Here is a 144,179-nt window from a genome sequence, read left to right on the forward strand (position 1 = left end):
CGCGCACTGACACGCACTACTTGACAGGACTTCCGCGGAAATTACGTAGCGCAGGTGTCCCCGCGCGGCCGCGACGCGCTCGGAGCTCACTTCCGGCGGTCAGAGGGGTCACGAGGAACGGTCATGCACTACCGTCGGTCGAGTCCACGTCGAATTCGAGGAAGGAAACGTTCGCCAATACGAATCGTTGTTTACGACGCGACACCGCGTACGTTCTGCAATTGGCCCTGCATCGCGTTGGCATCACTGTATGCAATTGACCGCCGCCGCCGCCGCCGCCGCGCCGGACGCGAGCGGCTGTCGACTAGCTTCCTAGTTCCTCCGATTCCTCGCGAGATGGCGATAAGCCGCAAGTTCAGGGCGCGTTCAGACTTCAGACTTCAGACGGCGCGCCACCAGCCGCCTGCCGCCATGTCGATAGATTAGTTCGCTGCAACCGTTACTACAGTGAGTTTCTCGATCGACCAAGCGACTTCGGGGAATTCAATTGACTTCGAATTCGAGGAAAGTGTTTCAGCCTCTGGTATGTGAACGGTGAACGGTTGATTATATTCGTCAAGATATAAATTATCTTTACGTAGATATAAGTTTATCGCTACTCGATACAAGCTAGTTTGTAAATTCTTTTGCTTTGTTTTGCTCATCAAATAAAACAATTTTATTTATCGCGAATTCTTATGCAGTAAGTATACTCTACTGCAATTTCTACATTTTATTTTGTTCCACATTCTATATATATATAAGTACATATGGCAAACGAAACTATATAGAAAATTATAAAAGAAATATACATATATTTCTTTTTATATATATGGAATCAACGTGATTCCAATTGTTAAAAACGAATCTCAGCATGCTGGCTAGCGCGCTGGTAATATAATTCGCAATAACATAAGAAATTAAAAATTAAATTAATTGCAAGAATATTTATTTTTTCAAATGACATTTCAATTTTGTCTCAATTTTATATTCAATATATAATAATGTTTTAATAAATTTCCAGCAAAGCAGATAACATATCGACCGAATTTTTTAACTTTATAATAATTGTGATTTTTTGTTTATATATTTATTAAATATCATGCATATAAAAAACCTTGATATTGAAGTTGACAAAGTTAATAAATTTTGTTTATTACGAAATTGAGATTATAACGTAATAGAGGTCATTGATTAATACACTTCACGTCTAATAGATGCCACTTATCGTCGGTTTACTTTATGTAACATTTTGTATTTTACGAAATAAGATTATTTCTATTTTACGAAATAATGAATATGTTCTTATAATTTTGTAATAGGTATATTTTATGCAAAATGTTCTACTATATAGAACAATAATATTATACGCTACATAATTGCGACATCAATGATAGAAATTACTGTCGAAGTGACAATAATTTTTTTTATGATTCAGTCTATACATTATTTAGAATTCTTAAAATAAGGATTCTTTAATTTAAGGTGCAGATTTAATGCATCAATTTGCCACAGGCGGTATTTAGCGATATTTAGCAATAGTACAAAAATACGTAAAAAAAAAGAGATAAACAGAAGGCGTGTCAATGTGCTGAATCAATGTTCATATTTTGTCACGCGGGATATAGGCGCGATATTGAATTTGCTTTGCATTACAAGCGGCTCGGTATTGGTTAGTTGGCTGACAAAATGGTGCATGCAGAGTGTGTTTGTCAATGCTGTTTAGGTATCGGAACGTAATCGAACCGGAGAACCTCGGGGACCTCTCAGACATAACATCTCGCGCTACGAGCGTCCTTTGTTAAAGTCTTCTCCTTACATCTCGGTTTTCTCATTTTTCTCGCTTCCGTTACCCCTTAAAAACTCGATGTCTTCGGGTTTCTGTAGTTTGTTGACTTTCGCAATAACCTGTTTTAGAAATGATAACTCAGGAGAATTGCGCGTTAGTAATAAGGTCTCATAACTCACTCAAAGTGCCACTCTCATTAGCTAAACGTAATTTGTTCTCGGCGATGAGTAGAATTAGCAAAATCTTCAGAAAAGCTAGATGGTATTAATCAGTCCAGATCTTGGCTTAGAGCTCGTACGTATAGTCTTATAGTCTTATATAGTCTCTTTAATTTAAAAAAAACGAAATAAAATAATTGTGAATTTTAACTCGCATCGTTTATAAGTGGTCTGATAACTCACAATGTTTAAGATGTGTTGTACGTTGTAACTACTGGTATCGTCTATAAGTAATCCGATATTCATGGATTCCACGAACGTGGATGCCACGAACGTGTAATGAAAATGTGAAATTGTGAAGAAACAGAGTCAGGAAGTAAAAGCACGAAAACCTTGCGTTGACTTTCACAGCTCCTTATCACATATTTGATCTTTAATATTCCTACATATCATGGGCAACTTTATTAATAATTTGCAGTATATCATCTTAAACAGCTTGAAGTTAATATTCGCGGGAGTTGTCTCTCTTCTCTCCGGCCATAATGAATCCGTTTATCGTTCCATCTGCATGAACGTGGCATTACGTGGCTGGAAGATACAGAGGCGAGTGACCGGGGAGAATAGAGGGGGTGATGGGGATATGCGGGAGGGGTTGACTTCGTGTTGAACCTTCGTAGCGACCTGCCGGTCGCGGCGATGGTCATTTGTGGGAGCTGAGCCGACTTCTCGGCGAGGGGGAAGAGCGAGAGGGGACGAAATGTCTCTTGCGATCCCACGACGAGATACCGGACACGCTACAGCCCCTCTTAACCCCCAAGTGATGTCCACTGCGACACGCCATCCCCGCCGGAGACGCCGAGATTGTCTTCGAGGGGGGTGCGCACAAAAGAACGTACGCGGGTACACGAGGTGCTTTTACCACGGCCGCGGAAAGAATTGCCTTGACACGCAAGAACCGGCTCGGCTGTCCCTCACGAAGAGGAATATTGGCAAACCGCTCGTAAATAACCTCGCGTTTAACATCGTTATTTATGGCATCGCGTACGCAATTTACAAAACAAACGGACTGACAAATTAACGTTAGGCCGACCTGACTGAATACGATTTGCGATGTTAATGCGAATTATTATTAACTGGCCTTAATCTGCTATTGGAATTACATTGTAGTATCTTCATTCTAAGGGAGAGTGAGAGGCGAACTAATTTCTCACGAGTAGTTTGATGTTAATTTCGGAATCTATTCTGTAGATATACACACATAACTCTTATATGAAAAAAATTAAAAGTATATATACATTATACATAAATTAATCTTCAATCAAATCTTCATAATTTCTATATTTGTTACATATATTTAATTCTATTACCTTTGATATTTTTCTGCGAAATAAACAATTGCATTAAAATTGTCAGAATCTTCTATTGAAAATATGCTGTTATGATTAATAGATGCTATTTATTGATTTTACATTTAAAAGAAAATCCCCAACGTCATTTTAAAACTTTGTTTCTATACAAATAACATTCCTGTAATGCTTTTACTTATTGTTAGTCTCTTTCTAAGAAAATATTTTTGCGCCGGAATAGGTGACGTCTTAAGGAAACGAAATGCAAGCAGAATGCGGGGGTTGTTTTCCACCCCTGATGGTTACGCGCTGACGCGTCATAACGTCTTGTCGAAAGTTCACGCAGGCGTGTGCGTTACGCGTGACTATACGCGCGACGGACACGCGACTTCTTCCTGTCTCACGTCGTGTATCTACCTTACACTTTCCTTCCGCCTTTTTGCCTACCTACCATCAAGCCTAGTTAATGTATTCGTTTTTCATCTTCACGATATAGAGAACCATTCTTTGTTATGATTTCCGGTATAATAATAAACAGGATTGTTTAAAAATTTTAATATTTTATGATAAAAGTATATATATAAATATTATATATTTGACAGAAATCAAACAATAATATAGAAAATATTTAGCAATGTGACATTCGATAAAATCTTCAAAAACGATTAATCTTTTATAAAACTGTCTTAACGTAAATTTTTTATCGTATACAGATATCAGCGATAATAACTTATAATTGAAAAAGATATAATACAAGAAATGAGTATTTTTTAAAGAAATGTCGTATGATTGAATCCATAATGTTTTGTTCCGCCGGACACATCGCTACCGCTACATAATTATATAAAGAGCAGGAAGACCATATACCGGTCACTCGCAAGCGGTATGATAAGCGGTGCACATACTTGCCGTGAGTACCCGCGGTACTCACGCGGATATCGTGTAGGGCACACTCCGGTATCAACACCGTGAGACACGGCAACGCAGCTACTGGACATGCCACCGAGATCACCGGCCCGATATCGCCCGCTCGTATTTATGGCCGCCGAGATTTCGCATTATTAGAGCCATTTACCGTTTTCGCCCTATAATATCGCGGCGTATGCCCGCGCCGAGATTGCTGAGAGGCGCCTCGAATCGTGAATCGTGAATTTAAGGGTCGATAGAGACCGAAGGTAATTTCGGAAGACTTAAGGCCTATCAGATATAAGTTACGTCTTAAGCCCAAGTACTTTCGACCACGACAGAGTGTAAAAGTACGGAGAAATTATTTTGTACGTGGCCGGCGTATTTAAGTGGATAACATCACCGTTTTAATCAAAAACATTCGTATAAGCAAATGTAATTTTCTAAACTTTATATTATATGTATATGTGTGTTTTCTGGGATAACAATAATTATAGTTTTATTAACTTAAATTTATTCAATTTTTTATGTTTCTTATACGAATTATCTATTTTTTTATTCAATAGTAGAGACAACTAGTGTTTTCTTTGTATTTATAAATTAAATACGAAAAATTAAATTAACCAAAATGATTCGAGATTAAAACTATAACCATTTGATAATAATCGAGTTGGTAATGATCGTGTAATTGTCATGTTCCATATTTACTGTACGGCAGATAAATTTGGAGGTATGAGACGACATTGGCTGATGGTACACTATCATTACATACAATTATATCGTAAATTATGAGTTCGGTAAGTTTATATTAGGGCGTTGTAACACGTGCCGTATAAAGAAGGCACGTAGAGGCTCATCAGCTTTTGTACGAAACGATGACACTTCTTCAAACACATTACCAAATAACGATTACCCGCGGTATGTTCGGCCGTGACGATAAAATAAGAAATCAAATAAGGGTGGTATCCCTTTACGACAAATTGCTCTACCACGTGTCTTTACATTAAGCACAATTTTCAACCTTCGGCACGAAGATTATTGAGCGATTATTGAACGCTTGACAGTTTTTTGTCATTTAGAATCTGAACTTTAGATTATCACATATATTAATAAATTTCACAATTTTTGTAAAGCGGCCTTATTTATGAAGTATTAATGATTATTGAAGCGTATCCAAAACATCCTTTGTTGTACCTGATATATGTACTTTTGATCTACATTCATAAATATAGGATTTTCTGTTGTCAATCGAATCACTGTGTATGCGGCACATCGCAAGCGAACTTTTCAGCAAGACTATCCCTAATGAATGGAAGTTTAGCGACAGTCGCGACGATAGGAGGCTCGGATACTGACAGGAGACCCGAGAAACCATCCATTCCTGCATTAAACCACGTTATCGCCAGCGTTAACATTCGTCTTCCAGGATGCATTGTCCTGCGATCCAGCTGGGGCAAGGTCCTCATCCGTCTCCCATTCAGGGTCGTGGGTCTCGACATTTCCGAATCTCCGAGGCGGTCCATTGTGCTCGGCCCTCGCGTTGCTCTCCAGCCCTTTCCTTCTCTCCTCTCGTCCCCTGCTATTGCCCTGCCTCCTCTCGCCCTCGTTTCTCCTCCTGTCTCGCTTTAACTCTCGCTCGAGTCCTTATACCTCTGCTTCGTCTCCTCGGTCGTCCTCTCTTTCCGTGCTCGGAGTCCTCTCGTCCAGAGGTAATACGGTGCCTCGAGAAGCACCGAAGGGGTGGATCGAGGGGGGGTGCGCTCAGTAGATGGGGTTTTTAGGGGTGGCGACATAGAATCCGGGAATTCGTGTCTCGCGGGGTAGTCTCGGCAGGAGCTCTATCGATTCTCAACCAGACATACCATCCTCCGAGCATATCTCGCGCGGTATCCCAATGTGTAAGTCGTCTGCGTAAAAGTTTCGTTGTTCCAAATAGTAAACAAAGAATTTCAAAACTAGAATAATTGTGTACACGAGTAGAGTTGTAGAAAACAATGATCAAGATTTTAATTTATAGAAGGTAGAATTTAGAAGATAACCGCATTTGCTTTTACGTTTCATAAACTTTCAGATCATATATTCGGATCGTTGTAAACAAGATTTCAATATTGTTTTATCGCAAATGTTTTAATACGATATCTATTGTCATGAGCTAAAAATATTTCATGTAGAAAAGTTGTTATAAAAAAGAGTTCTACAACTATATCCAATATTAAAAAGCTGCGTATCGAATAATCTGCGGTCAAATCTACGAGTATGATGAAAAAGTAAGAGAGAAGTGAAAACAGAAATAAAATTATCGTCGTCACGAAGGAGACATGAGAGTAACCAATAAGCAATAAATTTCTCTCTGTGAGAGGCACTCAAATATCGCAAGTTAATACGGATCCGCAAATTATACATTTATTTTTAATCCGTTAATTTTCAGCAAAAGATATCATTCATATTATATGATAAAAGTACAATGATTGTGCATTACATTATTACATCATTTACATTACATCATTAATATAATTTTTGTCAGTTTCTTTAGTTTCTACACATGTGCTATTTATAACAAATAGCGTGCGCTGAGATTCGATAACAGGAAAAATTCTGCGTATAGCATAATTTTTTTATAACACATATGATAAGCTTGGAATGTATGCATATTGCTATTGAAAAATTTTGAGACGTTATTGTATATTATATATTACTTGAAGCTTGTATCTCTCTCAAATTATTTATCATCAATTTTGAATATTTGCTTTTAAGCGTTTGCTCGTAACGTCAATTGGGGATTGTAGAAGCAGATTGTGGGAAACGGCGACGTGAGTATCGAGAGAAGGGAAAGAAAGGTAAGGGAGGACCACAATATCACGACGATAAATCCATCGGGAGTTGATCAGCCGACACTCTGCACCCAGTGCACGTATTCTTGGCATATCCACTTGGCGTGACCAGGAAGGGACGCCATTTTGAGGGTTTCCTCGCTCCACCTGCGAGGGTGATTCTTTATTGTTTCAATAAGCACAGCACAGGTCCAGTCTTATTAGCGAAATAAACCTCTTTTAACGGCGCTGCCGCGCTCTGCTTCTCGCTCTTCCTCTTCTCCTTCTTCTTCTTCTTCTTCTTCCTGCTCTCTGTCGCTCGCAAAAGACGCACGGAAGTCAAGTAAACCTGTGGGAGAGGAAAAAGCTTCTCCTTGGCGAAGACGAGAAAGATTCGGCGAGGATAAGAGAGGAGCGGAAAGGGACCGAGGGATTCTTGAAAGAGTTCTCTTTCAGAGGAGTCCAAAGAGAGAATCGATAGGTTTTTCCGTGGGTTTCCATGGAGACCGCGAGGCGAATCGGACTGTACACGCGATAAGCGACGAAGACGTGGAAAGAGCATCGCCGCAGTGGCGTAAGCGCCATCCCCTTTTTCGTTTCCCGCTGCCTTTTCCTGTCGGCGAGATTACATAAGTTCCCTCCTCCGCCGTGCGCGCACAATAAGATCATTTCGCGTCACAAACGTAATGCTACGGATGAATGAATAAATGTCTCAATGTAGAAATACCATTGACGACATTTTCCGCGAAATCTTCAAATTAAGTATACCTTTGTCTACTATATCTACACTATAGTTAAAATTTATTTAATCTAAATCGTTGGCGATTACGTCTTACTTAATCTATTCTCGTGAATATAATAAGTCTTGTTTTACAAAAGATACAATTTGCGAAATATATTTAATAATTTCTACGTTGATATTAATTAGCGTCAGCAAAGGCAGCGAAAAAAAGTGTTTCCAAAAAGTAGAAAATGGCGGCTACAACCGCCTTCGGAGAAATTTTGCAGCTGGAGGAGAGTCAGTTAAAGGGTTCACCTGTCAGGTCCCTCCTACTGGACCTGCGGTTCTTCTCGATCTTTTTCTCTCTTATAGGTAACAGAGTTTGCGGATTCTTGGCGCCGAACGACATCGTCCGGTTCTCTTAACTGCCCTTACTTGCCGTGATGGCCATTAGGTTGAGTACAATCGTGTTCGAGGCATCGCCAGGTCGGCCATTTTGCTAAGTTTCTCATCTTTTATGATGTTCGACACCGTCGCTTGGCCGCCGTCGTCGCCGCGCGTCGTTTCAGCCCCGCGAGAAACAATTGAATGTCCTCGGGTTTATTTTCGGAAGCCTTAATTTAATTTTCGTCCCGTTGAGAGAGCGCGGGAGAAAGATGGAGAAAAAAAAGAAAGAAAAACCGTAAGAAAGGAGAGCGAAAAAGGAATAGAACGAGTAACCATAGTTCAGAGACGAATCTTTTGTTTCCGACCGCGTTTGTGCTTCCAATGGTCTTTTTAAGTCACGTTGACCTTCCTGAAAAGAGGATGCTGATGTCCACTAATGCGACCGATAAATGATACAAACTACATATCTTAAAGGAAAAATATATTTGGCATAAGCTTCGCTTTGGCATGTGTCGTCACAAGACATATATGTAAGCAATTCAATTCCTTATTTTAAAAAATGTGAACTTTCACGTTTAACTAAAATTTGTTACAAATACTCTTCTTAAATTATTGGATAGTTTTCTATTACAGAATCTATAATGGGAAGATAATTTATTTACAAGTGATACGTATTTTATGCATTCAAAAATGTTTCGAGGAATTGTTTGAAGAATTAAAATTGTATAATACAGAGCGTGACGCAAATCTTAATTACTTACAGAGTTTTTTATTAATTAATTGTATTAATTGTAAATTGATTTTATAAATTATGTGACTATAAAAGCATATCTGCTGAAAAATGTGGGTGGTCGCTCGCTTGCGCCTTTCACGTGTCTCTTTCATTAATTCTCAGAAATATCACTTTGAGTGGTGCCACCCACAGCAAGTCGCGCGTATTCTCGACGAGTCGCAATATCTGATGACTCCGTTTTCTCTCTCGACGAAATTGGTAGCGGTTTTTAACGAAAACGACTTTCTTGCAAAAGAGCAACAGAGATACATAAATTACGAATAATACGGAACGTGGGTTCAACATATGTAACTCCAGACTTGAAAGAAGAGAAATATAAAATAATAATAGATTTAAACGTAATGAAATCTGAATTATATCTCAAACTTAAATACATTAAATTTGAAATGATTTGAAATGCTATTAAACTATCAAAAAATTAGTACATATTAGTGATTTTGCATACAAATAGGTTTTGCATACAACAGCCTAATAATGGATTACATCTCCGATCTTATCGATTAAATAAATGTTGATATAATTGTAGATGTAATCTTTCCTTTCACTGTATACAGTAATATGTAAAATATCTTCTACCTTTTTTAAATTGCATTTTCTAATTCTCTGGATGCTATAGAATATTTGTGCAAAGTCTGCTGTTCTCAATCGTGTCGCTCTCCTCAACGTCTTTAACGACTCGGACTGAATGTTGAACCTGAGATCAAACGGCAGCGGGTAAAAGACGAAATTCGTCACGAGCGGAGTGTCGGCTTAGCAGCAGCGATAGACCGGAAAGGTACTTCGCAGGCAGTGTCTCGCAATACGGGTGTTTGTAGTAACGCGGCCCACCGCCCTCACACGTACCTGTCCGTGGCTACGTACATATGCGTGTGTGTGTTTTGCATGTGTGTGTATACATATATATGCAAGTTACGTATGTGCTCACACAGCTGGTATGTGTTGGTACGCGGTAGCTTTGCCAGGAGTCAGTGACACCTCTCGCATCGTCGGTGGCGGCGACTGCGGTTTCTGGTAGCCATGGTAACCACCTCCCTCTGCCTCCACGTCCTCCTCCTCCATCTCCTGCTCCTCCTCTACCTCCTGAAGGGATTCCGCTACCTCTGTTCCTCATCAGACTCCCCCGTTCTCTCCACCAGCGTCTCTCTACGATCCTCTCTCCTCCGTCTCCTTTTCCAATTATCATACCATCTCGCTCAGTCACACTCGTAGATGTCACCGCATCTCTTCCTCCAGTTCCATCCTCTCCTTCTCCTTCGCCCTGGCTTTGAGTTCCTTCGCAGAGAAGGACTGATTCGAACGAGAGAAAGGAGGAGGACCGAGAAATGGCCACTGTTGCCAAGCCTGTCTCCCATTCTCTTTCTTCTCTCTCTCTCTCTCTCTCTCTCTCTCTCTCTCTCTCTCTCTCTCTCTCTCTCTCTCTCTCTCTCTCTCTCTCTCTCTCTCTCTCTCTCTCTCTCTCTCTCTCTCTCTCTCTCTCTCTCTCTCTCTCTCTCTCTCTCTCTCTCTCTCTCCTTGTCTCTCTTTCTCTTCTCTCTCGTTAATGTTCCGCGTTGGATATACGCGCAAGCTGCGCTGCCAATGCCGTTGACGTTGGTGAAGCCGACGGTGTGTATGAATAGATGCAGCACCATGTTACTGCCGCTGCAACGACCACTCTGCCGATGCAGTCTCCGTTTCTCTTTTATCCTCTTCCTCGTCGACTCTCCGTGTAATATCGCTCTCCTTCTTGTTCCCGATGTCTATGCTGCCTCCCGCTTCTCTTCTAGCGTGTCTGCCATAATGGCGTTAGACCGTCACGGCGCCCAGTTATAGCGCGATGTACGACAGGATGTATGACTAACAGTTTCTGCTATTCTGGGAGACGAGCTCGGTGCCGACGACGTTAAAGGAGAATGTCGATTTCGTTCGGCGGTGAGGTTTTGGCAGTTCAAAGTTTATCGCAAAAACAATTATAGAATTTTGTTGCTTTTGTTGCTTTGTTGGAATGCTATATTTTCAGCCATTTATGCATAAATGTTTCTTAATATATTTGTATTTTAATGTATTTGTAATCTATTAACAAATATCCCTAACATCCCTAAATATTCATTATAACACTACAAAGCAGTACTACAAATAAATATATGACATTCCTAAATTATATATCTATTATATACATTTATTTTGCAGAGCACTCTTCATTTATCGCTTAAATCGCATCCTATGACGCGAGTATTCCCTGATGGAAATAATGGAGAACGCGGTATGTTATTCTCGGAGACAAGGAAAGCCTCCATTTTGGATAATATTGCCTACTGGTGCACGGACAGCGGAATTATTGTGGCAGCGCGCGCAACTACGGAGATGAGCAGAGATGCTTCTGTGGCTGAACCAACCAGAAATGGAGGATGCTCCCCTCGATCCAATCCCGACTGCGAGATGGTTTCTACGCACTCACACCAGCTATCCCGAAGAGTCAAACCGGCACAGGGACCCGTGCGAACGCAGGAGGATGGCTCTGATGAGCGAGGGAGGCATCGCCACGAGTGGGAAGATCAACGACCAATGGGAAGTCTCCTCGGCAGAGATAACGATGGGTCGAGTTATGCCTGAAGAGAATAGGGAGGTGAAACGGAGTAAGAGAGTGGGAAAAGACAGTAACTGACATCGCGCCAATGGTAACCGTCGCATCCCTACGTAGGAAATGCATTCGCGGTGAGTATCAAATGTGTAGTAAGTGATAATCATAATATACAGAAAAATTAGATATTGTTTTTTAAAAGATTTAAAAAAATCTTTTATAATGACAAAATATAGGCTACGGTCAACGTGACGCTACAAATGCTTTGGAGCGTTCTTCTTCTCCTTCTTTCTTCATTGAAAGAAAAGAGAAGAGGAATGCTTCGAAGCATTTGTAGCGTCACGTTGACCGTAGCCATAAAGAATTACTTTTTTAAATTTATACATATATAGAGCAATATAACTTAATATTATCGTATTTTTGAGAAAGATGTTACTATCATCTATTAATATTTTCTGTAAAAAGATATTTCATCAGATAGGCGTTCTCGTAAGAGCGAAATTCGCATTGCCGATCTGCCCTTTTCTTCTTTAACACGCGCACCGCGTTAAAACGTGATCTCGTCACACAAGTAAGTCTACTCGTGGGTTTCCGGTAGAAACTTTTGAACAACGTGAACCTCGAGCAATGGACACGTGAGTTAAAGTTGACGGTATTTCCGTCTTAGACTTCTCCGGATGGTGGTGCATTTCGTGCACGCCGCGATAAAAAGAGAAGCAGAAATCTAGACGCGCGATTACTTCGTTATACTTAATTGGACGCATCTACACAGTAAGAAAGCTAAATTTGAAAGCGTCCCGGATCTTAAATAAACAAACACGGTTACGAGTTTGATGCAAAGAACCGACGTTACATTTTGTTGCCGCGTTTTCCGGAATGGTATCAACCAACCGGCATATGACGGTTCTCTTTCTGACTATCTCTCATTCCCATTCTTTCCCCCTTTCCCTCCCCCTCTCTGACTCCTCTCGTGGTAGAGAGAGATTGCGACCGAGGAGGGATGGAAGACGAGGTGCGCGCGGCTCCTCCTCGGAGGATCAATAGAGACAGGGAGACGAGACCTCTTTCCCACCCTCCACGTTTCCTCGCGCTGCTCTCTTCTCTCTCCTCTCTCATCCCTAGCGGCACCCTTCCGAGGGGACCCTTCCTCTGACTCCTCATCCGCACTTTTACTTCTCCACATTCTCCGCCTCTTGCGTTGCCCCGACGATATCCGGTGATAAAGCGGGAAATGGAAACAGCAAAATATGGAAAATCGTAAAATTCCTAAATATGGTGTATTACAAAATTTGCTGTTACCAATTTTAATTAATGTATATTCGATGTTTGTATGTGCGTGCGTATGTCGTTATTTGCAGACAAAAAATCTTGACTATTTATTTTAAGATCTGTAATTCTAATTACAAATCTCGTCATTGATAGTTAACAATTAGTATTCTTTTAAGCCTATGTTTATATCTAATAAATACGAAACACATGATATTATTATTTGCTTTAAGCTAAAATGTAAACTGAAATGTCAAATATTTAAAACTGCGATTGTGATCCTGATCGTATCATAAAAGTCGCGTAATTCCTCGATAAAATATATCGCGTTGAATTCAGATTCTCTTTTGATTCGGCATTAACATATTATACGTCTGAGAAATTTTTCTTCTAAAGTAGAAATAAGTGTATTCGAAACAAAGTCATGAGGAATTCATTTTTGTTATCGGAATCAGATTTATACGAAGTTTTGTGTCGAGGTTGTCGTGATCTCGTCATTCAATATATAGTCAACGTTTTCTAAGTTCAAGAAACAAAAAAAAACAGTCGCCCTGGGGAGACTCCATAGAATCCGACGGAAAATACGGAGGAGTGGGCTTAATGTTGCGTGGCCGGGATGCAAGGGCTGCCAACGGAGGCCGCGGGATGGTTTGGATGGGCGGGTACAGGGGGCGAACGTCGTGGTGCAGAGGGATGACGGGTGGAGAAGAGTAGAGGAGGGAAACTGGGAGTCGCGGAGCTCGGTGGGTAATGTTGCGTGATGAGATGCCTCGCGGATTCATCGAGCAGAGGAGAAGAGAAGAGGAGAAAGCGAGAGAGGGGAGAGGAAGCCTGTTGAGATGGAGAGAGAATGCAACCGAGAAGGAGAGGCGCGATGGCTTGCTCTGCTCTAATTCTAAAGAGCACTCTCGTCGGACTCGCGCCCCCTCCGCGCCGCCAACCCTCTGCTTTCTCCTTTTTGTCTTTCTCTACTTTCCAACCGTACGAAACGGGCGCTGCAGCGCGACGAAAATCTAGCAAGCCACCGGTAGCCGTGTCATGGGGATGAAAAACGCTCTTTTTACGTCCTCCCTTCTTGCGCTCTTCCTCCGTCCCTATTCCTCTCTGACGAGCACGGCGTCTTTCCGTTCCCTCGTTTAAGCGTCGGCAACAGAGTCGGAGAGAAAACGATTCCATCGGATTCCGACACGTCTTTGTTCAATCGATCCTTAATGGTGGCCGACGACAACGTTTACGATCGCACTGCGGGCCGTATTGTCGACAAAAGTTGCGGACTTAAAACATAAAAGTCTCATTGACTTTTGCACGCAAAAATTTATAATAATAAATAAATGGTTTAGTCAGAACAGTTTTTAAATTTTAAGAATATTGCAAATCTCTTTGTGGAAGCAAAGAAATTAATTATTTTTGTAGTGGAAAATGTAAATGTCTAAAAAATTTTAAAATTTAATTTTTTCAATTACAAAACAAGAAATAAAGCTTCATTAAATTAATGGAAGAAGTTTTCCAAGTTGCATAGAACGATATAGTATCGAATAGACATGTAGCAACGAGGGATTAAGGATGTTTGCTCCCATGGACGGGTTTGTTGATGTTCACAAGGCAGAGACCAGGCGTAAAGAGGTGGTTTGGACTAGCTTGGATGTGATTAATTTGAATCAGCAAATGCCTTCGAGGGTTTACACTGACTGAGCTGAAGGTACCGCCATGCCAGTAATATGCTACGATTTATACGAGAGAAAGAGACAGACGATTGCAACGCGGGTGAGAGGGACGAAGGGAAGGCAAAGGTAGGGTGTACGGATATGTTCACAAGGGAAGGAAACATCCCCCACACAAACCGCAACGAAAAGCCAACAGCAGCCGCGAAGCAACCCCCTGCTGCCTCTTTTCGGGGACCGTGCACGCACAAGGGATGAGATAGAGAGTCTCGGGTAGAGGGACGGGGGTGGAGGCCTCAGAAACGGAGGCGGGAGGGTAGGAGGACAAGAGGAGACCGTCTTAAATCACTTCCCGCTCCATCCCACTCGCTTTTGCTTCTACGGAAAGCTCCGCGAATAACAGCCCTCGATGCTGCCAAGGGAGCGCGTTGATTCCGGTTTACAAATTCGATTATACGCGAGATTGTCCTGTCCTTCTGTGCTCCAAAATTCTCTTAAGAGAATAACTTGTAGGCATTTGTTTTCTGAATTTAAATGTTTCAATAAACTTGTGAAAACACAAAATTACATTTTATTATTTTTTAAATAACTGCAGTTATAATTAAATAACTTTAACATACTGATATATTGATACTGTATACTGATTTTATAAATTATATATTGATGTAAACATTATGTATATTATAATAAAATAACATAACGCAAATATTATTTTGTTATAACATAAAATATCAATTAAAATATTAATTCTCATATTTAGTTTCCCGACATAAATTTTTAATTAAACGGAATGTTATAATTTGGATATGAAATCGTCTTTTCCAAGTATGGTATATAGTTATTTTCATAGCATAAAAAATGGTCAAAAAAGATCAACGGGCGAAGACTTTTTATGACCGTCTAGCATAACGAAAGGTTCGTGATGCTTGTGATAATGACAACTGTTCAAAAGATTGAATTCTGTTTTGAAAACAGCCGCAATGTAACTCGAAACGTTCTGTTTTATTATCCTGCGTGGACGCTCTTCGAAGAACAAGGGTGCTCTTTGTTGGATTTATTACTCCGAATACTGTCGGGTAACAACACGAAATACGATCTGCAATTTAAAAAATTCAATTTTCATACGGATATTTGAAGTGCACTTTAAACAGCGTCATATTTTCATAAGACTTTGTGCTCTTTAATTTATCGTATCATTTTTAATTACTCGGACGGATCGCGGAAATTGATGTGTACGAATTTTTTCTCGCCGGTAAAGAAAAAATGATCAAAAACGATGTTAACGACGACTACCACTTCTCGCGTTGAACTGGAACATGCGAGAAAGTTTGACATGAAACTCTTTTCTTGTTTTTCTCGAGTTTTGAACGCTTTCCCAGGGCAGTACATATCGTAAGAAAAATTGCCTGCGGCATTAACCACATACTTAGCAAAATGTGTCCATGCATTAAACGCTTAACATACATTCGTCAGTGTTAGTTAACTTTTAGAGACATAACAATTATAAGGTACATTTTATTTTTGATTAATTATTTAATTAATTTCATATAAGTAAATGGGTTTCAAATCAATTTTATACAATATCGTACCTATTTTAGTACTTTATGCTGGTATCGTCTTGCGTTGGGAGAAATTATAATATTGTAATATCGTTATAGAACATAGAAAACACTGATGAAATATTTAAGCGAAATAATAAATATATGGATTCGTCCCTGGTGCAAAGCAAGGGTGTCGACAGACCTAGTGCGAGTCGAAATCTACCTCCCTTCGCCTTCCAATTACTCGTGTTTAGTTGCGTTTTTCCGCTCGAATGCCCTCTCTATGATACACTCGTTCACTCGACCCACGCGCTTGGCTTTTAGTTACCCAAACCCACTTACGAACACGCGCACACCCATGTACACCTGATCCACGCATACAAGTTGCACGGTATATCACGCACGCACACGCATACACCACTACGCTCTCAATAGCCATTTACATGAAAAAAGATGACGATTGGATATGTTAAATCAGTTAAATCCTAAATCCAAAATTGTTTAAAACGATGTTTATGAATATTAAAGATGTATTTTCAATGTTTTCTGTATAAATTATCGTTACGTTATGATGCTTACTCTTCTTGGGTTGATTCGTCGACAGATGCTAGCTAGATCGTCTGTGAAAATCGATGTGACATGGTAGCATATGCCGTAGACGTGCTATCGATCGAAGATTTAGAGTGCAGTCATTAACGATAAATCTTTAGCTGGCCATAGCAGATACATAGCTCGTTGTGTATCTCGCTCACGCTGCGATAAAAGTAATGTTCTAGCGATAAATACATGATGGCTTTTATAACCAGTCGCGTAATAATATAATGATGAAATATATTGTCTTGACCTGAAACACGGAAGTCACGCTATGGTTCTTTGTCCACTTTATTGAACGCGCATAATTTGCGCCGCGGAATGAGTGAGAATATCCATGGCGTATCGTAAATCTTCTTCGAAACGTTTAATTCAGACATCACTAAATTAAATTGGAGAATGTGTGACTTGTTTACTCCCTCAGGCGCCATTTATTCATTCGTAACTAAATTCAGCATTGATTTTAAAGAATATACTTAAATCTTCATGCCAAGATGAAGAAATGGAAGTAAATTTAAAACAAAGAGTAATTATCTTTGATATATACGTTCGTGTAAAAAGATAAGCTATCGACCTTATCACCCTTGTTTATTCAATCCGGAGCTAGTTATAAATGCATGACGACTAAGGTCACATGAGTACCCTTTTAACCATTATAACCCCATACTTTGCTTTAAATTAATAGCTACGCTCTTTGTTTCCGGTGTACCCGAAGATATATCTTAGTTTAATATTTCGCTGTGCGATCATTACCTGTAATATATTCTTGCTTGCTGAATAAGTTATTTCTAATTTAACGTTCGATCGCCGTCATTTTTAAGAAGGTTTATCGTTACAATGTCGCACATCATGAATATGTCCGTCACGCTCGTTCGCACAACGAGCTTAGATGAGGTAGTTTCGTTACAAGACGGCAGGTACCAATGCATACTAACGAGGCTCTTAATCGGTCTTAAGAATGCTCGATTTTATAGTAACGCTCAAGGATCCGGGATAACGAGTTAATTTAAATACGAAACATCAAAAGCTTTTAATCTTCGCGCGGTCACAACCGTTCTATGGTCAACCGGGCAACCTACTTTTTTTTAACGCTGATACACGCTAGCTTATTCATATACATCGCAACGAATATCCACAACGTATATCTTCGTGCTTACAGAACAATCAGATATGTTAATGAGGAAATAAACACTAGATTTGAAGAAATCGCATACATATTGCCATCGATATTTTGTATTTACATCACTGAATTCTATCGCTGAACGCTTTAGACTACTTGTACGACTTTTTCTTCACGCTGCGCTTAAAGGTTGATTATTTTCTAATTTACTTGTAATTTTTTATCTTTTTATTAAATTATTATGTTTTTTATGCTGTTAATCATGTTAATGCACAAATAGCACTTGGAAAAAGAGTATTGCGAGAGAGTTAAAATTAGTAATTTTTACTCTTTTATTTTTACTCTTTTTTTTTAATTACTCTTATATTGAAAAATAAAGATAAAGAATTTAATTGCTTTTAATTATTTTTATCTTCTAAAAATACAGCAATTAATATGATAAAGTTTATCGTAACAAAGATAAATAAATTAAAAATAGAAATAAAAACTAGGTAGCTATCGTTTTATGTAACAGATTCTGCGAATCATCAGTCGTTTAAAAAGTTGATTTTAAAATCAATGATTATCACGTTTAAAAATCAGGAATGACTTCTGTGAAATATAAAATTCACCGCACAAACTGCAACGCAGAATTGCTTTTATAAAGTAACTCGCTTGCATGCCACTGCTCGGATCTCGGTCACCGCAGTTATCAGGCATTAGATATAAATTAAGTATGCATAAGAAATATCTTCAAGAATCCTTCTCGATACGGTTCTCTGCGTCGAGAAGCGTAGCGCGGATCTGGATGTCGCGATTAGTCAGCTACTTTCACGAACTCCGCTCGCGTCGATCAATTAATAGCGCGGTTATTTATTCGCGATCGGGAACATCTCTGATATTTTTTTGCACTCGGATCTTGGAAGGCGACAAGGGTTGCGCGTACAAGGCGGCTCGCATGTCCCAACGAGGCGGTCTCCGTGGTCACATCAGTCTCCGAGCATGCGAGGGCACACTCGCTAAATCCCCGTAATATACACACAGGGGCACCGACGAGGTACTATCGCGGCATTATACAGACATACCTATATCCCAGTCCGATGACTGCTGATATGACATGCGACCGTCTTAGATATAGGCTGCACGACATGCTTCGCTCTCTCGTTCCTTCCTTCGCTGCCGTCACAATTCTCTACCACCCTTCCGAGCAACCCTTGCACTCCCCTGTCTTCCTTCTCGCGCTGCCATCGTCGATGGAAAATATGCAGTCCGAACGACGTGCAACTTCGCTTGCATTTATGTGTTCTTCGCAATAGAAATGTTCGCATCTAATAAAGTCAATAATGTTTAATTTATTATTCCATGAGATCATTAATCAGACTACGCGTAATATCTGGCAACTACTTCTTAATTTCAAATCGGCAAAAGGACTTTGTATACTGCTATTCTCTTGTATTTAGTATTTATTATAAGATTTGCATAAAATTACACTATAACTTTAAACAAATTTTAAAGCTACAAATTTGATATTTGGAATTTTTTGAAAAAGAATTAGAAATTATTTGTATTAGTTAAAAATCGATAATTAGAATTCGAAGGAAAATTGAACTTGCGTACATATACTTCTATTGCGATAATATATATATTTGCAGTGATCATAGAATAAGATTGAGTACTAAAATCGTTCTTCGCTTCCTGAGCAATTATTACAGGTAAATATGATCTAATTCATCTTCATCCAGTCATTATCCTGACGACGATCAGCATAGCCGCACCGCACGCACTCGAATGAAAAAAAAGCGAGCTTCTACTTTGAGTCTCTCTTATGTTAATATACGTTAAAAGTAAAGGCTCATTTTTCTTATTCATAGATTCTTTTCAGATAATCGCGTGTATGCGTACACACGACGGTGTTATTCTCTCATTTAATACTATACTAACAGTACGTTAAGCATTGTTAAGGGAATGCAATTTCGGTAACCTGCACTATAGCTACGCCGATACGTTTGTCGATAAATATTTCTCGAACGTTTCAATAAATATTTGAACGCTTTCAATAGATATACTTATTGTTAGCGTTTATCAGCAGCAAATAAACTTTACAACTTTTAAGTATAAGAAATAACGATGGAACCAATTGCTCGAGAATTTTATGTTTCCGCGAAGATGCAGAAGAAAGGCGGAAGGATGTAAAAAAAATAGTATAAAATATCGTATAATTTTCGTCAGGTATTGATTAATAGTAAAAGAAAGAGAGTGTATGAAAAGACATTAACATTTGTATATAACACAAGTATATCAGCGCATATAAATAATTCATAAGTTTGTCGTATGTGCGCTTGTGTGTGGAATTAAAAATTCTTGCATTTAAGGATTTCTACATGTAGATATAATTAGTTCATAAAATGTTACATGGGAATGAAATCGAATATTGAAGCAGTCTGTATGCTCGAAGATAAATTGTGGTAAGAGGTGGGCTAAGATAAGAGATTCAATAGAGAAAGAGTCCGCAAGTCAAAAAGTAACCGAACGCACATTCCTTGCGGATCGATAAGGGTGGCAGGGAGGATTGGCCTTTTAGCTAAGGGTCGAGAAGGAAGGCGAGTGGTTTTTATAGCTAGCGAAAGGACAGGGAGGGTCCTGGATCCTTGGGTACCCTACTCGACCAGAGTATCCCTAATATACGTCATCCGTTAACGGCATTTTCCCTCCATCCCTCCGCCAGCCGATCTCTCTCCTTCGTACGAAAGTGGTCGAATCGACTTTCTTCCTCCTCTTTTACGATAATATCGAGATCGCGCGTGGTTGTATGGGATCACTCCGAAAACTGGCCCTTTCATTCGTCATTTCAGTGGTCCTTGACTGAAATCGAATCATATACGCTTCTTCCGCGTGAACGAAATATGTATTTGTAAAAAGTACTTCTGACACTGTATTTCAATTGATTTACCGAAACATCACGTCTTAGCGATTTTTAAAGGAAATTAAATTGATGAACGTAAGAACGTATTATCGTGATCTCTTCTATTGCTTATCACATTTCAGATGTTAAATATCTTGACAATATAAAATTTAGTATGTTGAAATTCTGATATTATTAAAATAATATTGTAATTTTGTTAAAATATATTTTATATAGACTTTATTGAAAAGACAAGATATTTAGTTGTTAAGGAAATTGTAAGGAGCAATTACACATAATCCATATATATTTATTTTTAAAAATAACACACACGTGCGACTATCTTTTGTGTTAAACGTGACATAGAGTCGCGCTCAGATCGCGGTGTGCTCTTCGAGTCCTTTCTTCGGCATGAAGGTCGTAAAGTCCGAGCTGGGAGGGCTCGTCAGGAAGGAGATTAATTGAATATACTGAGTACACAGTATGGCAGGGCCGCATGTCACGTTCCGAGAAATCTTCAATCTCAAGAAACCCGTGCTTTCTCCTCACCGACGACGCGAATACATTAGATCAGAACACGAAATGTTTCTGAAACGTTCTGCCTCTCAAAATCACCCCTGTTATACATCCGACATCAAAGGCATCTATGTTCAATAAAATCGTTTGTTTTTCTCACAATCGCTAGACGATTTATTTATTTCCATATAAAAATATTACGCACAAACTGCACGCAAAATATTTATTATCGCCGTGCTGTTGTACGTGTTACTTAACAAAGTTATCAATCTATAGGCAGTCTTTGTAGTCTTCCTGTCATTCGCTCGGTTATATTATCTGTTACATATATGGACAATTTATAAATATGGATATTTAATGCTATCGTGCGTTGCCTGCACGTTGATATCTATCAGTGATCAAGACTTACTCCCGTTCCTACGCCACTGACAAGCGCGTATTCAATTCGCGCATAGAACGTGCGCGTTCTCGCCGCAACGCAGATACGCATACTCGGCCGCGGTCGCACATATGCGTGAGCTGACCCTCACCAACACCAACGACCAACACCTGCCTCTCGTCGGCGCGAATGCATAACGCAACCAGCACGCACACGTAATACTATATCCATTTGAATATGGATGCCTTATGAAGTCACACGTATCCTCCTCCCACCTGGTCCACCCTCTATCGTTCCTCCCTCTCTCTTTTTTACGCCTTTCTTTTTCCGTAGTCCTATCTCTCTCTCTCTTTCTCTCTCTCTCTCTCTCTCTCTCTCTCTCTCTCTCTCTCTCTCTCTCTCTCTCTCTCTCTCTCTCTCTCTCTCTCTTTCTCTCTGTGTTCGGTCGTGTTTTTTACCCATGCACGAGCGCGGGTGGAGCACGTGCAACGGGAAACAAAGAGTGCCTCGCGAAGAAAAGAGGTGACGCGAGAGGTGACCGCGAGAGAAAGAGAAGGTGAAGCGGTTTATGAGGTGAAGAGAAAAATGATGTTGCAGGAGGAAGAGCGCAGATGCTGGATGAGAGCATGCGAAATGGTCTCCGAGCGTTGAGGGAGAATATACAATCTGAAGCGAAGGTGAAAATACGTGGAGATTGTTGATAAACAATGGAAAGGCTTGGATTGAAAACTTGATCGAAAAGTAAAATCGCGATAATTCAGTCTCTCTGCGATTTACTTGATTCCGAGACTTGCGAATTACTCATAACGCCTTTACATTAATTAGCATTAAATTACTTCTCGTATAATTTGCAAATATATTTTAATACAAATTTAAATTTAAGAGAAGCGGGATTTATGACTCGGTAAATGAATCGCAATGAAACGGCGATTCGAGCGACGTTCGAACGGGTGGCCTCGATTAATCCGTCGCGAATCACCGATCAAGGATCTAAGAAGCGAGTCCAACCGCACGTAATAAATATCATTTGTCTCGCTTTCGATTCTGCGCCGGATGGAACGTTTGTCCGTAACGAGCGGCTGACTATTCGAGTCCGATACGTACGTCTCCTTGCATAAGCGATCACTGTCGTAACAAAGGCATCTGCGATATAAATTCGATCGTAGCCCTCGAACTTACCGCGCGCACTTACATCGACAGAAAATCCGAATTCGCTTGTGCGCCGATCTCTCATGCGCGAGGATCTCGCGTGAGAATCTCGGGAGCTTTCCACAAGTCGACACAAGTATCGTTTTATCTTTATTACTCATTGCCAAAAAAAGAAAGATAGAACGATGTTTGTGTTGACTTGTGTCACTTGCTGGAAAACTCCCCTCATTTGGGGCCGTTCGATTGAATCTCGATGTTTTACAGTCTCGCTCATAATTTTTCCGGGCAGAATCCCGCGCGGAAATAGAATCGACGCGAGCGAACCGCACGATTGGATCCTTTGATCTGGCAGCAACGAGTCGCGGCGATAACCGTAACCCCTGGTGGAAGCTGTCGCTCGTATTCGTCGTTTCTACAACGACGCGCGACACGGCAGCGCGCGGCGCGGTCTTTTACGATTTTCCAGGATGAAAATAAACGCGCGCTCGCACCGACGAGACGCGACGTGTCGCGGCCACGGCGCGGCGGACGGCCCGCGCGGCGTCGCGGTTCGCCGCGATATTTCTGCATCACGCGCGCGCGCGCACCGTGATTCGAGAGCCAAGAACTTCGGGTGAGCCGTCGACAATAAGCGTAGTCGCCGCGAGTTGCAGCCAGTTCTCGTTAAAATAACGAGTCCTTACGATTCGAGAAGCTCGTACGGCGCTCATACGCGCGTAATTATTACGGGAAACGATGCAGCGGCACATTTCGGTTATTCTTGTTTCTTTCAGTAAGTTTCGGCGCCATTTTCGCTATACGTTAAAGTATTCACAAATAGTAGCACCGCGGTAAATGGTATCCCTATTTTATCAAAGCACTACGTAATTTGTGAGATTACAATATTACTTACATTATGAAGAATATTATATATTACAGACAATTATCGTATTATTGATAAAAGAATTTTACACAAGGAAGTTATCTACAACCTTATATAAATATAAAATTTATCAATGATAGTCAGTCGAGTCGATTAGAATTCTTAACTAGAATTCTTAATTGTTTATTAGTTTCTGGCGAAGTAAATGTTTCTTATTCGATATAAAATTTATATAAACAACGTGCTACGCAATGAAGCAAGTTTTTACGCGACTTTTGCATCAATCGAAACAAACGTAACTTCCCTAAATGATTTCACCCTCATCCGGAACAAGTTGTTTTCTTTGAATCCGAACGCGAATCCGAACGCGCTAACTCGGTGGGATAGAGCAAGAGGAAATGAAAAAAAAAAGCTGGATGAGAAGCAGCCGATCCTGGGTCGAAAAGGACGAAGGAGCAGGGCGGAGCTGCGCCCGGAAGGGTGCGCGGGCGCGTTTCGCGCCGAACGACCGTTCGTGGGGTCGGAGGTCGCGTTCAGGTGCGACGAAGACGGAGAGGAGGGAACGCTTAGTCGAGCAAACGCACCCAGAAATGCAAAGTCGAAGTGCTGGCGTGAAGCGAGTTGCCCGCCGGGGTTCGACGTCGTCGCGACGTGACTCCACCCGGGTAGTTTCCCCGATCTTCCTTCTGCCTGTTTAATCTGTTTTCGTGGATCGCGCGGTCGAGAAGTAAGTCGCTTGACCGGCAAGGGTGGTCGACGCACGATCCGAGATATCAATGATAAATCGACGAGGATCACTCGACAACTGACCAGGTGTGCTGTACGTCATACGAAATCAGTGCTGCGTTCGCGCCGTAAACAATAAATGTAACGTTTTGGGCATCGACTGGAATATCAATCGATACTGCCCGCTGCCACGTGTTCGCCGACAGCGTGGTTGTCTTTGGGGTGTAGCCACGTGTAAATTAGCAACTGCGAGAATAACTTCGATATTGGAGTATAAACGGTTACAAAAGAAGTCGCGGAATAACGTATATCACATTTGATTCTGAACCCTTTCAGTTCTTAGACCGATTTATCTAAAATACGATTTTAGAGATGTGTTAAACGATACTGCTGCTTTATATCGTTAAAGTTTTGACTTTTCGAGTGCCATGTTATTACTGAAGCGTGTGTTTGCTCGAAAAGATGATTGACAGTTATTAATTTAAATACGATATAAAATTAATGTTAATTTAAAATGATATTACTGCTGCACTGATATAAAACTGTATTATGTATGCAATCTTTGCTCAACGATTTTCACACGTAAATTGCGTGTTGCGCTGAATTTTTCAAATGTTTATTCAAAAGATGCAATACATTATAAAAGAATTGTGATGTGTGCTGTTGATGCCAATACGTAAGTGAAGCACATGAAAGTTTTTCATTTATATTATGGATAGAGAAAACAGCAAGTTATTAGCAAAAATTATTAATGAAAATTTGTAAAAATAATTATGCAAACATCTGTACCGTGCTCTATGAGGAAAAACGATTAGCATTGTTCCATGTTACCAAAATGTTAATAGAATTTCTCGGACGTGGCAATTCGAAACATGAATATTCGCAAGCTACGCGATAGCTCTTTATCGAACAAGAATGTTTATAATCTGTGCACGTGGTGAATACTTCGTATCGGACCGGTACAGACTACACGTCAGCAATCGGCAGCGATAGCGGCTGGACACGAAGGCGATCAGTAATCAGCATCGTCAGCAAATGAGAGCAGCCTGCGAACACCTGTTCTTAACGGATGCTGCCGTTCGTTCGAGCAGACGTAAGAAGAGATGCAACGAAATTAGATATTACACGGACATATCGAGAAATCGAGCGATACGATATATGATACTTTTATTAAACGGTACAGACTTTCGTAAAATCGAATCTACACCGCATATCTGAAAAAAGTGATGGAGGTATCTTTACTACAATATCTACGACTCAATAAATCAGACTGGGCCTGATTATGGCAAATTCTTCCATCGCATGACGCAAACGATAAAAATAAGAATAATCTTTTGCCACTTTCTTCGAAATATTCAAATTTAAGTCGTCATATTAATTAGATTTTCCGCACGTTACGTTTCAAATCACGAAGGTACCACCTATTATCGACATCGATTTTAAATAACACGTTACGTTTCATTGATGTTCAAACTTGCGAGCGTCCTAAAATCATGACAATTATCGTACGGCAGACGTGAATGAAAAGTTGTATAGAGAAGTTTTCGCGAGAAGTATCGATCGAAAGCATGATACGTTATTGATGAGACTCGTAGTCAAACGGCCTCCGGCATCTTCCGCCTCCGACGAGACTGCATAAGCGACCAAGAGAGAGAGAGAGAGAGAGAGAGAGAGAGAGAGAGGCAGGTAGGACAGGAGCAAAGAGGCGAGAGGTCGCGAGAGCTGCCGTGTGCACGATTCGCACCGCGGAGGAGAGACAGCCGCTGATCATTGGTGGACAGCGGAGCCGGGTCGCCTAGGTGGTGGGGAAGCCACCAGGTCGACTCCGCAGGTGGGGAAGGCCAGGAGAAGGCGGAGGAGGAGGCGTCGTCGACGCCGCCGCGGCGGTGGTAGTGTCGCGGACAGTGGTAGTGGTACCGGTAGCGACATGAAGAGGAGGCAGAAGAGGGCGGAAGAGCAGGAGGTGTAACGTCGGAGGTGGTGTAAGGAGAGGAGAACAGGCAAACGGAGGCAGCGAAGAGGGAGGTGAGGGAGGGAGGCGGTGGAAGAGGCCTCGCGGGGGAGCTCGGCTGCGGAGAGAGGGAGAGAGCGTCGCGAGGGTGGAGGACAAGGTGGCGGAGAAGGAGGAGACGCGAAGGACAGGAGAAGCCTCCTCCGCGCTGTCGGAGGACAGATCCGACGTGCGTCAGGATCCCAGCTGGACGGACGGACGGACCGACCCGACCGACCTCTCTCTCGCCGCCGTCGGATAAGCGGAGGAAGCGGAGGAAGAGGACGCGATCGGTCGCGGTCCGTACCGGAAGCCGACCGCAGCGCGGACTACCCTCTCTGACGCTACCATCGTCCGGTATGCGCCCGGTACGTGTCTGAGCGAATATTTCTCGATCGCTCTCGCCGCGATCGGTCGAGACTGACGAGAGTGAAGAAGCTGCCACTCGCGTGTCGCGACACCCGATTGATAATTCAGGAAGGGAGGGGGTGGACAGCGTGAACTGATCGACAGGATAATAAATCGGTGCATAAACTCGCATGGCTCGGAGGACCGTCAGCGACGTTCTTACAGTTAGTGTTTTGTTTTCGAGTTCGCCACCCGTCGTGCAGCGATGAGATCCAAACCGGTGGCGAGAAGACTGGCACAGGGTGAGTAGCGATTTTCATTTATCATCATCATTAGCGATAAGTATTATGACAGATATTTTGTATTTGCCTCGAAAAATATATGTGAGGAAGTAATCTTTATTAAAATATTAATTATGTAATCCTAATTTTTTACTTTTTAAGAAGCTATATATCAAATATATCTTCTATTTTTATAATATTCTTTTATGTAAAATTTTGAAGTTTAAAATCTGATATTCTCAAAACGTTACAATTATTCACACATTTTTCGTTTCTATTTTTCTATATACTCTATAAAATAATTTCTATACGGTAAATTATTGATATTTTAATAAGATAAATAAAAGAAATATATATAATGTATCTGTAATTTTGAGAGAAACGTTTGGTAGATCTGTATGTAAATGGAGAACAAAATAATGTGGTTCTATAATATTTTTCTTCGATCACTCTCTATACATTTAAAAAATAATCCATCGATATATGAGCACTGTTTTATACAGTGCTTTATAATTTTAATTACATGCAGGAAATGCTGATGGGAAAATACATGGAGGAGATTATAATTACTGTTTAAATTGCTTGACGAATAAGAGCAAAGTAGAACGCTTTCAAGAAATATGTCGCGGTTTTTTAATTTTTTATATGAACTTTATGCGCCGCAAACGGTATATGACACATTTTCTCGTTACGGGTAAACAATGATTATGGAATTTTTTAAAAATAACATTCTTTTTATTTTTTTAAACGTGCATATTCTAATATTGTAATTTTAATCAACTCTTTGCTCTTTTTATGTTTGGAAGCTGCTTTCTTACAATATATTCACAATTATCTAACACAAAATATACATTTCTTTTTTACAGACATATTTCCATTTGATTAATTATTTCTTTTCCATTATCATATTATAATGAAATGCAAAGGATTGTTATTATATATTTTTTCGTTACATTTCATTAATATTTATCTCATAGTTGCGTTATATTGTTTTATAGATATATTTACGTTGGCAGAATTACCGAAGGTCTTAAAATTAATTTACATATTCATAAATGATGTATACATCTGTCTTAACGAAATAAACCGAGATTAAAGTTCGTTTACTTAAAAGGTTGTTACACAAAAATAAGTTTAATTAAAATATTTATCAATTTTTATTAGTAATCCGATGCAATTGCCTGCGAATCTTCATGATCGATAACGGGAATCAGAAATGAAACTCGATTCCATCGCGCTCCTGGAAACTGCTGTACTAGAACGGAAGACATTACGAGTCTTTCCGCGGAACTTATTTAACGAGGCAATAAAAACATACCATGGCATGACTACTATATAAAACTCATTTTCGAGACTCCGCCGTTGCAAAACGAGCTTGTGTCTTAGCCAAGTCGAGACTTCGCGATATTACCTGCGATCGTTGGACAGATTTTATTTTTGACATACCTACCAGTCGCGTGACAAACGCTGCGTATACAATGCTTTTAATTCTTTTACGTCGACAATTGCAATTAGCTTTCTCCTAAACGTTTTAAACACGTATCAAAGAAAGCACGGTAATAACTTTTGTACGATTGGTACACGCTTCTACTTTCAGTCGCATTGGGATACGTGAATTCTGTAAATTATCGATTTTATCAATAAGTGGTCAAATCAGGCGTAAATCTGCATAGCGAATTGACATGATCTGATCCTCGACCGGCAAGTGCGTGATATCTTACGCGTTGAACTGCCGGACGGCAGTTTGGACAGAAAATACGACGCGGGAAAATAAAATTTCGATAACAGCTCGTTGTCGCTCACATCGTTTTATTCCCCGTGTAATAATGGCCATTCGAGAGATCGGGGACGCGACCAGCCGATTGGTCGCTCGCGAGATCGACCGCGATGCGAATTTCCGATAACGGCGTTGCGAATGACGAGCGTATCATTGTCCCTGATGCCCCCCGGGTGGTGACACGACGACGACAGCGTGTGGAAGAAGAGTAGGCGGTCCTCGCGCTGGCGCACCAGCGCAACGTCGGTATCATTCCTTCTTTTCCTGTCTTGTCTCTGCTCGTCCTCTCGCCCCATCCCACCTCCTCGCCAACGGAAGTCCCGCCCATCGCTGGTCGACACAATGTTTGCAATTCCTCCATTTCTCGTCTCGTGCGACGCGATTTTCAGCGAGCAAAATAAATCCCGACTCGTAACAATCGCTTTTCGCAAATAAACGAAGTACGATAGACTTTTTAATACTTTGATGTCATCCATTATTCATCGCGGTCTTCTTTCTACGTTTGTGTTGATGAACGTTGTATCATTTTTGAGATTTGAAATAAATCCCGCTATTACTTCATCGAAAAAATGAAATTTTGGGAGAAAGTAAATATTGGATCAACGAGCTTGTGTTCGACAAAAATGCGAATCGATCTCTCTTTGTGCGTTGGTTAACAATGCAACATCGTTCGATCTATAAAAGATTCGCCCGCGCCAACGTGCTAACATTAATTTATTGTTACATCGTGAATGGCGCAGAATAAATTTTCAACGAATGTTTGTAACGAGATCCACTGGTATTTTCTCTCAACGCGACGGAAGGACAATGACAGTGCAGCGCATAAAGACGGAAACATCAAGCCTGCCTCTAGGCATGAACCGTTGACTTGCATTTATTTCTGGCATGTTGCTGCGCGGAATTTATTATTAACCTCGCTTCTGGCTCTCTTAGGGTGACTAGGTTTAAGAAATGGAAAGTAGAAACACGCTTACACACATTATACACACACTTTTTCATCAAATCAAACATTACAGTTATTTATTACGCAAAAACATAAAATACAGTATTTTTTAAATTATTAAGCTTCATGTCTTTTATTGTTATAAATTTTGTGAAATGTGCTCTCTCATCCCAATACTGATTTAGAATAAATTCTAAAAAAGTCTCTATTTTTATTTAACATAGATTTACAATTAAATGTTTATAATATTTTACCAATAAACACCGTAAGTTTGTACACTCTCGTTTTCGGCAGTTAGCTGTACATAACACGCGAGGTAGTCTATATAGCGTTCACGTTATAATAAACTCCCTTCCCACGGCTCGACGATTCACTGATGTAAAGGTACGTGCTCTCAACGGATCTTATAATCTATAAGACCTAAAATCCGTTAACGCTTGACTCACAAGTCGGCGAAACAATAGCCCAACCATCGAATCTTTCGTTGCATCGAGAGCAATCTTATAAAAAAAGACGTCTGTGAGAGAAAAGGAGCGAGATATATAAAGATGATTATTCTTAATATACAATATTGAAAATTAACAAATTAATTTTTAATGACATGTAAAATTGACATTTCATTTTACACAAACATAAATAAAAACTGAGTACATTGAGTTGCGTTAACGTTTTATATTTTAGTTTATATAATAATCGGTCTCAATATTATATTTTTACATTTTATAATATATCCACGAATATTAAATTTAAAAAATGTTATATATTTTCGTAAACAGAAGCAAAATGTGCATTTTGTAAAAAAAATTGATTTTTATTTTGTCATTTTTTATCTAGCAGTAATGATTAAAAAACAGTGTATCCGAGATGAATTTCAGGTTCCTCTCGTTCAAGATCAATGCGATCTATGTATGATATATGTCTCTCTCTCTCTCTCTCTCTCTCTCTCTCTCTCTCTCTCTCTCTCTCTCTCTCTCTCTCTCTCTCTCTCTCTCTCTCTCTCTCTCTCTCTCTCTCTCTCTCTCTCTCTCTCTCTCTCTTTCTGATGGCCACGATGCATTGTGCTCGCGAGACAAACGGGAAATCCGTGAAACTGATAGCAAGCGGAAAGAAGAGGACCCTCTCTCCAGACCGCAGGAATAATCGCGGAATTCACCTACCTATACCGCAGGTTTGAAAGACGCATCATCCCATTGAGAGTCGCATCTAACCGCGGCACCGGAAGTCGTATCCGAGAGGAGACAAAACCAAAGAAACACAACGCACGGAATATACGTGGGAGGAGTAGGGGGTGGGAGTTCTGTTTCATCGCCGCTTTTGTCTCGCATCCTGAGAGAGAGCACGACTGAATGAGAAGTATGAATAGATCGGATGATCCCCTAAGGTAGGTCAGTCCATTCTCGTTCTGCGGGAGACTCCAGCTACCGTAGATCCCACCTCTTCTTCTTCTTCTTCTTCTTCTTCTTCTTACTGTCCTCGCTGCTCCTGCCTCAGACAGATTCAATTAAGAATGCCTTCTTTCTCGATACGGTTCCTTGCGTTCCTAAAACACGAAATATTTGATACTGTTGAATTGAAATTTCTTTACCTTAATTACGTCTATGATTTGATAAAGGAGAATGGATTTAGTTAAGCATATTAATCAATCACAGAGTGTAGTCATCAATGAATCGGTGATTAATCATTCAGGAAAGAACTTTAGCCTCAACTAATTGATAATTTGAGTTCTTAGAATAATATTACAAACCGCTATCAGCCGACTTGTCACGCAAGTGAAATTTCGCAACTTTTTGAAATTTATTAGAGACGTAAACTAGGCTTTCCTAACGTTAACAATTTTATTTAATAATAAGATTAGAAGACTTCTGCATAATACGATAGAATTACAATACTGATAGGACACATCTCAATTATTTCGTTTGTATGCCGCTGCATATCCGCATTTTTATAAAAATGTATGCAATAGTGATTAACGGTCATGCAAGCGAGTTATTTCTCGAGAGCGCCTCGCGCATCAAACGAATGGACGATGGAACAATTGATCGGCCGATCAATTGGTCACGGGCGCACGATATCTTCTCCTTTTCCATTACAACGGACGAACTTTTACGGCGTATTATATCGACGTATGCGACGAACATATCGAAGACAAAGCGACTACGGGGAGAAGAAGGGAAATGAATCGTACCAGTGAAGCGGCTCGACAGAGGCGGGTCTGAAAACCTGATGAAACTCAAGCATCGAGTCTCCAAATTGCTCAATTTTGCAAAATAAATTTATTCAAAAACGTTATATTAATAGAACCAGAATGCTCTTCAACATCCTCTCGCTTAGTTTTATTTCTATTAAAGGCGCCCAAAGAGCCTATTTTTTTATCTTCGAAATCTGAAAGACCGTTCCTGCGCTTTTGGGACAACGGCGTTATCATCGTGCAAGTTCGAAGCTGAAAAACTTCGGGGACCACCGCACGCAACACGATTAAGAATTACGGCGCGATATATCACTTTTGCCAGATCACAGATTGTCTCCCGTTTCATTTCGTTGGTACAGCTTTTAATTGGCAACTGCGTGTACGCTGCAGGCTTCGGCTAAATACTTTATCGCGGTTCACGTTGTATCGTGTGTGACAGGCACGTCAGGCAGCTCGTGCACTCACGTTTTACGACACGACCTGATGTTAATAATACTTAAGCGAACTACTAACGGGAATGACCGATCGAGAGTCGATCGCCTCGTAAAGCTGAGTATAATGAAATGATGATGCATTCTCTGCTCTCGAAAAAGACTCTGTTACTTTGCCAAGCCGATAACTTTTCATTTCACAAAAAATTCTTTAAGCGAAATGTTCTCGTACAAATTGATAGATATTTGTATAATGAAATAACAACATTGAATGTGGCAATAATGAAATATATTGCGAATAACATGTCTTCAAAGAAGAACAATTATATTTAAACCTATGTTTAAATTATATAGAAAACCAATTTCTTAATTTATTGATATTTTCCCCTGAAAAAAAGTAGAATATTTATTTCTTCAATTTTTCAGTTACAAATATGCAATTTTCTGATAAAAAACTGATAAACTGCTTTAAGACTTCAATTTTACTATATAAATAATTAACATTATTTATTTTTTATTAACATCAATATTAAGATACCTTTTAAAATTAAAAAATCAATAACGACCAAACAAACAAACAATAATGTTATAATTAAACGGTTCGATTATTTTCTTTTCTTTCGTATTAATGTCAATGATATACGACTGGACGGAGGTCTGGGTATCTCGAATAGAAATTAAATATCGATGCAGATAAAATTGTATGTGATGCCGTCTGTTAAGTGTTCGTCAAATCGCGCAATGGTATCGATATCAAACTCTAATTCAACGTGACGTCACTTCTGAAAGAGTAGCTTAAACATTCATTGGCGAGCCGGACGTGATCAATTCCAGCGACGTAAGCTGGAATACCAACACAAATTTCCTGGAAAAAGCAAGCGTGGTTATGCTGAATCCGATAACAGAAACTTGGAACAATCATTTCTGCCTCGCGAATTTCCTCTTTTTTTACACTTTTCTTTAAATCTCCTCGTTCCTCAAGTTGCTCGTCAATATTTTCGCAGGTTCACGTCGGTTCTTTTCCTTCCGCGCATACGCCGTCACCAATTAACGTTCGTTTTACCTACGTCTGTCATTTGTTTACCATTTCCGGCAGGGAATGCAATCAGTCCGGCTGGAAACAAATGCAGCCAATCAGGCATGACGGACAAATACGCATGGACTGAGGCGGCCAGATCTCTACATATACGTCAGTATACGTAGTGCAAACGTTTTCAACACTGACGTCGATAATCGATCGTGCGACGTGGTAGTATTTTCAAAGTGGTGTGCTGTTGTATTTACGATCGCTGTGTCTAATCTAGCAATATGAATTTTATAGATTTACGTATATATAATAAATGCAAGGCATATTTAAGCAGAAGATTTTGAATAAAAACAATGTCATTTATTTAAAAAATGGAGTTATTTATACAAAATCTCATACAAAAATATTTAATTAAATGCTGATCATCTTTCTCTTAACATTTATTATTTGCTGTACTTAACAAAGTATATTAACATATAAAATTATACATATCTATTATAAAAATACTAACGGCGTGATATTGTAATAATATTATATAGTAATACAATATTAATTTTTTTCACGGTTTATTTTTTCACGATTGCATAAATGTGTAATACTTTGATCTGTATTCCTTTGTACTTTAAACGGTCACATTTGCTTAGATTTGAATTGCGATACCGAGCAGTATTAATCTGACAACGTAACGAGCGTTGCTATAGGGGGCACGCACTGGTGATAAGACGCCATTGTTGCTCGCAAGTTTGCAATTAAACAATTAATCATCTAATTAGACATTCGTCCTGCATCTTTTCCTTCTGTAACAGCCGATTGTTTGATAAATATACGCGCGTCGTAGTTCGCCTCGCGAATTCTGTTAATCAGTGCTCGCAATCGCCTCACATCTTATTGTAGATGCGATTATTTAAAGAAAAGTGAAGGAAACAAGATGTATGCGCGAAAGATGTAAATTGAGTCATGATTTTTTCATGAAAATTGCATAAAGCTAACCATCGTTTTTTGTTAAATAATTGGCAGATTTAAACGCGTTGCGTTTAAGTAATAAATCATATTTTTTTTTATTATTAAACACAATTATGGAATATCCATAATTTTTTAAATATCCATATACATTATATTATAATAAAATTATTTGTATCGGCTCGACGAATATTTGCCGAAACGTTTGCCATTTAAAATCACCTTTACGTTGTTACATCGAATTACAGTACGTTAAGTTTATAAAAAAAGATTTTTAAATTTTCTATGTATTTAGTGAATAAACACATTGTTTAGAACCAATTTAAAATAATAGTTTTTTCGCAGCCCCTGAATACATGCTGCACTTCGTGCTACTGAGTCGTGAAATTGCTCGAGTGGCAAAGTAGGCGCCTCTATCTCACTGATGATCTCATAAGTAACCGCAAAGTAGTTTATCCTTATGTACAGATGTTAATATTTTACATCTATGTATATTTTACAGCTAAGTACATTGAAGATATTTTATAATATTTTAAAATAAAATAATTTAAAATAAAATGATGTTTACAAATAGAAGTGACATGATAAGAAGTAGAAAAATTAATAATTAATGAGAGATTTTATTTAAAAGAAGATAAGAGAGAGTCTACAATTTTTCTTTACACAATTTAAGAGATAAAGAAAAGAAAAAGTATAAAAGAGAAAAAAAAACAGAAAAGTATGGAATAAGGTAGAAGGCTTTTTAGCGGACCCATCACATACACACAAAAACCAGCATTAATCCGTCGCGTTGTAACTCATAAAGTGGTACCCACTCGGATCAGGACTGTGCAGAAATGTTGGCTGCGCCAGCTTCTGCGGCGATAATGGCGTCGATAATGACTGTAGAATTAGCATCGACGAAGCTGATGGCACGCTTTGGTCATGTCGCGGTAATGGATGCGCATAATGCGTCATGTCAGCGTGCATTATTGTTGACGAGGTTATTAAATCTCGGAATCCCCCTTTATCTCACCCGGTTCCCGGTACGCCTCTCGCGCGCGGCAAGGACCATGAAGAGTGCCGCGAAGAAACAAGTCTTGGGCGAAGGACAACGGAAAGAAGAAAGAGCCGAACAGAACCGTGGCGGATGAGCACGCGTGTCCGCGCATGAGCCGCCGATCGTTAAAGACGATCCTCGTCGTTTTATCTTGCGCCCGTACGATATCTCTCTCATCTTGGCTGTCTTTATGAATATTAAATAAGACAATCGAATCATAACTTTTATCTTCGTATATCTTGATCAGTATATCCCAAATAAATTAAGAATAATATATTTATAGAAAAATCTCAAGATTGAAAGACAATATGAGAGATAAGAGAATAATTTTTTAGATTGAACTTACGACAAGTACGTCTTATAATGTTATCTTTTTTACATATATCAAGTAATAGAAAATTAATTGAGATGTATTCTTAGTAGCTCTGTCTTATTGAAATATTTATAATAATCATTATATTAAATGATAATATAAATAATGCTTATTTATTCGTACATGCACGTTTACGTGTTCACGAATTCATACGCGCTTATCGGCGGATTGACATCCGACCAAACGATAAAAGCATTCGATGAAACGGGAGTAGAAAGGCGAACGTACAGAAAAGCGTTGTAAATGTACGAGTGTCTTCGAGTTAGAAGGGAGACTTGAGCACCCTTTGGAGTGGCTCGCGTGTCTGGCGTTGCTTTACGAGTCTCATTTCCCGCGACGTCATTCCGCCACGACCACCACTGCTTACACCCATCAACGTCGCCTACGGCCGGTCGGTGGTGATCTCGCTGAACAACTGGGCCAGAATTCCGGAGATCGCGATCGACGCGACGCGACGTGACGCCTCAATCGATTCATTGAAAAACGGCAGACGAATGCGCGCACACGTGAACGCGAGTTCAACACGTCAACCTCTTCGCGTATATTTCAACAATGCACGCTATGTGTCCGGCAAGTCAACGGCAATCGATCTACTCTGTTGTAATATTTTTAAGCAAATTCATGCTTGCGCAATTTTGAGCAGGAAGGGAGAACATATCTGGCGACTATAAAATCGGCCAGCCGTTGTGTCGCGTAATTTAATAAGCCCGGTTTTCGTGCTTCTATATCGATTGACGGTGTTACCCAAGACGCGCGTAAGATTTTCCCGATGACAATCGGCCCGCGAGCGTGTACTCGGCTCTCGTGCAACATAAAAGTGTCCCTACGGGGAGAGGGGGACGGGGGTGCCGCTCGTGCCGTGGCGGACTCGCTCGCCGTGGTGGTCGGGACCAAGAAGTAGGTAGTCGATGTAGGAATGACATGAGCGGTTATCTCAGTGGCCACGCGATATTGTCATCAGGGGTGAGAGGGCGTAAAGGTAGTTACCGCAAGGGCGGGAAAAAGAGAGGGCGAGCGCGAGAGAGGAGAGAGCGAGAGAAGGGGGGAGGCAGGGAGGACGCGGTGAAAGAAACGAAGGTAGACTCACAGAAGAAGGTGGAAAGGAAAGAGAGAGGGCACGATAAGATCATCTTACCACCCTCTGGCATAAGTCGACAGTGGCCTTTCCCTGCCCTGACCAACTCCCTCCGTGACTCGACGGAGACCATTTCGACGATAGCGCGCACACTACCTCACTCGGCCGACGTGTTATCTCGCACGCGAATTAGCTCTACAGATTTTCTTCTTTTTTTCTCTCTCTCCCTCCCTCAACCGCTGCTCCCTCTCCCTCTCCCTCCCTCCTCTCTCTCTCTCTCTCTCTCTCTCTCTCTCTCTCTCTCTCTCTCTCTCTCTCTCTCTCTCGCCCCGCGGCTTCGGCGAACTCGCCCGTCACCCCTGCGCTGCCACTTCTCGTCGACGACGACGTTGCGACAACGTCGAAGAAGGAGGAAAAGTTCTCGCGCGCGCTTCATGCAATCCACCCGCACATACAACGCCAGCCTCCTCCCTCTTCCAGCACGTCTATCGCATTAGCGCACTGCCGCGTTGTCGGCTGCACCACGACGCTGCACCTGCATTGCATGGTGCGAGGCTTGTGATTTACGCGCTGCCTTGAGAGAATCGCGGCGCACCGGCGGCGCATGATGCCGCTTATTGGAAAGCAGCTAACCGCAGAGCCTTTCTTTTAACCGCGATTGTTACTCTTTTGCTAAATCATGTAACACGACTGAATTAACATCGGCTTGAACAAGGCTGCAGTCATTTAAATACCCTATATTACGTATCAGCATGTCACTATTTCTTATCGTAACATTTTTGTTAATAAAATTGTGAAAGAATTATCGTGATAATTGCATTTACTCGTTCGATAGATTGTATGAAGTATTTATGAAGTACAAATATTTTAGGTGATTGATTCATTGTCAGTTTATAAGAATACTACGCTGCCAATCGTTCCAATCTTTAAGTTTAAATATTTCCACTAATAATGCATTTTTTATCAGCGTCTAATATGAATTAATGATGTGTCTAGGGAAATGATGTTCGTGTTACTGTTGTCGAGATAAAGTCTCGGGTTTTAATCGCTTTAGTTTAGAAAGAAGTCATTGGTGCAGGATCGTATGTAGATCGTGTTTAGACAGGTTTGAAAGATTTATCGATAGCGTGATTTTACGATCAGTTCAGCAGCGGTATGTAACAGTTGTTTAGGTATCGTGACGTCCGAAGTATCGCCTTCACAATTTTGGAAACGTAAACAGAGACACGAAAAGCGTTTAACTCTCTCGCAACTAATATTATGCAAAAATGCAGTAAAAGTATAAGAAAGTGGTTTATATATGGAAAGTACAAAAATAATTTGACAGTTTTTTGTTATCTTTACACATTGACGATCATTTGATACAATAATAATATGTATAATTGCACGTTGACAATATATTTAAAAAATAATATTTTCTAATATGTGCTGTTAATAGCTCGAGAACTTTTTTCTCATCATGACACTTCAGTAGCCTATGAGGGATATGTCGGATCCTAAGAGCACTTATGATTTAATATTCAGTGTACTTGTACTATCTCGAGTACTAACTTTATTAATTTACAAGATCTTACGGGAATTATAAGAAGTGGCTGCTGAGAACGAGTAAGGTCAAAGACCTCTTTCTCTATGACTTCTAATAATAGTTATTAAATAATTATCTCTTCACGAACCAATATTATAAAAATGATGCTAAATCCTTTTCAAATTCAATACAATACTATATTTTTACATTGTCGGTTCTGTAAATTAAGTTTAACAGATAATTGTAAAGGTAGTATTGATTTTCTGATAATACGGAAATGAATTGTTAGATATTAGTGCACATATCTGTAGCGAAAATACCTTTGTGTGTTGTGCGTAACTTTCTTTTCAATTTATTTATTACTAATAACGTCGAAAACTTAGGATCCCTTGACGTTCGAATATTTTGTCTCCGATATCCCGATGGTTCGGGACTCTCCACGCATCACATAATATTTAAAACGGTTTAGAATGACAAAGAAACGGACAAACACGTGGCCACGAGAAATGTGTTGCCGTTTTGAGGCACGTACACCACTGTTGCGTCTATTTTATCCTTGTGGAGCTCCGCGCGCGAGAGGGTAATGCTCTTCTAAAGCGTTAGGGATAGGTATGCCAGCACCGTGGAATTCAATTTGCTGTTTCTCGATTTCCACGTATATCTGCATTGAAAACGTTGACGATTCAGCAATTTTATTCGCACGCCTTGCGACACAATCGCGCGGTTGCGTAACATTATAACGTAATTATATAATCGCATACGCACGTGCTCTCATAAAATATTGATTACGTAAATGGAAACTTGTACGAGGAGAAAATGTTTTTCTTTTGAAAGACGAAAGAGAGGAAATTGTAGTTCTATTTCGTGTATTTGTCTATACGGTTTATATAATTCGCCTCTATCGCGAGGATTTACATTGCTTTGAACGACTGCTTGGTCTGGTATCACGTTCCGCTCCGATGACAGTAGTAGACGTGTGGAATTACCCTTCCGCCTTTCGCGTATATTACAATAATGCACCAGTCACATTGGATGACTCCTGTTTCTGCGAAACGTTTACGTACTCTCTCAACTATTATTCCTACCTGTCATGTCTTTACATGACAACTGAACGAAAATCAATACGCGTGGCAAATCGGAACGAGTTCGAAGCGGGTTCGGACGTTTCTCTCTCCACAGTCTCAGATACGCACGCACGCATGCATATCTTTATATTTCACTGATCCTCTTGTTCAAACTTGCTTTAAACTTTTTTTCACGTCATCGATCAGGGTGTGGTGACGATATGGCTTCATCTCGCGTCGAGAATGAGTATCAGATAACAAGTCAAGTATATAGCAGTATAGCAGTTGAAGTATATAATTGAAAATGAATTTGTCATCTGCATCGAAGTCATAAATCGCAAAACATCCATTTAAAAGAAAACTAACGGTAAGAAGAGATTTATATGCTGTCTGCAGATGTAGGTAATGTACTATCATTAAAGATAATCATTATTTCCGATTGGGTTTCTAGTTTACGATTGCGTCGCAGGTGTGCATTGCAGGGGGAAAAAACTATCGCTATATGTATATGTAATCATAATCGCAAGCATGTATGTACAAATGCAAGTCGACGAACAGGGGATGATTAGAATTCGCATAGCGGCCGTAAAGATATCCAGTTTATCGCTCGGTCGACCACTAAACGCCGTTCAATTGTCTCGAGTCATAAAACAAATGGCTCTTCGTGAATTCTTACACGAACACAGCCGCCCCATGCGGATCATGTCTGCAGGGCTTGATCGATCACGATCGCGAATTGTAAAGAGGGAATATTAACCTTTCACGATCATAAAGTTCATGCATTTTGAACGTTACTTGTATGGTGATTGCGCTGCTTTGATAAAAAATATAATGTATGATATGTGTGCATGTTTTTCGTGAGAATACTATCGGTATTTTATTTTTAACTGAATTTGAAGACAAACTTTTCTGCCAATCTTAATAATTTTGATTGAAATATTATTTGATTCTAATTCATTTCACAAGTTCTGTTCACACGCTCGGGAGCTTGGTCATCCTTAAAGAGAAAAAGACGTTCATCGTTTATTTCTGGGGGAAAAAAGAGTATCCCGTCGCGTTATCGAGTAACTAATACAAAAGGAGGTGGTTCATTATCTTCCGCCGGATTCCGCCGGACGCGGTCTCGAATGTCTTTTCTAAGCACTCTTCTCTTTCCATTTCTGTCCTATTCTCTTCTCAATAGCGGCCTCCTTATCTTTACGGAGATTCGCGTGGTTCATTCCGCTGAATTGAATCCCACTATGGGAATTGTAATCGCCGGTCTCTCGCAGTTTCACGGACATACGCGCGTATGTGTGAGAGGCTGCGCGGATGCGCTTTGCTTATTCGCGACAGCTTTCTTAACATGTCACTGGCATCTTCCAATTTATTTAGATCGCGTATTGCATTTCTCTATAAATTCGGGCATTAATATATCATATAATTGATAGATGATATAGCTCTATTGATTTAGAATAGAGTACCCTACTTTCAAAATTTATTCAATTTTGAAAGAGACTCATTTATCAAATTCTTTCCAAGTTTGAGTTTTTATTAATTCCACGTTCTAAGGCAATAAAATGCCCCTGTCACGTATCTTTCGCACGCGCTAAAACGCGTGCACTCACGATACTCGCCTACGCGCAGCCCCGAATATTTATGCGTTTCTCCACACGTGCACGCGCGTGTCCGTTCCTAGTGTGCATCTGTGCGCCTGCACGTTGCTTTCATGCCGTTTATTCTCCGCTTGGGAACGAGCGGCCTGAGACAAAAACCCCGCGGTTCGAGAGAGCGAGAGAGAAGAACAGAAATGTAGAGAGGGGAAGGGAGGAGAAAGCAGAAGAAGAAGAAGAGCAAGGATCGGTTGGTGGCGCGAATCGGGTTTAGGACTGTGTCAAATGACACTGGCCAGGACACGACCGCCGCGGTGATGGTCTCGGGAATATTTCTACCATTATCGACATTTCTCTTCTTCTCCACGGTGAAGTCTCGTACGAGCTCGGGATGAAACTCCCGAGGAGATTCACTAAGGTCACAGGTCACGCGGAGATGAAGAGAGCACCGTGCGCTGAGAGACCAGCGCCGAATTACACGCCTGCGCGTATATCTTATACTTCGTGTGATCTTGTTTCAACGAAATATTCTTCGGAATTTCTGTTTCGCTCTCGGGAATCCTCGCACTAGCAAAAGGATATATAAGAGAACTTCGCCAAGTAGAAAAATTTAGCTTTAATGAAACGTCGCGCGCAGTTACGAAATCTTAAGGAAATTCAACAAAATTTTCTGTATTGCCAAAAACCACTAATTATAGGATCACTGAAATCCATCTCTCTCTCTCTTTATTTTACATATATATTTTTCATAAAACTTTCCAACACTAAATTTAATTCAGTTCTAGTGACTCTTTGCGCTAATTATTCTTTTAATTATATGCATAGGTACTCTAAAAGTATAACATAATACTGATTTTGTTCCTGAATACAATCATAAATATTCATAAAGCGTTTCAGGAACTTCTAATTATTACACGCTAGATTTACAATAATTTTCGTTCATCACACGTTGATTAAACATCGCCGTTTTGGCATCTATAATACTTTGCTTTTAAATATAATGCACTCTTTAAGATTTCGTTACGATATGTATAATCAAGAACTATTTTCTTTGAAGTTAATTCAAGAAAATAGAAAACTTATCTGATAAAAAGTTATTTGAGTAAATCGGGTGAATTAAATTTAAATTATATTTTTTTATTACATTTCTATTATCTATACCGATGTGTCTGTTAAAATTAACTGCGCATGTTGGAAAACTCCTAGAAACGAGGACATGTGTACTGATCCTCCCAGGACACATGCAGATTCTTACGTAATCGTAAACCTCCGAGGATGTGGGCGGGATGTTCTTCCGTGACCGAACGACCGTGTTTTGAGGGATTGCTTCGTCGGGTCCCGACTAATCGACCGCTACACATTCGAACAGATGTTAACATCTTCTGGATACAACTGTCCGACTGCTCTTCTTTGATTTTATTCAAGCATCGTTAGCAGTTTCCGGAAGCTATAAAACTAACGCGTTGTTTATCATATATGCATGTACGTGCGATAATAACATGAGTTGCACATTCTTTATTTTCCTCACTTGTAAATTCGCGTTATAAATTAATAATAAAACCAATTCTTTTACTGCAATGCGAATGTAAATTTGACACTGCATTGATTTAGGAAAAGAATGACAATGACCGTTATTCGAATGTCATCCTCCGAATCAATCTTTCATCGCGGCGTAATAGTTTCATATTATGTCACGCGACACTGTCAAACGTGTACGTGAATGGCGTAGAGCGGGCGGACATGTGTGAAATTAGCTTAATCTTCGAGCTCGGATGACAATGGTGATACAAACGTAGTACGTGTATGACACGTATCGTCCCGTGTACAGGGTGACAAATCTCACCCAGTCGACACCCCTGTCCCGCTGCTGTCTCCCCGTGTAAATACATTAGAGGATGATCCTCTCATTGGCGTAGATATTTTCGCAAGATTTTAATATTTATAATAATTTATTATTGCATGACAATAATTCAGAATCCAGATATATTTTAAACGTAAGTTTTTCTATATCTGATCTTTTCCTCCCTCTCTCATGTTGCAATTAAAAGAAGAAATCAACCAATAAATAATTATGATACACAACAATTAATACGCAAATGATAATAACCATTTGTAAAATATTGAAAGGTCATATAAATTAAAATTGTAAAAAATTCGACATCTATAAATTAAGATTCATATATCTTAATAATATCTTAATAGTATTATTAATAATTATCTATATAATATATAGATTATTATATGTTATTCTAAAAGAATTTTTTATACGTGTCAAAAATTCTATTCCAAATTCCTATTCTGTCTCACATTCTTACCTTGTACTTTACCAGCCAACGTAAGTGCAAAAATTCGGGATTACGTAAAAAGAAAAAACATTGCCGAAGTTTGTCCACATAGAAACAACCGCGATATGTATTCGCGATCGGTTAGTCCGACGCCATTGACGAGCAGATATCGGCGGTGCAGTAATTTAACAATGAGCCAGCTGGCGCGTGCTGCAGGGAAGGTTGCGACCCCTAATGTAGTTATATAGTGTACTTTCCAACACGGGCGCACACCGACGCTCGTTGCACGCGCGCACACATTCGCAGAATTTCACGCGGCACGGCCGACAATGAGCGGGGATGCCTCAGCCCTTTTGTCACGGCGGTTCCCGCGTCAATGCACACCGAGTCTCTCGCCTATTTTTCGATCGTCCTGTCTCTTTTCCGTTCTTCCGCGTCTCTTGAGCCCCGTCTCTGTCGGGTTAGGCCCACATCACAAACCAAACCATCCCCATTTATCGGACTAATTCGGATCATCGGCGTTTTCCGTAGTATTTTCGCGCGTTTGTCTTCTGACTTACGTGGAAGTCTCAATTAATTGTATGAGAGATTCCACGGAGATTTTTCTACTGTACGATATTTCAGAAAATACTTTGTACAGTGTACTTCGAGATACGAAATGCGATATCCCGACGCTAAGAAACATCAGCGGACAATTCGAGAGTAAAGATACGATCTTCGAAAGGGCGCGTTTCATTCCGTGCAGTTGCCTTCCGATGCCGATCTTATTTCGATATTATTCGCATTCGTGATCTTACCGTGGATATTACTAGGAGAAGTATGAATAATTGGCGCCAAACAATGATTCCGCCGTGTGTCTCGCCCTCCCCCTGGCTTATTTCGTGGCCCCTTCGCGTCGCCACGAGCGAGAGAGAGAGAGAGAGAGAGAGCCGCTTCCTACACCCGCCCGCTCCGAGCGTTATGATTAAGTAATAAAACATTTAGAGACCCCCCTTGCCAAACTGAAAAACATCCCCCGATTCCGGCTCCCGTGTACGTCTCCATTCGATCGACCGGCGTGTAACTTCGAGCGTACGCAGACTGCGTACGCGTGTGTGCACGCGGTAAAGGGCGTGACGACAGATGCAACGGAACATATCTACCCCCCTCTCGGCTGGGCGTTTCTTTCTGTCCCTCTGTACTCCTCTGTCCTCCTCTTCCTCCGCTGGCGATCGTAGATAGCGTTCGCGTCGGGAGCGGTTTGGGTCCAGATCACGATCGCGTAATTCTTGTGATCATTGCGCGGCAATCGCGAATGGCACCCTTGTCCCTGCTTGCACGCATTGTTTATTGGAAAGCCAACTTCCGGTGTGTGCGAGATGCGAGATAAACTTCTAGAGAGAGTAATAAACTTCTAGAGTGACATTAAATAGACGATTTTTGTTGGAAACAGTGAGCGACCGTTATGATATGCATTGTAGTCTTATGTATTTTTATTGTTCTCGATACATCGTCCTCTACTAGAAGAAAGAAAAAAATTGCCGCATAAGATACGTGTCTTCAAATGTACATAAAATTCAATCTTATCGAAACAAGTTACATTTAATATTTTTATTATAAATACAAGTTCCAATCAAATCACATATTTCTCACTCTCTAAATCTGAATCAGTGAATAGTCACTGATATCAGTGTAAAGTATGCTACTTTTCATGAATCAGTGGCATACTTTACACTGATATCAGTGACTGTTCATTGATTCAAATTACTATTCACTGATTTTTCAGATTTAGAGAGCACACTTTCAGATTTAGAGAGCAGATCACTATAATATAATTATAATTATAATAAAATTACTCCTTTTTTATTGATAACGAATAGGACTAAGTATTCTTGTTTTTTAATCTGAATTTTTTACTCGTTCAATACAAAGATAAAGATCCTATTAAGATCCTGAAAATTACCAACTCATTCTCTTTCAATCGTTGTTCTATCATTTCGTCGTCGGACGAGCATTATGGGCCCGACACGAGCAGCTATCGTTGCGTGTGTCGAGACAATGGCACGAGTTACCGGATGCTCGTGCTTCCAAGCTTGATTTATTGGTCCTTCGAAGCTCGCGGATTGCCCGTAATTCCAGTTATTTCGTTCTAATCCGAAAGTTCGTTCCTGTCCAGCCATCAAGCTTTCGCCCTTTGCCTCGTAATTTTCTCATCTTAACTTTGGATTTTGCTTCCAATTTTTCTTGCACATACGAGGATCGGTACGAAAGTAATGCCTCCTAATTTTTTTCTTTCGAATCTAGCGCCGGAAAAAATTTTACGTTTTACTGAGTTGTTACTTGAAGTCTCTAGTTGCACTATGTTGAGTGGTGTTGTGATCAGTTACGTTAGTGTGTCACACGAACAGTTCAAACTGGTGTGTGTTTCAGATATGCGTAACAGACAAGGGCGGTGATTGAATTTCTTACCGTGGAAGAAGTGAGTCCTATTGAAATCCACTCGCATTTCAGAAATGGTGTTTATCATTTCTGAGACGCGAATGAATTTCAATGACTGCGTTCAGCAGAAAAAGCAACTCAGCGAGCGATAAGTGATTTTTTTAAATGATTGGATCTTGTCTTTAGTTCTTTCCTGGATCCAAGTGTAGAAACCAACCGTAATAAAGAATCATTGAGCTGCTTTCTCCGCTGAACGCAGCCATTGGAACTCACTTCTTCCACGGTAAGAAATTCAACCACCGCCCTTGTCTGTCACGCATATCTGATCCACACACACACCAGTTTGAATTGCTCGTGTAACACACTCACGTAAATAATCATAACACCACTCAATATAGTGCAACTAGAAACTTCAACTAACAACTCAGTGAAACGCAAAATTTTCTATGGTGCCAGATTCGAAAGAAAAAAATTAGGAGGCATTACTTTCGTACCGACCCTAGCTCGTATATAATATTTCTGTTCTTTCAAAATAAGAGCATCGAGATGTTTTTGATAAAAGAAATTAAAAATTTATAGTAATAAAATAGTGAGCTTTAATATTTTCTGTTTATGAGTATACGAAAGAAACGATGCAATTATTTTACCAAAATTGTTTACTATTAATTTATAATACATTTATGGATGCAATATAGCAGCATCTAAAAAATTTATTTGCAAGAAACGACCGTTTTTTTTTTCTAACACTAAATACCCCTAGGATCATGTTCTTTCTTCTTTTCTTCGTTACGAAGACTCTTTCTCCTCCCATTGATCATGGCAAAGATCCGCTCGGTCGTAGGCGGATCTTTGCTCCTAACGTTACGCGTGTCTAACTACGTCAAAGATCGAATACAATAGCGTATGGTTACCAACATCTGACCTCGCGTACAATGTCGTCATTAGAATATGAATGTAGCTATACAGTTTGCGTGTCGTAACAGCACGCGACGCATTTCCATGCAGTCGGCTCGATTCCGCGTTATCTTGACTCTTGCTTTCTGTCAAATCCTTCCATATTACAATAATAATATTAAAATTTTCAATAGGATATCATATCTGCACTTTGAACAGCTTTAATTGCCGACAAGAGTAAGAATTTATTAATCTAAGAATTATAACTATTTAAGTCATTCTTAAAATGTTTTGGAATTTATATGTTACACATTTTTTAATATTATTCTACTGTTATTTCTACATAATCATATTTTATATAAATTTTCATTTATTTTGTGTGAATAATCAAAAATTAAATCATGCGTTATTAACGCAATCTCAGTCTTACTGAAATTTTTCTCTCTACATAAAAATTGTCACCGATCCACCAACGCCAACGGTGGGAAAAACAAACACGCCGATAGCTTTTTTCGGCACACGAAAAAGAATGCAATTAAGGAAACGACAGATAGTGGCGTGATCGGTGTGGCGCCGTGCTGTCACTTCCGGCGCGGACGATAGGCTGACGCATAATTTCCGGTCCGAGACCCGAGGATCCATCGATCAAACACTAGAACTCAAAGAGGCTCGTCCGAATATTTCAGAGATACTCGTCTGTGCCACGTTCCGCTCGAATTTTGCATTCTTCATTTGCAAATGATGAATTTGTAAAGACAGTATTAATCGAAGATATGAGCCTCTACTTTTGATTTATGCATTTTGACACACAATATTCTCATGGATTGCTGATTTGTAATTTCTAGAAATAAATAAAAATGTAATCAGAATTACGATATATCTTCGAATACAATTATTGAAATTTATTTGTAAAAGAGAAAAAAGAATTTTAATATCGAGGTTGTTTTCTATAATAAAAATGAATCTATACGTTTTGCTTAAAGTTTAATAATACCGATCGTTACGTGTAGCGCTTCTACAAACGAGCATTTTATATGACGACTTTATTGACTTAGGGATGTGATATATGAGCAAAAAGCGGGAAAAGAGAGCCTCTCTCCCTTTACAAAATATTTCACTAACTTATCACAACCGCCGAGGTGGTTCCTTTGCCGGTGCATCTCCCCGACGAGACTGTTTCAGGCGGTAATTATTTGGAACCCTTTGATGGACGTCCTCCTGGACCACGATGGGTTCTACGTTCTCAGGTTGCTCCATAAAGCACCGGGACATTCATTGGCCCCCGGACTCCTTCTGTGTCACCGAAGAGGCGAGCTCGCCTCTCGAATTCGAAGCTTCATTTCACGCCTACTTGGCGAACAGCCGTCTCTTTAGGATCACCTCTCGCATTTTTACTCATGTATTGCCTGTAAATCGTTTCGCCGTGTGCGTTAGAAATATAACTTCAATTTTAATTGTTATAACAAAAAGAAATCAGAAAAAGGAATGTTTTTGTTTTTAGACAGAAGCTAATAAAAGAGTGATAAAGAGAAAATTGTTGACAAAAGAATATTATTTTTCAGATTTAATTTGAGAAAAAACTTTTTAAATATATAAATTAAGTTTTCTATTAATTGTAAGAATTAGCAAAACACGAAAATCTGTAAAAAAATTTTGATTTTTGAAAAATATATAAATATAATATACATATCTACATCTATCAAGTTGAAAGAGATTAAGAGCGAAATTTTAGTTAAGAACTTTATTAAAGTAATAATAAGATATTAATCATAACATGTTAATCTTATTAAGCTAATTGTTATTTGCAGCCGTGTTCTTAGTTATTACATGATATCTTGATATCGATTGCGTATGCAGAAATAACAATATCCACGTTATCGCCAGTTATTGATAGCGAAACGCTATGGCAGATAATGTAAGACTGTAATGAGTAGTATCCAGATAAATGTACAATCGTCTGCCGTTGTCTATCTTCCCACAATACTGACGCCCCGAATTTTTCCTATCTACAGGAAGAAGGAAGTTTATATCAGAGAATGTCGATATTTTTTATAGAATAGAGGAGGAGGCGAAAGAATGGTAACAAAATAGTTTATTTCCAAAAATAGGTCAAAAATTGCATGCTTTATTACACACATACACATGCATACACGCGCACATACACACATTCGCACACAAGATTCATTAATTCTTTTTACAAACACATATACATGTAAATCATGAAAAGTACCAGAATTAATTATGTATGTGGCGTGTGTATATAATTTTTAATATAGGTACATTACTTGAAAGAAATACAATACACACAGATATATATGTATTTGCATCTATTATTGCTATTATTAATACGCAGCACACACATATGGTGTTATCAATTAATAAAATAATATGTTAACTGCTGTTAACATTATAGGCGGAAAGGGGCAATTTAATTTTCATTTATTTAAATTTATTTATAACTCTAAATGTGCGGATAGCGGGGAATACTAAATCTCATTAATATGGTTTATCTTATTAGCGGTGTGCGATCAATAATGCAATCTCTGTTTCTCCGATTAAACAGCGCTAATGGGAAATCCATTGTCGCTATCGGTCACTGATATTTTGGGATAAGAATATCGTTCGCGAAATATTTTTGAATCGGCACACATATCGTTTCGATTCTATCTAAGTCGCGTATGTTCGATTTAGCCATTTGCGCACGTCAGACGTGCATCGAATGCCGCTTTCATCAAAACAAATTTTCCGTACAACCCGCGCATTCTCAACACGATGCCAGTTCCAAACGGATTGCGGACATTTATTAATTCGTGCACCTGCGACCGCGCTATTATTGCGAGCCTCGTCTGTTGTCGCTTTTACGCATCGAAATCCTTCGACGAAATCTATTTACGAAGCTAAATCGATCCTTTGTCCCGCGATTGATAGTTTACAATTCTTTCTCGTCACGAAGCCTTGTGATATCACCGGACAATACAATTCATTAGCTAAATAATCGCCGTCACAGGCGGCGCGGGCGGCCATAAGATCCCAAATGTCATCGCGATTGTGTCATCTTCCTCTTTATCTCTTCCTGTGTAAATAGGGGCTATGCATGTCTCCAAAGGCTTCTTGGAGCGGTTTGCCTTTATCTCGTCGGTTGTTTAGGCTGCTGAAGCCTCTCATGACACGTTTAGGTGCATCATGCTCGGGTCGATCTCACGCTATACAGGTGGTCCGACGATTAAAAGGCGCCTGCGACACAAGACGTTCGAGGTTTATCTTCCGGCAAAGAATGTTTGGTAAAGAACCGCATAACGCATAGTACTCTAATGACAGTGAATGGATGTAATTTTTAAAGATTTGTGCAAATAACAAAATAACAATATTTAATAAAGTAATGAAGTAAAATAATAAGCAAATTGTCATATAAGAAAATGTGTGAATGTGCTATAAATGTATAGTAATCTGATTTTTTAAATGCAATTTTATGATATTTTAAATAATCGTTTATATATTAAAATTATATATATTTTTAAATATATTACGTATATTATTTTCATGGCTTATTGTGTTTGTGAATTTATTAGAATTAATTTCTGTAAATAAGAAATAGACTTTATGTGATGTACTTTAAAATATTCATTTAATATATCTGCTTCAGTATCAGTAAAGGAAAATGAATTGAGAGGTACAAGAACGTTCAATTTTTACACGAACCGCACGAGCAAATCATATCTGGAAATCAGCTACTCGATTATTGAACACTGATTAGTGATTCTGTCTGACGTAATCTATATTTTTGTAGTATCAATCAGATGCAATTCCAATCGTCCCGAGTGATATATAAAATCGACTCATCCGGTTTAGCATTAATAGATAACATTGGCTTCATTAATACATCGAAGACGATATATCGGTCGGCGTGACACAAAAAGAATAAGACGTGCAATGTTCGCGCCGTACTGTCATTCGTTCTGTTATCATATCGTGCTCATTAGCTGCCATTTACCGTACCATTCTTCTCTGTCGTGGCGAGTTGCGGTTAACAGCCACGATACAATTTATCTTCAGAACTTAGGTTCTTCCCTGCGAGGAGGATTGGATATTCTTATATAGCAACTATTATTTTATAATTCTCGTAGTACATATGCACTGGCACGTTTTACACGGTATATACAGAACGAATTAATTACATGTAACATTACATAATTTATAAATCATATACATTGTACATTCGTATTATGTACTAATGTAAAATTTATAAACTGACCTTCACAAACATTTTCTTGTTACTAAGTCATTTATTGTAAATTATTAACTCTATCGTTACATTATTATTTCAAATATTTAGCAAAAACATAAAAATTATTTTTATGAGATGAATTCAAAAAAATTAAGAGAGATAGATTTTATTTTATCTAGAAAATGCATGTGATCGTGAATGTGTGCAAAATGCATAGCTAGATATCCAAGAATTGAATTCGATACGTAATTAAGTGCAATCCAATTTTTAAATGTTTAATTTATGTATATGTACGTATGTATGTATGTATGTATGTATGTATGTATGTATGTATGTATGTATGTATGTCATGAAGCATTATTGTGATATTTTGTGGATATTCTCTCTCTCTCTCTCTGTCTGTCTGTCTTTGTCTCTCATATGTATAAATATATAGATACATATAGAAGCTTGGAGTTCTGTGAATCATAGTGATAAAGGTAGGTAGTTAAATAGATAGAGGCAGATATCGCGAGAGTCTTGTCGGCAGATTTGATTACCATCGAAAACAGATTCGGTTGATTCAGTAAACATTCTGGCGTCATGCTGTTATTGTATGTTCTTGGGTCAGACCTTTGTAGTGGATTTAAGTAAATGTACGTGTGCTAATCAAAATTATGGAGACACAGTGCAGTTTCCAATTTTCAGTCTTCTGCGAAGGTGATCGTGAGTATCATGAATTCTGAAAACAATGGCTTAAATAAAAGTAGAATTTAAATCTTTGATAAAAAGTATTACAATTTTTAAAAGTTAAAAAAACAAGTTTCTGTCACAAGAGCACCAGTATTAAACCTAATTTTGTTATATTTTTGCAAATGTACTCTGTGGGGTCTCGTGTACTTTGATTAACGTAATGAAGGATATTGAGGGTTAATGGTAGCCTGAAAGTTTGTATAAGACAGTTTCAAGATTCGGTGATTTGCAAACTTGATAACGAGCAAGTCGCATCGGTCCTTCCTCCTGTGATTACTGCCGGTAGGCCGCAGAATAATGGCAGAGAGATCGAAACCCGGCGGAAAACACGGGCCGTAATTCGTGTCGTTTCTTGTTCGGCGAACTTTACGAAGTGCCCATTTGCCTTATCGACTCTCACCCTCTCGCGCTTTCTTTCTGCGTCTCTCGTTCTCGGACTTTTCCATTCTCCTTCTGTCGGCGCTACGAGTTGTCCTTGCTAGAAAGAACAACTTCTGGCACGCAATCTTGAGCAACGTACTACATAACTCGTACGCTTCCGTTCCGCATTTCGACGAAGAAAAAAAACAGAATCGCACGCAGGTATCTTAAGAGTATCTTGAAAGGGCAGAAAGTAATTCAATAAACATTGACGGCTGGTCATTATTTTAAATTTGCATATTATCCTATTTTTGCATGTAAATAAGTACGTGTACGTATCGCAAAAATAGAATTTCGAAGTAGTTTGTCATCGAGTAAGTAACTTATCTTGTTGTTGATAATATCTTACTCCATTTTTTAATAGGATTAATTTCTTAATCATTGTTTGCTCAGAAATTATGAAATTATGGAAATGAAACTTGATTTAAATGAAAATGATTTTCAAGATAACTATCACGTAATATATATCTAATATTCAAAATTGAATATCAAAAATACAATGAAAAATATTAGAAAACAAATAGTGAATATCTTGCATGCAAAATAAGACATTTGTAACTTTAACGACAATTATCTGATGGATTTAATAATATTCGTGTGTCACGGTCTCGACAAGACAATCCTCAATCTTGTTGATAGGATCACATGTCCATCACGATTGATAAGATAAGCGAGGAAGGACCGAATCAGGAAGTGAGAGAGCAGTTCTATTAAGAGGGTCATTTCTGCGTAATTAAAGATAGGCCACCGAAATTTTAAGAATAAATTGCGCACAATTCAAAAACTCTTGAGAAGCTCTATTATAATTAACTTTACGAAAAATAATTACCACTTACATTGTCATATCCGTTTATGATTACGTTATATAAGTATAAATTTTTCTATAATTCAAACTAGAAGAAAATTAATATTAATATTAAAATAATCTCTATAAATTTTTGTTAAAGCGATACAAAATATTTTTTAACAGTTAGAAAAAGATGATTTATAAGCAAACAATATGTGTTATGCAGCTGAATTTGTTTAAACATTTGATGATGTTACTGTCGTTATCAGATAATCGCAATACGATAATATTGTAATTAAAGTCATAAAAATTCATAATTCCTGAGAGCTCTATTTGTGCTTAAAATCTTCTTTCGTTATATGGATTGAGATTATCTAGCTTTATCTAATATACGATTAATATCATAATCTTTATCAATATTTTATCATAGTGCTTAATAATTTTGTTCCAAGTTTTATTATTTCGCATGTTTAACAGGGATCATTATATAAACAGTTTCAGGGATTTTTCATATATTGTTAAATGATAATTGAAATTTTTATTATCTTATTAGTGTTGTTTATTACAGTTTAAATATATGATACATTATTTTATAAGTTTCAAAATTGTATGCTTAATATTATATAGATCAGATAAAAATTATAGAGAGAGAAAGGGATTTATTCGTGGTTTTCCAATAAAAACTACTTAGTTCTATAAAACTATCTGAAAAAAAAGGAAAGGCTTGGGAATCCAGCCCTAACAGGGCTATCTAGCGAAACCACTGCCAAGGGAACGGGCTTGGAAAAATTAGCGGGGAAAGAAGACCCTGTTGAGCTTGACTCTAGTCTGGCACTGTAAGGAGACATGAGAGGTGTAGCATAAGTGGGAGATGGCACCATCGCCGGTGAAATACCACTACTTTCATCGTTTCCTTACTTACTCGGTTAGGCGGAGCGCGTGCCCCGAGGGCTTCGTGCCCCGGCGGTCACGGTGTTCTAGAGCCAAGCGTGTCAGAGTGACGTGAAAAAAAAGTGGTGGAAAAAAAAGGAAAGGATTGGAAATTATGATAAATCATAATTTCTAATCGAAAGAATTAATCGATGCGAGCAAATGAGAACCGAACGATGCGCGTCTCTTCACACTTTCATGAATTGAAAAGAAGGAACGGGTAAACGAGTTCTTACAACGAGGCTGCTCTCAAGGATCTCCGAGATACTTTAGGGGCTGGCGTCAGTTGTGGTGACATCGGGGGGGAGAAAAATGAGTGAAATCCATTAGAGGGGAGATTCCGTGCCTCTGACCTGTGCCAATCTGCGCTCACATTCACGACGTTGTACATTCACACGCGGGCGTGTCACATGAATCCTCCGTCGATGTTCGAAGCGCGACAAAGTAGAAATCACTCGCTGTCGCAAGCGTGGTGTTCCAGTCGCTGCGTCACGTGCATCGTTAATGCACTTTTCAGCTTATGCCCGCTGTCGACGCGCGACGTGCGCGTTAATTAGCGAGATATTTGTCTACCGTAATGTAAACTCATATAATTGGCATAATAATGTAATTCTTGTCGGGTACAGATTTAAATGTTGCATTTTAGTTTTTTCATTTTTCTCCTTAATTCATATAACTCATATAAGCACCTTCTAGAGAGTAAAAGGAGTTATTTTTGTTACAATACTTTCCGTCTTTTATTCCCGAATCTTTCTACGTTCGTTCTTTATTTGAACTGGATGAAAAAATTTGAGAATTTCTTCGATAAAATTCTTCAAATAAATAAATCTTTTAATAAATCTTAAATAAATAAGTAATTTTTTAAATATAATTCTCCTTAAGTTCACGATAGATATCGATCGAATGGTAATATTGTTTATGAGTTATTAGCAGCAGATGCCTACAACAATTAATTCGCAACGATTACACCCCCAGAACAAACTTCATACATTCGGCAATACGTACTTGCAACAAGGATCGCTGGTATACATTCGTAGCTATGGCAGAATGTCTATACGATTACACAATAATTATTATTCATGGGTCGCGTGCTGTGCCAATCGTATCATTCTCTCGATAGCAATTCTTTTTCTGTTTGGACATGTGGTGCGTGCTGCCGACACGAGATGATGTGGTCCGATCTAGGACTTCCTGAACCACGGTGGATCACCGTTTCTACCCCTACCGCTACCTCTATTTCCAACCACTCTTCTCTTCTTTTTTTTTTTAAAGAATCGATCGTCGAGCCGTTTTGTCCCGGTAATGCGACGATTGTTGGCGCGAGCCTTGAAACAAAAACGCGGCCGTACCATCTGTCGGATCGAAAGAGGCGGACGCACGTGTATGCGTGAGAAAGAGAGACGGGAGAGCTGCGGGAATGAAAGAAAAGAGCATCCGTAAATGCGACCGAGGGATTGTTTTCTAGTGGCTCGTCGTTTAGCCCCCGCCATGATCCTCCCTTCGCGACGAGGGCCACCTCCCCTCCTCTTCCAAAGGGTCGTCGATAACACCGTTTAGGATCTCGATCTTTGATCCTTTGTTGCCTTCCGTGTATCGACGACGACTTCATTTCTGAAAAGCAAACTTCTCGGATATGTTAAATCATTTATCGAACGCGCGATATTTAATCGACTGCAGTATTTATGAACAGAAATAACGACATAAACCATCAATTTTTTAATTGTATTAAAATAATGACGTATAAAAATTAAAATATGTATATAAAATTTTATTTTTACTGACTTTTATTCACAAGGAAATAAATTGTTACTGAACAACCGAAATTAGCAAATAAGATTTCACGTCAAATTTATATCTGACAAAAACACGCGTAAATTTCTCGATCCTATACGAGCCGCTAATTTCGCGATAGCGAAGTAATTTACTATCGGAAGCACGACTTGATGAAGTTCGCGGCAAGCTGCGGTTTGAAATATATGGGACACCCAGTAGGTGGTCGATCCGTGCCTAACACGCACCCCGCATAACGCGTAAATGCGGTGTAGTAGCAGGGTCGTGGATTCTAGCAATTACACGCCCTCAAGTACCCTTAGAGACGGAGCCCCATTAGGACGAGAGTCGAGGGATGTTTTAGCACGGCTCGATTTTCGAATTCGTGTGGAGTACTTAAGTCCTTGCGATACTCCCAGACCGCCATTTTGATTCTTCCTAAACAATGTCTTCTAATATTCTTTGACATGTTTCACTTTTACAATTTTGCACCACTTGTGATATAGACAAACATATTTTATCAGTCTTTCTTAAAATAATTTAAATTTGAAATGTTCAAGTAACAACATATTTACGTAATTTCGAACATTCCAAACTTAAATTACTTTGTTACTAAGATATAAAAATAAATCGCTAAGTTAAATAATTTTTATGTACTATTTTTTATATTTTTTATATAATATTCTTTAAATCAAAAGTTCTTTAGGTCCTTTTATATTCAGCCTTAAATTATATTCTCTCTTTTCAAAATAGTAATATAATAATAATATTAACAATGGTAATAACATTTATATAAAACTACTTAATTTGTTTTTGATTAGAAAATTTACTGCAAAATTTTTGCTGATGTTTTAATTTTGATCACGATGTGGCGAGAATCTGTTGCGGAAAAACATCCATTACGAGCCCGACCGGTCATGTACATGTCCTTAGATTGCTGTAACCGCGATACAGCGGTAAGAAGCTGCCATCCAGGCTTCTTTATATCGTGTTGTCTTATGTTGGTAGCGAGCAAAACCGGGCCCTCCCTGAGTGCTTCGCTATGTAAGCCATTTCGCCGAGCGGCGGGTATCGGACATTGGCATCGTTATATCCAGGTATACGTTCACGGTATTCCGTATATATAGATATATTACATCACGGTTATGGCTGGGAACGATTAATCCTTCACGTCGAGACGTCATTGCCATCTTCGGTCCCTTAATCGGAAGTCTCCACGCCCGACTATGTGGCGATGACATAACTTGACATCACAATGCACGGACTCGGTGCTTTCACTTATCACAGTAAATTGATTATTAACGTACATTTTTTGTGCGTGTGACGCTTATCTATTTTATTTAAAAAAATAATAATTTTTCAATTAATTAAAGAAAAGATAAATTAATATTCCTCATGCTTTGTTATCTTTGTTAAACTTTGCGAGCAGCCTTCAAAACGTTCGTCACACAGCTCGATGTCTGCATCACAGAGAAAACAACTATGAGACGAATTTTCGTGCATTTTCCCCTCAAATATTTAGCGACCGCTCTTGTCGTGGCTGTAAATTCATTTCGAGCATTACAAAACGAAAAGGCGGAGTAAAACGTGTCAGTTGCGAGGTGCGCCCGGGCAACGAAAACAACGAAAATAAGTACGTTCCTCGCGTTCAACATGTTCGTTGCCCGCGTCGCAGCAGGTACGTCTGTTACAGCGGGATTGATTTTGCAAAGGATGAAAATGTTTTTCGAAGAACGAGGCTGAATGCCGTGTCGGGCCGAGCGCGCGAATTGGCATATGATGTCGTGCCATTGTCGATGGCACGATAATCAGTTTTTTAGCGCCGCTGCCATTTAGCGTCGATCGTGAGTCCCGCTCGTAACGCGACAGGAGTCGTCAGAATGACAGAGCTTGATCAAAGGACCAAGCTAGGCGTTTGATGTCTGATGCACGCGCTCCCGTTTCAACGGTCAGCAGCCGCCCGGCTGAATTCAAATTCGCGATCGAACTTCGGATATTTCGATAGGACACCAGTCGAATCGTACCGCAGGTTTTAACGGATATTTCGAGATCCTTTGATATTTCATATTTTTCCAGATCGATGTCGGTCATGTGACACGGTAATGAAATTTTCGAAAAACAACGAAAAGCTCTGCGATTGAAGTAACACCCGTAACATTATTGGGAATATATCCATCGTAATTTATTCCCAATTTCAAAATATTTCCTCTTTTATTCCGACGTGTGTAAGTATGTGTGTGTAAACACACATCTCTTTCCAATTTAGAAATATACTTTCGAGAAAGGGTCGTAACAAATTCTCGCGCTTTACTTCCTTCTAGATACTGCAGAGCGCGATTCGAATTTGATGGCCATTCGTTTTAAAACGACAACGAAATTGGATCTTCCCCCGCCTTCATCGCGCGATTCTCTAATTTGTTATCCTTGCCATTTCGATTCCCATCAGTTATTTATGATTTTCATTGTTCTTCCTTCTTGCGAGGAACGTCGAGTGTCGCGACTATCAAAATTGAATTAGAACAAAGGGGAAAGGAAGAGTCCGTTGCGCACCCTCTACGCTGACAATTTCGAGTGAAATATAGATTCTCGCTTATTGGCTGCGAGATTTTTTGAAAGCATCGTGCTGCGATTTCTCACGCCTCGGATTGATTCTCCCCGCCTTCAATTGAGACTTTCAAGAAGTGTGACGTGTTAACCGCAAACAATGTCTCCAAAATGACGCGTGAACCCTTGAGCAGAGAAAATAAGAGGAACGTTCTGCTTTGGAAACCGTCGAGGTTTTATGACTCTTCCTCTATTTTTTGCGCGTTGCCGCAGAAAAGGGTGGATCGCCTTTTTGACATCGGGATAAGTGTTTTTTTTTCTCAGATATAGTATGAATCCACTCTTTTCTTCAGATGAGATTTCACCGACCACTACTCGATTAGTCTTCAACTTGTTACGTGATGTAGCATAAATCTTACATAACGATTTTTGAAAAAACCGAGTATTCTTGCTTTGCACTTACATATTTCTCAATAAAACTTAATGCGACAATACTTCGGAGTATGTGTTTTTCACAGAATGCGTATTAATAAAATTAAATATATAAAATTATATCTAAAATTAAAAATTTCTAAAATACTTTATTAATTAATCGGGCAACTGACAAACTATTTGAGAATTTGCTTTGAACAAGGGTCTGACAGAAATACAAGAGAAAACTTTCTATTCTATTTCACATAATTTCCACCTTCTGTTCGATAAATGATTCGATATCGTATATTTGTTTTCAAGGCGATTAAATTTTGTTAGAATTCGGCGGGACAAGAGATCTTTATGAAATTTCAATTACAGTTCCATCGATGTCACCGCAGGGTTCCTTTAACCCTCGGCCCTCCAACTTCACGCCTTTCAATCTCCTCCCTTCTTACCCGCTCCTCCGGTCTCTCACCGAAAATCATAGGATGCAACCGTAGGTTACGAGACGAGTGCGATGTCCCCGAGATGAGAAACATCTTACTACCTTCGGCGCCTTTTCAACCGCGCCCTCGAAGGTCCCAAAGGGTGACGAGATGCTTCCCCTAAAATCCTCGCGGAATACACTGTCCATCGATTACTCTTCCACAATTGCGGATATTTCGAACGGTGAGGTGCCGTTAGATCGGAGATATTCGATTCCCAGATGGCTGCCGTACCTTCATCCCCCTTCCGCTTTCATCCCCCTTTTCTCCGTCCCGCCGACCGAAGCCCGTGTCGTTCGCCAGTGTCGGACGTAGCCTCTTTCTCGCTCTCCTCTCTGAATAGAATCACGGAGCTATTCTTCCAAGCATTGTGAACGGAGCCGGAGGCAGTCTATTCGCATGTGATGGAACGACGATTGCCGGAGATATCTGGCCTCTTATCTCTGCCATTGCGAATCCGTTTGTTAGCGAGCGACGATCTCGGTGGTTTAACGCGAGGATTCGATCGAATCTTCATCCATCCGTTAGTCGATACACACAGAATAGACATGTGAGAAAATTGCAAGATAAAAAGAATCCCGTTTAGTGGCTTTCTATTAATCACGGATTTGTTCGTTGGGTATATTTTTCAACGGGAACGAGATTACCAAGAGAGTTGACAAATGTAATTTTATTCCTCTTGAACCTCATTATTTCATGAATTATCGATTTCGCTGTTCAAAGAAAAAACATTAAATATACCTAAATATTTATTTCAACAAAAACTTTGTAATTGAATTAGGCTATTAGGTTTCAGTCTGTAGATAAATAATGATCGTGGCGTTAAAGGACGAGTGATAACGATCTTGACCACGCGATTCGGAGACGGACGCACAATTGTCCTGCACTCTCTGGGCGCATGGGGCGAGCGCGATGATCATCCGCGAAACGGCAGCCCTCGCGCGCTATTTCTCGTATTTCCATTTCGTCGGCGCCGTGGGGGTGAAATGGGGGTGTAAACGGTCAGATCGTATCTACCCGGCCGAGAAGTGGCCAGGCCGCCCTTCCGCCGTAACTTCCCTCGCTCGCTCCCCCTCCCCTGCGTCCGGGAGAAGTCGCACACCGAATCAAAGATTTAAACTTTCGAATTCGCTTTATCTCGCGGCGGCCCGATTCGCCCGCATCTGAGAAGCGCGGGCATCGCAAACGCGCCGGGGATGCGTGGTAAATGCCTGGAAAGAAATGCCGAAGGGACGGTCAAGCGCCGCGCCATTGTCGGCCCCTTGTTTACGAGCCGGGCGTGAGATTCCGCCGTATAGATTCGATTCTTTTCGCGACGATTTATTCGGCCAAGGACCTTCGCGCATATACGCGCGAGGATTAACTCCTGCCGATATCCGGGGCCACGAGATTGGATTACTCGCCCGCGCGTTTCTCCCGCTCCAGCCGTTCACGACTACGGTGATGTATTCCCTCCCGGGGATGGAAATAAAGAAGCGACTTTTCAGCGGCACCAAGACGATCTAAGACGGATGAACTGCCGCTTTAAATGTTAATTGAAGCTTCCAAGCTCCTCACTAGTTTGCTATAATTTGCGATTAATTTTTTCACAATTCTCAAACGAAAAAATATCTTTGTAAACAGAAAATATACATGTAATTAGAGATCCATGAGATATATCAAATGACTAATCTTTCACACATCTATATATGAAACATTTAAATGATTAGAAAATAATATCTCTTCTAGTAAATTTTGCACTATTCAACTCGTACATTTTAATTTCATTTCTAACGCATATTTTTATTCTAGTTTTTGCTATACGTTATATGTTATTATCGTACTTAAAAACATCAAATTGATCGTATCAAGTGAATTAATATTTATAGTTTCGCTAAAATCGGTGAAAATCGAGGAAAGAAAGAAGAGAAACGCGCAAACTTTCATTTTTCTTTAATTACGATGTTACGGAACATAGATTATGACGTTAGCTCGCGCTCAAAAACATCTGTTCCCTTTCCTTCCTCGGACGAGTTCTACCCTTGCATAGTTTGCCCCCGCTAAGGACCGATATCCGCAGGGGTTTCCCCCTGCTTCTCTACGCGCGAGAAAACGTCGATCGTCGAGAATTCGTCGAGAGCGTGCGCCTCGTTTAAACAGCCCGAAGGATAGGATGCTAGCCTAATTAGAATTTAATCATCCTTATCGACTTTCTGGTCTTCGTAGATATTATCCAAATGTGAAACTTATTTCACTTATTATATGTATTTATACATATATATAGTATTTATATATAATATTTATAAGGGAGGGGCAACGTATACGACTTGATAGTATAAGTTATTCATCTTTCAATCGTAAAACAGTTAGGGCTATATACTTTTCACCTAGTACCGATACTTTTGCGAAAAAATTATGAAGTAATGTGTATATTCTGGTAATTGAAAGGGAATAAAGCTTTACTGCACGGCGAAAAAAATCCTCATCAGCGGCGCGACCTTAATTACTGTGAGTTGCCTTACCGGGGGCTTGATTAAAAACGTTGCCAACTTTTTCGTCCGAAGTTACGACGGCGAATCCGTCATCTTTTTAAGCTCGGACATAAGAACAGATGAATGAGCGGGCGACCAGGTGGACAAACCGGGGCCGCCGAGAGAGATTCAAATTTAATGACGGACACGAGATAAAATTAATTTAACGGCGAGTTGCGGCTGTGAACTACCCGGGGGCTGTGTGCTGAAGCCTGGATCACAATGGCGCAATGGCCTGGCCGGTGGGCACAGCAAACTTCGCACACCAACGCTGCTTCGGCATCGTCGTCACCACGTTGTATGCCAGCAGCATTACCATCGTCAGCACCACTACCACCATACGCTTCACCACCATCAACATCGCCGGGGCGCGCGCGGGTAGAGGCCACGCTCGAACCAAAACATAATTAGCCTGCATTGTTAATGCATCAATATTTGCACGCTGTCCTGCCTTCCAGCCGCGGCGCGCGAGCTCCGCGCTTTCCAATAAGCTCGCACTTTGTTACACCCGATATTACGCGAGTATATCGCTGTTGATTACCGGTCGATTTTTCCTTCTCTTGTTCTCTCCTCTACCCTTCTCTCTCTCGTATTCTCTACCCCCCCCTCTCTCTCTCTCTTTCTCCTGCTCGTGCGCTCGCCCATTTCGGTGGACGGCGTGGACGCTTACCTGGACATACGCTAACGTGCACCGCCACCCCGCTTGCGCGTGGTAAACTCGATGCACAAACCCACCTGAATTAATCGCGGCGCAGTTGTGAACTGACGAATCGCGTGCCACTCAGGATTAATTCATAAGCGAATTTTCGTTCGCCACGGAAAGATATATACTAAGCGCCCAGTGTAATTTGCAGCATTAACTGTGCAGGTGTTTTCATTGTAACATTAAGAATCAAACGTATATGATTGTTTTGTTGCAGCAGCATTTAAAGCGCAATAAAATAAATTGGATGGACGGTATCTGATGTATAATAAGTAACTTTTGTTATTTATATAGCATTTGTGAAAATGTGAAAAAAATATAGATATTATATAGATATTTTATTAGAAATATTTTATTCAAACGGATCAAACGGGTATATTTGCCGTTAGATTCAAGGAGCTGTAGATTAAAGATTGATATTTGAGAGTTGAGCTGGAGAAGCGTGGAGGCTGTAACTTTAAGACGCATAAGACATACATATAAGACATACTGCAAAGCTAACAGAAGCGATGAAACGAGGGCGTTGCACGGGTGAAAGAGGGCTCGACGTATACCGGATTTTCCCTACTTCACTGACTTCCGGTTGCTCGCGTGCCGCAATTCTATCGCCTGCATCTGGATCTTTCCTTCTGCCGATCTTGGCCGCGTAACCCAATTTTCCATAACGCAAGGCTTTCTCTTCAATTAATTGCATCATCATTAAATAACTGGTCCAGTATCTTAAAGATTTGTAAATACTGGCGCATCGACCTATTGATTCACTTTAGTATCCGTACTGAAATATAAAATCATTATTATATACGTTTATAATATTCTATATATACATTATTTCTTTAATTTTTTAAACTATTTTCTGTTAATAAAAAAACCTAAATGTTGATCAATCTGCGGAAGAAAAGCTTTTCTATAAAAATCATCGCGCTCTATCTCGAAACGACCTTCATTCGGCTCTGAAAATCGTTAAGTCGAATGAGTCTCTCTAGGGGGTTCAACGAGACGACAAGCTGCTGAATCTATCGAGACGGGGGGCGTTCCGCGCGCGAGCAGGAGGAGCCCCGCGGCACAGGGTCTTCCGTTAGTTCATCGTCTTCCGGTGACTTCCGGTGGCCTCTAACGAGGGACAATGCTCCTGGTGCACGCTGTGCACGCGGCGCACAACAATCGCGTCTCAAGTTCCTCCAGGCGGGAGGGCGGTGCTGCCAGTCTCGCTTTCCTCGTCTCCGCTTCCCATTCTTTCTTCTTCTCGACTACTTACGCCGCGTAACGTGGCCCTCAATGACACATTAGAAGCCAGCACTCCGAAAGGCGAGGCGTCGTGTGCGTGCACAACACTGATGAGATGAGAGAGAAAGAAAGTGAGAGAAAGAGAGAGAGAAAGAGAGAGAGAGAGACCGCCCGATACGATTCTCCGACTCGAACACAAATTATAGACTCCCCGGTCGACCGTTGACTCGACGACTCGTAGATTCGCCATTCGCTATTTCGGCCACTCGGGATATACGGGCTCATGGCTATGTACTCGTACTCGTTGTTCGCGAGCGCGGCAATGGCATTCATGGACACGCATGCACGTCTCTCGAATCTCGATCCTTTTCAGCGGATCGCGCGTCTGGCCCGGCCTCAACTCTCATTCTCTTCGCTCGGTGTCTTTGTGGGGAGACGCGCCACTCGCTTCGGGGTACATCAAGGAGTCGACCACGCGAATTTACAGGAGGCCACTCGAGCGCGAGACAATTGTTTAGCCGCCTCGAGGATTGACTTCTCTCTCTCCTTGTGCTTCTTCAATGAGTTGGTCGCTCTCCTTCCTTCCTTCTTTTCTGTCTCGATCAACTAACTTCATCTCCGCGCGATCGTTAACGGTCGAAACGTCGTCGAACGGTTTATTCTCTGTCTTGACGTCGGTAGATTCCCAATCGAACTACGAGGAATCGCATAATGAGATATTGTATTGTACATTTTGAGTGCCGCGCAAAAATAAATCTGGCGAGTATTTATGAGAAAGAATATTGGAATTTCTTTAATTTAATCTCTAATTTAATTCTCATTTCCGTCAATCTGTTTTCTAAATAAATAAAAAATAGTATTTATATAAAATCATTATTTATAAACGTCTGCGATAAATAAAAATTAAAATGTGTTGGAATAAGAATAAAAGTTTATGAGAAACCTCTGAAATTAAAAAAATGTTTAATCAGACAAAATTAATATTCGCAAAATCATCGTCAATCTTGTGTGATAATTATAAATATGATAGTTATGTAGCACAACAATTTATAGAAATATAATACAGTAATTCAATTAAGAAAAAACAGATTTTTGTATATTTTGCACACACATACACACACAATGTCGGCTGTTCATTAAAAAATACAATCCATGCGTGTCGTGAATCGCGCGAGGGAAAAGCGTCTCTCTATCTGTCGCTCCATCCTTTGACAGTGGCAGTCGGCGACACGCCCGCAAAATTGCTTCTCCGGCGTGGAAGCTTGGCTGCCGCGCGAGAGAGAGACAATTTTTCGGGGGTTGCGAAAAATATTAATAACTCCGGTGTTGCAGAGTAAAGGACGTAGGGCTTCCCGAGTAAGGGATGGCATGTTCGAGGGGGAGGTCGTGAGCGGTGGGCGAGAGGCGCGGGGGTGGCAGTAGAACGGGGGGCAGCGACGAGGGGGTGGCAAGTGTTTCTGTCAGTTTAATAGCTTCGCGCCTACCTACCTCCTCATCCCTCCCCTCTCCCCCGACACCCTCTTTACTCGCACAAACTCACCCTGCACGCGTACACTTTGCCGCCGACATTACAGCATCGTCACTCCACGTGTCAGAAGTTGCGCCAGACGTAGGAGGTCTGCTTAGATCTGATAACCCTTTGATATTCCCGTTATTTATTGCCCCCTCGTAGTTAGTCGTCGTCGGCGTCGTTGGCGTCGTCATATGCGTGAGAATCGATCGAGCTCGATCCTCGGGCGACCGCTCCGTCAACTGGATCACGGTTATCGTGTTCGATGGTAATTGAAAATAAATGATACGTAAAGGATTTCACATCGATCTGATAGGTCGAAGATAATTTTGGACTTGACCTCAGCTAACGTGTGACTAATATGTTTGTATATAATATTACGAAGTAGGAGAGTAAGAGATCAACATATTCGCCCCCCCAAACACATCTAGAATTACAAGTCTTGTGCTTTTACGAAATAGGACTCCTTGAAAGATTGAAAAACAAATTAATGACATGTCGGCGGAACGTGAGAGAATACATAATTATATCGGCCGATATTTTTGCAGTAATCCTAAAATTAAGTGGCATTACGCGTTCGGCAGAGATGTGTTTTATGCGAGTAATAATAAATATCTAATTATTATTGAAGTTAAAATGTAATAACATTTAACTTTGTATAATAATATATAAATATTTTAATTATAAATAGATATTTGCAAAATTTCTAAATAATGTACACATGCAACATGGAAATAATGCATTACAAACAAACGTTATATAAACATGCATAATTGCCGATTTTTAGTATTTAATTATATTTATTTTATTATTTAATTTAATTATATCAGCGTGTGATCATGTATAATTAAATTATTTATCTGTACTTCTTATAATTTTGATCAATTTTGTTAATCGCACAAATTTGATGATATAAATCTTACATTTTTATATGTTTTTTAAATTTAATTTTCTTTTATAGAATTTTATAGGATTTTAAAGAATATTACGATTTACTGGTTTAATATTTGAAGATTTTTGCAATTATATCTATACCATTATAATTCTCCGATTAAAGGAATCTGCAAGATAATAATTTCAGAAATTTAAGAAACTAGTCAGCGTAGCGTTTCTGTTTTTATTAAAGAATACAGTTACTTACTGCGCTGGAACGAAGGTGCGCGCAGTAGGTGATATCACATCCGAGGTGGAGACATTTTTATGCCGGTGTAAATCAAACCCCTCCAAATATTGCGCGAAGGACAAAGTCGCCGAATGAACGAAGGGTACCGGCGTTGCCGGCCATAAAGAATGATATAACTGCACGCGACACATGTCTTCCCGGGTGCGAAACACAGTCATATCGTCGTTACTGCCTCCTTTTTCCGCTCGCGCTTTCGCCGGCTACCGGAGAAATGAAGATTTGTTTCGGCGTCTTTCGACTCCGTCGTATATTCCTGCGCGACTTTATCCGCGGTCGTCCCGATTTTATGACATTCGCGCGCAGGATTTAAATCATCGTGCCTGCTCGCCTCGGAAATAAACCGGCAGGGAAATGTAGACTAATAACTCTCGATTACCTGCTTGTTTCTTAGAGTCGAAGATGAGAAAAAAAGAAACGCAAATAGCACCTAGCTGTACAAGTGGGACGTACACAAAAATGACGAGACGGAAAAGAGGGACAAAAACTAAAATACTTAAACAACTTAAACAAAATAGTTTAATAAATAATTTTTTAATAAAAGAGTATTTCAATAAAATATAAATTTATCTCCCCGTTACATTTGTTTTCCTTCTTTTTGATGTTATGTTACACATATTCTTTAGACTTTGAATTTTCTGAGATGAAAGAAGAAACGAGATTTCGTTATATAGAATATTTTTGTAGGTCGCCTTTGAATAATCACCTTTGAATAATCAGAAAAAATTGGATGCATGAGAGAGCAACTGAAAGAGTCTGCTCCGACCGTTTCCCAATCATAACGATTTTCGAGAAAATCTCATATCTCGTTTTCTTAACTAAGACGAACGTTACGTATCCATAGAAAGATATTTTTTTCCATCGAAAAGTGAATCGTAACAATACGCAAGATTGGCGTTTCCAATACTCTACTCTTTCGATTGACTTTGAAGTTGAGTCGATGGACAAATCGCGGCGAATTGTGGAGTGTGGTTGGAAAAAATGGAGAATTGACTGGGAGGTTTGTGACAGCGACTTTTCGCAGTGAAAAAGTGGCCGCCCTTGTCCAATAAGAACTTCGGTGGCTGTCCCGCTGACCTCGTCTCTGCGTGGGGTCCTTTCTTCCCTACGTCCTCGTCGAAGTGCTTTTCGATGGAGACTTTTTGCGGTAAAAAAAATGTCTCAGTTCGTTGACATCTTACCGTTGACTACTAATGAAGTCGAAGATCTTGCACCAGTCATTCGTAAATTTGCTAGTGACGAAAAACGTCGATGCAGGAAATATAATACATTTCATTATTAATCTTTGGGACGGGTCTCGCGGTTGAATGCATATCTTCGTCAACATCTAAACTATTGCAGTTTAAGAATATTTTTATGCATGCAATAACATGTAAAAAAAGCTATCTTAAAAAAAAACAGAGGTATATTTTTGTAATGCTTACCTTATGTTTTAGAAATTTGTATATGACATAATAATTTTATATTTCTTTTTTATTAATTCTTTTTAAATTTTATCTGAAAATTATCATTTATAGTTAGATGTAATGCACAGCCTAAGCTAATAAATAATATCCAATAAAGTAAGAAAATATTTTAATATAGATATATCTTATTATTACGTCATACATTTAAATTTTTGTTCATCAACATTGCACGTATAAAAGTAGATCTATGATTTGTAAATAAATTAATCACTTACATTGTTAATCTTATTAAAAAAATTGAAAAATTGCGTTCCATCCTTCAAAACGTCTATTAAAATTAATTCTTGTTCAACTCTTGAACCTTCGGGAAAAGAATCCTATATTCGGCTTTGACATTCAGCTACCACGAAATCTCCTTCGTTATCAGCGTCACGTTACGCTACCCCCTCCCCTGTTACCCCCTCCTCAGACGTTCTCTCAGACAGTCGCATTACGCTCCACCGCCGAAGCACCACGTCCCTCTCGCTCGCTCTCCCGAGGGATGCTGTAGTCGCCTTGGTGGGGACCCCGACGCGATAGGGGTGGCTCCGCCCGCGAGCCAACCAGAGGTCCCGCTGAAAGCGACCCGCCACACCCCGTGAATCGTCCCTGGGATCCCAAGAGAACCCTCGTCGTGCCATCCTCTTCTCAACAGATTTTGGATCCTCTAGTCCGCCAAGGGCCAGCTGACACGGAGCAGCGCTCTTTCCGTTGTCCGTTTCTTCCATCGGTCGCTCGCCCGGAAAGATTCGCGCTACGCGCGGGCTACCCCCCGCGATCGCATCCACCCCTCCGGTGGCCTCGGGTCGGAGTATCGGTCGCGTACCCCAACCGATCGATCGCGCGATCATGAAGACAGTCGGCCCGCTGACGGATTTCCATCGATGTCGCTCGTCATTTCTCGTGATGTTGACGTGATCTCGTGAAGGAAAACTCTTGTGATACCGATGTGTCGGAAGTGATCCGAATCCTCGTCTCGTCCAGAATCATTTGGAAGATTCAGGATTCTGGATCCGGATCCGAGGCGGACTACCAATGAACGGCCTTGATCTGTCCCGGTCTGTCGTGGATTGCAAGATGAATGGTAAGTCAAACAAATTTCATTGATGACGATCAACATTGAAGAATATTGACAATAATGATAATTGAGTTATACGAGATTTATGTCGACAGAACGAGACGCGCGACGATTGATCAAAATTCTTGATATCCGACGTCACAGTGGAGATAACAATAACAGTTGCAAGAATAATTTTGAGTCAACATACGTTATTAAAAATATTTCCTCATTAGTGTGCATATTTGCGAAAATAAATTTATGCTGGATTAAATTATGCCTCTACCTAATTTTAGACCGAATCGAACATGTCAGCCAAGTTTTACAAAATTGATATAATATAAATAGATTGGTTATTATAATTGTTTATCTCCGTACTTGTTTATCACCGTAATTGTTTATCTCGTTCTTGATTATAAAATCAATATTAAGATTGGCGTAATCGCCTTTTAAAGCATCAGACATCATTGCGCGGTCAAACGATATTCATTATGAGTTCGAGCCTCTTACAAAGTTCGACTTGTTGACACAAAGTGCCCTTCCGTTCGTTCCATTACGTGCAAATATCGGCAAGGAAGCTTGACCGCAGCCTGTCCGGAAACCAGACTCCGGAGATTCGATCTTCTGTCCAATTTGGCCTGCCTCGGCCTGGTAATTCCGTGACACGCTGATAACCTTATCGACGTCTCACGATACTGCTCCTGGCCGCAGGATCCGACCGCGTCGTTTTTCTAATTAACCCCAATCGCCAGTCCGCGCCTGATGATAGGGAGATCTGATACTGTCAGCGAGATTGGCCATTAATCGCACCATTTGCAATGGAGGTTTCGGAAACACCGGCGCGTCGCCTCTCGCCATCTCGTGTTCTACAATATGATACATTAACAAACGTCATGTTCTCCAGAGGATCCCCGTATCGCCAGGATGTCCTGTGCGGTCAGAGCTAACGCGGTCTGCAAGAGCGCGAACGTAATTCGCGGTGCAATCGCTCTTCCGACATCTCTCTAGTCGCCAATTTGTTTAATTATCTTTTCCGGAAGTCACACTTGCGTTTCTTGAATCTCGTAGTAATCTTCGTGTCCTGCTTCCCTATACCGCCCCAGATGCATTACCCTAAATTGTGATTTACTCACTTATAAATACTTATAAGGATTGATCAACATTTTAAAATGCTTACTTAGATATTATATACAATTAATTTTACTTACATAAATAATTAATGTAGGAAAAATTAAGAAGTAAGGTTACAAGGTAAAATTAATTTTGACTATTATGTGTGATAGTAGTTATTTTCCGTGTTCAACAATTATATTTTAGTAAAGAAGAATATATAAAGGTATATAATTTGACATGACATTTATAAACTTTATCTTATTTTTTCCTATATTCATAATATTCCTTATTTTCATAATATTTGGACGCGCACATTTGGCCTCGCGTATCTACTTAATAGTAGATTAATCGATCATTGGTTGATCGTTTGTTAAACCCTTCGATCGTGAAACGTCAACTGCCTATACATTCGGCGCATGCAACTACATATAGCAATCAATAGACGAATTCACAAAGTATCGCACACGCGCATCAATCATCGATCACAATAGACCCATGCAATGCAAAAGAGTCATTTGCTTTATAACTCGCTAACTACTTCACCGCCATGGACAAACATATATTATTATTTTCACAGTAAATATCATGTGACGCACAATGGCCACTGATAGAATAATTTTCATTAGCCGCCTATCCGCCATCGCCAATAATATTCTATAACTATTGTTAATTTTAAAATAAGATTCTATATATAGGCTTGTATAATAAAATAAAACGTGACTCTCTCATTTTGGGAACATAAAAAAGGACGTTAAAAAGGAAATTGTTTCTCACCAAAAATAATAAATTTATTATAGAGACTGGTGTCTGCTTATATTCTTTAGAATTAAATAGCTATCGGAAATTATTCGTCTGCGGAGGAATGTCTCAATTAATATAAAAAGAAAGATTCTTCCCACGATTAATTCGTCTAGGGTGTAAACCGCGCTAGAGCGGCACTTCGCTCTAATCATCTTCAGGGCCTCTCGAGCCACTATCATCAGGGATAATGTCACGCATGGTTCAACAAGTACACTCGTACTTCTCTGTCAAGGGAGAAAGTATTCCGGCACTTGTGTATCCCACAGAAGTCAAAGACCCCTGGCTTTCGAGGGTTTTCCAAATATTGTTGTTGTATCATATCGGCTACTCACCGTGCGAGGATCTGGAGTGCATATCCCTGGTACCCTCGCGTGATTAGGTCTCTTCTTTACGATCATCTCCGGCCATGAAGATCCGCTAAATCGTGTTTACTCTGCCGATTAAGGCCGAATTGGGATAATAGTATCGTACGGTATGTTGCAGTTAATACTTATCTATGTTGCTCTGGAGTGTACTATATGATTGCTTCTCAATTGAGTTTTAATCTTCGCTTTCTAAACAAATAAATATTATATAAAAATTTAGAAGCAATGCAATATTGTAAGAAAACGTTAATTTACAAATATCTCTATCTGGAAAAGTCTTTTCAGTTAGTTGTGATAAATATTTAACAATTATGTTAAGATTGCTCTATTTTTTATTTTTTATAAGAGATTAACTAATTTTGCCTCTTAATTACGATATTGATTATAATTATTTATAGTTTTCTGTGTAATAAGATAATTTAGGAATCAAAATCTATGGACTATTACATAAGCGATTTATTTCTTTCCATCTAACCGTGACGCATCGATATCGACACTCGTAGACGTTCTGTCTCTTTGAGCTTCGTGTCGACAAGCACGCCTTGCAGGATCACCGTTTTCTTTTACGACTCGCCCGCGCCGACAAGTCGATGGATCCTTAAGTCTTTGTTTACTCTCTCGATTAGAATGGAATTGAAGCCGACATCGTAAAATTGATATTTTTAACGTTTTATTGCGGTATACGACATGTATGGACCGCTTTTCATACATCCAGCTGAATCTGATGCCGTAGAAGTATTATCTGCTTCTTCTCTGCATTCTATTTAACTTTTTAACAGGAAGACGTGCAACAAAGCCTGTAATTCAATTATTTAATAGCGTCGTCGCGATATCAAAATTAATCGTGAGAAAGCGTTGATCGTAAAATTATAGTGTTTCCTTCCCTTCCTCTCTATCTTTCCACGACAATTTGTCTTCCTTTTCGATGCACCTGCCAGCTCGTCGCTAAAACGATCATTTGCTTAGTCGCCGATTCACACGGAACTCTCGCTATTTGCAGAGGACTCTCGATCTTCGCAGGTTTCTCGGCTGGCTCGAGGAATAAGAAACGCGCCTAAAGTTCACAGTTTGTTTTTAGATAGCCGATACACTGCGTGGATATCTTTCGATTCGGAGATAAGACCGCCGTTAAAAAGGGCCCGTCGTATCCGGCTAAAGCGAGTTGTACAAACAAAATCAGATTCGTGCGACGTCTCTTTGTCACTTCGAGCGCGATATAATTGCCACGAGTAGATAATAAATTTAATGTTTTCATTGGGAATGTGTGTTGATACGCAATTAAATGCGTTTAAAACGCATACATTCCTTAAATAATTTATGCTTTTTTAAATACCGCTATCATATTACCGCGCATCTTGTATGTTTTTTATTATATATTTTCGTCGAGAGCAACGAGCCGCGTTTGCAACAAAATAATCGCAACTTATTTAATAATAAACGTAGGATAGATCCCCTTTATCCCTGAATATCTTGCACCGTATGACATCACGACGCATCAAAAACAGCCGACAAGAGGACAATAAAATCCTTATCACGACAAACATCCTCGGCTTGGGTGTCATTGCGTGCACGCGGCAGCTGCGCATGAAGAAACGTGCCGCACACACACACAGATAGCGCTTACTCCAATTGACACTTGTCCTTGTGTGCCTAGGATTCCGTCAAGTCGTAAAGAGAGAAGGGAAATGAGAGGGTCTCGCAAATACAAATTTATTTTACCTCTCTCGTGCAAAATCATTCATGATTTTCCGACACCTTCATCGAAACGCCAAGTTTACACGCGAAGCCGCGATCTTTCCCGCAACAAAACGCTCGTACTTGCGTTTAATATCACGAACTGCGACTTTATCGCGGGAACAACGAGCTACCGCTTTCTCAGAAATGACCAATCAATACGTCACGTTCCGGAAAGTCGTCTCTCATCATAGTTCTATGTACGAACCTTTCTTAGTAAACACGACTTTCGCAAATAGCGGATAATATGTTATTGAAAATGTAATAAATATTTAATATAATTTTTCAAGTAACTGACACGTGTCAAATAAAGATTTTTATTAAAAAAGAAAATCAACGAGCCTAATTCAAACTTAAAAAAAAAACAGCCTTAATTTTATCCTAATACATCGAATAAAGAAAACATTATTTAGTCAAAGATATTTTTTTTAGTCTTAAAAAGTAAAAATATAAACTAGTTATAGAAACTCCGGAAAAATACTAAAATCATAGTTAAAAATTAAATTTAGTTAAAAATAAATTATAATAATATAATCTCTCTTACAAACGTCGTTATGGTATTTACGAATAAATTTAATTCCATTCCTTAAGTATTTATTCAAGATTCACTGGTTTACATCTTGGCTCATTTATTCTCTCTAGGAAGCAGCGACGAAGGCGAGTCGACATCGGGTGTGACTGGCGGGGGTGGCGGCAGCGAGAACGCAGAAATGGAGGAGAACGGATCGACTCGCACGAGTAGCAATAGCAGCAGCAACAATCCCGTGTACAGAGATCTGAAGTTACTTCAAGCCGGTGGCGAGGTTCCGCAGGAGTACAACCCGCAATCGCGGACAGCTTATCAGCAGCGCGGATACTCGCCGGGGATAGACCGACAACGGAATTACGAGAAGGAGCAACTTCAACCGTCGCCGTCTTCTAGGGAGGAAGAGAGGAAATCAGCCTGGGACTATGAGAAAAACACGCGGAAAGAGTACTCGAGGTCGCGGGATTACAATGAATACCGTGAGTCTTACAGTCCCGTTCAAAGGAGTCTTCAAGCTCACCACGAGTTCATAAAACATATAAAATTCTTTAGATTTATATTCGAATGATTAAATTTCTAATAGAATAGATTTGTTGCGATTATGTGTAGTCTATGATCGCTCATGAACTGATGATTTCTCGATAAATATTCGATAAATATACTCTGACGTTTGTCTGTGTAGAGGATGCGATAAAGCAGGAGCCCAAGGATCACTCGAGTCGCGAGTGGGTGTCACCGGTGCCGGAGGTCGAGGTCGGCGGTTCGGCACCCGGAGGCCCGTACGTTCGCGCACGCAAAGACATCCCTCGTGGCGCGAGATTCGGTCCGTTCCTCGGCAAATGGGCGAGTGAGCCTTTCAACCCCCGTTACGCGTGGGAGGTGAGTCGTATATTTCTTCTCGCGGTGTATATAGATGTGTGTACGTGTTTATCGTTTCCGCCCGCTTTCGAATTCTCTCGAGTGGAGTCGAGGTAGTCGAGGCGATCGTAAAGCGAATAGGTCGGTGCTCGATCAGTTCAAACTGACCTTTTGAAGCGAAAGATGTTTGCTGCGCTCTCAATGTTGCGAAATAGTCTCCCAACGCGGAACTTTTTATCGGATCCAATCAATGCTGCAGGCATTTTTTTCCAATGTTTGCCGAGTAACGAAAAGAGCATTTACTTATTAGTCTAATGCGAAGAATCAATGTAGAACAAGTAAGATTATTTAAGTAAGAGAGAACACTCATAATATTTAAATATATTGAGCGTAAAATATAATATATTAAACATATATGTATATTTACATATAATATGTAATTATATGTAATATATTATATTTATATAATATAATATATTACATATAATTACATATTATATGTAAATATATATTATATTTACATAATACTAATATATTATATTTATATAATATAATATATCTATAAATATATGTGTGTACGTATAAAATACATACTTATATATAGGAAAGAATCTAGGAGATTAGATTCTAGGACTGTTTACCTTTTTTCACGCTCAAATACTTGCGACTTTTCTCATCAATACGTTTACACATTTATTCGAGATTCACGAGGATTCACACGCGAATCTTATTCGATATCATCTCGATTTTAGGTTGTCGTCAAACCGTTTGAAAGATGATCGATCTGTTTATGGTTCGAGTTCGGCGTAGGAATGTTTCATTCCGCGTTCGAGCCGATGTCGGTGGGTTTTCTATCCTACTGCTATAATCCCGGGTATTATCCGGCAGATGCCGGTAACAGTGAAGGAGAAAGAGGGAAGAGCAGATAGACAGAGCCGTCTCTTTGCTTCGACAGCAGACACCTGGTCGACTCGTTCGCCGAAGGTGTCATCCACGTTGACAGATCTGTCAATTGGATCGTCTCGGACAGCTTTTTCTTTCAGTTCCTCCGAAATTTTCGGATTCCTATGGAATCGGTTGGAAGTGTATACGGTGGACCGCACATACCTAAGTCGACCGTAAAATCGATGTTCCGAAGTCAGGATCGGGGAATCAGCCCATGAAATCGTCAATAACGGATGATTCCTGATCTTCCTGTTGCATAATAAGAATATTTACAATTTATTTGCCTCATATCGTCAGAATATTATTAATTAAACGAATTTTTTAGATTGTGCAATAACATAATCGACCGTGATTTTTGCGATCGGTTCCATCTTCGGAAAATCAATTGACATTTGCATCACATTTGAGCGTCAGAAAAGATTTCCAAATTTGGACGGTAGGAAACTGATCGTGTACTGGTCCAAAGGGTGTGATAGATATGATAGCGACGGCGTTAGCGCATGTCGCACTGACAAAATGTAAATGGCACCATCCATCTAACTGCCGACAAAAAGGCAGCCGGGGCCAACTGTCGGACCGGCGATTACAGGATCGATTAAAGCCAAACTACCCCTTCGTTTCGTCGGGACGATCTATCAACCCCACGCGCGTAAACGTGCGAGCGCGCGAGAGGGAAAACATCGCGAGAGAAAGTCGGCCGTGATTTCTCATGTCGATTTCATGTTTATTCTAAATGCCGCGCGAACTGAGACGCGAACTGAAAGAATGTTTTCAAAATTATCCAGATTTTTAATTCCAATTTTCAGAGAAAGACGCTAAGATTTAACATATGGCAATTAATATTTAAAAGTGTGCTAATTTTATTGCAAAAATGATAAAAATACTTTATTGCACAAAACAGAGGCTTTGCTTAAAATCTTAAATATTGAAATATTATAATCGTAGCAATAGGATACACCTTATGATCAAATTTCTATGACAATATCGGTAACGAATCGTTAGGCTCTCACGAACCTTTTTCAGAATCCGGTGAAGCAAAAAAAGCTCCCTTTCGGTCGATTCGCACGTTATTCCCCAATCCTAATCCTTTTCTCACATCCTCCAGGAAACGCACTTTAGTTCTCGAGGCGCGAGATCAACGAAGGGCGAACAAGAACCTCGAAACCGAAATTCGCCCCAAATTTCCTCGGTGTTTATCCACCCCGAAATATCCCGCGGAAGATCAGGAAGTTTTTATGGGATTATTGGATTAAGGATGATCGCTCTGAATCAATTTTCCGGTCAATTTGGAAATACTAATTAATGTAATCTCAATTAATGATCAAAATAATAAAATAATTTCAAGCAATTGAAATATTATTTTTTAATTTCTGGAAAAAATATTTATCATTAATTTTTATTAATTTCTGCAGTGTATCGCGAAGTGTATCCTTGCCTCTTTTATTATTTCCATAAAAGAGGCAAGAACAAAATTTTATTTTTAGATAGCAATATATATTTTTGTGCTATACTTTACAACATGCGTTACTTTAGAATTTGCGAAAGGGAACGTAACAGTCGCTTTTATGGGGATCTCGAGTTATTGTCGGGATTCGAATCCAGGAGTTGGTTGCCGATAGTTTAGGTATCACCATTACATCACCTGCCGCGAGATTTCTACCTCGTTTTTCGAATCTTGCGGAAAGGGTGAGATAAAGTATAGAAATAAATGTGAAAAAAAAACGCGGAAAAGAGAGGGGAGGCAATTCGCTTCTTTCCCGATGTATCCTGTTCGGTGACGCGTGATCCGCAGGACGACCGACCTGCGGCGTGCCTGCGTGGCGACTAAACCAATCTAAGGCTTAAGTTCACTCGGCCGAAAGACCCCTCGCGTGAAGGCCGGGGTCCAATTTGCCGAATGATTTCAAGAACCCAAGTTAAATGATCAACACGAAATATCGGTGAAGGAGAGCGGGAGTAAATGAGGAAGACACGAAGGAGGACGACGACGGGCGTACTTCTCTTAGGAACTTTAGTAAGGAATCAAGATTGATAATGTTCGGGAGGGATAAAAAGGTATATACAGCTTTATTCTCGTAGTAGTTACCATCGTCGTCATCGTTGTGGCCTGCAATGACAACGACGACATAAATACCAACTCCTCTGACTTGAAAGACAGAGAGGAGAGAGAGAAAAACAGAAAGAGAAAGTTGTCTATTGATTGGTGATTGATTTTTTGACAGACATGCTTGAAAAATAATTTTGCGATTTACCCGAATGACTAGAAATTTATTTTTTAACAAAGTATGATCTATGTTCTAACAAGTATCAATGCATTAGAACAATAAATGTTAGATAAATGTTTTGCATAAAAACATAAGCCTTACTATATTTTTAGATTTTATTTATTACAAGTATTATATCAGAAACAGAAGCGAGGAGCATATTTTAATATATGTATACAAATATTGCATTTAAATCATTAAAAAGTTTTTTTCTTGTATGTTACATGAGAATCATTGAGAATCATTCATGTGAGATGTCGAATTTACGCCCACGAGATTCTCCTACTCTTCCGGCTACTCGCGCATATTTTCCCTTTTCAGCATTTTCCTTCACTTTTCTTCGTCTACATATTGAAATCGGCGGCGTTTTTTTCCACGCGGTTGCCGGCAACCCCTCTCGAAGTCTCTTGACTCGGATTGGAGACCGTTCGCCTTTCGGAGCGACCACGTGGGAGAAAAGGAGGGCCAGAGTACCGCTTGTTTTTCATGTTGAAGCAGCCGCACGCGCCTCGTCGCCCATACGGGGCACTTTTTCGGCAAATCGGTCGGAAAATTTCGCTGTTAGCGACGTATGCAACTGACAAATTATATTAATGGTAATCCTCGATGAAACGTGCCATCGTCAACCGCACGAGTTCCATTGCGTGGTTGATGCGCGATATATATTGCCATATTGATATAAACCAAACGCATTGAGATCAATACATGACTTTTATAATTGCTTAATTTAAAAGAGATTTTAAAAAACCATTTAGACAATCTATGGAGTTAATAATTTTCGTGAAAGCCATAAAAATGTCATACTTATTTACAAAATGATAATTTATTCTTTTACGTTCATTGTAATTATCACATCGAGATTCATCTTTCTCGTTTCCTACCGGAGTTCATGAAATCGCAGCATCCAGGATATATTTATCCTTTCATAAAATTCCTCGAAAGCGTGAGTGGGGCATCGGTAGGGATCGCATTGTCGATATTATTAAATTGTTGATCCATCCTGAAGTAGGTATTTTAGACAATTCGCGCGTCCGCCGTTTCAGACATACAATAGAGCACATCGGTTGCCTATTATCCACAGACATTGTCCATGCGAACTGGTCTTTAGGGCGTTACTGGAGGTCAAGCCCCGGAAGTGATTCGACAATGAGGTACATTATGCTCTTCCACCTTCCCCCCCTTTCTTCACCACCTCCTCCTATCCTCCTCGAAGGCCGATCCTCGTCCTTATTAACTCCCTTAGCACACGTAAGTGCAACGCGATCATCTTTCTCCTGCATCCAGGGTTTCGCATTAGGTATTTTCAAATCGATACCCGAATGGTCAGCGGGATTTCGCGTTCGCCAGTTCTCAAGGCGTAGGGTTACGGTCTGCCTTGCGATTTCCCGTATTTGAATTTGAAATAGGAGAAAGAGGCGTCGAGGAGGCGAACTGTGGAGAGAACCTGCGCGGAATCGTAGTGGCCGAAATCGAAGAGAGAAAAAGAAATGGCAAGAAACAAGTGACAATCAGTGACGCGGGGATCTCCGGTATTGTCCGAGCTGTCACACGTCTGACACGCCAGGATATCAAAAGATCCCCGTCCGGTCATCTATGCGAATATATGTACCGGTCAAGAAGACGTAACAACCATGTAATAGGCAGTTGCGGCACCCTGTGTATCACATTTATTAATTTAAATGTTAATTTAACTTCGCGAGACAATATTCTAATGGCACGTACGCTTTTTCATGGACTATGTTACCTATGTTTAAATATTCAAATTCTGATATCTGTAAATCAGAATAAGAAATTTGGTTATTTAAAAAATGCGCTACATAAAAGAATGCCTTGCAAGAGTTTGCGATGCACAAGAATACAATGTATTTTTTACGATGTTGTTTTTTTTAATAAATAAAACCGCGTTTGTCCGGACTACGGTCCTGAAGTTGACCCGTGAGTGTCGCGAGAAAACGGGAGCGGCGACTCGTGAGACGGTGGTGCCCGAGTGTGACTCGTGGAATATAATATAACAGTTCCGAAAAAAAGTTTTTCTACAAAAGCGGCATGCATCGCACGGCGCATACGTTATTTTTTCGCAAGGGCACCGATGCAAGGGCGACCAGGCTAACTAGCCCTTTTCTCGAGGATCGGGTTTTTGATTGACGGGTTTTGCCAGGTCCTCGCTCGCGCAAGAGCACCTTCTCGCATTTATGTTAATAAAGATATGATACACCTTTGTGCAACCCGTGCCGTTAAAGCGCATATTTTGACATTTAAATTTACTTGCCTTTAACTGCGAACAAATCTTCGGCGTTCGCCCTTTCGTTTGTTCATCGAGCCAGGCGTTCGCTTGGTTGCGAACTTCGAATAAGCCTGTGGCGAAAATTGCGAACGTGCTGTGGAGTTCCGACATCGATTTACATTATATTTAATTCTGTCTTTCATATTTGATGTCGCGCATTGTGTTTAGCTATGCGCTACCTTCCGTAAAATATTTTACATCTGCGGCAACAATAGCGAAAATTAATAAACATTTGGAATTCTTTTCATCCATAAAGTATATGGCGCAATTTTAAACGTAACATAATTTTATACACATCAATAATACAGTAATTTCCCAATGTTGACATTAATTAAAATGGCACTTCTCGAGGAAATCGTTTACGAGCGCGCGGGCACATTAAGAGGCCATATGAGACTCTACTAAGGTTTAACTCTCTTCTCTTTCTGCCAATTCAACTGTAACTACAATTCTCCGTTTTGCACCCCATCGCACCCTCGAATATCCCGTTCCTCTGGGGTGGCAGCGGAGGGTGATAAATCTCGCCTGCTCGTTACCCCGCTATCTGTCGATAATAGACATAACCGACACGTGTTGCCTGGTCGTCAGGCTGACCTGGGTATCCTGTACGGAGGAGACGAATCGTCAAGATCATCGGTGCCAAAAGAGCCCTCATGGTGTTCTTCTTATCCTTTCGACCCAATCTTTCGGAATGATTGATTCTACGATCTTATTATTTCCAATATTAATTTTGGATCAAAAATATACCCATAAATCTTAGAAGTAGATAATCATTAATTTTGTCAATAGATGTATCTTATTTATCTAACTTATTTCATTATTTCCTGTTTTAAGATCATCAATCACGTTTAGAATTAATTAAACATAACGTAATCTATTAGATTTTCTAACATTATAAATCTTCTGTAATATTGTTTATAATTTAACTATTATCAGATTCTGCCTTTCTTATAATTCTCAATTAGATTTATTAAAATTTTTCTGAAAGGGTAAATTATTTTTTTTTTATATAAATAAATGATCTTTTTCTAATTTGTATAAGAGAAATTCGTATTATGTACATAAGAGAATATAAAAAAAAAGAGTAACACTTGTATCTTTGTGACCAAATTGCAATATTAAATTCTTTTGCGCTTATAACGCTGGATACAAGGCAATTGGCTTTCTGCACTTTCGTAGTCAACGTTCTGCCCTTGTCGTCGCGACGGTTGGGGTGGGTTTGCGGGGTCGATGGTGCCACTCGATGTAGGATAAGGCCTCCGCGTGTGTAGGAAGCCGTCCTTCGTCTTCCTAGGCGTGGACTTAATTGAACTTGTTCGCCAACTCATAACGAGAAGCCGGGCAAGTGCTCGGTAATAATTTACGTGAAACAATCGTCGCCTTTGATGTGCCGACGATTGTCTCGTATTCGCGGGAACTATTACCCTCCGATGGTGCTCGGGTAGGAGAGTTTTCGTGTGATCATGCGCATTCAAAGACAAACTTAAGAATTGTTAAGCAATCGCGCTAACAGGTCAAAGCGAATATATAATTATAAATTAAAACATTTAGAGCTAATTTATATACCTAAATTATATTTTATTATGTTTAAACGGAACTTATAATTTTTCAGTTTAACAGATTTTTGTATTTTTCAATATAAGATTTTTGTAATACTGGAATTAAAAAAAAACAGAGTAAGTTAAACTATGCCAGAAAGTTAATTAAAATTAGCGTTCGTAAAACCGGCTGTTTAATAGTCATCAAGTTAGAGTTAGAATATAAACATATATCAATGTGTACAACATCTCGATGTGAAATGATGTACAAGCACTGCGAATAGAATCGGTTAGCGAAGCATCAAGCTTTAGACGCATTGATCAGAAGGTAATTTCTCGGCATTGGTAATTTCTATTGCGTCCGTGCAAATCTACCGCCGTTTAAAATGTAAACCCAATTTAACTCGTGAATCGACAACCAATCAATGGTGGTAATTGTTTTGTCACGAGAGAGAGAGAGAGAGAGAGAGAGAGAGAGAGGAAAAAAAAGGTTCGTTCGTTAACGACACTTTGAAATGCAAGCCTGCCTGTTTGATCAGCCCAATGACCCACGGCGCGGGCGAATGAAATTACGGAGAGTGCATCGGCGTGCCGGCGGCACTGATTGGAATTTTTTTCTAGGCCGCGGGCGAAATGTTATGCATTGAAATTATATAGTTAGCATCGGCTAACGATCAGTGATTGAATTTAATTTTTTGCCGCGCGGCGAAACGGTGAGATTTCATTTGCCTCGACGGCGATCGCCCGGTCGGTCGGCGCGGCGCGGGCGCGGCGCGGCGGTGCCCACGACACTGGACGTCGCGATATTCGTGGGGGTACACAAAAACCGCCTCTTGATGCCGGATTTGTTGGAAAATTCACGCGACCGCGGAATATCCGCCGCCTGGTTTTCACACGTATAGATCCACCTCGACCAAGATTGGCGGAGCGGAGCTCCGGGTTGACAGATTGTGTGCATGCGAGCGCGCGGGCCCTGCTACAATGACCGAACTAATCTGGTCCTGGTCCGGTGCAGGGAGGTAGCCTAAGTTCAATATACACACAGGAATACACTGGAGCCCGCAGGCGTTCCGTGTGTGCTTTCGACTATTGCCCTGCATAAATCATGCTGCCCCCGGCTAGTCCAGAGCTTCGTGAATCGCGGCGTCGACTTAATTGTCCTGCATGCTGCGCAAAGGATGAAGGATCTCGGCTCATGAGATGCGCATTTAGCAATCTCATTGTCAGAAGCATAGGGGCTATCAATTTTCGATTCCCGCGTCTATTTCGTTTATCATTAGTGGCGATTGCGCATTTAGGCCAATTTAAATACTGCGATACAAAATCACATTGATTAATAATTTTAAGAGCTTGTTGTAGCGTTCAGTGATGTTACTTATATATAAAGTATTTAGTACGAAAAAATTGAACATACGCCACGTATGAATAAAATAAAATTTATAAATTTAGCACATGGATTATATTTGCGATTATGAGATTTTATATAAACGACAACGTGTAATTTCGAAACTGAATATAGTAATTTTTCAAGTTCAATCTTTGTTTTGAATATTTTACAATTTCACTCTTATTCACTTTACTCTTTCTTACGTATTAAAATCTTACATATACTATTATTAAAAATGTTTAGAAACTAGAAGTGAAGGAGTTATTAATTGAAGGAGAATATTACAAGAAAGAGGTTCAGACGATCCAATTCGTTTGTTAAAAATAAAGATTATCATTATTCTTTGTTACATCAAGAGTTACAGCAAGCGGAAACTTGTTTTGAAGGGTCGGGCTGTGGATCGGCGAATTTTGCCAAATTTTCTGGCGGGTCAGCCTCTCTAATGATCGATCATATAAGGGGCTGGCAGTGACGCGACTCGGATATAATTTATACCGCTAGATACGTTGAGGGTAGCTTCCCTTAGAAGTCGTACTGCAGAGAAGGCGAACGTATGTACCGGGGGTGGCATCTGCTGCGTGTTAGACACGGGTCGGAGGGCACCGCTTGCTCTGTCATTACTTGCATTACTTTTCTGCCGTGAGTCAAGTGGGTCAAGTATGAGTAGAGAAATATGTATGCAATCGAGGAAAAATTGTCGGTGGCAAGCAAACGCGCGTCGACGTTTAATAGCCGAAATTATCCAAAGTTATTCGAAAGAGAAATTTTGAAAGATTGATAGAACCCTTTTATAATCATCATAAAACTACGAAATTTTATTTGATATATCGCGCGAGTTATAATTTTATATTTGTATCCACGTGTGTATGTGTCGTTGCCGCTTATATTTAACAGGTTTGGATTTTCCACTAGAATTATAGGAAAGTGGGAGAAATCAAGTCTATCGAACCTATACGCGAATTGTACACCTATTACGCTAACATAAAAAATTATTAACCCAATTACAAACGCAAAATTGTTCTCACAGTTTTCTAAAACTCATGCTTACGGGAATGAGGTAATGTAATTATTCGTGCAAACATGCGCCGCTAAATCACGTAATTTCATAGACGAAACGCATGAAACGCGTACAAAGGCGGCAAACGCAGCTATGTCGATGAATTTTAATCAAGCGGAAACGAATCATTAAACCAATTAACACGTCATCCGCGTGATCTCGCGTGAGAGAATTCGGGGTAATAATCGCCGTTGCTTCAAGAGGTTTGCGCGTTATAATAATTTTCATGGGTCTGGATCAGAGACTTCGTTACGAGAATCGCGCGAGTTTAGGGGGGGATGAAGGCGATTCCTTGGGATTAATCAAGCGTTAATTAAGACTAGAGCGGCTGGCTCCCAGAGCTCTCCTCTTCTCGCTCCTCGTGATGCTGGGAGGGAAATTAAGCAAAGATGTCGCAGTGCCTAATGCTTCGGTCGGTCGTAAGGATCGCGCCGGCGCTACGTGACGCCCAAACTCGTAAACAGCTCCGTTATTTAGGGGATGATAATTGACCGTTTCGTTCACCCCCGTCGCACTTACTCCACGAATCTCCCGAAACAGTGGAAAGTGACGAGTCTGGGAAATTCGCCAATGCGCTATAACGCAGTTGATGTTTATGAGAGACGAGCTCTCTCTTCTCTTCTTTCTCTCTCTCGCTCTCTTCCTCGTTCTTTCATCTCTTTTCTCTTCTCTCGTAGAAAGGGGATAGAGAAGTGAAATTCGATACGCCATTGTTGTATGTCACACGAGCATAATCTCGCTTATTCGCTCCCATGATGGATACATACGGTGCATTCATGTTTATTGCCTGGCAAGTCGATATTAATAATGGTAATCAATTATTTCGTTTGAGAATCACGATATTTTTAATAATAAACAACCTTAAAAATAAGAAGTTGTCGGTATACGAAGAAAGAAACATGTTTATTTAGGCTTAATATGCCAATTTATTGCCTAGTCATTTTTCTTACGAAAGATGACTTAAGATTAAGATCAATAAATTACGAAGCGCACAATTGTACATTTTTTTGTATAACTTTTGTCAACAAATGTTATATGACATATCTATTAAATTAATTAGTTTAAAGATAACATAGAAAAATGCGTAATTATTTTTCTTAAGTCACACTTTACCGTTTATAATCGCAATTTTGATAATCTTTTTAATAAAAGCTTTATCAAATATGAAAGTGGCGTCGACACTCATCGACGATTCTGCGAGTCGGTTAAGTTGCGGAATGGATTTTCTCCGCAAGAGAGGGAGGACACAGTGTGTCGGCTAAAAGCATTTTTGCGTCGGCCATCATGGGGCTATCATCCACCATCGATCCGCTTTATTCATAACTTTCGCTAGCCGTTGATATAGCCGAGGACACTTTCTTTTTATCTATAGAGCAGCTTTCATCATATATGTTTTACAATCTTCTGTCATTAATGTATTGATACAGAGTTATATAAAATGCTTGTTTAGAATTAAGCATCACCATAGTGTCTCCGTTAAAATTTTACGTTAATCAATTAGATTCAGTTATGCAATAAGGAACCAAGCGCCATTTTCGTAATTTTTAGTTCAATATTGATTTTTGTTCTGTATTGTACAGGAGATATAGAAGATTTTCTAAAAAACGCATATCATATAATACATAAAATTGTATTTAAGGAGGATTATAGTTCGGTCATTATACATATATTTAAAATAACGTCGGCACAGAATTTTATTTCTTTTTGTTCTTAGCAATGAAAACAAAAACAAGAGGTATACAAAAATATGTAGGTATTTTTTAAATATAATATCTGTATCGAAATATATTAAACGAGATCTTAAATATAACAGAAATATTATTAATATCATAAGTGTAGATCCTCTATTATGAATACTTTGTGCAATTATTGAAAAAGCAGATATACAAATTTCCCTAGAAAATCTGGACGATAGATATCGATGCGCGTGGTTGATATTACTACGTTTTGGTGAATCGTTCGGGGCTCCAACGATGCGGTATGTCACCGTTTAGGGCCCATTCAGAACGACAATCTGTCGTGTCTTGTCAGGCAGCTTCTTTTTCGTGGAATATCTTCGGTAAAACCTAAGCAACGTAGAAAAACCTTTCGTAGGCTTCGCTTTGTTGGAGGTGTGAGATTACAAAGAGAAAGAAAAGGGAAGCGATCGCGTATTTTGTGTATGGGACAATCCTGTGAACCCCATGCCGAGCTATCCGAGGATTTCCCGACCGCATGTCCCGTAGATTATCTGATGGACAGGATGTAGCGTTTAGGCTTATACTTGCCTATTTTTCTTGCCAACACGTGAAAGTCTTTTAGCGATCTAGATTTGCAAATTTCTTCTTGCTTCTGCTTGTTTCGAGAAAGTTCCGATTCGCGGATTCTAACACTGACAGAAATAAAGACTATCTGTCAAACAATTTTTTATGACTTAAAATTCAAATGTGCAATAACTTATAGTTACTGGCATATTGACGTGGTATCAATTTTTATTATTAATTTTATAATTATTAAGTATTAATTTTTCTTTATTATTTTATCTTGTATTTATTATTATTAAATAGTACATTCAATAATTATTTAGTATATAAACTTTTAAAATAAAACAATATATTTTCGTACTTCATAGAGGAAAAGTGCAAGATCTTCAATATTACGAAAAAATTTTCGTTATGATCTGAGGCAACCTATTAAAACGTTCCGTGCTTGCGACGATACAATTTCTAGCATTATAATTTTCCGTTTCGTGTAGAATGGCGCAGCACGATCACGGGAGATATTCACGGTCAGACAAATCTGTCCTACGAATTGTTAGCACATGTCCGCGTATGCCGACAAAGCGGACGAAACTTCCCCGCTGGGTCGTTAAAGCCAGTGACGAATTTCTCTTTCTGTCCTATCCGCATCTCAATTTTCCTGACAAATGTCGAAAACGCGGTCAAAAACTTTCTGTTGTAATTGGAGCGTATGTTTTATAAAGTTAATCAGAAACTTATGTTGTTACCAATATTAACGTTTATTGAGATTTAACGTTTCTTATTGTTAAAATTGTTAGTTGGATTTAAATATATCTTTAATTTAAATGCTAAAATGCACTCTTGAATTAAATATAACAAAATGCGTGACAATATGTTCTACATTCATATTTCATAGATTTATCTCTCTATTGTTATCCTGCAATCTGCTTTCTTTGCTATGTGTCTTCTAACATCAGCTTCTTGTAAATAAGCCATCTGTCATTCTTCGCAACGAAGTATGCTGCTACGCCAATGCACAAGTTAGCGCATCATTGTCGTGGGTGAGACTCCGGGACAGATCCTAATCTGTCGTGTAACCTAGTGAGAAGTTCCATTGTAATGCTCAGGTTCGTGCCCATCTTCCAAAAACGCACGTTAATGGTCCCGGTAGCAAAGTAGCCATTATGACTATCGAGGATTCGTGCCGCCTTGATTCCTTTTCAGCGTCCTTTACCAAATTGTCCTGTTTTCTATTCGGTTATTGTGAATTGTCACACGAGTTTTTCAATTGCACGTGGACTAATACATCAAGGCTGCGATATATTCGTTTCAATTCACATAACGTGCTTATATGTGGATTTATTATATTTATATAGATATATATATGTAAGTTATTCTATGCCTCTTTTCTCTCTTCCGATTAACTATTTTTATAAGAAATTTAGATGCTAATATATTAATTTTGCTGTATTATTAATTCACGGAGTTAAGCATTAAATTCTTTTATTTAATTCTAGTTTATAAAGTTTTATCACATATAATTGCGATTTTTATATAAACTGATTTTATATAAATTATTTTATTTTAAATATAATGAAAAATATACCATATATAGATTTAAATTCTTAAACTAAGAATTATAATTTAATGTAAAGTATATAAAAATGTAAATATATTGACTGCAACGTACAAAAATAGTAATAGGAAGCGTTTTCGCATTCCATGTATTCTAAAGATTAAGAATGAGATGAAAGGCTCAGAAAAGAATAAGAAGATGAAGATCAAACTATGAATCGGGAAAGAACGGTGGTTTGTGAATGAAAAGGAAGTGTCAAAGTAAACCAAATGTCTTGCGGTTCATCTGATGTTTTTGAAATCCGAAAGGATTATTCACAAACTGCGGATCTTCAAAGTTCCCAATGAAGAAATATTTCCTATCATTTGAAGCGTTGACCGGGATTGCTTACCTGTATAGAATCAACCCTTATCCACCTGTGAGATTTATTGATTTTTATGAACGCGCACACTAGTTGTACTTAAGACCAGCAGGTGGTGCAAGCCTACAGGTCAACTCTTATTGCAAACAATCAGATATGAGATCCTAACAAATTTTTAAAAATTGTAAGAACAAAATATAGAATTGTCTCCATCGTATCACCAATGATATAGTTTTTATATACTTGTCTTAAAATATATATTTCTTTATATAATGGAGACTTTGTTTTTTATGTTTGATCTCAACATTTGATCGAGACAATTCAATCTATTTTGTAACTAACTAGATACTTTTATTTTGTACGACGATAATTATTGTAAGCGATTCCACTTGACGCATACAACTGTTAATGGTCAAAATATTTTTGTAAATGGTGGGGAGACGACAAGGTTCATGATAGAAGTGCAAAATGTGTTTTACCGCACGAGGCGAGGGTGACGAGGAGAATATTCGTAGCTTCCCGTTGGCAAATGGGGTGTCCAGGAACGACGCCGACGCATCGGGGTGAGACGCTTGGCCAGCCAAGCGTCGCGTCGAGACCGCGCTAGACAATTGAAAAAAATCACTTGTCTCACCCTAAAAGTAGGGACGATTCGTGGATGCTGGAGCGAAAAGTCACAGGGCAGATGCAAGGGCGATGAGAGAACGATATCCGCGAGCGACAGTCCGTTAAACGCAATGTTCCGGATCCAAAATGTCGCGGTTTCTCGCCGCCGGAAGTATATATCAATGCTTACTTACTATTTTGTACCGTTTCATGCACATGCACCTCGATCCGATCCGGAAAATAATTTTATCGCGCAGTTGCGCGATAACTTATAGTCATAAGTGTTATATGATGAAAGTATGCTAGCATAGAAACCGAACCAACTAATCTTATTCTAATCAAAGATGCATAAAAATCGTGATACTTTAAAAGTTGAAGTTTAGTTTTTTTTCATACTTGTGTAACACAGATCCGATTTTTCATTGTGTTACCAACTATTATGGGAATAATTTTGCAATATTATATGCTCGCAGAAAAAAAAACGCTTAATCATCATACATTAATATCTAATCTTCTTAATATTATGGTGTTATTATAATTAGCGATTTATAGAGTAACGTTTGTGTGTGAATGGATGTGTTCCAGGTCCGCATAGCTGGCAGCGGAGTAAGAGGCTGGTTGGATGCATCTCACGAGGCGAACAATTGGCTAAAGTATATTCGAAGTACTGCTAGCTCACACGCAGTGAACATGCGCCACGTACTCATCGGCGGTCAGGTAAGGAAAATTTTATAATCGAGTAACGTAATTGAGAGCTTGAGAATCAGCGATACGATATTTCGTTAACGATATAAAGTACGATAAGCGAATCATACCCTTTCTGTTGTGCAGCGCGGCACCGCTAACTCAGTAATTTAATACAGGTATATCGTAAAAATTAAAAACAAGAAAGGAACTTACAAGTTACTGGTTGGAATAGCAAAAATAGACAACGTTAATAACCAATTAGAATCGACGTTTGCCTGTTTCATAACCCATTTTACATGCGGCGCAAAAACACGCGTACAGATCGGTGGTAAGATAATTTCGCAGAGAAGTGAATTATTGGTATCACTAATCGGCATCTGCGATCTTGAGCTTCGATCCGGGTGCCTTGTACACGCGTATAAAAAGAAATCCTTCACTTCTTCGCTTCTCGTGTACAAGTGGCATGCACGAATAATTATTTCGCATTAAAATTGTATTAATTTAGATGTTACAAATATTTGCAATTGTTGACAATTCAGAAATCACTGTAATGAATGCGTGTTATTTATATCAAACAGCTTATTTCATCATAAGATAAAAAATGATGCGAATTTTTCTATTTAATCTTCATGGTTTTTGATATTATTAGCAGTTTTGTTAACAATACAATGAAGAGTTGCTGCATTATTATAAACAAATTCACCCCAATGTTAAAAATGTTTAAACACTTGGCAGCCACTTTCTGATTCACCCTCTAATTAACTTTTATACGCAACTGACACTCGATCGACAGTTGCAGTTAATAGGAAACAATAATTACGCGCCAAGTAGAATTCCAATTTATAGCACATATGTCATCGATTGTTAAAAAGCTTATTAGTACTTCACAAAATTATCATATTGTTCTCTGCATATTCAACCATCTATTTCACAAATGACTGTTTTCCTGTAATATACCCATAAATTTTTTTAAAAACTCATTCAGATATAAAATGTTACATTCACTGTTCAATAACGAGATAAACAATTCTTATTCATTTTTTAACGCAAAATAGGAAACAATTTGAGAAAATAAAACAATAATTTATAAAACACATTTTAAAGAAGAATATCAGAATTGTATAATGATAAGATTAGTTCCTGTAAGTTTTAAATAGATTTTAATTTCGAAGCCATCTTTTAATTTAATAAAAGAAAGTATTGAAAAAACAGATTGTCCTCTAATCCCTTTTAAAAGCACTGTACTCATATATGATTGGCCGTCGAATATAGACGTATAAACGGAAACGATGGAGGTCACGGTGTCAATTTAGGGTCGAGCTCATGCTTCTGTCCATTTGGCTCTTTCTCTCTTTCTCTCTGTGAACCGTGGCACATGGTATCCTCGATGTTGTGGGCGCGACGTAAGCTACATGTATACAGGGTGTTTAGTTATTAAGTCACCCCACGGGGTCGTTTCTCTGACTTCCTATACGCCCTCTCGCAATCGCTGTGGGAATGGGGGACGCGACGCTCTCTATCAGTGCCCTGCAGAATCGTCGTAATGATGCTTCGGGGCCCCGTGACGACACTATAAAGATCGTTTCATGGCGTCCCGAGCTCTATAGAATCGCATGCAGATTATGTGTCGCGTGTGAAGGGATTTTCTTTAATAAAATCGAGACGCGCATGCCCGAAACATCAATACATGTATAGCATCTACCATTTTTACCGTTTTTTTTTCTTCATTGACATTATCATTTATTTGGACATCATTATAATTTATTTAGACATAAAGTAGGAAAAGAATCATATACTGTTGCCTTTGTAATGTTTGTAACGATTCTTTTATCGTCAACAACATTAAGGTATAAATGGCAATTTTGCGGTAGAAAAATTTAATAAAACGTCACGCAACTAATGCAATTTTTCATACATTTATTATTTTGCAAAAATTGTATTTAAAAATAATTGCATGTTGTGCGAATACCAGTGCTTAGATGAAAAACAAATAATTTCAGCATAATTTATAAAATTTATAAACTTACAAACGCCTTGCAAAATTAATTTTTACGTCATAATTCCTAGCACTGTAAAAATAAAGAATTTTTTAATTATTTTGAAATATTTGTGTTGTGTTGCTGAAAGATTTAAGAACTGAGCGTCATTAAATAACAATTCTGATAATAGATGGTGTACGAGGCTATTCGCGATATTGCAACGGGCGAAGAGCTTCTTTTGGGCCTTCGGGAACCGCTTCAGCTGCAGGACATGCTGGGTGAGAATACGACCGAGGACAGAAGCGATCGAGAAACTGGTGAGCATTCAGTCACGCAAGAACTTGCGCTAGACAATCTTCATTAATTCCTTTATCAAGTTTTTTACGAATAAGTTTATCTCTCCACTTTGGACAATACAGAAAAAATATTATTTTAATTTATTTTAAAATAGTTGAATAATAATTTTATACAATTCCGTTTCGTACACCAATAATCGTAACTCTTTTAACGTCGGTAAATCGATAATGTTGTTTATTTAAAAACGATATAATTAATAAATCTAAAATAAATTTTAAACCTAGAATATCCGTTTAATAGGTTGAACACATAGATTGAATAAACTCTCTGAATAAAAAATAGAAAATAAACAATGCACATTTAAGGAATAATGTTTAGAAAATGAAAGGAACAGAAAATACGAATTAAAATAATATTCAGATGGCCGGCAAGATATCGGCGTTCACGATCGTTTCGGCACAGCTTTACGACTTTCGGTGCCGATACACATCGCGCACGTTGGCAGCTCGTGCGCGTACAATTACGCGTATGAACGCAAATGAAGGGCAGGGGGCAGGTGTTTTCCGAAACGACGAATCGGGGGCGGGCAGAGGGTAAATCGTGGATCGTTGTGTGCACGAGCTGCTCGTCATGCACCCTTGACTCTGGCGTGATTCACCTGGTCGGCCGTTGCGTATTAACCCTCGTCCGGTAATAAGCGCTGATTATTTGCAGATAGACGTGTTCGAGTCACATGTCGCCGTGCCCCGTGTCGCTTCGACTTTTGTCCGGAACCATCCCTCTCGTCCATCGCGAACAAAAATACTGCACGCTCTAGTCGTGATACTTACAATTTTTTTCATTTTTTGTTAAAATTATCATTATTTAATGTATATATGTAAAATTGCATTATATAAACTAATAATGTACACATTTACACATAATTTTTTTATGTCGGTGAGATTTTAATTATAATTTGTTCCGAATTGAATTGTTTTGAATTGAATATACTTTGGTTTCTTCTATCGGAAAATTCTTATTTCTTATTAATATTAAAATATTGATTTTTTAAGCCAATTTTAAAACGCCCATTTTAATATGTTCATTTAATTTAATCGATCGTTAGATTTTATTGTGTGGACCATTGCGCCATTAATATATTTGGGATATTTACGAAGAAGGGTAGCGTCTACGTGCTTCACTGCTCGACAATTATCTGGTTGTAACTTCTGCATGATGGTCAAAATCTGGATGATGACTTGGTAGGGTCGAATTAGGACCGGAGGGTTATACGCGACACCCAGATGTCGCGACAATTAAAACCGGGCTTATTGTCGAAGTTCTGCCGTCACGAAGTCTACGGTTAATTCGCCCACAGTTTTTCGTCATAATTTTAGGAAATGCTCGTAAAATGCGTCTTTGCGCGTGGAAGATACGCCGTTCCTACTAATAGATTCATTATTAAATTTTCTTTTGACGAAACCAGTGAAGATAAGTTTCTTTTAGTTTTTATTAGTAAAATATCTTTCATGTGATAACATGATTGCTGTCAAAAAACAGTTCGATAAAATTTGGAAAAAATAACAACATATAATTTGTAACACATAGAAATACTTCATAGAAATCTAATAAAACATTTTTTAATGTAATATTTCGCTGAAATTTTTTCAGTCGTTTAAAAATGCATACTCTCTAAATCTGAATCAGTGAATAGTACTGCTGAATCAGTGACCATTCACTGATTCAGATTTAGAGAGTAAAGAAATAACATCACATGTTATCATTTATTATACACTTATACATGATATCTATATAAATAATTATGTCATTTATTATACGTACCAGTACGTCTATATAAATATTCGACAAAGTAAACTATATTCTTTTTTATTTAAAGAAAAAAATATAGTAAAGATAATAATGCTTTTGTCAAACAACAAAATCACGAGAGAAAACGTGCTCATTTACATACACATTAAAATAGAATGGTGGAACAGACTCCAAAAGGGAGACGCAGTTTTATGAGATAGCTTTAGTAGCAGAAAGTTAGAGCGGTAATTAAGTCGAGCCTACCGATAATGTTCCTTTCTCTGAATTAATTTAGAAATTAAGAACCTTATTTTTACGATAATAGGCAGATTAGGTCGTGGAAGAAAATGCATCTGCGAATTTTGTTCACTTTATATTAATAATATCCTAATAATTCTTTTCAAAGTCATTACATTACTAATGAGCAATATTAATAAAATTTAATATCTCTTTAACAATTTATATTTATGTAAGTTGTCCGCAAATTTTGCGTTATTTAATTTATTTCAATATATGAGAGGGAGGTAATAACTTATTAATATCATCAGCTGTATGGTTGACACTTCTTTTGTTGATACTGTTTCTGCAGATCTCGTTTCGTTATACTGAGATCTTTGTTCGTTATACCGATATCTTTGTTCTCGGTGGACGTAATTTTACGCATTAAGAGAGATTAATGCCGCGACTTTAAATGGCATAAGAGTGGTACTGGCGTTAATCCAGTAAAGCCATTTTTACGAGGGAATCTCCGGCAAGCTGGTGCGTGCAGCAGGAATAATGATGTCAAACAAACGACGTACGTTCCGTATCAACCCTTGCGAGGGGCATCTGCGCCGCGTCTCTCCCTCGGACGGATCATTTTTTTCACGGGGAGAGAGACAGGGAACAAGGGAAAGCGAAAGAAAAAGATGCGAGGAATCATTTTAACACGCCTACGTGGGGTGCGCGTAGCGAAGCATTCAACCGGAGTTGTATGTTAACTTAATCTCATAGACGTACATACATCTATACCGAATATTTACATTATCAAAAATTTATATTCCGCCTGCACGTATTCAATCCGCCTTCGATATTAATTCTTTATAGATACAGATCTTTTTCTCTTTTTTTCGATGTTATGTTGCATCCAGGGGAAGAAAATATCTTAATAATTAAAAATATTATAATAAAATGAGGATATGGATATTAAAATAAATTTTTTAAATGTCGTATTTCCATTAAGTTGAAAGAGAAAGAAAGTTTAACAAATAATTAGGATAATATTGCAAGTAATTGTAACTTATGATGATGATGTTACAATACATATGTATTTAACCACTTATTGTTAGATAACTATTTAATATTATATCTCTGCATATGTTTGTCGATACGATAAGTACTTGCGTTAACTGCAACATTATGACTTTTCCCAGACATTGTTCGACTTACATACCACGAATTGAGTTGCGGTAACATGGCAGATGCAATTGTTGCGGACAGTTACGGTGACTTATGACTGTGACTTTCTGCGGTGCTTGTTTTTTCTATCGCCGTTTTCCCTTTTTTGCACCCGAGAAACGCGTTTATATCATCGGCGTGTTTTCCGATAGCTCTTTAGGGTAGCGGATAATTTATAGCCAACTATTGTCGATTAACACGCGCATAACCAGGTCTCAGGGAAGACCGAAAAAAAGGGCACGATTCGAATGAGAAAAAAGGGGTATACGCATACAAAAGGGCACGCGACACTCTTTCCTGAGGGGGTGGTGTACTCCGAGGTAGGGAGGTACGTGTGACATGTTACAACCCCATCTGATTCATCGGACTAATGACACATTTATTTGACGTTTGATTCGAAATCGCTACGGTCGCGTGCGACAAATTGTTACTGAAAGATGCAAGCAGATATCGATTTTCTGTTTGATTAATTGAAAAAAATATATTTTTTTTCCTAGTTATCGTTTAATGCAAGAAATGTGAGTATTGCTAAAGGAAAAATTCGTATTATGTATTTTAGGAATAAGAAAACACTTTTGCAAAATTGTGTATTGTTTAAATCTTTGAACAAAAAATATTACATATGTATTATAAATAGTTATATATTACACATATATTATACAGATCATTGACTTCTTAATATATCATCATGAAAGAAGTTACCTTTTTCCTTTTCATCGAATTTCTCTTCTTCTTCAACGGTACTACAGCTCAAGATCGAGCCATGGCGTCCTGAAATTTGCCCTTTATCAAATTAAGTTGCACTAAAAAAGATATAGTTCATTCATGTCAACCATCAAAATTTTTAAATCAAGAATTAGTTAATTTAACTAATGTTTAGTTGAACGTATCGGACTAAATATTTTAGTTGGATGAAACACATTTTATATATACGTTTTCCAACAAATTTTTTTCTCAGTGTGGCGATCAAATAAAAACTGACGATTTTTGGTCGGATTTGAACTCGGATCTTCGGCTCATTAGACCAGCACATCTTTCTGCGTCATAATTGCCACTAATATTTGAGAAAAGAAGGCTATTTAACTCTTTAGATTATTTGTAAACAAATGATTTATATAATTTCTACAGTGACTGCAAGAATTCAATGCAACTTGATCTCATTAAAACCCTTTTAATTTTAATTAAAGAAAAAAATTTATATACTTAAAAAACTGACAGAAAAGTGTAAAGCAAACAAAAACATAGGTGAATAAACAAATAGATTTATTTTGATATATTTATTGATGTATTTTAATGATGTCGTTTGAATTTTGAACGTCACGATGCAGCAAGAACATTGATTTCCGTTACTTTTTCCCATGCAACTGCCAACTGACTACTCGACTGCGGGGGGTGTTACCAGTGGATCCCACCTGTTGACTTTCCGCAACGTGACTTTGCTACTCCTTCTACGCGGTAGATTAACATAATACTTTCAACCGTTTTCGTAAATTTGAGAGAAACGATTGTTTGTGAATACATGTTGTAAATATGCGATATACTTAATTCATATAAGTTATTTATATTTCTTTGATTCAAGTTCTATGTAAAAAATTCTTGCTATAAGAAAATGAATTATATTTATCATTCTGTAATTATAACATGTTTTTATATACATATAAAATTCTCTACCTATTTATGTTATATGTATATAAATTATTTATGCAAAAACTTTATACAGCTAGATATACTGAAAACAATTTACATACATTGAAAAATTATTTTAAAAGAGATTAATTCCGTATTCTAATATCTCTTCTATTGTATTTAAATCAGCATTTTTTTTATACCTAGCACATCTGAACATTATCTCACATCCGTGATGATTCTTGATTATAATCTTATTTATTAGTTATTAATATTCGTTTTTCATTTCGATCGTCTTTTCAATATGATGGGTTCGAACTATGCCGTCTCGAGGGTGATAGAGGTCGACCGCATCTTTCATTGTCTAAATTCACGGCGTGCCGCTACGAATTAGCCATGGAGAGACGAGCGATTAACGTACTAAGGGGGGTTAGCGTGGCGTTGGGCGTAGTTGGTGGTACGGGGGTTGTGCCCGGTTCCCATGAAGGTCCGTTGGGGGCCATCACTCGACCATATGGTCGAAACAAGTGTAGCGGCAGATTTAAATAACCGTTGGAGGTCGGATATCGTTCAAACTTAAGCTAGATCTTGCTTATACTCGCGATACAAATTAAATTGGGAGTTTTTAAAATTATTTTTTAACTATTTTAACTCTATAATTTGTTTCTTTCAATTTGTTTGTTTACTATTAACTACATCCATTTTTTTATATTTTTAAATATTTGTACACAAGCAGACAATTGTGATATAGACTATACTAGATAAATTTTTACATAGAAATTGATTAGTATACATTATTTTAGACACCATATTTTACGCTAGCACTCATGTTAGTTGCGTGTTTAATCACTGATAATCCCACTTTGTCTCCTTCATGGATTTCTGATTTTACCTGCCGTTGCGCTCTGATATTCGGGGGTGAAATGCCGCTGGGGGGCTGTCAAGACTCACCTGCGATTGGCTGGTCCCCAACGTCGCTTGTACCAATAGCAAGCGATTCTGGACATCCCCGTTTGCGTTTCCAGTTACTAGACGGTATATCGCCAACTAACCAAAACATCATTGTGTCTATTGTCTTCGTGATCGCTTGTGTGTCGGATCGTACTTATTGAAAAGGAAGAAGTGACAGAGTGTAGTGAAGTAACTTGAACTCGCGTTGTAACCAAATCTGATTTTTTATTTTTTAAGCATACAATCGTATTATAGATAGTAAATATAGATCAATATTTGGCCGAGAGATCATTAACTGGACGGTAAATATTTTATAAACTAATGACTATTTTATAAATTAATTTTTAATTAATAAATTATTTTATTTATTTTACTGGAACAACTATTAGAAATTATCGCATATGTTTGAAATTAATTTATAATTAAGAAGCGATATACGATTCTAATTGCCTGAATTCCGAGAATAAATATAATCCATGTTAAAACCACGCTTAAATTAATTCCGCATCAAATTAATTAATAAAAATGAATCAATACTAGCGTAAATTTGTATACGAAAATTATTTAACAACACAATCAAAAGCGTATAATTACGTAAATATTGTAATGTCAGTTGAGTAATTTGGCGTGAACTTTGCGAATTTGTTGAAAATTATTTTCACTATTTCCACAAAGCTATTTAAATCGTCGTCGAATTCTATAGAAACATCGAAGTCTTCATTTTGTAGATCAGGCGATATTACCGCTTTAATTTAATAATTCAGAGACAATCCATGAGTCCACTTGTCACGCCACTCCTGTGGCCCTCGCGCGGTTCTGGATCACGTAATTCGCCCACACCACGACACGTCACGTATCATCGTTTGCAGGGGATTGTAATTTCTAGAGCTATACGACCACACATACACAAATCGCGAGAAAATTGCGAGTTTTACTCGCACTACCGCCGGCATGTATTGTTTGTGATCTGTATTGTTGTGTTCGTCGTTTACAGCCTCTCAGCACAGTGGAACTGTTGACGAGGACAAGGAGGACGAGGAAGAAGGAGAAACGAGATGTACTGTCTGCGACAAGCCGTTTCAAGATATCGAACTGTAAGTACTTATTGCGCTACGATTTTTGTACAATTTTTTTTCTTTTAAACAAACTAGAAAATATAAGTAATGAATTTTTTGTTTGTATCTCTCAAAAATGTGCATTGGAAAGTTACAAACACATTAAAAAAGCGTAAAATGTTTAAATATTTTTAAAAAAGTCTTATTTATTATTTAAAATATTATTTATGGGACATTTAAAACAATCTGTTTTTCCATTTCACATAGGGAGAAATATCGCGTTTTAATGATTTTAATATTAATATTTATGTTAAATTTATATTAAATTGGAGAACAGTTGTTTTACTTGTATATTTGCACGTATCCGCAAAATTTTATTGCCGCCAGATGCCTTTATTATCATACTTTCACGCATTCTATTATCCGAAGATTATTATCGTTGGCGCGACGATACAAAGCGCGACTCATCAAGGATTCATGGCACATCATTATATGCTTTTCAAATCAGATGAGCGACGATTACGTGCTTGGCAGAGCGATACGCCGGATCGAAATCAAAAGACAACGGCTCGACCGACATTAAAGTGCTCGTTGCGTCCGTCGATTTTCATCGTCAATTATTAATTAATCGATGGAATTCAGAGAGTGGGTGCCACGTAATCGCCTTCAAATCTCGGAGTTGGCGAAAGCCTTTTGTCACGCGAGCGGTTTCAAGAGTGCTCTTTAGAATCCTGAGCATTTTGAGACTCCTTGCACGATTGAATATGATGCTTAGTCAGCCTTCATTTTGTCTTGGGGCTACGTCATTGCCTTTAATTAGAGAATAATTAGTAACGGAAAGTAAAATAATGCTAACTAAATGCTTATGTTATTATATAAATTATTTAAATACATCCAAATCTTTATGATTTTTGGAGTAAAAAATGTAATTTTATCAGTTTATCACTAAATACTCCGTATCTCGTTAATTGCAAACTCAACCAATTAAACATTGCATTTCAGTTAAATATTAGTACTTCTTATCTAATATACAATTAAGCTTCATAATTAAGCGCTTTTTCTTCCATGAATGAAATTATATTAACGCCTTGTTAACTGCAATCTGCAATAATCATGCATAATTTTTCAAAAGTACATTATGACTAAACAAATATGCCGTTCTTTCTTCTTTCATTAGCTGCTCTCTAGATGAGTTTTTATTGCCTTTTTATTCATCTTCCTTTATTAACTTCTATTTGCAGTCACATTCGTCTTTGAAAATAATTCTAGTTTGATAAATATCTGCCATTCCTTTTACGACCATCAAAAATAATTTACATTATAAAACATAACTCAAGTGATGGACAATTAAAAGTTTCGATTAAAATCAACTGGTTCTCGTTTCTGTTTTCTATCGATGATCTCCTCGCTCTTTCAGTCGATATTAAACCGCATTCCCCGACGCGGCAGATTCACCTGTTGTGGGGCATTAAACCCTAGCCGGGATTCGTAATCGGGCGCGTTAGAGCCACCCCCTTATGCATCATCGAAGGCGTCGCGTGCTCGTAGCTCATCTGGCGTAGCACACTGTCGTTGCACCATGAAGGCACTATCTCACCACGAATGAGTTTCACGCGGCGCGTATGTTCGGGGGTGTAAAATCAATGCCGCCGCACACCATGGCACACCATCCCGTGTGACGATAACCCGTGTGGCAACGCGTGACAATCCCCTTAGGACGGCTTTTCTTCGTGACGGCGTGTGTTCGTGCGCGACGGCCGCCCTCTTCTTCATGGACGTGCGACCGTTATTACACGAGAACCGACTCGCCACTGTTCAGCCGAAGTCACTTAGTCATCATCCAAGACTGCGCCCGACGCAATCTTTGTCGGTGCGGGTCGGTTACCGTATCACGTCCTGCTTGCTCGATGTGGTGCTTTGATTAAATATATTAAACTTCGCAGGTAGAAGTGTAGTAACGTTTAGAGATATTTTTACATAGCAATGGAGTTATCGCCATTCCATCGAATATTTAATTCAAATGAACTTTTGAAGAGATAAAGGAAAATGCTATTATATGCTTTCTTCAGAAATGTCCCAGGTAGCAAGACTCGTCATTTTGACGTCAATTGACGTCAAAAGTCTGTCATTTTGACGTCTTTTGACGTCATTTGACGTCAAAATGACGAGTGCTTGCTACCTGGGGTATAGCTTATACACGATCTCCAGTTCATCTTCGCTGTTATAAACATTTATTTTATTTCCTTTTTTATATATCTTTCTGATTTATTTTGTTTCTTACATTACAGTGAATGAAATATTTGCATCTTTTATTTTCAGATTGGATAGCCACCTGGTGACCTGTCATAGATACCCAGCGGAACAGCACCGCTGTGACAGCTGTCCCCGTGCTTACGCTTGGCGGCCACTTCTGGTACGACATCGTGCTATCGTTCACGGTGATCTTAGAAACTATCCCTGCGAAAATTGTCCAAAGGTAAGCTTCAAATTCGCGCTTCACTCGTCGAAATCAGACAATACATCCCGAGCCAGTAGCATCTTCTAGTATCGCTAAAAGTCGAACATCCGGCAGGTCTTCACGGACCCATCAAACCTACAACGTCATATCAGAACGCATCACGTGGGGGCGAGGAGCCACGCTTGCACGGAATGCGGCAAGACCTTCGCGACCAGTTCCGGCCTGAAACAGCACACCCACATTCACAGTAGCGTGAAACCCTTCCAGTGCGAGGTCTGTTTTAAGGCGTACACGCAGTTCTCCAATTTATGCCGGCACAAACGCATGCACGCCGACTGTCGCATGCAGATCAAGTGCGTTAAATGCGGACAATCCTTCAGCACGGTAACATCGTTATCGAAACATAAGCGATTTTGCGACTCCACGACCCCGACTGGTCCGCCTGGAACCATGCCTCAATTACCGACGCCAGCGACGAGCCCCTTTCTGGTGTATCCGCGACCTCCCGTGAGCCTGCCAGGCGGCTTGCCTTTTTATCCGCCTAGTCTGATGGGTCCTTATCCAGGAATTTTCCCAAATGCTCCGAATTTTCTCAACACTCCTCTGCTTTTCCCGCCGAAAATCGAAGAGGCCGAGAAGAGGAGCGACAGTCCCAAGAAGGAACGTTTTACCCCTCCAAGAGTGTTGTCGCAACACAATAAGGTCTCTCCTTCCACGGCGGAGGAGGCCACTTCCACGTTTAGGCCATCTCCGGCTAGACCTCCTGTTCAACCGACGCCGGAAAGTGATGACGATCTTTCAAAGAGAAGAGAAGCTAGAAACAACGAACGAAAAATGGAAACTGAAAGCACTTTGAAGGAGGAGGCGACCGAGCAACCGTTGGATCTAAGGGTTCAGACTAAGAAACAGGACGCTATTTCAAAAGCCGCAAATAGGAAAAGCCGTACTCCGTCGCCAGCCCCAGTACCGATGGAGGAAACGCCCGCACCTCCCGATCCTCCGAAATCGGAAGAGGATGCTGCCGCTCCCCCGCCGATGGAACTCGAGTCTAAGGATGTCCAAGGAAGTAGCCCGCACTTGAGGACCAGTCTGTCAATTGAACAACCGCCGACCAATACACCACCTCACATGGCCTATCCCAGACCGATACACCCGTTGTTCCTCGAAACGATGTATCGCGGTCCAACGGGAACCTTCCCGGGATTTCCCAGCGCACCGCCACCTCCAGGAGGAGCTACCCCGGAATCTAGGCTGATACCTCCACTTCCACCCTTCGCTCCACCGCGCGGGCTTCCTTTTTTAGGCTCGCTTATGAACGGGCTCAGCGGCGCTAGGCCAGGAGCAGGATTCGATCTGCTTGCCCGGCCGCCGCTGAGCGCGTTCCCTGGGGTAAAGCCGTTCCAAGAGGCAGTAATGCCCCATCATCACCATCATCATCACCATCACCATCACGTCCACGGCAAGATGAAGGATCGGTACTCCTGTAAATTTTGCGGCAAAGTGTTCCCTCGCTCTGCCAATTTAACGAGGCATCTGAGAACGCACACCGGCGAGCAGCCGTACAAGTGTAAGTACTGCGAGAGGTCCTTCAGCATCTCAAGCAACCTGCAGAGACACGTCAGGAATATCCACGACAAGCAGCGGCCGTTCAAGTGTCCGCTCTGCGAGAGGTGCTTCGGACAGCAGACCAACCTCGACAGACATCTGAAGAAACACGAGGCTGACGACGGTAGCGGAGTGGTGTCGGTCGCCGATTCGCCTGGAAGCAGCAACGAAAACGAGCGAGAGGATACCTACTTCGACGAGATCAGATCCTTCATGGGCAAGGTCACTTACGGCGGTGAGAGCGGCTACGGGTTGCCGCATCACCCGGCCTATATTCCCAGTCGTCTGCACGAGATGAACGAGTCCAAGATGGAGGTCGAGTATGACGAGGACGAGGACAGCGAGGAGGGTGTGTCTCCGTTGGAGGAGACGGACGGACTGTCGCCGATCGAGGCCAAGGAATCCCCGTCGCCCTCGCAGTACGACCTGAAGCTGAGGGAGAAGCAGGAGCTGCTCAATAATAATACCGCGGAGCCGGTGATCGAGATTTCGACATAGCCCAGAGGTCAGTCTGGGTGATCTGCGTGATCGCTTCGAAGGACGAGGAGAACTCGTCGTTCGTGTACAGAACTATTGTGGGATATACGTTCGTCTTAGAACTCTCGATCGCGACGGCGTTACCTTCAGAAATAATGTCGATGCAGGATTATTTAGCTTAGAACGGTCCGCGTACTTAGACTTTGCAGAATATCAACCATTTGCTTCTACAAGGCGAACGATTCTCGAGTATAATCGGGTCATTCTCCGTGATCATATCGTAAATCGATCGATACCGTAAATCCATGGAAGACAACCTATAATAATAATTATAATTATACATTGATATATCCGTACCGGAATTTTTCAGAAAGAATTTAGTGAACCCTATTATACTCGTAAAACAGGTGCTCTGTAAAAAAAAAAACGTAAAGAACTCGACGAACATAACGAAGATTCTTCTTATGTAATCCTTTTTTACACTCCACGTTTGTTTGCACTGGAAAAGCGTATTGTAAAGATCAACAAATGGACCATTTAGCCCCCTTCTTACACACACACACACACATGTCACAAGCTCTTCTATAGTCTAGTTCTATAGTTTCTACAGACTTGTTATGAATGTAAACGCGCACGAAATTCAATGTTATCCCCAATCCGCCCCTCTTCGTCCTTAGCATCGATTAGAGGATGCGCGTATTTCTGTAATATTATTTATTGCTATATTATTAATAAAGTTAATTTATAATTATTATTAAATCGTCGCTCGGTAAAGGGGTTCATACGTTATAAGCGAGAACGATCAAAGCGTCCATGTGAGAGCTCTGCGAATTTTATGTAAACGAGTTGCGATGTATCCATCTCGATCAATGATCCAATCACCGATGTTTCTGAATCCGAAATATATCTACATATATGTGCGCGCTATTCTCGATTGGTTAGTTTTTTAACGTCAGTATTAGTTGTATCGCGTTCAGAACGCGGACGCCCTTCGAGAGTTCGAAATTAGATTATTGTAAAATTCCTATCGTAAAATGACTGTAATCGTTTCAATCGGTTCGAATTTTAAAGATTTTCCTCGAGATTGTTAGATTTTGTTAGAATATAGCTGAATGAAAAATGATATATTACAAGAAGAAAAATTCCATCTGCAGGATTTAGCTGCGAGACCTAGAATCTGCGAAATAAGAAAAGTACATTTTCGCATCGTGTTCGTGTATCAAAATTGATGTATGTTAGCCCGCGAAGCCAAAGCGACGAAGAGAAAAAATTGACGCGTCGTGCGTAATCACCTATTATACGCGCGTGAGAGAGTGTGTATAATTAAATAATTAGGAGGCAACAAAACCCTTACGAAAAATTGTACAAATTTCCACAATTAGGTGATATAACATTTGTAAAGATAAAAGGAAGAAGTTTCAACGCGATTTTTATTAATATATAAATACGATTCTGGAGCGGTTTCTCTTGCGGTAGGCAAGACAGAAGAGTCATGTAAGCTAACGGACGTTCCTCGCATTTCACTCACCTAGTAGAAATATTAAAATGCGTGTCCCTAACGTGTCATCGATGAAGCGAGGAAATTAATAATGATGAAAGATAAGCATAGTATACGCGTATACATGTGTACCAAGTACGCTCGCGATTAATAAAAAATGAAACAAAGAATATATCGTTCGTTTGTAATCACCGAGTTGAGGCTTGTTTTTTCACATAAAGGTTTTACGAATACACGTTCTACATATCTCTGTTTCTATCTCTCTTTCTCTCCTCTTTCTCTCTGTTTCTCTCTCTCTCTCTCTCTCTCTCTCTCTCTCTCTCTCTCTCTCTCTCTCTCTCTCTCTCTCTCTCTCTCTCTCTCTCTCTCTCTCTCTCTCTCTCTCTCTTTCTCTCTCTCTCATTATAGACGATAATAAACTTATGAAATGATTAAGCATAAATATATTGAACGAACTACTTAAGGAAAACTATATTATGACGCTGTCTATCTATACATACTGTATAAAGGCATCCTGTAACTTCATTATGATTACTATTAAAATATTACACTTCAAGTTGGTTACCTAAGCGATAATGCCACCTATCGATTTTCCTTTGCCTTGTATTCCTCTAATAAGATTTTAATCTAATAAGCTTCGATAAATTTTATTATTCTGTACATTGCCCACACAGATTTAATAGAAGAAGATAAATAATACAATATAAAATAGAAAAACAATATTATATTCTTCTCAAATAATCACATAGTAGCCTTTAATACAAAAGTAGAAGAGACAAATCAAAATAAATTAGAAACTTTGTTTTCTAGAGAAAATATACTTTTATATAAAACAAGCTATTTTTTAACAATAAAAAAATGTTAGGCATGACTAGATCATAAATTATTCTGTGCTATCATTATTTGTTTCATTAGTAAGCATTTATGATCAAAATAAAAACCATAAGAATAAAAATAAAAATTCATATATGTTTCACTTTTATTAATTAAACAGTTTTAAGACTCGCGGACTTATTTATGTATCCATCTCATTTTTGATAAAATATGACGTATTTCGATTTTCATAATTAGAAGAATCAAATGCAACATGGCATTTCTTCAGTGCTCGCTCTCTATTGACTTGTGCTGCGCTCTGGTACCGCATACTTCGAGATAAGCTTGATATTTATCAAATGGTTGCAAATAAATTAATAATAAAATTCACAAAAATAATCTATAAGCGTAACAGTATGCACCTGTTTTATATGCTTTTCATTAAAACAGTTTGAAAACTTGCAAAATACAAAGAGGCTTCTCTTTTATCGACGATAAATAAGATCTGCTCTAAAGGCAAGAGCTGCAGGAGTTGATGTCCATTCAGCCTTAAGACGCTAGATTACGCTTTATCTCACAATTTGTATCGTTCAGCCATAATTGTTTTTATAAAAAGAAAGTATACTTTTTAAATTGTAAGAAAATTTTAAGAGAAAAGATCATAAATCATTTTTATTTTTACAATTTTTGATAATATTGATAAATCCCCATGATACACGTTAGAAATATTGCTTATAATTGTTATTGATAATTTAATATTATTGATAATAATGCAATCAACTTAAAAAATGAAAAAACAAATGTTATGAAATGCAAAGAAACTCGACTATCCTTCAGTGATTAGACGAGTTAATTGACGGCTGACCTGACGTTGAATTAATGAAGGTTGAACTTTGCCTGTACTATACGATCGTTTGAATCGATCCTCGACGCCCACTCGATCCGACGTATTATCGTACTCCATTCGATCCCATTCAAGTCTGTCTGACTGAACAACAATGTTCGCACATACATTACACAAACTCTTATCGTTGAATCGCCAAAGAAAACAAGTAAATGTCGCTGCGAGTAATTTGATGGTATAACAGTTATCACTCTAATAACGTCGTTTAGTAAATTGCATTATAAATAACATACACAAATTATTTCTCTATTTATAATTATATTGTAAAATAACAATTTGATCATTATATAGTCACTCGATCTGTTTAAATTTATGTAAAACATTTACACATTTTTATCTTTATCTCTAAATAAAATATAATTACTTGTTATATTTCATATCGTCGGTATGTAATTAAGTATTATTATCTTTTTGCATTCTCCCGCCGCGCGCCGTACTCGCGGATCTTTGCTGCGCGTAAGTGCCAAGGTGATAACATTATTACGTAAAGTTATCGCGGAAGAAACTCGGATAACACGCTCTCTAGTTCAAGCTTTGATAAAATAAAAAGTCAAATTGATACTCTCGTTATACTGCTTAATAATACTATTTAAAGTATAAACTTATTTGAATTCTTTAGGGTTGATTACAGAGCGTTGCGTTTGAGTAAGCATTATGTCATAATCCAAACAATTTTCTGTTTGCCAGCAAAAGTGAAGATAGTTGCAGAAAAAAATCGACAACTCTGTCGAAAAACTTCACGAATATTTACTACAACTCTGTTAAATATTTACCCAGTAATTTGCGTGAAAAATATATCGCTTTACGTATCAAGTCTTGCAGTCTGATTTGATAGCAAAAAAAGCACCGTCTTCATCAACAGAGTTGTAAGAAGTTAATATCCACGCCATATAACTCATCGCGACGTGAAACCAAGATTTTTTCGACGCGCTGATGAAGGGCACGGACGGGATAATCAAAAGAGGCATATAGGTAGAGAAAAAAAATATTGAATTACAAGCTAGGAATTTGATATATTTGGACAATAAATTTGGCATTGTTAGAAAAATATCAAAACCTTAAAGTACTTATATAATCATGTTCCTATTTTCTTCTTGTAAGACGGCCAGCGAAAAGTAACGATTGGTCCAGCAGAGTACACGCTTTCGGGAAAAAAAATCGCCAGTCAATCGTACCGGAAGTATCGACGTCGCCTTCAAGATTTTGGTAGCGCGATCAATGCAATCGATACGCTCGCGTGAATGAAAGCTAGGATGCAAGTAGAAGAAAGGAAATGAGACGGAAAGGAAGGCGCGAGAGGATTTCTTCGCGTTGCGAAAAGGCGTCGGACGGCTCTCGTTTGTAGCTCAAGAACGGAGATAGGGGGTATCGGCGATCGCTCCGAGCCACAAAAGAGCGGCCCGAGACAAGCGCGAGCGAGTCTACAACGGCATCGATGAGGCAATAATTCTACGCGCCAACGAACATTATTGCCAACGTGACGTTGACAAAAACGGCCGAGTTAATCACGAAATTCCACGCGGTCTCAGAGTGGACCCGCGCGTTTAGAAAGTGGAAAAAATCGTACCGGGTCGATCGATCGATTAGCGCTACAGATCGATAGTACGTCGCTAATAATAGTGCTCTGCTATTTATTATTTATGACTTTTGATGGGAACTTTAATTAAATCCGCGACCGCGAAATTTTCTTATTCCAGTTGCGCAAATCAGGCGGTTTCTTCTCAATTGGATGAGAATTCAAATAAGAATTAAAACTGTGATTGAGAATTTTAATTGCATGTGAAATGCGAATTGTCTCAGCAAAGCGAAAAAAAATTAAAGGAGAAACCGGCGACATAACGTATAATACTTGCAGCGTGTAATTGATTTATTTTCGGTACACGAATTCCGAGAGAATCGAAACGCGTGCTTATTCGTCGCGCTCGCGGATTAAATGAGTTTCCGCGAGCGCGCCGATCGCGAATCCCGTCTTGCTTGGGATATCAGACTCTCCTTTTAGGACACCAGCCGACCAGCTATATCGAGTCTTGCTCGCTCGTTTTTCTTATTTCTCATCTCGGCACGTCGCGCGTCTCCTTTCATTTTAACGCATGATCGCACACCCGATCTGACCGGCGCAACACACCCACCGATCTCTAATCCCGCCGTGTGTACGCAGAGACGGCCGGTCGGGCTCATAGATCGTGAAATAGAAAACGAATAGCCCGGTTGAGAGAGAGATGCACGGTTATCCGTTTACAAATAATTTCCCGGCCGATAAATTATGCGCTCGGGGACGAAATTATTTTCACCCGATGAATATAACGGAATGTAAGTAATAGCGTAATAATACTAAATTTACGGTTTGCCTGCCAAAAAATCCTCTTAACATCAATATATCATTATCGCGATAATCAGCTTCCACGTAGTTTCACGCTGCTTGAGGACTCTAATAAGCTTGAGCTGTCCAACGCGAAGCTATGCGAAGTGCGAAGGATGCCGTCAGATATATCCTTGAATATTTGCGCGATATTTTATTAACTACCTGGAGATGCTCGCGCAATCATCGTTTTACATATATGATTGTTACAAAAAGTTGTCGCGATCAACATCTTCTTCTACGTAGTTATATAATTAACTCGATCGCCACCACCTACAACAATTCTTAAGACGTAAAGCAAAGTCATATCCGCGATTTCTGAGAGCGATAAGATGATAACACTAATTTAAATAAATTTGCATAAATTATTTTCCATTTTATTTTATATTTTATACAGTAGCGTATGCATGTATATTTAAACTTTTATACAATCTCTATCAAATATTTTAGATTTTAAAGAATTTTAAGAGATTTATGGTTACAAAATTATAGTTTTTAATTTAACATGTTTAAAACATTAGCGAAAATATTTTAGGAGTTCCTTTTATGACCTCAAATCTAAGATTTAAAAAAATTGATCGTCTACCGAAAAATGTAACATTATTCATTGTAATTGTTAAGTAATGTAAACGTAATCATCTAACTGGATCAAATAAGTATTTTTTAAACATATTATTACTTTAAAAACAAGATCTATATTCATTCGATTATAATTACCTTTTCTTTATTATGTAACAATTTTTAGGAAAAAAATCTCGATTAATTTCTTCCTTTGTCCAACGTCTGTAAAAGATAATGAATCGTGTGTCAACCATACGATAGTATCACGCGTCCACCTGGACATATATGCAGGAAGGACATTCATATCCAGGAAGGCCAGCTTGAAAGACTCTCTCTTTCTCTCTTTCTCTCAAGACGCCTAGGCAAATCGGTTTACATTACTTTCACTGTTCGGCGAAGTTCAGTTGACTTGCCAAGACAACCTTTCGTTCTTATCGTTCTCGTTTTCATCACTAGATTTTCCTGCAAAATAAAAAAAAAGGAGAGGCAAATTGATTAACATCGGCAGGCGTGAAATATTCGCTTCATGATTGCCCGATGACTCTTCTTTAATATCAGCGTCACAGCGAAAAAAAATCAGATATATGATTAAAGGCCGTCAGAAAAAGATCCTCGACTAATGTCGCTGACTCAGTCAATTTGCTAAACGCGATAGCGAACGACTAACGAATTCCGTTCTCGAATTAACAACGATTATTTATATTGCCGCGATTAGAAGGATGTTATTTATCTCATTAATGTTGTCTCGATTGGAGCTGCACAAAACGTAAATAATCACGATACTTTATTGATTGCCTCGACACTTAATTATAATCGATACAAGAAAACGTTTGTATTCTTCACAAGGAAAAGTTAGTGTGGTTGTTCGTTGTACATCTATCACAGCTCTCAATTTTCCCATAGAAAGCAATTTTGTTATCTATACATGAAGAGATCTCCGCTGAGAACAAGACTTAAAGCAAACGCCGAACAAACGTAATCGTGTATGCAAGAAAAAGAAGTGCTTTATATAACTGATCTTTTTCCGGCTAACAAGTAGGAGGCAGATAGAGGCACCTTGACGATGAGCCAATCGATGGTCGCAAGACCGTGCAACCGGAAAATTTCCATTGGCAATTGCGCCTTATCGCGTGCTCCCGATCGATACAAATAATTGTTATTGGCATACCGCGTCTCCGCGCGCCATTATACTCTTGAGAATCTTCTGACCCGCCATCTCGAATGATCGCGTTGTCCTCCACGAGTGACGATAACAATCTGCTGCGTAGGTGGATTCGACGTTAATTGCGATCCAAGGAATCACAAAGTATACTTGTGTCTATACGTGTATTCTTATATTCCTGTCGGCACTTTTGATAATATACTGTAAAATATTAAGTCGCACGGTTCTCAGTGCTGAACAATGTACCGGGTAATCAAATGAAGAAGACGAATCGGTTACGTAAGAGCGTACCGCAATAAATAATATTTTTATTTCACGTTTATGTGCAGGCGAACGCGCCGTACAGAACTAAGCACATGGCGGTGTGGGAGTCGTCGCCGTTGGGTGGAGGCCTGGCGCATAGGCACGTCTGTATGCGACGTGTGTATTTTGCACACAGCCACGCAGAGTGCAAATGTCAAGGGATTCCTCCGATCGGACTGGAGCAAGCATTGAGCGCACATGCTTAAAGACGTGACTTAAATTGTGGCGCAACTAGTCTTGTGGTGCACGTGGTGTGCACACATCACCGGCGTTACATACAATTTCGTTTAGATTTCAGCCAGAAATTCACACAGTCTTAATCTGGCAAGACTCAATATACGCATAAATTGTTAAACGGAAAAAATGCATTACAGTTTTATTTTACTCTATTCCTTTTTCCCCAGTTACCTATATAATCATATAATGAAAATAAATACAATAATTTGTACCGTTATTCTACATTCAATGGCACTGGCATGTTGTCAGTGAAGAGATATCTGACTAGTTGTATAAGTGATGTAAAATAAGGATACAATTCCGGTTTCTACCAATGATACACTTTTGTTGGATTGGGATAGATATTGTAAGTTTAATGACTAGTGTTGTTCATTGATACACACCGATATATCGAGAGAAGTGTACTCTCTGTTAAACAAATGTCAAAGGATACTTTAGATTAGATCGTAGGAAGATAGACAATCTTATTCATAAGCAAGCAGGAAACGTTTCGAGCAGGGAACTTCAAGGTTTTTCAATTCAACGCGAAAAGCTGAAGCATGCAAGTATTTGTATTTGAAAGCGCGTATTTCCGGATTTTTCGAACTCATGATTTTTTGTTTTTGTATGTACGAGAATATTAAAGAAAGGTATGTTTAATTGTAAGATATATTCTGCCTATGTGTATCTATACATATATTTTGCTTAATATCTACATTATATTTACAAATATCTATTTCATATGCATATAAAAAAATATATATATATAGATATTTACGAATATTTATTATATATACATATATATAATGGATATTTGTAAATAAAATATATTCCGCAGGACTTTACGTTTTGATAAATAATCGAATCGTCTAAAACTTTTATATCACATACATAGATCCATCTCCGCTCGCAGCATGCCGAATGCTTCAACGAACGAACGGTGAAGCATCAATCAACATCGGCGATGTTTCTCCAACATTATCCGTAAGTAATTTTAATTCTCTATCGGGCGTCTGTTACGCCCTATCACTGAATGGCGCGGAGAGGGATCAAAGTGGAAAATATAGTGAATAGAGAAACGAGGTTCTCGCGTACGCGTGCATATACAGTATATACACCATCGTGCACATTCACGTGCGACGTCTCGGATCGTCGACCCTCCCCCACGTGGGCAATCGATAGGCAAATGTCAGGGGATCCCATGAATCACACCGCGATCGAGGAAGGGAGCGAGACAGAGAGAGAGAGGCGAGAGTAGAAAGGAGAAAGATAGAAAGAGGCTGAGAGAGCATCCCATTCACACACAAGAGGAAATATCGAATCTCATCGACGACATCTCGCGCGCCGGCGAAATGTCAGGGGAGATCTTTCTCGATAGGTGCGCTTTGCCGAGGAGAGGCAAAGATGGGGGGGGGGGGGTTGACCGGGTGCCTCGATAGATCGCGGGAGCCTAAGAGATAAATCGAGGACCGCGAAACGGGTGACGAAAAAACGTTGGTGCCTTACATAAACGGACCACGCCCTGCCGGAGCATGTTCACCATCCGCATAGGTACATCGGATGTGTCGTCGTGTGTGTGTGTGTGTATATGTGTATATGTGTCTGCGTGTGTTGCGCGCGCTCCCGTGCTGTCTATGCACTCCTCACGAAGCGTGTCGATAGTTGCTATGTAGTCGACACCAATGTATAACGCTGGCGGTCTCTCCTATTCCGATACTCTCCGCGGCATTACCTTACGTGGGTGTTCATAGGGCACCGGAACGCAAGTCTACCGGTTGCTTGCTATATTCTCGAAATGCTTCTCGAAATTCTATCTCGACCAATCTGGCGAGCTGACCTGGTATTTCCAGGTGCGCGAGTGTTTCTGACGATTATATCGGGAAACATGTATCAAAGGCGATTTGTTAACAACCGCTCCGAGGTCTCATTGTCTTTTATCGAATATTACGGTGGAACATAATTTTGTACCTGCTCTAGTTGTAATGGTCTCTAATGGTCGCAATTTTAGGTGCTTAGATGCTTCATTACACCAGAAAACTAGGTCAGGTTTTTTTCTTTTCGCTTAAAACACAAAGCTAATAGTGTAAAATGACAAGCATGCTTGTAGAAGTAAACAAGGAAAATGTTCCAAGAAAATTATTCTCTGTCACTATATTTTATATGTATTTTTTAATATTTTTTATATACCAAGTTTTTTCTTTTATTATTACGTTTAATCTCATTACCAAATTTTAAATTTTAGTCAAGGAGCCTGAAGAAATTCTCATTATACATAATTTCATAACATAATTATCATAACATATGTTTTACGTAATAAAAGTATGAAAAAATTGTTAAAAATATATATTATATAAATAATAGATAAATTTTTTACAGAATTTTTAATTTTACTATTATAGAAAGTTTAGTAAGTCGTACGAGCAAGTTGCGTATAAATCTTTCATATATAACTACTGACAAAATTACGGATTGTATTGTAGAGAAATTTGTCTGTTATATAAAATCACAATATCCTTGTGATTATAACTTGTAAGTTTTTTCTACTTTATCTTGTAAATTTAAGGAATACAGTTTAATTAAAACGTCGTATTTTCAATTGTTTTTTTCGCATAATTCAATCAAGAGAAAAATGTCTTTGAGTAAAATTAATTTGCTCTACTTCGTGATACTTTAGTTGGTCGTCTCAAAGAGGATTTATGTTGTCGCGACATGTCGACCTCGAAATTCGGCGATGTATTAATCCGGCCGCGGATTGCGAAAGCGAAATTAAACGCGTTCTTCGATCGTCAGAAGGTCGCTTCGCCAGCCGCACAAGGTTTCCTTTTCGAACAGCGATGAACCGTACGATGGCGGAAGATTTCCGTGCGATAGAGCGTGAAAAGTGGAGCATTCTACGAAATGTTCCTAACTAATCATTTGTTTTGCAGCCGCCGCGCCGTCTATATAAATGCGTTTTACAATGCCGGCAGAGATATGAGAACATTGACAGGTATCGGTAGATAGCATTATTTCTCTCGGATTAATATTTTTATGTATTAAACCGATTCTTTCCTCTGACAGGAGAAAGGGGCGGCTTCAAGTATATTTAGTATTACTTTCCTTTAATACCGATCGTTCTCCAATAGCGAGAGAGACCACGTTACTTCCGCAACGTACGCACGGCGGATCTCTCTATATATGAATTATGGAAGGCAGCCGTTAGCGTTGCCTCGTTATTATCGCTAACATCCGCCAATTATGTTATCACTTTTCCCGTGCTTTCCTATTGCCGTGGAAGACATGTGCTCCTCTAAAAACGTCAGTGCGGCACAGACAAGCACTACTCTATCAATTACATGAGCGGGTCAAAGCTCATGTTACTAGTAGACGCTTCCTCATAACTTACTTTCATCTCCCCCGTTATTACGATTGCTGTTATATTTCATTTTCAATTAGTTATGAGATCAGAGAATTTTCTTCCGAAAGCGAGCGCGGTCGTAGAACCCGCAAAAGAATTGGCGCTGCAGGTGTGCTTATTCAGAAGAAACAATTATTCTCGCGTTGGCTGTAATTTTACGTTACTTGAACCATATGCAACTACAAACCGCCTGTATCTGATGTATGTTTTACCACCGTAAGTTATAAATAATTTCACCGTATACGTAGCACGGACCGTCCGCGGCCTATCACACACGATATCATCTTCCAACTCCGCGAACTCCGGTAAAATAAGAGCGATATGTTCGCTTATTTCTTGTTTTTTTTTATTCCCTCTCGACTCTCGAGTCCCGCTTCTCGCGATGCGCGTTTATCACGGCTAGCCAGGCATCTCGTAACTCCTGAAGTCTTCGGGTTGCTGAATTCGAGGCGCTGAAAATTACCATCATCTCGTCCTTCCGATAACTGTATCGGGCCATGAGGCTCGCGTTACCACCTTAAGATACTTCTTCACTCGCTACCGTTACGTTCTCGATAAAAGTCCCGAATGCAGTTTGTGCGCTCGTGAGCCTATTTTCTCTATCGCGTACCTACGCATCGAGCCTCCTGGGCAATACGGGCCCGGCGCTTACGGTTCTTCGAGGAACACGAGAATCCTGCACGCGTGTCCGTTACAACGCTCGGGCCTGGACGCGCAACGACAATCATCTCGTTTCTTCTTTTAGTGCAGTCTCGACGGAAAGATAGTCCGTTCTAATGGTTTGACGCAAAAAATGCAATAATAATAATAATAATAATAATATAATAGCAAAAATCAGGGAAATGGTTCCTTTGCGACTAATAAAATCTCGTTCAAGTCGATAAGTTTTAGAGATATACGAAATTGCAATAATGGATATGAAGGACATCGACGTTACAACGATTTTATTGCTTTTATTAATTTGTCAATGTCATAATTTATAAAATAATTATACTTAACAGCAGGTTTTATCGCATATAACATTGAAGGTGTTAAAGTGTGACTACGATTTTATTCAGAAATGTAATATGCTAGAATTTCTCAACCATTTCCAGTTTTATAATGCAATAAGCGTTTCAGAATAAAATTAACCATATAAATAGAAATGCAATTCTATGAAATTATGATACTGCATTACTCAAAATACTTTCGTGTATATAATTCTAAAAAAAAAGAACATATTTGGTTTAAAAATCAAAAAAATTTTCTTTCAACGCTTTTATCGATTATGCATTATATTTTTATGTTTTTTTTCTTTGATATCTCCTATAGAATATGACATGTCAAAATAATAATTCATGAGAGAAACAGCAATTAATGTATGCTCATACCTTGTTCCGATCGCGAGTCATATGTTTCTAACGACCGTTGCGGAGTGTAAAATGCTGCCTTCTAATTATAACAGAGCTATATAATTATACAAGCGACTATAAAAGGAGCAATATAACGTCATAGATTCATTTAATATAAATTTCAGGTACACTTGGCTGTATGTGTGGAGATTATCGGTAACGGCGAATGTTAGTGTATGTGTGTGCGTGTGCTCCTACTCATCCGGCATAATAATATGCGCGACCATAAAAGTAGGCATAATAAATCGAGCACAATTAATAAAAATCTTTTCGCATCGTACATATGTATAGACTCGACGAGTCTATAAGCGAAATGCCAGTTGTGACGTAACCATAAATGGTAAACGAAACTATCGTCAATTAATAAACGCGCGAAACTGGCACAAGTGAGAGGAGATAATTAAATATAAATTCAAAAATGTAAAACAATACATGATAAAAAATGTTCTCTTTCTCTCTCTTTGCATCTCTGTAATTCTTGCAATTATATTCTTATACATATTCATATTTCTTAACTAGAATTGAGAAGAATAATCCAGAAATTTATCAATTTACAGTAATAAAAATGACAAAAGTATCTCGTTTGACGTAAGACCGCCCATTCCACAGTTGCATAAGAGAACGGCAATAAAACGCATCTATTTCTTCCCGCGTTAATCCACGCTTGCTCGTAAAATACGAAGGTAGAAGGAGATATAACACGAGAAGCATAGACGAATAAGCGGGACGTGTGGTGCGCTAAACGCGTATCGCCCGGGTAGTCATGCAACAGAGAACCCGTCCTGATCTCTAACGGAGCGCAAATCGACGATACAGATGCTAAATAAAAATAATAAATCTTTCCGTACGTTCGCGAACATTTAATATTCCGGTCGAATGCGTCCACCGCTGATCCTGTCGTGTGTTACGCGAGAGTGGCAATCCAATACATCCTTACTCGCATCGGACAGATTCATTCTCGCTCTCTAACGCAACGATATTTACAGCGAACGGAATCGTAGAAAGAAACCTTAATATATTAATTAAAGAATTAAAATAAAATGATAAAAATTTACGAGTTACCGTCTTAACGATTTTTTTTTATTAATATTTTTAGAAGAGGCTAATTAAATGGTTGGCTAAGGCGTAAAAGTGTTCACAAAAAATATTATCCACGCGAATAATATTATTAAGGCTTCCAAGATCCAGTCCTAACTGAAAAAGACGTTCTTCTCTAAGTAATAATTAAACTTTTTTATAAAAGAAGTCACATACACAAGATGCATAGCTCGATAAAAATGCCAGCATTTGTAAGTACCTACTTGTTGCAAATTTATACTGCATTATTTTTAATAAATTAGGATTTCCCTTTATGAGTTACGGTATCGTCTACAACGAGAAGACTACCATCCCCTCCGACGTCGGAACTTTGTCTGAGCGGCGGCGCGCCGACGTCACTATCTGGTAGCGAGGGTTGCGCAATCCCGACGAGCCAAGCTGAACACGTTCATTTTTCACCGCGCCGATATCCACCCTCGCTCGCTAACGCGCGAGTATAGAAGGCGGCGCCGGCAGCGATGGCGTGCGAGGTAGGTACGAGGGAAAGGGACGGACGGACACGCGCGATGAGGTACGCTAAACACATATCACTTAGGTGATCGTGGCGTCGAATAGGAGAGAGAGACCCGTTCTGGATCTCGATCCGGAGCGCGCGGACCAGGCCGAGCATTACGGCGCGCGGCGCGGCGCGGCGCGGCGCGGCCATACGGACGTCTCCTCGTTGCGACTATCACCGGCCGCGATCGGGGAGCACACCGACACTCTCCTCCGACGATCGGGTCTCTGGCTCAACGCTCTCGCAGATCTCGAGAGCGAGAATGTGTTGGTCGGGCGTGGTCCCGGTGGCCATGGAATGCGCTCACTTTCACCGGGAGCGCGGCCCGACGGAGACGCGGAGAGGATAGGGTAGACCCGGAGGAGCGAAGAGAAAAAGAGAGAGAACGATACGGCGCGGGGAGCAAGGCGGACGGAGAGGACATGGTGCACCCAAGGTGCACGCACACGAAACACGCCGCTGCCGCGTCGAGCACCGCGTCGATGCACCGCGAGGCGCATAGAGCATCTCGAAATCTCGCAAAGCTGATCTGTTCGAAAGTTCTAAAGAAGAAACTCCAGAAATAAGTATTTGCGGTTACAAGAATCAGTTCTTTATTTCCAAAAGAGAGATTTTTCTTAATAAAAGTTGTATTATTTTAGAGTACTGAGATGTTGGAAGATAAAATTGGCTCTAAAGAATGTTGCTCGAAAATAATAATGAAGAGCTTGGTAATTTGTCTCCATTACAAAGTTGCAGTAATGAGATCTATTCTATTTGTCCGTCGGTTGGCGTATTAATCCGTCATACAGGTGACGCATCTCCTTACGTAGCGATATAGGTACTGTCTAATTATCCTATGAATTATGGGCGCGCCATGCAGCAAGATCAATCAGACAGCTAATAAGGGTATCTTACACTTCCGTTGCACTGAAGTTTCAACGGCCAGAACTTCTTCCTCGTTGAAGTTCTGGCCGTGTCAGGTGCAGCTGCAGCACACCTCTGAAACCGCAGAGTCCAGACTCGCTTACCGCAAGTTACACCGCGAAATGAATACGGTTCCCCCGGCGAAAATTTATATAAGTCATTTGCCGGCGCCGCGCCGTAAGTACTCGTATATACGATCTTCATTCGTGCGCTGTCCAGTAAATCGAATTTCCCTTCTGCGAAAACGACGAAAACAACGCGTTTACATTCCGCGAAGGCGAATAATAATTTCACAAAATATTAATTCGTTAATTCATGCTAATTTTGTCGGTGTTTTTAAGAAGCCTTCTCGAGAGAAGGTTATTAATTATCCTGTAATAAGGGCGGGAATTTTATATAATAAACATGAACTCTTAGTCACCATCAGTTTCTTTCGGCATACATGGCAACGTTTCAACATAATAATATCGAACGGAAAATTAAATCATCCATCTTCTTTTTTTTGCTGTTTGCTGCGGTCAATTAACAATGGACCGATGCGGCGTTTCTTTCGAACGTAAATGCGTCACAGATACTGGGATTGCTACCGCCACCGCCTGCCGCGTTATTCGCCGGGCCTGTTTTTCGCAGTTACGTAAATTCCCGGGACGAATCCCCGCTGATTCGATGAGGCCCGACGTTTTCGGGGTCTCGCGGATTGTCAAAAAGGAGAAAACGAAGAAGAAACTCGGCACGACACGGCGCATTACTTACTCGGACTTTTATTGCGCCGAGATATAATGCTTCTTTTTCGTCAGTGCGTCGTAAAAAAAAGCCGAGAATTTATGAGCATCAAGGGTGGGCAGACACGGTGAAAAGCGTAATTAATTGCGGACTACTACTTCGCGGGAAAGAATACAAGGGCGATCCGCCCGACTTAATTGCGTAAATACGAAAATGTTCGCTTGCAGATTACTTTTAAACATGAGTGACAGCAATGAGTCGAGTATGCGAAAAGCGATGTGTGCTTATAGAAGCGGACAGGTGTAAGTTTGTTGCCAATCACGGTGAAATTTCGTTACACCGAATATTGGGATACTTTCCAAGTGAATTTGTCGCTCCAAAATTTTATTTCGGTAGCGATAGGATCGGAGGAAAGCTAATATTTTTAATTAAAACAATCTAATTAACTTTATTAGGTTCCTGTTCTTTTTAATGATTACACAAAACCAGCGTGCACTAACTCAAAGAACTCAAACTGATTTTAATTTGTACTGAATTTGACCTCCAATTCTATTCATTCGCTGGTGCTTTCTAATTGACCGCAAATTGATGTAAGCAAAATGCTCATCGATGTTCAATTTCATTGTATGGGCTCCATTTGATCATTATAACGGAATCCGCGTTTGTTACTCAATTACCGCAATCGAAAGAGCGCATTTCGATGAAGTAGTACACTTCGCGTTTTAACGCACGCGAAATAATGGAGCGAAAGCACCGGCAGGCGCCCACAAGCATTGTCCCGTTTTATGTCGTGTAATTAGTCCCTCAGATCTTACAATCACCCACTTGCCCGGCGTAATCGGGTATACGAAACGCTCCCTTTTCCTTCTGCTCATGCTTTTTATTCTTTTTAACGACGCGCCAGGTAGATACATGCGGGAACGTGCATTTGTGCCGCGAACGTTCCGCCGATACCTTGCGATCGGCACCGTATCTGATGCACGACTAACCAATTGGTATTTCCCTGAAATAATTGCATATTATATAGGGAGTAATTTTCACCCGCGGCCATTCAACCGTGAATACGAAACGATCGTTCTCTTCGGCGCTAAAATGCGATTAGGGAAGGGGTGGAGGAGGGGATAGGCAGAAAAAAGGGGGAGACACGTTGCAACGAGACGTTGCATCATGTGCGAATGATAATTACTTCGCAACTTTTCGACAGCCAGGAATATCAATCTTTCAACGAGGACGCGGCACGGACTTTTGCGTCACTCTATCCACGATAATCGACTTTTTTCGTGTCTACAGGTTATACAACAGACACCTTGCTTTTTACGTGGCGTGTTAACACGAGCAAGCGAGCTTTCGTGCAGTTGGTAAATTGAGTCGTTAACGATAAAACGCGCACGATAATGATGTTTACTCGATATGAGCACGAACGAACGCTTCTGGCATTCACCGCCGAAATTTGTGTTACAATCTGGCTATCTAAATTTATTTCTTCACGGCACGGTAATCTTAATTCGAGAACTAAATCTTTGAACACGAAGCTAAAATCTCCGTAATTTATGCATGCTTTATCAGATGGAATATAAATTCAAATTTTTTGCAAAATGTAATGTATGTATGTAATGTGCATTAAAACCTTCTTGCATAAAATTGATGTAAAACCAAAATGTTTTTGGAATCGATGCAAAAAAGATGATAAATTAAATTTAATAACAATGGCTAGCCTCTCTAGTTAAATAAATAAATAATATAAATCAAAAGACATGAGACATGTTATAAATTTCTATAAATACAGAAAATGTTTTATGCATCGATTATGATCTTCTTAAACATTTTTGTTACAAACTTGATGTGTACTTTTGTTTTTCAAATAAAATATTGTTAGAGAAATAAAACAATAATTTACAATAATATACAACAATAACTCCTTTAACAAAGTCATTTACATTTTGTTTAAATATAATTACATTTTGTTAAAAATTTTATAAAAATGTCATATATGCTTTATGTATAGATATATGTGAACAGAAAATATTATTAAAATAATAATTATAATAATAAAAATGATAAAGATAATAATAATTATTATTTTATTGCTATTTATATATTTATTTCAAGATACAGAAAAATAAATAAATAAATCTGTCTCACAAAGTACAAGTTGCAAATTAGAAACATGTTATATATTAAAGAAAATATATAATTTTTTCGCTAAAAACGAGCTGTTACATGAAAAATAGGGGGAAAATAAGTTAACCGTGGTCACGAGCCGCGCAGCAAGGAATCTTATCCTTTCCGGGGCGAAGCGAGGCGGCTGCAGCTGCAACCAGCCGTGGCCTTCCCCAACGTCATCGGCCGGCAGCGCGGATACTTGCACTTTCCTGCGGTGCCCCAGTCGGAAAGGCTAATTAAACCGCAACAAAGAGGAAAGGAGCCGCGAGTGAGCCCGGCGACCGGCCAGGATTATTTATACGACCTGCTCCCGCGAAACCAGTTTCGTATAATTCGGTTCGTCGTCAAACGGTACGCCGTACCGCAGAAGGATATCGGGAGAAGCGAACGGTTGTACATCCATTTAACATGGCTTAAAACATGGATTTTCTGATTTTTCGCACTTTGTTTCCTTCTGTTTTTGTCCATCAGTAAAATCTTTGAGAATATTGCGTAAGACGGGACTATATAGATACAAGAAAATATGTATCATTAAATATAAAAAAACCAATACATATAATTTTTACCAATTATTGCCACTATATTAATATTGACGGTTCAGTAATCGCAATTTGTTCACGCAATTATATTGAATGGTTACCACATAGTAAGGGAAAGAAAGCCTTGCGCGAGGGTAAACCATCGGATTCGTCCATTTCGGTTACACAACTGAACGCATGTCGCGTAACGTATAATTTCCAAGCGAGCTAATTTATTTGCCGATCTTATTTATCCATCAATATCCTTCGCGATACGCGCTCTGTGGGTATTATGTGGCGAGGTACGCGAATGAGTGCCCCGTCTCCGCGTCGAGCGAAATTCCCGACGTCTTCGACGCGCGAAGGCCGTCGCGGGTAGAGCGCGAGGACGGGCGCGATGATCGTGCTAAAAAGTCCATCGGCGCGGCGCACCGCAAAAACCTATATGTGCCAACGCCTTTCTTAAATTACCCGTTCATTATACATCGACGGCGTTATTGAATTACGAGACGCGCAAAGCGTTGCACACGCGGGCCGTGGGCCGCGGGCGCGAAGCGCGGAATCAAGCGCGCTTCAATTTCGTAAGAAAACGTACGTTCGCTTGCTCGTTCGCGCCCGAGCGAGTACCGGTATACACGCCTCAACACATAGTTGCCGCAACGAAAACGGGGAGGGCCCCCGATCGCGCGGGCCCCGACATTCGACCGATGACCCCCGCGTCGCGCGTTTCGCAAGGCGCAATAAGTCTTCTCTTAATTTTCGCCCGCTCCGCGCGATACCGCCGCGCCAGCCCGGCCGGGCCTCCATCCCGACGCGATGGGCGTGAAACGCAGTAATTGCGGTCGGACCGAGGCGGGTTTACATTAACGGCGCCTCATTGCGATTCGCGACGTGCTCGATTACCAGTACGGTAACGATTATTAAGCTCTCGCGCGCGCGCGCGCGCGCGGAAAAGAATCCGCACGATTAATTATGACGAGCGAACCTACGCGGTGGAAGGATAATTAAGGGCGTGATTGAGACGCATTCTCGAGCCTGATTTATTTTCAATCGGGCGACAAACCGGTATACCGATGGGCATTTTAAATATGTGTGCTTCGATCCTGCATAGACACCGTACTTTTTCATAATTTCAAGTTACTTATGCAAATTAAAATTTTACTTAATAATAAGTTTCACTTTAAATTAATTTTACGATAAGTTTTATTGTTGTTACCTGCCTGGATCGTTGAAGTTCAATTTATCGTATACCTACACATGTAACGTTAAAATTTCTTCTGTGGTTTTTAAAGAAAAATCAATGCCGGTTAAGAAAATTCATACACGAAAAGGGTGAGGCGATTAATGTAAGAGATATCTCACGAGTACACTATGAATACGGATACAGCTAATAGTAAACCAAATTTATGGAAACGCAGAAGTTCGTGCGCACACACAGAACGAAAGTATTCCATTAACGCGTACACCGCGTCTCCATAGTCCGTACGGCCAATTCACCCGAGATATTTGAACAGTATATTATCGCTCGCTAAGCCGCCAAGCTTGTGCTCCACTCGCAGCTCAGCCCGAGGAGTGGATGAAGTACCGTTATGATTGCGCCAGAGTCGCGCGCGCGCGCGCGCGCGCGCTCCGTATGCGCCAACTACTGTCCACTGTTGTAATAATCGCAGAGTAGGAAGAGATACCGCGTAGCGGAATTTGCGCGGCCCCTGCCCCTCGCCTTTGCCCGTAGCCTCAGATACAAAAGGGGCACGAATGACCATATCTTCATTTCCGGCATCGTTCGTGTCCCATGCGTCTTCACGCGAACCCATGCTGCGCAGGCAGCGGGATCTAAGTAGTCTAAGACGTCCCTCTTGTAGATCCTCCCGCGAATTATGTCTACTCATTTTCTCAGAAATATGTAAACAGCTGTTTCTTAAAATGTCAACTAATTTGTACATAAGAACATCTTCGTTCTACTCAGTCAGTTAGTTCTATTGTAACTAATTATTTAAGTTTCTCGTTTTATTTACGATCTCTCGAGCTTCAAAATCCGCTACTAAATTTACTAGAGTATTGGTTGTAAAGTCGGTTGGGGGGGGGGAGTATCTAAAATTTATGTCTTATTATCTTAACTTTATGTACTTTGTAAAAGCGGCGACACTTTGTGATCCGTTTCGCGCACTTGATAAAATCCGGGCTATTAGAAGCATCTGCTCATGACGGGATCAATTACTTTCTCGCAACACTTTTAGCTCTCTTTCTCATAATTGCCATGTACAGCCTCCTCCTCGAGTGATTGCACGGTAATCATGCCGTCTCGATAATTATCACGCGAGAGAAAACGAATCGAATATATTTGCTGTACGAATAAAAAAAATTGCACAATTAATAATGATCAATACCGACCGATAAATTCAATCGATCGATTTTTGTTATAAAATTTATTTCTCATATCGATAAAGTTTCCTTCTTCTGAACTGACATGAATGTAATACGAGCGGAAATTTAATTCCGCGCGAAGAATCGCACGCGAGAGATCGAGTTGCAGTTTTCGGCGGAAGCTTCTCGGATATTCGAGAAATGGTTATCGTAGCGATAAGGAAAGGCAAGAAAATATGTATAGAAGCACGTCGCTTTTCTCTTATTTTATATAACATTTTTAATAATTCACAAATAATATTTCGCAATAATTTAGAAATCTTTCTAAATCTCGCATTGCGACGTAATTTGCGAATTATTTCGCAATATTCTTAAAAGCTTAAGATATGAGTCATATTATTTTCTGTTAAGACCACTTGTATGCACAAAATTATCGCAATTAACTGATCCCGAATCTTTTCCTCGGTATTACACTCCACAATTTAAAGTGGCATTTTTCGCAGTTAATGAGACGAGACAGACATGCTCTTTTAATGAACCTGTTTATCGATAAAAGAACAAGTTGACGTATGTGCGACTGTCGACGAGTGTAAGCAGCAATTAATTAGCGTGTGCTCCATTCTGCGAAGTATAGTCACGAAATAGCGCGCTCAAGCGAATCTACTTTGTACTGAAGTATTCTACACAAAGTCGTAGCATAGGTCTTTGACGTTCAGAAACCAATGGCTGCGTTTATTTCTACAAAATAACATTTGCAATGTAAACTAAAATTAAACATAAACTCTTAATACAGATAGGTACGTGTATTGACAATGTTGGGAAATATTCAGATTGTAAATGATAGTGACAGTAAATGTACACTATCCCTTACTTTATTTCATAGAATCAAATCCATTGTATCCAAATACAAGTACATGTGTACAAAATAAAAATCGTAACGGGTTCTAGTTACTCTAATCGACGTCGCCTTTGTATCGCGCAGGAAGTTACCGCTAATAGCACTTGATTCTTCGAATGTAAGAACGATACTTAAAGTACATACGCCTAGACCGGTCGCGTGTCTAATATGGAAGCGCGCGTTGCATTGAAGACACAACTGGATCAGCGTTCTGCCGATCGAATCGTTTCCTCTCAACGTTAAGTTCTGCTTGCAGCAAGAGCAGCACGGCTCAGATTAATGACTTGCACTAATATAGTACCTTTCTACATAGTTATTAAAATGAGCTAGGTGGAGAATATATATCGTATCATCTTACGATGGGCCATAAATAAAGCTAATTAATCGAGATTATTTTATATCGATATGGAAGGGTTAATAAACTACTTGTGGAATTATAGATGCAATAATTTAATGCCTATCTAAAATGTCGAATATAAATATATAAAATAAAATTGTAAATTAAGATATAAATAACTTTTTATAGAGAAACTAGCGATTATCGCTTTGAGATCTCAAACGTTAGAATTATTTAAATCGGTCACACAAAGACAATGAATTATAAAACGATTAAGGAAATCTCTGATCTATTGAAGAATTAATCCTCGAGAACTTTTGTAAAAAGACAATTTTTTTGAATCTAATAATTTCCATCAACATTTGATTTTCCTCGGCGACTTTTTCGAGACTTTCGAAACTTGCGATCATTATCGTTCGTCGTGAATCATTGTCGCAATGTCATCTTTTATTCCATGACAGTTAACATTAATTGTAATGACAGTGTATTATGCTGAAGTTTTAAAGAAGCGTATATAATAGTTTTCTTAACCGCTTTTTCACTGGCGATCGATATACTCTCTGCACAGAACCAATCTGGTTAACGATATCAACCCATAAAATGCCGGGAATGCAAATAAGAATGTATTTTATGCTGGCTTGATTTTAGCGCGCGGCACCGACGAATTACTGATCGAGAAAATATATGACTGCACCGTATCTTCGGCTCCCTTTCGTTCAGTTATTTATGAAACAGCCTGAAAATTTGTTTCCTTTTCAATTATGCGTCAAGATATTTGACGTCGTGGTGATAATAAACGATTGCATAAATCAGAATATATATCGTAACCAATTTATCTTTTTTGATTACGCATTGAATAATGAGATAAGGAACTATCTCGTTCATAATTTTTCAAAACGAATATTTAGTGTTGCTGCAAAACGCGAAATTCGATTTTAATACTAATATGTGTATAATGCAAATTTTCGACCAATGTCGTAAGCAAACGCATGTGCAACTGGTATTATATATCTAAAAATAGAATACATTTTTCAACCTTTCCGAAATCTCAAAGGTGATTTACGCCTCGTCGATATTGACATTTGCATATTAATGACATAGAAATGCTGACCTAGAACCAACATTTTCTCACGTCACATCTCTTAAATGCGCGTGCACGTTATGTGCATAAATCGCAAAGGTGATCGGAGAAATTGATGCCGCGGTAAAACGACGCCGAAATTGGCGTTGCAGCAAGTAAAGGTCAGAACAATCGTAAAGTAGAGAAATAACAAAACGCATAATAATGTCTGTCAAAGCTTGGTCGAATAATCGACGTGAATGTATGAGAAGATCACTTGCGGTTTTTCAAATTAAAACTAAAAGATTATAGTACATCTTTTGCACGTCATTATCTTACAAATATCATTTTCCAATTAACTTCATAATTATATAATTAATTCTATAATTGAAAAATGTGATACACTATTTTTTGGAAAGTATTGTATTTATTATATTTAATCTGTTAGTTACGAAAAACGTGTGTATGTGTGTATATATATATATATCCCTTCTGTTTAGGATATATGGCATTTTAGCATGCGGGATTTATGCCATAGACAGACGCTCTGTAAAAATCAAAATCTCCTATGTGTTCTTTTTCTTTCTTTTTCTTAGATCGTATACCAATAACCTTTAATGTATCTATCGTTCTTCTATTTTCTTTTTAAAATTTTTCAGTTTTATAATTTGTTTATCATTCTTACATCTTAATAAACTTCTTACACACATTTTATAACTTATTATGACATTTTATTGTCTTATTTATAAACATTATTTGTAATTTTTTTATAAGGCGTATATTTCACCCATCAATGTCATATATCCCACCCTTATGGGATATATGGCAAAAATGGAAGGGTTTCTAAAAGTTTTTTTTATTAAATACAAAGAATGAATATTTCATATTTCTATTTTTTTATAGTAGTAGACAGTATAAAGTTTTTATTGGTATAATTTATTTGCCTTAAACATAGTAAATAGTACTCGATTAAATGCGTCTTATGTGCCAGTATTATCAACGGAATTTGGTAACATTCTGAGTTATAGTGTAATTTTTAACGCGACATAAGCGTTTTTGATAGTGAAAAGTAATTTTTCTGATCTCTCGAAAATGTCTACTCTTTCATCGAGCTTTACTCTTGCGAATCTACCGGTAAGTGATTTTGATGGGAAATTTGATGCTCTATATGAATCCGATAATCGTTTTTGGATATTTTCAAAATTTTCATGTTTTTGAAGTGACAAAAGTGAAAAACGACGTCCGGGGCAAAGTCAACACCACGCCGTTTCGTCGGCTCCCAGTAACAAACGATGCTTGTCATGCAGCCGTATAGCTCATGACAAATGTATGCGCACGTCCGATCGCGAGTTTACCTGCATTAATTGTTTTTTCAGACATGAGTTTAGATGAAGATAATTGAAAGTTCAACAATTTTTGTTCTCATTATTTCAAATGATTGTTCTAGCTACTTTATTCCGAATTTTTGTACTTTTTAAATACACAATAAACAATGTATTTTCATTTTCAGACAGTAAAAAATAAGTTCCAGATCAAATTGTGTCGATCAGACAAAGTGTTGAGTTTGCCCCGGCGGAGTGTCGAGTTTGCCCCGGCATTTTTCAATTCGAAAATTTGTCTTCGCGTCACTTTTCCTTTCCTGGCGGCAAAACAAAGCGACGTACAGCAAAACTTCCTGAATCAATTTTGTACCTGAAGAAACACTAGTTTCCCTTAGCTGCGGCGTATATACCGGAGTTACCCTAATCATCAAAAATTTATTGCTTACATTAGTCCATTTACACGAGCGACAGTCGAAGTCAGCGACATATGAAATCACGTGACTCATTTGTCGCTGAATATGAGCGATAAGCGACACCATGAACACGTACCTTTGCAATGTCAATTTTCAGATTTACTGCGACAATGATAAAAATGCATCAAGAACACGCATAAAAGACATGTGCAAAAATAAAATTGAAACACGACATACCAAAGCATTTAAAGACGCAACTGTGTCTATGAAAGCAGTGGGCACTCCTACTGCAGGGTACGTATTACGGAACTTTTATATTCAAAATGGATTCCGATCAGAATTTAGTTATTTCCTAGATTTCCGTTATATTTTTTTAAGGAAAACGGAATAATTCCGATCGGACTCCATTCTGAAAAGTTTCATACTAAGAACTCTGTCCCGGGATTCTCTAACTCCTTAACGACAGTTTCGGTATCGTTGCGCAGGTATTATATATGGTAAAAAAGCTGCGCAACGATACCGAAACTGTCGTTAAGGAGTTAGAGAATCCCGGGGCTGATTCACATTTACGCCCCGTGTTACGCAGGTCAAGCAAGACAGCTTCGGATGCAAATAAATTGACAAATGCCAAACGAGGCGCATTCGCAGACGTAAAAAATAATTTATATAATGACGCTAAACAATCGGGTCCCCAAAAAAATCATACCAAACATTCAGCAGATGACGCAGACAAAAAAACGGACCAAGTAGGCGGAGTCCACGTCTGTGCACGAAAAAGGACAACTACTACAAACAATCAGCAAATCAATTTTCAAAAGATATTTCTATCAAAAAAGAAATCATATATTCAACGGTGAGAAAAAGAGAGAGATTGAACGTAAAAGATCTGAGAAAAGAGTCGTGGTACAATATAATATACAATGTATGACAATAATAACGTTAATCTTTCAGATACTGAGTTGTATCTAATAGTAACAGAGTATATACAGTATTGCAAGTATTGCAAATATATGATCCAGTGGACGTAAGCACATTAGTATCTGCTGACTTAATCTGCTGAGTATAATCCAATCAATATACATTTGCAGAGTTTATTTTGCAAGGAAACAAAGAAAATAAATTCAGAAATATCTTTTGAAAAAGAAGTATACAAAAGCGATATGTTTAGCTTATAAAATAATATTATATTCTACAAAAGTATTCACTTTTTAATAATTTTGCTGAGTTAACGAGAGACATCGATTAAAGATAGATACTAATCATTACACAAGCATATCAATGTATTTGCAAAATGTATTGAATTTATTTAAATATTTCTCTTTTTTTGTAATCGATTCTACTGTTTGTACATGTTTATACATGTTAATACATTAAACATTATATGCAATATATGCGTATAATAAAGAAAAGTTTATTTTAAATAAAAAATTTTTAATACAAAAATTATTTCTTTATTCTTTTTTATACATTTATATGCTATTCTATCTTATTCTTTACAAAACGATAATATATGTTATTCTATCATTAAACTTTGATTATATGTTATTCTACCTTATTCCTTTAAAACAATGACTAATTAGTACCGATACAGATTGTACTGATAGGACCGATATAGATCAGTCATTGTTTTATAGACTAAGGTAGAATAACATATAATCAAAGTTTTTGATAGAATAACATACATATCATAGTTTTGTAAGGAATAAGATAGAATAACATACATAAGTTTTTACAAATTTTTCTGGTATTGCAATGGCTATCAAAGGGTTAAATTTAGAAATAGAAGTTATCGTAAGTGAATAAATTTAGCCTTCTCTCTGGCGGGTTCGTCCCTGTCGAGCATCTGGGTCGTCCTGATGAGGCCCGTCTTATTGTTGATTTTGAATTTTAACTTTTTCTCAGGACCGGTCACAAAGCTGTATGTAATGGTACCTCCTTCCTCCGGCGGATCACTATCTTCGGCGGCACCTGGATCACCACCGTGCCAGGCGGTTCCTCCTCCTTCACCACCGGCGCGTAATTCGAACAATTGGAGAACACCGGCTGGTGGTTGTGATTTTCATCGAGCGACAATACACCCTCGCCCAGAAACTGCGATCTCACGTCCAGGCTTTTTTTATAATTGCCAATTGAAAGTTATTGTATCTCAATTCAGTCTAATGAATCGTAATTCGACTCAACAAGAAGATTGCACCCACTTTGGATGGAAATTTGTGGTTTACATAAAAATCTCAATTTTTAGGAGGTCTATAGGTCAGATTTTAATAGTCATGTCGAAAATATTAGAAATGTAACAAATTCGTCTGATGACCCGTGTATACATTTAAAAGATATTTCTGTTTACACGCGGTATCCGGTAAAATGAAAGGCAGTATATTTCTTCGATGATGAGTACTAATGTGCTTTACGTCCTTGACTGTTTGCAAGACCTCCTCTTTACAACTTATTCGCAGTTAAATAAAACAATATCGTATAAGACGGAAACTCTTTTCTCAAATATATGATTTCTTTTTTGATAGAAATATCTTTTGAAAATTGATTTGCTGATTGTTTGTAGTAGTTGTCCTTTTTCGTGCACAGACGTGGACTCCGCCTACTTATTTTTTACGTCTGCGAATGCGCCTCGTTTGGCATTTGTCAATTTATTTGCATCCGAAGCTGTCTTGCTTGACCTGTGTAACACGGGGCGTAAATGTGAATCAGAGTTCTTAGTATGAAACTTTTCAGAATGGAGTCCGATCGGAATTATTCCGTTTTCCTTAAAAAAATATAACGGAAATCTAGGAAATAACTAAATTCTGATCGGAATCCATTCGCGCGTACTTTTTATTATACTCTTTATTTATTGCGCGACTTTATGTAACTATATAATTTTTGTCGGCTGAAGAAGACACTGTGTGTTCGAAACGTCCCGTCATATATATGTATGTATTATTAGATAGAATAAACTTTTAATTTGACATCTACTGTTTTGCTCGATTATTGGCCTTTATTCTTATTTTATTTATACAATGACACTAAACAATTCCAAAGAAGATCATACCCAACAATCAGCAGATAAAGCACAAAAAAACGGACCAATTTTAAGGCGGGGTCCACGCCTGATCAAGAAGAAAGACAGCAACAATCAATTTGAAAGTAAAGTGGACAAGATGGACAATCGCGTTGAATTGAAAACAGAAAAAAAGGGGTGTGTGAAATTCGCACCCCTACTTTAAATTTTTTTAGTTCTAATTAGTGTTCCAGCTTCTTTTCAAAGAGTATAAGAGTATTTTTATGTTTATGAAAAGAGTTCCGGCGATTAACACTTTGAAAAAGACAATTAAAAAATGGAATGCTAACTTCACACCCAACTTTAAGACCGAATAGTTCTGAATAACTCATCTGAAGCATTTTGACGAATACTAGAGTTCCTGATAAAAGAAAAAATATTTTTTATTTTTTTCAAAAAACAAAAAAAATAGAAAAGTTTAATTTAAAATTAGAATAGTTCTAAGTAGCTCATTTGATTCCTTTCGAAATGTTCTAGAGTTCCTGATAAGTAAAAAATTGCAAAACCTTAGAATTGTTTTAAAAAATCATCGTTAAAACGCAAATAACATACACGGCAGACCTTCGAAGTCGAATATCTTCTTAAAACTCCCATCAAAACGCCTGCAACTCTACCACTAACTAGTGGCGATCCGGCCACTAGTTAAGAAGATATTCGAAGATGCAACAGATGAAATTCGACTAAGCCCCGTTTCACACGTATCCAACACTGGACTACTGACGCCGGGTATCCGATCGCGAAGTGTATGGATTAATATGGGAGCATTTACACGTTTATCCGATTTGTGAAAACAAAGAAAATCGATCGGATACCCGGCATCTTCTGTCCGTAAACGGTACGGGCACGGCACGGTTATGTCTAAATCGATCTTAAATCGGAGATATATTCACGGAGGGAGTTCGTTATACGAGTAATATTGATATAAATCTCGCAGCATCGATATATACGCGTATAATCGATTAAAGATGCAACGATAAGATTATCGTAAACAATATCAACGAGTAAAACGCATAATTTAATGCATCGAGTACAGACATTCATGGCGTATTAAAAAGTTGAAGAAAGTTACGTGCAACGTGCGTAACTTTCTTTCATTTAAAAAAAAAAGTATAATTTTATGAAATAATGAGAAATTTTTTTTCTATACGGCTAATTCACTGCAAATCCAAGTGTGTTATTTTAATTAAAGCTCTTCTTACACATTTCTTGTCGTTTTGAATGATGCCATTTAACACGGTTGAACATATTAATATGATTAAACGTGTTGATTTAATACGGAACAAAACATGTAAAACGAGCTTTAGTCGAATGTGTCATTTTTAAACGTTTATGCGTGTAGAAATAACACACTTGGATTTACAGTGTATGATAAAACGGCTTGCAATTACAATTAATTACAAAGTATTCTATACATATAATCATTAGTCTATATACTCTATATAAATCAAAAATGGTATAGTTACTATAGTTGTCTCTACGCTATTAAATATTAAAAGGTAAAATTTAAACCAATACCTTTTGAGTTAAATAACATTTTGTTCTTTTTAATTACCATGTGTGTCGAAATTTATTATTTTAACACAAAGAATGTTATTTTAACTCCATTGATTAGTCAAATTAATAATTAAATTAACATTGTTTTAGTTAAATTAACGACATATTGAGTAGCAGTAGCGACTTATAAGAATGGTTAAAAATAGCTTAAATTGAATATGTAATTTGACACAAATTTAACAGTGTATATGCGAAAAAAAAGCTTATACAGTGTTTTCGAACGAAATGACTGTATATCACTTTCGATAGTGTTCTAGGACGAATCTTATACTGTTGTAATTTTTAATTCAATGTGGGTGAGTCTTTCTGATATACTGTTTACAGATGAATTTTTTTCTTTCTTCCTCTCCTACCGGTCGATCTTTCCGGGATAATCGTTACAAGTGAATCGTGCAGATTCGCCTTTACGTATATAACGAGTGAAGCGTATCATCAGAGCCCGCTCGGCGAACGGGCGGTGATGGTCTTACTTCGCGTGGCCATAATACTAAAAGCAAGTTCACGCCGGCGAAACTGGAAACGATCAGTCAGATTACGTGATTGGAGGCACTGTTGGCCGTGTACCAAACCCGCGGCCGACCGGTCGCTCGCCGATCCGCGTTAAGTACGCGATCGCGTATGCACGTACTCGTTCTCTCGGTCGGACCTACTACCGGTAATCACGCTGGCCACGGCGGCCTCGCTCCCGTCTGCGTTGCGAACAGTGGCAAGACTACTACCTTTTGTATATCGTGGCAGAAAGGAACGCGAAAAAAGTGGCGAATCCGTGTTAGAATTCGAAGATTCAAATGGCCTGAAAATTACGCTGATGCGAGCACTGTCGTATTGTATCGAAGGAGTCAGGCTGTCTTAGGCCCTTGATTCTCTGCACGAATCTCTTTGGGCCTGGGGTCAGAGTCAGTTACTGGTCTGGTGATGCGAATATATAGCCTCTCCCAGTCAAGTCATGCGCCCACCTCCCAGTGGTCTCGCTGGACCGCTGCAATGGGGCTGTTCCGATTCAGTACGGTTTGGTCGCAAGATCTGATGTCGGCTGACCAGCGCGTTCTGCAGTAACCAAGTGGCGTCAATGGCGATCTGACTGCGCCTTTAAGAGCCTGTAGTGATACGGGCCCAAGTACCGCTGGTGAGTTGTGGAGCCAAGGAAGGGCACGATTATCTGGAAAGCTCTCGGTTGTCAATCCGTTTGCTCCCGCAGTAAATATGAAGAAGTTAAGAATGAATCTTCACGTCCGAGTTCTCGGATGGTCCGGGCACTGCACGCACGATGCGAGATTGATGACTTGGTTAGTGCGGAGACACCCAGTGACTGCGTAGCTGGCTCCTCGAGAGTAGGCGTTAGTTATCGGGTATAGAAACGATTACGCCTCTTGACGCACAAGACTCATGCCACGAGTAGCCGCGGCCCCCAATAGCCTTCTTCTTCTTCTTCTTTGTAAATTTTATGGCACCTAATCCTCCTCAGAATCACATAACGGCCAAGAACAAGTCGAAAATAATAAATACAGACTCGAAAGATTCAATCCAAACTCGGCGCTGATTGCATAAGCAATCTTCAAAAATTATTCAGTACAAAACACGTCCGAACATGTCCACGGTCTCGACGAGACTTGCCCCCAGTAGCCGTGTCAAATTAAAATAGAAATAAATAGTAATAAGTTATTTCGTGAATGGATATCCATCTGTGTCAAACGCAGTGCACGGGCACTGCGTTTCAAGCATGCCCGAGGATCGACTCGCAATGGTGGCGGGATTCACGTCCGCTTCTCCCACGTTGCAAGGCCGGCCAACTTCGACTCCCCGGCTAAAGTAAAAGATAATCGCATGCTTTAATGGGCTTGGAACCTTTAAGGGGGGGTTGTTCGGCGCCAACACATGAGACAACTATGTGTCCATGAACCTTTTGTCCTTTCGGCCACGATTCACAAAAGGTAATATATAAGGTAACAAATAACGTTCATATGATAATTTTAAATGCCATAATCACACTAATCTACTGAGCCAGTTAAAATAAATATTAACTCATTACGCGTTGTTAATCCATTTGTCGTAACTTTTTCTTTCTTTAAAAATGTTCAGATATACTGTCTGTTCCTTTTCCGGGTAATCTCAATAGAGACATCCTGAACTTCTTCAAGCTTCTCATATATTATACATATTTGCCTTTCCGCTGAATCTCGATCAGTCGAACTCAAGATATTAAGATTCTCTAATGATTCGATAATATTCCGACAACGTTCAGATGAAGAAATTATTAGATTAATGCGTGTATAAATGGCAACACCTGGCTTCTTTTATGTACATTTCACATTAGTGATATATATTAGCGATATTTAGACCCTGATAAAAATATGTGCACGGAAAGAACGGTTTTGCTGAAGTATCTAAAAATTTAGCTAGATATACAGATCTGAAAATAATTTTATTACACCATTAAAATAATTATAGTAAGTCGCTGAAATATGATGATTCTGTAAACAATTTTGACATTTTAGCAATCAGTTTAAGTTCTACATAATTATTTTGATGGACCAACAAAATTATTTTCAGATCTGTATCTAGCTAAATTTTTAGATATTTCAGCAAAACCATTCTTTCCGTGTACTGCATATATACAGTTTTTAAAATAAAAATATGAATTATATCGATTTCTTCCTTGCTATGCAGCATTGAGAATGCAGCAGCACAGTGCTGCTTATTAACCCTAGATATGCACAGTGAAGTCTCCAAGATCCCAGCCCAGCTTCCTTTTTTCGCGTTCCTACACTTTTGTCCCATATATTCTTTTCTTTTTACTTGTATATTTCGGAACTCTTTAATTCTATCGACTTTTATACATTATGGGCCTATTCCTTGATTGATTCTCGATCGATTGGAAAAAAATAAATAAACTGAAATTTATTTTTGCTAAAGTTATAATGACAAATGTGGATGGGGTCTCTTCGAGACCCTACAGTGTATAAGTGTATAGACAAAATAAGACTGTGTATACCTAGGGTTAAAAAAGATAACATGCAATTTATTCACTCTCATGTACAAAGTAACGTCGACCACGCAGAAATTATTGATAATGATAGTACGGGTACAAAATTCGGTTTTGTAAAGCGCAAACGAAAGCCAGAGACTTGCAGAGTTTCTTATTCACGCATCAGGGAAATGCACACCCTTAATTTACACATACGGAAAGAACGGTTTTGCTGAAGTATCTAAAAATTTAACTAGATACAGTCTGAAAATAGATTTGTTGCACCATTAAAATAATTATAGTAGGTCGCTGAAGTATGATAATAATGCTGTAAACAATTTTGATATTTTAGTAATCAGTTTGATTGCTTTACATAATTATTTTGATGATGCAACAAAATTATTTTCAGATCTGTATCTAGCTAAATTTTTAGATACTTCAGCAAAACCGTTCTTTCCGTGCACCATTATTTTGTACAAATATAGAAAGATATCGTGCATATCGAAAAATAAAAATGCGTTAAGTCATTACAATGTTAAATTTACGTAAAAATCCATGTACACGGAGATCTCAAGATTTTTAGAGTCTCTTTTTCTCTCTCTCTCTCTGCGGTAATGAAAGTTCACGTTTTCACGCCAAATCGCGTGTTACGATATCGTTTAAAACTTATAATAAACGACCATTTCGGCCAAACAGATTCGGCCGAACTTCAACCGATGATATAATGTGCGCCTTTAAATATCAAAAGAAAAATACATAATTATACTCAATGTATACAAAATAGAAAACAATAGACATTTAACTTGTACACGTAAGTGCGCATCTCGCGTATCATTAATTTATATTATAAAAGTGTACTTGGCGCCTTTTTTTTGCTTTTTTTGAAAATTACATTTACGTGGTATCATGTAACGTTGTAACGTTCAACAGACATTTTTGCTTCTATTTCTTCTATTCTATTCAAAATAACCTCGGTATACTGACATTACTGACGCGAGTAAAAACAGTAAAAACAGTACAACCTTAGTCAAAAGTTTTACACAGATAAGTAAAGTTTTCCGTACATTATCGTATTGCAGTGTGACCATTATTTTTGACTAATACTGTCGCGATACAACTACCTTAAATGTCTAATACAAAATCTAAATTTGTAGAATATAAAGGTTATCTTTATTTTGCATATAATAGAAAAAAGAAAATATCTTATTAATTATTTCGGCTCGTGCGGAGGAAAATTATTTAATTTTTAGATCCAATTAAAGGTATAAAGTTACCAATACCCGGACACTTAAGAGTAGGTAAATGTACCAATGCCTGGACACGTACCTATGTCTGGATACCTTTAAAAAAATATAAATTTATGGAAATAAACGTTTGGATACCATAACTAAAGTTTTAAACTACAAAAAAAATATTTTTATCTTTGATTTTAATTCGCGTTATACTTATAAATAATAAAGGTGTCCAGATATAGGTACATGTCCGGGTATTGGTACTTTTAACTTAATTTCTAAATGTTGAGCAAGACATAATATATTAACTTCTTAATGGCTAGTTAAGAAGATATTCGACTTCGAGGATCCAACGCGTGAAATTCGACTAACAATAAGTCCGCAAAAATTTTTTTTGAAAGTTCTAGACGTTCTGATAAGAGTTTAGTTTTTAAGTAGAACTCTAAGAATTCTGAAAGGAATTTCTATGATCGAAAACGATCCGGTCACTAGTTAAGAAGATATTCGACTTCAAAGGTCTGCCGTGAACGTCATTTGCGTAAGTTTTGATGATAATTTTTTAAAACAATTCTAAGGTTTTGGAATTTTTTACTTATCAGGAACTCTAGAACTTTTCGAAAGGAATCAAATGAGCTACACAGAGAAAAAATATAATGTTGCTTCAATTAAAGTGCTATCACCCTCTCAGTAACAGTACAAAATAAAAATATTTAATTAAAATAAAATAAATAAATTTTTCTTGTAAAAAAAACTTGGCGCTGCTAGATTTCGGAATTTAAACATTAAAATTTAAACATTAGTACTAAGATTTTTGATTAAATAAAAAAACAATAAACATAATTTAAGGAAGAATGCGACAGGAGTAAAAAAGCAGCGCCAAGTTTTTTTACAAGAAAAATTTATTTATTTTATTTTAATTAAATATTTTTATTTTGTACTGTTACTTCTTTAATTCTTTGTAAGGAAAATTGTTCTTTGTAATATTAAAAATTTGTTAAAGAGAATTAAGAAGCTATTACCACTTGGATTGGAATAGGAAGACCCTCGAATAGGAACACGAAGATACCACTTGGGTTTTATTTTTTAAAAGTAGTTACACAACAATTATTTTTCAAAGCAATATACATATTCTCTTTGTAATTGGCGCATGTTAATTTAAAGATTTCACATCTTTTTTTGAAATACATGTCACTTGAGTTAGGTAACATAATTTTGTAAAAGAGAAATAAAGCTACCACTTAGATTAAATTGGATTTTTGAATTTACAAAATACATTGCGTGTACTTGGCGCCTTTTTTTACCTTTTTTGAAAAAGGTAATTTTGTACTGATATTGCTTACTTGCAACGATTTATATAATATTATATATATTTTTTATTTTAAATTAAAATCTCTGTCAGAAAAATTAGTAAAGAAATGAAAAATTCTTTGAAAGCATCCATTTTTCATTAAAATCTTTGTCAGGAGAATTAGTGTAGAGAAATCAAACATTCTTTCAAAGAGCATCCATTTTCATGATCCACTTTTCACTACCGTTTTTCTCGCGCAAAACCGCAACAGCTCGTTTTACCGTCAATTCGCTCCTGCAATTTCTCCAGGAGCACTTTTATGGATCCATTGGTTCGCGAGGTTGTAACACACTATCCTATCATGGGACAAGGAAGAGGCGCGTACGCCCAGCCTGCGTTCTTCTTAGCGGGACTTCTTTTTCTATTGGCGCGGTTATAGGAGAGTGTGAGAGAGGTACGATGATGTCGATGCAATCATCCGATGTCGTGGAATGCGAGACCTCGGCATCGAAGGCTTCTGGGAACGTATCCTCTGCCGACACGCCGACCTGGCCCACGTATCTTCCAGGAAGAATCGCGAGGTTTCGTAGAAAGTGACCCATCTAATAGCTTGGATAATCGTGCTTACCTCGATGGCTAATTGTAGCCCCGGCAATTCTGCAGGCTTTCGACATTTCTAATTATCAGCAGCAGCTGTGCCACGAGTCCACTATCTATTTCGACCGATGCGCTATGTAGCGAGGTGATCTTCCGCGACGTCGCGTGAACATACATACCGCAGGTGAAACAACTCGTGCAATTACTGTATTTATAACGTATCATTATCGAATGTTCCTAAGCAAAATTTTAATTATCGTTAATTAAAAATTGTTAAAAGATAACTAACTCAGCTCCTACCATTTTGAAAGAAAAGATTCTTATCTAAAATAATAATTGCAGTTCGTAAAAATATAAATTACGACCTAGGGTTCCCGATATGCTACAACACTGTAAACATCGATATAAAATGCGAATCGATCTTTAATTATATTCACGCGAATAGATTTTCATGCTTGCCGGAACAAAATACCGGAAGCCGGCACTGCCGGCAGTATCGCGATATCTCATATCGTGAAAAGAAAGAAAAAAATGATATCGAGCATCATTCAAGAACCCGTCGAAAGCCCGATAGGCCGATACGAAACCGCAGAGGCGGCATCGCTAGAACTTCCGCGCGGTGCGATGCATATCGGACGCGAAGTAGCCCCGGAAGCGAGCTCGACTCACCACCACGTTAAGTTTGCCTAGCGGGAGGTAAGAATTGCTGTCGGTGCGTGAGTTTCTTCCTGGCGGCGGACGCGTTAATAATTTAACACTATCTCAGGCGCCGCCGTCGGCGAAAAGCGAAATAAAAGCATACATGATGATGAGGAAGCAAGAGAAAGGGGCGACGAAGAAATACACAGCGAGGATGTGAGGAGAAAGTTCCGTGGCAATGCAAATGTACTCGCTCATTATCCTAACCTTGTTTTCGATAGCAATAAAACCTCTTCGACATTAATAAAGCATAGGGAGTGATAAATTAATTAATATATTACCATAATTATAAGCATTCGAATAATGTATAGTAAAGTATAATCTTTTATTTTTTTATGTAATAAAATAAAAATATATATTCTAATTATATGATAATAATTAGAAATTCAACATTTTTGTTGTAACATTCTTTCAGACAGCATTATTATTTCTATCTCGATTTATTGACAATAATATGATTCAATGTTGTAAATTATTGCAATATTTAAGTAATGAGTATAATGAGCGGAATCACTCCAAACTCCTGCAAGATTTCTATTTTGCATTGAAAAGAAATTCTATCTTTGCGCTGCACGATAGCCGGAACTTCCGGAAGTCCTTCGCTACCACAAGCACGCGCGAGTCTCTTCCTGGAGGCGAACACGATAAGTACACAATGTCGTACGACGATGACGAAAAGGAAAACGAAGTGACTACGCGTGCAAACTTCTCCGGGGAGGAGAACGTTACGATGGCGATGGTGGTGGCAGTAATGGTGGTGTCGGTGGTGATGGCTCGCCAAGCAGGAGGCTCATGGAGAAAGGGGAGAAGAAGGAAGAGGTGGTGAACGTCGAGAAACCGAGGCGTAATCTGAAGCGTAGATGCATCGATAGCAATCGGCGGCTATCCTACTCGACCGCCGCTGATCTCCAAGGCACGTCCAGACTGGTAGACATACGCAGATACTGTCCAGCGATTCCACCTCCACCCTTCTTTACTCCCCCCTCCCCCTCCCCGTACGCATACAAAAGCGCTTCTCTCCTCTCAAGAAGTGTCCACTCTCGCCGCCCCCTACTTCTTCTCTTCCTCGTATGTGCACACATTATCTAGCATAGGAGGAGAGAGAATGCGAGCGGACGTATGGGCGGCCTGGTCGCTCGACGGTGGCCGACATCTTCAAAAATGTAGGGAGCGGACCGTCATTTGCGTCGCAACGCTGCGCTGATTCCAGGGGATCGCAATTTAGAAGCCTAACCACGAAAGGGAAGTTTAAATGTCAAGTCTGTGTGTGTGTGTGTGTGTGTGTGTGTGGAAGAACAAGTTAATCATTCTTTTATCATGGACAAATTTTAATTGTTGAGTTATTATTTTAAGAAATAAAACTAATGTAAATTATCTCATCTGCAAATTATAATATCCATTATTATTGAAAACAAAAACGGTTATAATAAGTTATTGTAGTATAACCATTTTTTTTCAATAATTATTTATTTATTTATGCTAGAGTACAAAATGTGGAAATACACGTTCTTAACAATCAACATCCGATAATTGTGATATGGAGCAAGAATATTTCTATCTAGACTAAAATGTAAATCAATCTCTGGAAGAACGCTTTTGCGTAAATGAAATGTCAAGTGTCTCAGCTTTCATACATGATTTTCGTTAATTGTCGTTAATTTTCACGGCAAAATAACGGAAAGGCGGGGTCACGATGAGAACCGCTGCTCGGGAAGCGGACTCTCGGAGTACTTTATCTCCAGAGTCCGGGATGTGGGTCGCGGCTGCCGCCCGCCACGCGAGCCCACAGCTCGTACACCACTACTATCTTAAGGCTGGTCCACACCTGGGTGCACTCTCGCGATCTGCAGGCGCAATGGACGCGAGCGGCGTCACGCTCGAGACACGCTTCGCGCGCTTCCTCGAATACATCCCACCAGCGTTATGATCACCTGAGCCATGCGAACGAGTATCGCCTTCGGTGTCCAGATTGAAGATATAATGGCGATCGTTACCATCGCTACCGAGATATCTATCCAAATGGTAGATAGATATTTGTAAGATTTAAAACTTAACGGATTTCTCTTATTTATGTTTTATACATTCTCAATTAATCCTGATGCGTTAGGGGTCAGAGAAGAATCATTAGATGTTTTCACTGTTCGATGCAGTGTTTCGCGTAGCACCCGAAGACAGATAGGAACGTGGCACGCGACGTGGCAAATGCTAAATGCTAATGCGCTGTGCCGCGCGAAATTTGCATAAAGGGGTCCATTTTCGTATTCATCTAACGCATTATACAATCATCTCCGACTTTCGCAGGCATAATCGGCGCGCGTGCGGCAAATTTGTGCGGCGCATTATGCTCCCGATAGAAGAAGTTCGCCGCGCGCGGCTTCCCACTTTCCATCCTCGAAACGAGGCTGCAGGAAGCTAATGATCGACGATCCACCGATCACCGCCGCCGCCACCGCCGCCGCCGGCGGCGCAATCCGCTTCCCGCAGAAAATGCGCAACTTCCTTCGTTCCTATACGCCAAAGAGGTTTGCCGCAACTCACAATCAACGGCTAGGAGGTTGCCGATTTATGGACTGCCGCGTAATTCGCGGCAACGATGCGATTCGTGCCAAGCCGGTCCGGATATTTCGAAATTTATATGTCCACGGAAGACGGTGAGAAACGTCGCAATCTCCGCCGCAAGAGAGATTTCCGAGAATTTTAACCCGTTGCTTTCCGGAACCTTTACGACGCAGTAAATCGCGACGATACAGTTACGATTTGTATAATCGCAAGGCGATGTCTAAATCGATTAGTCATACAAGTTTCTATCGCTTTGCCGCCAGCAGATTCACTCATCGCGGGTGAAATAATTACGGATGAACGCTACAAATATATGTTACACTTAAATATATATTATTTTAAAAATTCATTATTATTTGAAAAAATATATATATTTATTTTAAATTATGTTTGATCACATTTAATTTGTAGTTAGTACAATTTAATTATAAAGTAAATGTAATTAAACGTAAATTGAAAAACATAAATAATAAAATACACGATAATATTAATGGAGCACGACAATGATTGTAACTAGTGGCTTTGACTTTTATATTTTGGCAATATATTAGTTACGTTATGATAAGGTATACACTCCTACAAGCTGCACAAAATTATCGTCAAATTTTTTCGTACAGCCGTACCGTTCTATAAATTTTGACCTCAATTGCACATGAGTATATCTATAATAACTAGAGTTTAGTCGTTTAATGACTGGAACGGGTTACAAATTGCCAGATAGTTTATTAGATGATAGCCTAACAATGATTATCTCCAATATCGCTCAGTTTAATGGCAGAATACTTGCTTATGTTTTATGAGTAATTACTAGGAAAAGATTCTTAAAGGATAAAAAGATATAATGGATATTGTCTAAATAATTAATCGGGATAAGATGTAATTATAAATAAATGCATATTAAAATAAAAATCAATGTAATGAAATTGTTGAGCGTTAGGTAGCACGTGATTTGTATTGAGCGACAAGTAACTATCATACTCATGAGAAACCGTCGAACACGTTTAAGTTTAACCATCCACTCGGACCTTAAATGGAACTATTTAGTGCGACGCAACTAGTATTAAAGCTCCAATCGCGACTGGTTAAATAGCTATCATTACGCGCGAATACGATCTCGATTTTATCGGAAACTGTCAAGTCCAGCTAGCCAGGCTATCCGCTTTCGAGCGGTCTAATGGGATGATCGAGGAAACGGACGGCCGGATCCGGAGAGTATCTCGCATACTTTTTGTCGGTCGTTGGCGGCTTCACTTTCGATATTACTTTCGTGCCCAACGACGTATCCAGTATCGCTCAATCCTTCCACGGCCAAACGAGAGAGTCTCTTCGCTTTCATCGCACGGATATAAGCCGTGGAAGAAACTAGACCGACCGGCTGATCTGTAACTTCATCGTACGCAAGTGCGTGTCTTCGGAGTGCTTCTTGACGCTGTCGGTCGCTAGGTAAAACCTACGGATAATTTTGACGCGACTTTGAATTGAATGTATGGCGACGCATTTCTATCGACTTTCTTCAATCCTTTTCTTGATGGAAGATGCGAATCGAATGAAGTATTTTGCGGGTGTACTCTTTTATTTAAAAATTCAAATTTTTGTTAGTATATTAAAAGAAATATTATTAGATTAATATAATTATTTCTTACTGTCTGCGATGTTACTATTTATTATAATACTATTATTTATCTATTTCAAATTATATTACATAAGTAAACAGATATTTTTTCACAAAATTTACTTTACTAATTTCCAAGCTATTCGATTACTTATATGCAACAAAAATGCATTCTCGAAGGATACTTCGCAGCTTCCGAATTTCTCTAGAAGAAGGAAATTGCATAAATGCTTAGTATCAATATTATGGCTTCTTCGTATCGCTGTTCAAGAGACATGATTCCTTCTGAAGTCATTCGCAAGAGCGTATAATGACATTTAATTGGATGTTATTGCATGTTGCTTCGCGAGAGAGCTATTTCCCTATTTCTATTCTACTTGGAAAAAAGTCAAGAATCCGCATTCTAACACCCATGGAAAACGTACGTAGTCACCAGGAACTGGATTATCCATTTATTATTAATTCGTTTCAAGACGTTAGTGTAAAAGATATCTGAATTTAAGACATTAAGGGGTAAACACATTAATCAAGGATTTTGATCATATTATACAAAAGTAAATGATGTTAAAAGTATCTCGCTGTTTTATAACTGCGGAATTGAAGAAATCGAAGCAAGGACACTAACAAAAACAGTAATTCTACTGCTTCTAGACTTTATTGTAATAAGAAGGTAATCGAACATTGAGCTTCGAGGAATGTAAAAAATAAATTGCGTTGGAAATGTCGAATGCTATCCCTCTCTTTCCATCCCAGTTATATTCCAGTCCCACCTATTACTCTTACAGATTTTTCCTTCGGTCGAGTATCCCGAGTAATTAATTTTCGCATTCCTGCTTAATGCGCGTGTCTGCTCTTGCACTACGCTCCGCGTCGCTACGTTCCGCGTTTCGTCCGCGCCGATATCGTCGGCGCGCGCGAGAGTGACTTCTCTCTCGCCCGTCCCGTCTAAAACGCGAGTAAAGCGAGACCGAGAGCGGCCGCCGATTCCTTACAGTTAAAAGTAAAAAACGGCACACGCCTCGCGGTGGCACGGGCGTGTGTACGTGTCTCTCCCGTACGAGAGTAGCCGAGAGCGCACTCGACGCTCGCGGTGAGCGAGCGGTCCGCGAGTGCGCGCGAGGCTTTCTCTGGACCACCCCGCCCACAACGTGTGTGCGCTCTATCTCTCTTACGCTCGTCGCGCTCGTCGCGCTCGTCGCGCTCGTCGATCGTGTGGATCCCGTGTACGCGCCGCTACTCTCGATCGCCGATTCCTGGCGTCCACTCGCCGCTCGGAATCAGCTCCCGGGCAGTGCGCGACAATTTAAACGGCGCCGGTTTCGCGATCCAGAGCGAACGATCTCTCGTCCGTTCGCCGCTCAAGCGGACCCACACTTGTGATGCTTGCATCGATATATAGAATTTGCCGATACGAAACGCTATTATATTTATGTAGGCT

General features: G+C 39.1%; 1 protein-coding gene across 3 annotated transcripts; it reads left to right on the forward strand.

Moving 5' to 3' along the window:
• The first annotated feature begins 23,964 nt into the window (after positions 1 to 23,964).
• LOC139775875 (transcription factor hamlet) lies at positions 23,965 to 104,335 on the forward strand. 3 transcript variants are annotated; one of them, XM_071712203.1, is made up of 8 exons: positions 23,965 to 26,781; positions 72,943 to 73,305; positions 73,509 to 73,705; positions 88,507 to 88,638; positions 90,778 to 90,904; positions 97,681 to 97,780; positions 100,061 to 100,217; positions 100,299 to 104,335. In XM_071712203.1, the coding sequence occupies exons 1-8, from the start codon at positions 26,745 to 26,747 to the stop codon at positions 102,300 to 102,302; spliced, it is 3,117 nt and encodes a 1,038-aa protein (XP_071568304.1). In that variant the 5' UTR covers positions 23,965 to 26,744; the 3' UTR covers positions 102,303 to 104,335. The 3 variants fall into 3 exon arrangements, with proteins under 3 accessions (XP_071568304.1, XP_071568303.1, XP_071568305.1); XM_071712202.1 differs by lacking the exon at positions 23,965 to 26,781 and adding an exon at positions 67,929 to 68,314; XM_071712204.1 differs by lacking the exon at positions 23,965 to 26,781 and adding an exon at positions 67,929 to 68,314 and having other exon boundaries at positions 100,314 to 104,335.
• The last annotated feature ends 39,844 nt before the right edge of the window (positions 104,336 to 144,179 follow it).

Source organism: Temnothorax nylanderi, unplaced genomic scaffold (genome assembly GCF_030848795.1).
Source record: "Temnothorax nylanderi isolate EJ_2023f unplaced genomic scaffold, tnyl_v1.0 TNYL_tig0107_pilon, whole genome shotgun sequence".
Lineage (NCBI taxonomy): Eukaryota > Metazoa > Arthropoda > Insecta > Hymenoptera > Formicidae > Temnothorax > Temnothorax nylanderi.

Coding starts and splice junctions, on each gene's coding strand:
- LOC139775875 (XM_071712202.1), top strand. CDS start 68,266: ATGAACGGCCTTGATCTGTCCCGGTCTGTCGTGGATTGCAAGATGAAT. Junction 68,315..72,942: donor CGTGGATTGCAAGATGAATG/GTAAGTCAAACA, acceptor TATTCTCTCTAG/GAAGCAGCGACGAAGGCGAG. Junction 73,306..73,508: donor GCGGGATTACAATGAATACC/GTGAGTCTTACA, acceptor TTGTCTGTGTAG/AGGATGCGATAAAGCAGGAG.